General features: G+C 47.4%; 11 protein-coding genes and 1 pseudogene across 18 annotated transcripts in view; 5 read left to right on the forward strand and 7 right to left on the reverse strand.

Annotated features, from left to right (window-relative positions):
• LOC309718041 (C-C chemokine receptor type 6-like) overlaps positions 1–8,283 on the reverse strand; it is a 9,023-nt pseudogene extending 740 nt beyond the window's left edge. The window contains exons 1-2 of the transcript XR_014280705.1: positions 8,166–8,283; positions 1–1,038 (exon numbers count right to left, since the gene is read on the reverse strand). The exon at positions 1–1,038 is cut by the window's left edge and continues 740 nt beyond it. The product of XR_014280705.1 is annotated as a C-C chemokine receptor type 6-like (transcript). The remainder of the gene's footprint in view (positions 1,039–8,165) is intronic.
• Positions 8,284–9,535: 1,252 nt separating this feature from the next.
• tmem116 (transmembrane protein 116) lies at positions 9,536–18,684 on the reverse strand. The gene is made up of 11 exons (XM_082552008.1): positions 17,961–18,684; positions 16,211–16,257; positions 15,564–15,627; positions 14,659–14,790; positions 12,361–12,465; positions 11,391–11,440; positions 11,215–11,298; positions 10,986–11,121; positions 10,761–10,905; positions 10,587–10,666; positions 9,536–10,206 (listed from the first exon to the last, which is right to left on the reverse strand). The coding sequence occupies exons 1-11, from the start codon at positions 18,048–18,050 to the stop codon at positions 10,036–10,038; spliced, it is 1,104 nt and encodes a 367-aa protein (XP_082408134.1). The 5' UTR covers positions 18,051–18,684; the 3' UTR covers positions 9,536–10,035.
• A 3,447-nt stretch (positions 18,685–22,131) lies between these two features.
• LOC309717431 (uncharacterized protein) lies at positions 22,132–32,776 on the reverse strand. 3 transcript variants are annotated; one of them, XM_082552005.1, is made up of 11 exons: positions 32,502–32,776; positions 30,769–31,007; positions 30,599–30,671; positions 30,115–30,227; positions 28,312–29,012; positions 26,913–27,221; positions 26,672–26,732; positions 25,656–25,963; positions 25,468–25,557; positions 25,065–25,218; positions 22,132–24,862 (listed from the first exon to the last, which is right to left on the reverse strand). In XM_082552005.1, the coding sequence occupies exons 4-11, from the start codon at positions 30,176–30,178 to the stop codon at positions 24,153–24,155; spliced, it is 2,397 nt and encodes a 798-aa protein (XP_082408131.1). In that variant the 5' UTR covers positions 30,179–30,227; positions 30,599–30,671; positions 30,769–31,007; positions 32,502–32,776; the 3' UTR covers positions 22,132–24,152. The 3 variants fall into 3 exon arrangements, with proteins under 3 accessions (XP_082408131.1, XP_082408132.1, XP_082408130.1); XM_082552006.1 differs by lacking the exon at positions 30,769–31,007 and having other exon boundaries at positions 22,132–24,844; XM_082552004.1 differs by lacking the exon at positions 30,769–31,007 and having other exon boundaries at positions 32,502–32,775.
• Positions 32,777–33,072: 296 nt separating this feature from the next.
• Positions 33,073–35,345, reverse strand: mrps12 (mitochondrial ribosomal protein S12). 3 transcript variants are annotated; one of them, XM_082552010.1, is made up of 3 exons: positions 35,179–35,345; positions 33,681–33,731; positions 33,073–33,607 (listed from the first exon to the last, which is right to left on the reverse strand). In XM_082552010.1, exons 2-3 carry the CDS (start codon positions 33,727–33,729, stop codon positions 33,225–33,227), a joined length of 432 nt encoding a protein of 143 aa, XP_082408136.1. In that variant the 5' UTR covers positions 33,730–33,731; positions 35,179–35,345; the 3' UTR covers positions 33,073–33,224. The 3 variants fall into 3 exon arrangements, with proteins under 3 accessions (XP_082408136.1, XP_082408135.1, XP_082408137.1); XM_082552009.1 differs by having other exon boundaries at positions 35,153–35,343; XM_082552011.1 differs by lacking the exon at positions 35,179–35,345 and adding an exon at positions 34,816–35,126.
• Positions 33,744–43,402, forward strand: LOC309717432 (ectonucleotide pyrophosphatase/phosphodiesterase family member 7). Its single transcript, XM_082552007.1, has 6 exons — positions 33,744–34,672; positions 36,070–36,380; positions 39,842–39,987; positions 41,752–42,375; positions 42,467–42,737; positions 43,202–43,402. Exons 2-6 carry the CDS (start codon positions 36,131–36,133, stop codon positions 43,273–43,275), a joined length of 1,365 nt encoding a protein of 454 aa, XP_082408133.1. The 5' UTR covers positions 33,744–34,672; positions 36,070–36,130; the 3' UTR covers positions 43,276–43,402.
• Positions 43,403–43,553: 151 nt separating this feature from the next.
• LOC309717860 (sodium bicarbonate cotransporter 3-like) lies at positions 43,554–85,861 on the reverse strand. Of its 3 annotated transcripts, none has more exons than XM_082552735.1 (25): positions 85,653–85,861; positions 60,308–60,389; positions 59,019–59,159; positions 58,803–58,941; positions 58,258–58,418; positions 57,659–57,847; positions 53,322–53,431; positions 51,177–51,334; positions 51,014–51,101; positions 50,341–50,487; positions 50,163–50,266; positions 49,841–50,015; positions 49,622–49,755; positions 48,469–48,714; positions 48,214–48,319; positions 47,927–48,088; positions 47,607–47,720; positions 47,065–47,226; positions 46,723–46,974; positions 46,575–46,643; positions 46,317–46,490; positions 46,111–46,239; positions 45,945–46,033; positions 45,762–45,869; positions 43,554–44,403 (listed from the first exon to the last, which is right to left on the reverse strand). In XM_082552735.1, exons 1-25 carry the CDS (start codon positions 85,692–85,694, stop codon positions 44,322–44,324), a joined length of 3,363 nt encoding a protein of 1,120 aa, XP_082408861.1. In that variant the 5' UTR covers positions 85,695–85,861; the 3' UTR covers positions 43,554–44,321. The 3 variants fall into 3 exon arrangements, with proteins under 3 accessions (XP_082408861.1, XP_082408859.1, XP_082408860.1); XM_082552733.1 differs by lacking the exon at positions 85,653–85,861 and adding an exon at positions 73,326–73,664; XM_082552734.1 differs by lacking the exon at positions 85,653–85,861 and adding an exon at positions 73,326–73,663 and having other exon boundaries at positions 45,762–45,866.
• Positions 64,997–67,320, forward strand: LOC309717430 (histone H1-like; the record flags this gene model as incomplete). Its single annotated transcript, XM_082552003.1, has 1 exon — positions 64,997–67,320. One exon carries the CDS (start codon positions 64,997–64,999, stop codon positions 65,468–65,470), a length of 474 nt encoding a protein of 157 aa, XP_082408129.1. The 3' UTR covers positions 65,471–67,320.
• A 4,902-nt stretch (positions 85,862–90,763) lies between the features above and the next one.
• Positions 90,764–92,784, reverse strand: LOC309717818 (uncharacterized protein). The gene is made up of 3 exons (XM_082552677.1): positions 92,720–92,784; positions 91,649–91,821; positions 90,764–91,565 (listed from the first exon to the last, which is right to left on the reverse strand). The coding sequence occupies exons 1-3, from the start codon at positions 92,756–92,758 to the stop codon at positions 91,427–91,429; spliced, it is 351 nt and encodes a 116-aa protein (XP_082408803.1). The 5' UTR covers positions 92,759–92,784; the 3' UTR covers positions 90,764–91,426.
• Positions 92,785–99,376: 6,592 nt separating this feature from the next.
• LOC309717724 (IgGFc-binding protein-like) lies at positions 99,377–106,183 on the forward strand. Its single transcript, XM_082552499.1, has 5 exons — positions 99,377–99,467; positions 99,762–99,816; positions 99,925–99,996; positions 102,368–103,510; positions 105,005–106,183. Exons 3-5 carry the CDS (start codon positions 99,951–99,953, stop codon positions 105,421–105,423), a joined length of 1,608 nt encoding a protein of 535 aa, XP_082408625.1. The 5' UTR covers positions 99,377–99,467; positions 99,762–99,816; positions 99,925–99,950; the 3' UTR covers positions 105,424–106,183.
• A 277-nt stretch (positions 106,184–106,460) lies between these two features.
• On the reverse strand, positions 106,461–114,792 carry LOC309717857 (sialic acid-binding Ig-like lectin 15). Its single transcript, XM_082552721.1, is given in 7 exon segments — positions 106,461–110,231; positions 110,423–110,567; positions 110,682–112,476; positions 112,692–113,081; positions 113,819–113,906; positions 114,058–114,093; positions 114,096–114,792. Coding segments are annotated over 5 exon segments (969 nt in total). The 5' UTR covers positions 114,126–114,792; the 3' UTR covers positions 106,461–110,231; positions 110,423–110,567; positions 110,682–112,051.
• Positions 114,793–120,405: 5,613 nt separating this feature from the next.
• LOC309717863 (sialic acid-binding Ig-like lectin 15) lies at positions 120,406–131,013 on the forward strand (the record flags this gene model as incomplete). Its single annotated transcript, XM_082552740.1, has 8 exons — positions 120,406–120,451; positions 120,995–121,366; positions 125,353–125,748; positions 125,847–125,942; positions 128,597–128,689; positions 129,878–129,958; positions 130,428–130,467; positions 130,558–131,013. The coding sequence occupies 7 exons, from the start codon at positions 120,406–120,408 to the stop codon at positions 130,460–130,462; spliced, it is 1,119 nt and encodes a 372-aa protein (XP_082408866.1). The 3' UTR covers positions 130,463–130,467; positions 130,558–131,013.
• A 7,270-nt stretch (positions 131,014–138,283) lies between these two features.
• cmtm7 (CKLF-like MARVEL transmembrane domain containing 7) overlaps positions 138,284–140,205 on the forward strand; it is a 13,846-nt gene continuing 11,924 nt past the window's right edge. Inside the window, exon 1 of the mRNA XM_082552154.1 lies at positions 138,284–138,524. Coding sequence (XP_082408280.1) covers positions 138,414–138,524 — 111 coding nt within the window. The 5' untranslated portion in view covers positions 138,284–138,413. The remainder of the gene's footprint in view (positions 138,525–140,205) is intronic.

Below are 140,205 nucleotides of genomic sequence, written 5' to 3' on the forward strand. Positions count from 1 at the left end.
GACACCAAAGGTCCCTGAAGATCCTCCTGAACTGGTTCCTGAAGTTCAGCCCCACCAAGGCGTACAGCATCGGGTTCAGGCAGCAGTGCAAGTAAGCAATGGTCTGCGACGCTGTCAGGGCCATCTCCAGCATGTCCGCCTCATCCCACGAGTACTCCTGAAACACGGTGACCGTGTTGTACAGCAGCACTATGTTGTAGGGCAGGTGGCAGATGATGAACACGGCCACAACCACCAGCATCTCCCACACCTCTCTGTGGTGCTGGAGATTCTTGGTCTTAAGCAGGGTGATGATGATGCCACTGAAGCAGAAGATCGTGATGAAGAGTGGCAGGAGGAAACCCACGCTGATCTGAGTGATGGGGACAGCCACCCTCACCGCCATGGCTGGGCCTTCAAACTTGAGCTCACAGACGTACGCAGGAGTCCTCTGGAAACCAGTTTGGTTATCATCGTCGAATACGATGTGATTCATGTGTGACGGCTCGTACCACTGATAGAAGTAGAAGGTGGGGATGGACACGAGTATAGTGAAGATCCAGATGATGGCGCAGATGATGGACCTGTATGACAGCCAGCGCCTGCGCCGAGCCTGGGCGATGGCGATGTAGCGGTCGGTGCTGATGCAGGCGAACAGCAGCATGCCACTGTACAGGTTCACGCTGTAGGAGCCGCGCAGCAGCTTGCAGGCCACCTGCCCCATCGGCCACGACCACAGCTCGTTGTAGACAATGAATGGTAGCGCCAGCACAAACAGCAGGTCGGCGATGGCCACGTTGATCAGGTAGATGTCAGTCATGCACTTGATCCTCTTGTAGAAGGCGTAGGTGACAATGACCATGCTGTTCCCCACGAGGCCCAGGATGCAGAAGATGGAGTGGATGTACGCGCCGATCACCTTCACCACATTCGGGTTGTTGTGAAAAACACAAAAACCATCATAATCTAGGTAGTCACTGACATTATATTCATATTCATAGTAGGACATCTCCATGGTGTATGGTTGGTTGGACATCAAATCCTCTGCAGAGTAGATCACTATAAAGGAAGCAGAGAGTAAACATCAAACTACAGCAAAGGTGTCTGATGGACTCACAGTGAAATGATCTCTTGCCACCCTAGTTTAGCACATGACAGTGATGTATATGTATATAAGACAGCATTAAATGGTAAATGGCCTGTATTTATATAGCGCTTTACTCGTCCCTAAGGACCCCAAAGCACTTTACACATCCAGTCATCCATCCATTCACACACACATTCACACACTGGTGATGGCAGCTACATTGTAGCCACAGCCACCCTGGGGCGCACTGACAGAGGCGAGGCTGCCGGACACTGGCGCCACCGGGCCCTCTGACCACCACCAGTAGGCAACGGGTGAAGTGTCTTGCCCAAGGACACAACGACAGAGACCGTCCGAGCCGGGGCTCGAACCGGCAACCTTCCGATTACAAGACGAACTCCCAACTCGCATTAACACTTTGAGCCGAGCTACAGTTAAGACTGAATATAAACTCTAAAGCTGAATATATTGCACAGTGTTACCCCCACTCCCCCCGCCTCTACCATTAACAAATGGTTCAGCCCACAGCGTGGAGCCGCTATATTTCTTGTTGTCAGTAGCAACCGATGCCTATTATTGTTCCAGAGCACTTTTTGAACAACACCGTGGATTTCACACAGCTGGTTGGTTATGACACTGTGGAAATGGACTGAAGGTGAGTGTTATTAACTCTCAGTGCGCTGCGAATCACATGACTGATTTCAGCTGACATAGCAACAAGCTGCAGCCGCGCTGAGTCTCTATTCCTTCTTGTGTTGAACGTTCGGACTTCCTATTTTTACATTTTAATGACAGGTGACTAAACCCAGAGTTAGGATGAAATATATACAAAAGCTTTGCTTTTTCCTGAATACTATTGTCACACAAAGAGTAAAGAAAGAAAAAAGGCAACACGTGAGATTTAGTTGTTTAGGACGAAGTTTTGGGAGTGATGGCAGCGAGTGAGAGAGTTTTGAGATGTTTAGCATGGAGTGTGTAGTCAGCGTGTTGTGTGTGTGTTGTGTGTCAGTGAGGGCACTAATGAATAATAATAATAATAATAATAATAATAATGGATACTTTATTGATCCCCATGGGGAAATTACTTGTTTTTCTCTGCATTTGACCCATTCACTCAGTGAAGCAGTGGGCAGCCCACTAAGCAGGCGCCCGGGGAGCAGTGTGTAGGGACGGTACCTTGCTCAGGGGTACCTCAGGGTAGCCGTTAAGTGGATTCGAACCGCCGACCTTCCGATCATGGGGCGACCACTTTACCTACTGAGCTATCCCTGCCCCCCAAAAATAAGTTGTTTGGTTATTTTGTCCGTCTGTTAGTTCACACAGTGTTTCTTCGTGCGAGGTGAGGAACTCTTCGTCCAACCCGCTGCTGTGCCCGCACGATCTGACTCCCCCTCTCACTCTCTGCTGTGGTATGATAGACGACGTCACGAAGAGGAGAGTTCTGGGTTTTTTGTGAATGTGACAAAGGCTGCAGGGCAAACACTGTCTCCAGGTGGAAACAGGAGCAGTGATGCACGTCCTGCTGTCAGGCCTGCAGCTTTGTCCCTGTGCTGTTCTCTGTCTCGTGGCCACAAACTCATTTTCTTCACTGACACCAATGATTCGTGCGGCATCTTATTGTGACACCTGCTTGTTCTCTCATTGTAGTTTCAGTAGTTTTAAATGTTTGTACTAAGACACGCCGGATGCACTGACTTTTAGATAAATAGTTTTTAAAATGTGACAGTTTATATTTGCATTTCAACTTTAGTAAAATTATTCACTAAACATATTTGTGGTTTTTACAGTAAAGCGAATATAACTACGACTAGGATTTGATGTTTTTGTGTGATTTCAGATCAGTTGTGTTACTACAGCTGAACGATACCAAACAAGGCGAGGTAACAAAAGATGTAAGGGTGAAACACAAAGTAGTGAAAAGTGTGCGGTTATGTCGTGCTCCCCAGAGGGTGAACCCAACAAATCATGAAAAATGAGCTTTTTGTTCATGACGGTGCAGATTTCTGACATTTTGTGTAAATTTAAGCAACAATCAGATTTTTCTAACAAAGTGTGAAGCTTCAGTTAGACTTGTGTTTGTAAATGAACCGCCCCATGTTGTGTAGCTTTACTGGGCTACATATTTATTTATTATACAGGCTACACAGTACTTAACATTCAAACTCACACGTGTAACTGAGGTGTTTCATTATGTGGGCTAAAGAAAATAATTCAGTTACACAAATGTGCAGATTCAGTGCATGTGAACCATTGTAACCATATGTAACATATGTGTTTAAAAAGGCTTTGATTTGACCCCCCCCCACCCCACCCCATTTCATTTCCATGCCAGCCTAAGAAAATGTCTCTAGATCCACCCGTGCTTCATAATAATTCAATAAAATCCACGTTCTTCATCTGCATCTCTGCAAACACTTAGCAGCATTACTAAAGCCAAAACACGTCTAAAGTAACAGGTCACAGTAACAACAAAAAGGCTGATCAGCAGCAGGAGGAGAGTCTGAGCACCAATCCAGGCCTAACATTCCTGAGAAACACGAACACGCCAAAGTGAAAGCAGCTCGCTTCATTCTGACTGTCAGGTTCAGGAAGGAGGCGACCTGTACGGATACAACCTGCAAATAGAAAACCTGTTTACACCTGTGTGATGTAATGACCTGCAGTGTGAGGGAATGAAGGACCTACCAGCAACGCAGGAGAGGGAGGCAGTTCAAGCAAAGTGAAAGTGAAGCAGCTCAGAGGCAGCGTGCTGTGTGCAGGAAAGACGAAGGACCCACAATGCAGAACAGAGAGTTAACTTAGGACGCAGCTTTATTTCGAGGGAAACTCCTCATTACAATAGACGTGACAAAAACAAACCAAAACTTCAAATGCAGAACTGGGGAACAGGCACCTAGAAACTAAGAATACTTGGGCCACGAAGGGAGGAGACGCAGCACAAAGAGGGCACAATGTGACGAAGAGCATAGGAAGAAGCAGACACTAAATACAAGTGGAGAACAGGGCAAAGAGGAAACACCTGGGAACACGGCTGGCACAGACAAAACAGGGAAGAGCAAAACAGACGGGAGACTAACAAAGTAAAACAGGAAGTACACAGAGATGCAGACTGACTGAATACAGACTAACAATGACACATCATAATGAAATTGACTACTACTAATAATACATACCAGAAAACATTCGGTCACCGACCCAGGACTGCGACACTCATACCTGTGACAGGTAACCAGTTGAGCAGGAAATAAGGCATGGCCTCTCAACTCCTCCTTCTGATTCTTATTCAGCTGGGTCTTCAAAAGAGTTCCTGTCGGATTTCTCAGACTTTTTCTCTGATTTAGTGCTCAGCTCAGATAGAATAATTATTGTGGGTGATTTTAACATCCATGAAAATGATCAGACAGGAGAGGGTTTTCAGGAAACACTGTTAAATGTTCAGTTTCTATGCCACGTGTTAAAACAAGATCTAGAGTGTGATTAAAGTGGTGGGTGGGTTCTTTTACAGTCTAATAACAGATTAAATGCCGTGTTGAGGCTGTCATTCTTAGCATCTACATGGATGTTAAAATCACCCACAATAATTATTTTATCTGAGCTGCAGTGACCAACGTTCCCTGTAATGTTTCACGTGTCTGAACACACAAACTCCCCGAGCGGTCCTTGGACCACTGTGAGCGACAGCAGACGTGCACTGTGGTCACGACAGCATCGAATCATCCAAGTTACATGTTTTATTAAACTAATCAAATTACAGCATTTATGTTAGACTACTTTTAATTAACTGCTTTAGTCCACTTACAATGAAAATTTTAAAAAATTTGGGAGACCACCAGGGGGACGTAAGGAAGATGGCAGCATAAGCTTGCAGCTCCCGGTCAAAACTCGAAAGAAAACCAGAATTCGAATATTTCCACCGCTAAACCGTGTAATAAATGCCATGGAAGGTGGAAGAAGGTCAAAAAGACAAGGAAACATTAAGGACTTTGTGAAACAAGCGGAGCTGGCAAGAGGAGGCAGCGCAGACATGTCCGAGAACAGCGTGCAAGGCGAGCAGATGGAAGGAGATGCAGCTAGCCACCCTCACGCAGACTTCCAGGACATCATTAAGGAAATTCACTCACTTAAAGCCGAGTTTAAAACTGAGTTTGCCACGTTTAAGAAAGACATCACACAAGAAATGAAGGACGAATTCGACAGCTTCAAGAAAGACATACAGATGGACAATGACTCACAACATCCACCGAAGCACCTCAGGAGTTGAATTTTCTTCAATGTCCAAGTCCGTCACCTGATCCTAACCCCGCTCAGCATTTCACTCTGAACTTTGGACAGAAAGGCCACAAACAAACATCAGCTGCAGGTTGGTGCAGTAAAGCTGTGGCAGAGCATTAAACAGCAGGAAACCAGCATTCAGGCTGTCAGTGCCAGCAAAGGGTTTGGAATAAAATAATAGAAACAATCATTTTATTTTCAGTTACTTCATTTGTCCAAATTCTTTAGAGCCTCTAAAACAAAGGGATTGTGCTAACAGTACTCCAGTTTCTCCCATTTTTAATCCGTTTGTCCAACCCACTGAATTAAAGCTGAAAGGCTGCACTTCAGCTACATCTGACTGGTTTCATGTCACTGTGCTAATGTCCATTAGAAAATAAGTCTCTATACAAATATTTATGGAGCTCCAGAAGTGGAGGCTGCTGAGGGGGCACTACTGCACAAAGCGGCGAGCAGTGAAGCAGCTCGTGTTGCTGAGACGTGCCCGTCAGTCCACCACAGGAGGTTTTTGTAAAGCTTTTATTTTGATATTTTCTTTGACCAGTAAATTTGCATATTAGCTAAATATTTAGTTCCCCGTAACATTTAGATTTAAATATAAAAAGGTACAAATTTTGTCCTAAATGTGTCATAAAATTTCAGCATATTTTAGTTACAGTCTAGAAATCCACGTCAGTAAATCCTTTCATACGTGCAGGTTGAGCTCTTTCTGCTGATGTGATGAAACCTGTTTACGAGCAGCAGCGTGGAAACTCCGGCTCATCTGCCAAGAGACAAACAGCAGAGATAACTGAGTCCAAGCAGGGAGTCTGTCAGGACTATCAAACGTCTCTCTGAGCTGTGACGGGACAAATGTCCACGATGGGTTCCTTCAAAGTGCTCCTCTGTGCGCTGACTCTGCTGGCCCTGACCGTGGACTCCTCGTCTGGTAAAAAGTTTTAATGTTGTGGTGAGGTTTAAAAGCAGCTGCGTGGCTGGTTGTACAGAACACAGATTACATCAAACTAACAGCGTTTCCTTCTGACAGGAGGATACAGCAACTACGACCTGTCGGGTCAGCAGCTCACAGATCTCTACAACTCTCCAGTGTACAAAGCTGAATGGATGGTCCGACCGCTTGGATCCAGTCCACGTTTGGACCGCTCAGCCACACCGGCGTCAGGGCAGGCTACACGCTCACCGCATTTATTTAAAAACCTGCTGCTTTCACTACTGCTGATGTCCATCTGGAATCCACCGTCGCCGCAGAAAAAGACGCTGCCTGAGATTCCTTCAGTTTTCTTCAGTTCCACTTTGCAGCAGCTCCTGCTGACGGCTGCAGTGATGGGTCATCATACCTGAGCCCAGACTGGTTTTTATGTTTCCAGGCTAGAAACGTTTTTAACCTTTGCTACAAAACAAAGACAAACCACGGCCTGGCCGAAGCTTTGACATCACAACTCTTTGCTATTCTTTGAAAAGGCTCAGATTGCGTCCAACTGTCGCATTTCTTACTCTGTCCAGGCTCCGCTGCACTTCCTACATCCTCAGATTCGTTCCTTTGCTTCCTTGAGTTCACAGATGCGCTTTGACAGCTCGAATCTGGGACTCTCAGATGTTTGATGAGCGCAGCGTCAGACTCGTTACGTTTTCTCTTCCCTCAGAGTGACGCTCGCTGATGGAGCTCAGTGGCTGATCCACAAAGGTCAGGACTACGGCATCTCCTCTGACACGGTGGTGACCAGCGCTCGGCACATGAGCTCAGCCTGGAAGGTAAGTCAGAGTTTGAACTGAAGCTTTGAGCCAGACATTTTTGAAAGAGTGATGAGTTGCTGAACATAAAGATATTTCCTCTGTGGAGTAAAATGTGTGTTTCAGTGAATGATGAGCAGTATGGAGGCAGAACGAAGCACTAAAGTGTGCGTTCCCTGCAGCCCGTGTTTCACCTGAGCAGACAGTTTAACGGGAGGAAGAAAGTTGCTGCTTTTGTGAAACGTGGAGGAGAAACCTACAACGCCCTCTTCAACTGCCACGTAGCTTCTATTACAATGATGCTGCAGTAAACCTGATTTCTTCATGATACAGGTGAAAGGTCCCAGACAGCGTCACAGGTGGATGTTGTTGTTCCAGCGTTCACACAGTCCGCTTCATGAACTCAAACTTCACTGAATCTGCATCTGAACGACCACACGGTGTAAGATGTCATGTGCTGTTCTCAGTTTACTACCTGGTAAAGATCCTGATACATTAAATCTGTGCAGTTTTAACGAAGACTACACACAGCCTGCAGCGCCCCCTGGTGTTTGTTTCTAAGTTCAGACATGCCCATTATGATAAACTCCTCAGAGCAGCGGTGGGCAACTCCAGGCCCCAAGGGCCGGTGTCCTGCAGGTTTTAGATCACACCCTGGGTCTACACACCTGAATCACATGATTAGGTCATTAGCAGGCCTCTGGAGAACTTCAGGAAATGCTGAGGAGTCATTTCGCCCTTTAAATCAGCTGTGATGGATCAAGGACACATCTAACACCTGCAGGACGCGGCACTCGAGGCCTGCAGTTGCCTACTGCTGCCTTAGAGCAACATACGTCCCAATCACTGCGTAACAACACATCAGTGTCATAAATAAAACATTAATGCTAAACCAGTTTCCGTCTGTGTGTGCACGTGTTTCCGTTCAGTCTTTTAGTATTCTGACTCTGTTGTCTCTGCACTGTATTCGTGTTCACAGGCTGTGAATCATTCATGACGTAAATCCAAACGAGCTCATTAATGTCACGAGAGCAAACCAACATTTCAAATCAAACACTTCCTGTGTGTCGGTGTGAACGTGGCGGTAAACATTCACCCGGAGACCTTTTGAAGCCTCTTTAGTTCTTCGTGAAGTGAAGCTCTGCAAACTCTCCCACGGGGCTCAGATTCTTCTGCAGTCACGTCACGGACGCCAACACTTCAGAGACGCTGACGTCGGCCTGAAGAGCAAACTGATTATTGTGCAGATTGCCGTGAAACGCCCGCAGCAGACGATGGGAATTGGCAGGGATCCCTCTGAACGGGACATCCCATAATGAGTGAGGTCAGGCTCCGGTGTGAAAGAAGCGATGGTCGTGTGGTGTGACGGCCTAGGAGACATATTCCTTATTTCTTTCAAATAAATATTAAAAATGTTTCATTCTATGATAAAAACACTGAGGCAGCAAACTATCGCTGTAAGCCAAACGCTTCAAGTGTTTTTCCTACTGTCACAGATTTCCTGACACAGTCATCTTCTACAGCACAGGCGTCCAACTCAGCCTCAGGGCCGGAGTCCTGCAGCTGTTAGACGAGTCCTTGATCCATCACAGCTGATTTAACGGCTAAACGAGCTCCTCAACATGTCCTGAAGTGCTCCAGAGGCCTGCTAATGAACTAATCATGTGAATCAGGTGTGTTGGCCCAGGGTGCTATTAAAACCTGCAGGACACCGGCCCTCGACACCCCTGTTCTACAGGCACTGAGCACCCACAGAGCACACGTAGCCCCTCAGCAGGCTTCCACAAGCTTCCCAATCAAAAGAAAGCAGGCAGGGTGTTGGAGTCAAGTTGTTAATTGTTGTCATTGTGTTTCTTAAATTTGTAAGTCTTAGTTTAAACTATATGATCAAAGACATTCCTTTGATCCTGACCACCTCCCAGGGGAGGCTTTCTTAGGCAGATCTGTTTCCTGTGTGGTAAGCTTCCTGCTTTTATGGTCCTTCTGTGATCAGCAGGTCACACAAACGCGCAACCATGACACACACACACACACACACACACACACACACACACACACACACACACACACACACAGCCTTATCTTTTAGAACCATAGGGGGGTTTGTGAGGGGAGGTGCTTGTGTTTACTGTTGTGTAACTGTTTTCAGTAAACAGCTGTGAGAAAGGCTCCTCTCTGAAGAAGTTGGGTTGAGTCGGGTGAGGAGCGTTGAGCTCCAAGAGCCTGTTCCAACCAGCCTTCCCTTGCTAGCAAGTAAAATCGATCGATCGCTGATTGTGTTGTTGTTGAGAATAAGTTTCTAAACCAGTGGGGCCTGTGGAGGCGCAGACCCACCACAGGGGAAGGGAGGGTCTAAAGAGAGCTGGTGTCAGACAGATGAGCTGATCTAAGAAGAGTAAGGAAAAGCATCTGGAGTCTAAGAGTGGAAATGGAGCCGCAAATGACAGGAAGGAAACGACGACTGCGTTCTGTAGAAATCTCTATTTTAATGCAGTCAACAGAAATAAAAGGAAAACAAATTCAGATGTGATTAAAGGAGCATATTTACAAAAAGTCTCAGAGATTAAATCTGTTTTTTTAAACACAAGGAATAATTTTCTGTCATTTGCACATTTCATAAAACATACAAACGTCCAAAGAAACGCGTCTTCATTTTCACTGTGCGCCGGTGACCAGCAGGGGTCATGTGACCTGCCTGAACAAACCCCTGTGAGGCCCGTCCGTGCGACGGAGCTCACAGGTGACGATGTCGCGTCTCTTTCAAATCCTGTTTTCGGCGTCGCTCTTCCTCTCGGTGTAAAGCCCCCCCCCCTCCTGCTTCTTCCCTTTTTTCTCGCCTCAGTGGTTCAGGATCATAGGTGGAAGTTTGATGCAGAAACAAAGTGTTTCCCCCCTCGAGGAAAGCGAAAGTTCAGACTCTCCTCTCGAGGCAGCTGGCAGAGACACGCCCTCGGTCTCAGTGTGTCTCAGGCGAGCGTCTGCAGGGTCTGGTAGCCTCTCCTCTTCTGCGCTCGCACCAGAGGCGTCTGAGTGTCCGCGTCTCGAGACGAAAACGTCCTGCGGGCTCGCCGCAGGTACACGCGAATCCATCCGTAGACCAGACAGTTAAAGAAGCCCTGAGAGGCCGAGGTTAACGCCTGAGGACACAAGACACGCTCGGGTCACTGCACGAAAGACACGTGAAACAACCTGAGAGAGGCGTGTGACTACGACAAAAAGAACCACAACGATGAGCCTGAGATATCCTACGTGATGACTCGCACAGAAAGCAACAAAAGACCAGTGAAGCAGTCGAGACGGCACAAAAAGGAAGCTTAATGAGACATAGTTACACAAAGAGAACATTCAAAGACCACAAAATGAGCCCGACACACAAATTCAACCACAAAATGTTCGACTGCTGTCAAAAGATCCAAATCAAACAAACTGTTCAACAGGAAAAGACGACACGCCACCAAAAACAGGCTGAACGAGCTCAGAGCGTAAACGCCGTCGTGTTTCTCTGGTACCGACTCACCTGCAGGATGTACAGCACCACCCCGGCTTTGCCCTGGCACGCCGCGGGATCCGCCACTCGCAGAAACGCCAGGATCACCGCTGAGGAAACAACACGACAAACAAAGACACGCTGAAACCTCGCTGACTGCGTCTGTCGCCAACAAGAACCAATCAGAGTCCGCGCCGAACAAACCTGGACCCCAGCAGAAGACGAAGACCAGCGGGTACAGGACCATCCTCCGGTCCATCACGCTGAACGAGGCCCGCTGCTCGCTGCCCAGGTAACCGTTAGAGGTCACGATGCGCCTGTAAATACAGCGCGCTTTGACCACGAGGACCTGTGGGGGGGGAGAGGGGAGGTCACCTCCACGTGATGTTCGTAGAATAAGACGCGTCTGTGCGACGAGCGTGAACTCACCGTGATGCTGAGGAGGGTGACGAGCACGGTGATGAGGAAGACGGTGATGTGGTAGGTGTGCAGGTACAGGCAGCTTCGGCTCATCGGCTGCTCGTCCGACATCAGGAACAGCGCTCCGGTGTGCATCATCAGACACCTGGTCGGATGTGGAAAAAAGCCCACTGAGCTTCTGCGTGGAAGCAATCGGTGGATTTGCTCGCGGCGTGAACACTTTGTGTTCTGGCCTCACCTGTAGGGTTCGGTAAGGTTGGCCTGACAGTGGCTGATGTTCCCCTCTATGATTACGGGCAGCATCAGCAGCACAGGAAGCAGACTGCAGACACACAGAGCAGGACACACTGTTATCAGTACCACCGTGTGTGTGTTTGCATGCATCCACAGAGTGAGGCTTTGCTGCTCACTCACCATGAAACCAGAGCAACGATTTTACCCGCCGTGCTCACTCGGTTGGAAACCTGCACAAGGATGCAAAATATCACATCAGAATGTATTTATAGAGCACATGTTAAAACAACAGTGTTGACCACAGTGCTTCACAGTAAAAGCATGAGACAGGCGACAACAACAAGCTAGAACAGCCAACTCGTTAGAACCAACAGCCACAGTACAAAGATACGTTTCAGGACGTGATTTAAAAGACTGGATCGACTCGGCGGTACGAACATGAACAGGGAGGTTATTCCAGAGTCTGGGTGCCACGGTTGCAACGGCCCGGTCACCGAGACCTAGGTTGTGCTGGGAGCCTGTGATTGGCCGATCTAAGTGTTCAGCGAGAGAGCTGGATGCTAAATTATTCAGAATTTTAAAAGCGAACAAAAGAATTTTAAAATCTATGCGATATTTAACAGGGAGCCAATGTAGTTTGGCTAAAATTGGAGTGATGCGTTCGTAGATTCTCGTAGCTGTTAAGAGACGCGCAGCTGCATTTTGAATTAACTGAAGCTGGTAAAGAGAAGAGTGTTGGAGGCCCGAGTAGAGCAGTTACAGTCGTCCAGTCTGGATGTGTGCATAAGCTTTTCAAGGCCCTTTAAAATCATTTTAAAGCCTCATGTTTACTGAGACAAACAAAGCTGTTCATGCTGCACCGAAGTGATCAGGTACCAGATCAAAACTATTTTGAAGCATCAGGACCAAACATGGGGAGGTCTGTGCCCCGTCAGGACACTGGAGCATCTTTTTATCCTCTTAGGTTTCCCCACCATTCTACTTTTACCGAGCCTCTGGGAGCTGTGGGCCGCGCAGAGTTTGACCCTGTCAGGTTTGCCCTTTGTGTTATTCTAAAGCTTTATGAGCTGCAAACAAAACCCTGAAAGCTTTGTTTACTACCTGTTGTGTGTGTTTTGCTGCCCTGGCAGCTGGACAGATGTGTCTGTACCTGTACAGAGTATCCATCCATGCAGCTGCAGTACTTCTCCTTGATTCCTTTGTAGAGGTTCCAAATGTAGTAGAGGGTGTAGAAGAAGGAGGCCATGTAGAAAACCTGAAACAGAGTTTGTGATGAGCCAAATCCTCGCTCACGTTCGCCGCGCTGATTTTCTAAACAGGTCACCTGACACCCCGCCCCCTTTTCAGACTTTAATAGAGCGCGAGAGCCAAAAGGGGCAGCTGACCCGGGGTTGTTGCTCTGAGTGGGAGATGTGGGTCAGGAATGTTTTTCTGCTTCCAGGCTGTGTTCTGTCCTGGTTCTGCTGCTCCATTTCATCCCAGAATGACCCAGTTCAGGATCTGGACCTGGTCATCTGGGCCAGAATAGCTCACTCGATAGATATTTGGCAACAGAGACGTCAGCTGTGTCCCAAAACGTCGGCCGCATCCTTCGGAGGACCCGGCCTTCGCGGTCTACGTGGGCCGGGTCCTTCGAAGACCGAGAAGGCCGGAAGTGCGAGACGGTGAAATGGGACGGTCTCGCCTTCAGATCAGCGTCAGCGCTGTGTGGGTGGAGTTTAATAAACTCCACGTCTGCTCCTTGCTATCTAAAATATAACAGGACACTGGAGTAAACTCTCGACTGTCTCACACTTCTGTTTAATCAGTTTTCTGTTTGACGTTTATTCAGCTGTGTGAAAATCCCGGAGGAACCCACCCGATGGATTAATAAAGTTTTATTTAATCTAATAATCTAATAACTTTGATCTCAGCCAAACGATTTACTCCGGAACAAATAAAACACAGAAAAAAGGAAAGTTCTCCGAGTGACTTCAATATCATGTTTAACCTGAGTAGCGACAGAGCGGGGGTCTGAAAACGATGAAGCCGGGAGTCCGCTGCTCTCGCCGGCTGGAGTGACCATTGAACCCCCCGGCTCGCTATCGAGCTGGTGGGTAACAGACGTCTCCGAAAACGTCGGCGCACTTTTGCAAATATGCGATGTCTTGATAAACCGAGCAGATATTTGAAGTTTACAAAGCTACTTTCTCGCCTGGAAATATGCTAAAAGTTTATTTTGTGACCCAGAAAGATTAATAAGAGTAATTTTAAAACTTAGTAGCAGCCGCTATTGTTGGAAACTGAAATTTGGCTGGGCCGCGCTATGAATTCTGGGATATGGTGTGCCACGAAGGACACACCCGACCCATCCTTCAAATTCGGGGAAATGAAGGACGCATTTGAAGGAGTCGACGAATTGGGACAGCCTTCGTCGCCTGGCTGTGACGTGATCGGCCTTCAAACGCGGCCTCCGGAGGATGCAGCCGACGTTTTGGGACACAGCTGTCATTTACCCGCTCGTCCTCAGGTGCTGGATTGGTTGTCATAGAAACAGAGGTAAAACCGCACCCAGTTTTATTTGATGTAAACGGGACTGAACGAGCTGGATGAGTCACTGATGATGAAACATTTAGAGGAGAGAAGCTCAGCAGGTTACGATCCGGACGAGACGCAGCTCAGCTCTGCAGCTCTCCCAGTTTCTCTTTAGTTTTGTTTCCTTGGAGCTGATTGAATTTATTTTTGTTTCTCTTTCAATTTTTCATCACGATTGCTGCCCCGACCTTTCTCCTGCCACTTCCTTTTCCTTTTTTCGGTGATTTGCCCTTTAGCACAAATCCTCTTGGTAAACTTACTCTTGTGTGGTTAAAAAACTCTTTTCTGATAACTATGGATATAATCTGATGACTGCTTTTAGCTGTAAATGTGCTCCACGTGTTAAACATTTGACTTTATTGTGTGAAAGTTCTTGTTTTTTTGGTTCTTGGAACATGCTATTTCAGTTGTGTGTGGGGTCGACTTTGGCTGACTTCTCAGGAAACACTTTGCTTTGAGAATATGGAAATCCCTCGGCAGCTCCACGCTTCACTCTGAAAACTTTCCCCTGAAACAAAGTAAAGAGAACAAAGGCAGCCCGTCTGAAGCGGAGCTTGGTTTTGAACATGTTGGGGTCACGTGATGAAGGTGGAAGTGTTACCAGTGTGGTCTGACCACCGCGCTGGAATCACCTAACCCATCTGGAAAATCGTGTGTGGCGTCGTGTTGTCAGAGCTGCTGCTCCGTCAGATCGGAGTTCGTGCCAGCGATCGGTCTCTGTTTATTTTATTTTAGTAGCTTTATCAATAAAGTTGGCCTGGGGTCCGCACACACACAAACCCTCGGGACCCTCGGGACTTTCAGTTTGATTGTACTCCGTGGGTCACCTTGTCTTACAGTATAACCACAGCAGTCCAGTGTAGAGTTGTTTCACCTGTTCCACGATGTGCAGGTAGTAACAGTGCGTGCTCCGGCTTGTGCAGTCTTTAAAGAACAGGATGGAGCCGATCAGCCAGCACACGGCGAGCAGCAGGTCTGCGACGCTGAGCAGCATCAGAGGCTGCAGCTGCACACACACACACACACACACACACACACACACACACACACACACACACACACACACACACACACACACACACACACACACACACAGGGATTACAGCGTGCTGAGAAAGGATTTTAAAAGCTGGACGGAGGACGGAGCGAGGCTAATGTAGATGACCAGCAGGGGGCGACTCCTGGTTGTAGAGGCAAATCTGATTGGACAGAAGCTTAGGAGAAAACGAGTCTCCTGTTCACCTGAAGACCTTTCTGGTGGGTTTCGCGTCTCACTCAATAAACACGACGGCGGTTTTATGAACCTCATTAGGACTCGAGAAGGGCGGGGCTTCTTTGTGGCTGATCGGGTGTCTTTGTCCTACTTAGAGACTCTTCTGTATAAAACGATGAGTGCACCCAGCGGTTACGTAATGTTTTCATTCTTATCCACATGAAGGTTAGAAAGCAGAACTGAATGTAAACATGTGAATGACAGTACATCTTTACATCTGAGTGTCCTAAAGTGATGCCTCTGCGCCGGGGAAATCTGACCTCGTTGCAGCGTTGAACAATAGGCACAGTGTCAGCGTTCAGCCCCCTCTCATCACGCCTAGTTTCAAATCAGCGGCTCGGGCTGAGGTTTGGAAAAGAGAACTCGATAACACAAAAGGTGATTTCACAGCGGCCACGTCCAGCTTTTATAAGCACTTCCTCTTAATTATTTTAACTTTAAAGTTCAGACCACAGTTTATCTCACACAGTTTGTGCAAAGCGTCAGAGAACAGAGAAGCGGCTGACCTCGGGCTTCCGGCTGAGTCCCCGTAACATCAGGCAGCAGATGATGGAGCCTGAACCCAGAATGCTGCAAACACAAACACACATGATGAGTGGAACCTCACTGGAAGAGCTCGGTGTTTAATAAAGATGGCGTGAAAGAAAAACAGCTGATTGGAACTGCGCCTGCCTCTATTGTCTGAGCGCTGTGACCTCTGACCCCTCAGGTCTTTCCCACTGGTCCCACACTGGGTAAATGAACCAGCAATAAAAGCCTAATGTGCTCTGACGCAGCCCATTACAAACAAGCCTCTGTACAGGAACGTCCAACAGTCCGGCCGAGACGACGACTCGGATTATTAAAAATGCAGGATTTCAGAGTTTTACAGTAAAAAACAGCGTGTAGGTGTTCAGGTTTTAGACAGTAGCTCTGTGGGTCACCTACTCAGTTTGCCTACGTTACATATCAAAAGGTCAAATGTATGTGTCACTAAAATGTAGTTAGAGTATCTTGACTTTCCCAGTCATGTTTCCAGTTTTACTCCTGATAAAAACAGTAATGACGACAGTTACTGCTGCTGAACTTGACTGAAGTCAAATAAGCTCTAAATTACTCATGAATGGCTTTTCTTTACTTTCCAGCTGTGCCTGTGGAGGATGAAGACACTGACCTGAGCACAGCCATGACGAGCTGGATCCAACTGACCACGACGTACACCTGCAGGGAAACAGGCAGGCGGTCAGCAGGCTGACACACACAGACACACACTGAGGTGTCTGCACACGCGCACACAGACACACACACTGCAAACTTCACATTTCTTCACGATGAAGCACAAACATCAAACGCTCTTTTGTTACTTATTCGAGCTCTTAGAGCTGCGTGACTCTTAAAGCGATTGTGCTTTAATCGATGCTGCAGTGAGTGTTCGTCTCTCGGTGAGGTCAGTTAACATCAGCTGCAGATGTGGGAGTGAAAGTGTTAAAAATAGAGACAAACAAACTGTGGGGGAAACACAAAAAACCCCAGAGGAAGTTCAGAAATTCACTCCGAGAGGAGAAAAAGGAAACCGTTGTAGTCTCATTATTACTTCTTTTTAAGATGTCAGTTTAACCGTCTTACACCGATGAGGGTTGAAATTCAGTTTTCAACACACAAAAAGACCAACAAGATAACGGCAAGTGCGCACAACCCTCAAAGTGCCCGCTGACCGCGGCCTCCTCCTACACAGAATAAAACTAAACACGGTCCAAACATCACAAACTGCAGTTCCTCTGACGTCCAGCAGAGGCTGCAGCAGTGACGTTACCGTGGTAACCTCACTGCTAAGTGTAATTCGCAGATTTATCTGGACGTTAGTGAGCAGCAGTTAGCAGGTGACAGCTTTCAACATTCACGAAAGTCATTTTATCTGACGCTCTCACACTCCGATGGACGCGTCACATAACTCGGGGAATAGACCCTGTGCACGAGAAAATGCTAACTTCCTGTTTTAAGAATCACCCATCTTTTAAATACAGTCTGTGAGAATACATCAAAGTATAAATATGAATAAAATGTTTTAAGTAAATGTTTATATTTACTTTATATAAATATAATACATATAATATATATTTAATTATGATCAAGATCAATAGACATTTTAAAATAAACAAATCCATGATTATGTACAAGAGAATAAATACATATAAATATGACTCATCATGGAACTCTTCATACAGCGACCCTGTTTCTCATCACTGAGTCTGTCTCTAATGAGTTGTGCACCAAATGAAGAGTGAGAGGAACCCAGTGTGTGTTTATGATGACTGCTTTCTCTGCTTCTGCATTAAACCATCAGGTTATTATTGTTCAGCGGTGAGCGCGAGCACTTCAAAGCTTTTATTGGAAGTGAAATTTGTGAATTTATTTCACTTCCTTCAGTGAGAGATGCTCGATTTAGTGCAGCAGCACAAAAGTACGAGCTGATTGTTTTACTGGACTTTTGGCAGATGTTGAACTGACGGAGTCTCCGAGTGCAGACGGAACAAACCGAGACTCACCACAGAAAACAAGCCGAACACATCCTGGACGTGGCTCAGAGTAAATCACACTTGGATGGTCTGTTCACACAGAGTAGCAGCGCGGTGTACTGTCCCTTTAAGGCACAGAACGAGCTGCGGCATCACGCGTCTACATCAATATAATCTAATAATACGAGTATGGAAAACAGCTTATCTTTATTCATGCAGCACCAAATCACGACTGTTGTTGTTTATTGTTATTGTATTGTTGTAGATCCCACAATAACACATAGTTCGAGTTTATTTCCACGTCACACCGTTTATCCAGCCGCATGTAAAGCTGCTGAGCTCGTTAAAGTGCTTGAATGTGCGCAGTGATTCTGAGAGCACAGGAGGTGCTGATCGCGATGAGCTCACCTGCGTCCAGTCCTCGGCTCCGGTGGTGTTTGCTGCTGTGTGGTTGGTCATAATCATCTCGTCTGAAGACATCAGAAACTCTCTGAGCATTTCAGATAATCAAGCTGAAGGTGAGAAGGTCACGTGATCGTGCCTGGTCCTGGAGCGGTCAGCTGAGCCTCCCGTAGGCTGTCGGGACCAGCTTTTATCCTGCGGGATGGCACGGTATCCGCTGACCCCGCCCCCGGGGCTCTGACCACGCCCCCTGCCCGTGAGGGGAATACCCACCTGCCTGACGACGCCGCAGCTTCGCTTTTATTAAATTGAATAAATAATTAAATGAAGACGCAGCAGCTGTGAGTACTTCTACTCCAGTACTTGTGTGATATGCTCAGTATTTTCAGTTACTTATACTTTATGTATTAGCTCAGGACTCCTGAGGGAACTGCTGATCTTTTTCCCTGTCCCGTTTGGATCGTTAGCCATCAGAACTATTCCCTGAAGAAAGATGCCAAGCGGATCATCATGGCCGTGCCATGTTGGTCCATTTGATTGACCTTTATTATAATTATGTATTTATTTTATTCAGGGAGAGTGGTGATGGGAGATAAGCCTCCATACCTCGGAGAGCCTGAGATGTTCCCAGAGAGGTGGAGTCTAAGACCCAACCTGACATATAGACGAACAGGCGCACGCAGACACAAACATGCATTCCCACCCCCATATACACATAAACAAATCCTCGGCGCTCACCTGACATGGAGACAGACACTCCCCAAACTTTCTCTACATCCCAGGTCCAGGTACTCTCGCCACAAAGGGGCAAACCGTACCTAGACCCAGGAGATGTAACCCTTTTCCCTGAAGTGGAGACAAGCAGACCGCCCCCTTATCTCCATTAGCAGGTAGGCCCCGCATCCCAGACCCCAATCTGACGGCCAGCACCTCCTCCCAGCCCCGACGGTTAACAGAGAACAGGGGTGAGTGAAGACACTGATATGTAGTGTTGCTGCGTGCTGTTCTAAAGTGCATTTAAAACACAGGAGCGCATGGTCAATGCTCCCTCTAAGCTGCGCGCGTGCGCAATTGCGCACTGCTGGCACGTCTCTGCGCACAAAAAATCCAACCTGAATTGAAACTTAAACTTTAACAATCCTGTTCTGCAGTGTTAGTCAGTGACTGGCTGCTCCCGTATGGGATCAGAACGATGCCACCTCATCCCAAAGTCCAGCCAATGATGCGATTCACATTCGTATATACGCAGCCAATCAACATCGCTGACAGGCTATGACAGCGTCCTTATGTGCGACACCGGTGTTTTAGCAAAGCGGCTGATGTGGAGTGAAGCCACGTTAATGACAACGTGTACAACCATTGGAGATGTGAGCAGGACAGACGGAACAACTGACGGACAAAGTGAGGACTTTATACCAGTTTGTAAATTGTGTTGATCGGCCACGTAAAACCAGAGTTATGATAAAATATCTGCAATGTTTGTTTTTCTTCCTGAATACTGTCGTTGTTTATATTTACTGCAGGAAGAAACGGTAAAAACTGCGTTTGATAAGGATAACGCTCGAAAGCCTGTGAACAAAAACAAACCTCCCCCCAGCCTTTAATGCTGTAATTTGATTATTTTAATAAACATGTAACTTGGATGATTCGATGCTGGCGTGACCACAGTGCACGTCTGCTGTCGCTCACAGTGGTCCGAGTGTCCGCTCAGGGAGTTTGTGTGTTCAGACACATGAAACATTACAGGGAACGTTGGTCACGGTGCTTCCTGCCAGAGAGCAGCATGGCTCCTCCCCAAACCCTCAGTGTCTATACGTGTTTCAAATTGAGAGGTGGGCACCGGCGCCAGAGGTGGGTTTGAATACACAGACCATCCTCTGGATGCCGTGTAGCGTGCCCAGCCCCAAGACCCTATATGTAGGTGTTATGTGAGAGCGTGAGTAATGTGGATGTCTAGGTTGCGGAATAAAATTGAGGCACAGGCGTCCAGAAGGGGACAGAGGGGGAGTGCCCCACCCTAGTGACACACCTGCACCCCAAGCCCTGCATGTGTGTGGGTGTGGTGGAGCGGGAAGAGGGAGGCACCTGAGGATGGGGAGGGAAGAAAGGAAGGGGAAGTGGCCCCTCCCCGGGGCCAGCTGCCCCGCTGACCCCAGTAGGCACCCCCGCTCCCTGGAGTCCACCAAGGCCAGGGGGCCCAGGCCCATCCGGAGCCCATCTGGGGCACCCGGCAGCGGCACCGCCCAGCCCCACATAACCCCGGGCAGCCCCACCCGACCCCATTGCAGAGAAAACTGCACCCGACCCATCATCCAATCATCTCTCAGACTACACAAGACAATAAACACCCAGGTTGAGCTCATTCTCCACCTCTCCTACACCTCTCCCCCACCAGCAGTGAGCTCCTGGAGAGAGGAGACCTCCTGCAAAGATGTTGCTTATCATTTTAATATGTACAAAAATAAAATCAAGACGATGAATTTGAATTAAGAACTCAAAGTCCAAGACGTCAAAAATCTGTTAAATAAGGATACAAAAACAAAGGATATATATCCATTTCTGTTAAATACAACTGATGGAATTTGCAAAGCAAACTAATCTGCGTTGTGTTATTAATAATCTTTAATGTTCGAATAATCTTCACTACCCGGGTCGCCACCGTCACAGACACACTCTGACATGATCGGCTCGATTGTGCCACATGTGCTTCTGTACTGTGAGCTGCCCCCTTTTCAAAGATGTTCAACAATGTCTTCAATAATAATTATAAAAACAAAATTGATCTGGGACACACAGCATCTTCCCCCTGGGCCAGCGCACTTTTGGGCCGATGAGCCGGGCTGCAGGCCCAATTACCAGCCCACAGGGTTGGCCTGGAATATCCAATCAGAGTCCTTAATGACACAGGCCCCTCCCCTAGTTGCTGTTCCAGCTTGTAGAAAAAAATTATTGTGGAAGAAGTTGAAGAAAAGGTGAAGCTAGAAACAATAAAAAGAAATTAAAAGTAGATGCAGCACCGTGTCGAGTTAACCACGTTAGCTGCTGTTAGCTCCTGCACTGTGAACTGTAGTAACAGGCAGTAACCAGGCCTCCACAAGCTGTGGTGACGTGAGGAAGAGACACAGGAAGTGAAATTAACATGGTAAGTAAATAGATGGGGGACATAATTAAGAGAGAACTAAATAAATATGACTTCAGGAAAAACCCAGTGAACTAAAAATATGCAGAACATCTCCAGATGTGTTGACGCGAGCAGCCTGAAGGCCGTGCTGCAGGTGTCTGACACCTGGAGGCGTCAGTGAGGCTCTGTGAGCAGGTGTTTGGCTTCTTCCAAGCTCACAGCAACAGACACGAGCCAGCGCCTGATGAACAGGAGCCGAGTCAGCAGGATCAGCAGAGCTTTTACTCTGAAAGAGCTTCAGTGGTATTTGTTTGTTTGTGTCTCACTGCCATGAATGATCTATGTTCGTGACATCACTAGATGACCAAAACACATCAGGAGTGGAACAGACCACGCCTCGTCCTAGAATCGTTCGGCGGCGCTTTCACGCGTCGGAGCGTTTAAAGAGCTGAGAGCGGCTTCTTCACGCTGAGCTGTCCTGTTTTGGTGCTTTGGAGCAATCCTGGCCTCCTACTGCTTTGCTACAGAATCGTTTAATTCCGGTGCCATCCAGTGGTACCAGGCCTCTTGGCAAATGCCCAATCTGGTGAAGCTCTCTCTGATGGACCCCCACAGTCCAAAACGGCACGCCAAAAAGAAAAAAAAAACAGTGTGCTTACACATTAAACCCACCCCAACCGGTCGCAGCAGATGGCCCCGCCCCTCCCTGAGGCTGGGCGGTTTCTTCCTGTTCAAAGGGAGTTTTTCCTTCCCAGGTGCTTCGTACTGTAGAGTGAAAACTCTGCATCAGCAGAAACAACCACCAACAATCATATGACCCCCTGTGAGCAGCACTTTGGCGACAGTGGGAAGGAAAAACTCATTTTTAACAGGAAGAAACCTCCAGCAGAACCAGGCTCAGGGAGGGGCGGGGCCATCTGCTGCAGCCGGTTGGGGTGAGCGAAGATGTAGCTAAGAATCAGAGGTGGTGCTCTGCACACCACCGAACAGCCCAGAGACGGCGGTCGTTTACCCCATAAATGCATTTGATATGTAAATAATAAAATGCACGAACAGTTTGTGAAGGTCTCAGTTTAATGTTTCAGATTATAAACTCTCTCCATGCTGGGACACCTCAGATTCCTGTCTGCTTCCCACAGACTGAACATGGAAACATTTAAACACAGGAAATATCTACAACTCGTGGGAAAATCCCTCATGGGGAAGTGAAAGGTTTGTTGGACGTGACGTAGAAACTCTCACAGGTATTCTCACCTGGCGGAGATTTCAGTTTCATTCATGGACATAATGGTAAATGGCCTGTATTTGTATGACGCTTTACTAGTCCGTAAGGACCCCAAAGCGCTTTACACTATACACAATCATCCACCCATCCACACACTGGTGATGGCAGCTACATTGTAGCCACAGCCACCCTGGGGCGCACTGACAGAGGCGAGGCTGCCGGACACTGGCGCCACCGGGCCCTCTGACCACCACCAGTAGGCAACGGCTGAAGTGTCTCGCCCAAGGACACAACGACCGAGTCTGTCCGAGCCGGGGCTTGAACCGGCAACCTTCCGATTACAAGGCGAACTCCCAACTCTTGAGCCACGATCGCCACATAATCCCACTCATTTAAGCTCCCTGTTACACGTTGTTGTATTTAACTTGAGCTGCTGTAACAAGAGAAGATAAATCATACCCAGCAGCCACTTTATTAGCTACACCTTGCCAGTACAGGACTGGACCCTGTTTCTTCTTCCCAGCATCGACGAGGTTCTGGAAGCATTCCTCAGAGACTCTCCGTGTTGACGTGACACCATCACAGACTTACTGCAGAGCTGTGGACCGCATCCATGACATGTGGTGACTGTGGAGGCGTTTGGAGGACGGTGAACTTGTCACGGACGTGCCAAGAAACCATCACGCCCTCCCGACAGAGAGATCCTGGATGTTGTGGCAGATATTCTGTAGCTCATCTGCTTCAGGGTGTGATGTGCTCAGAGGCGCTCTTCTGCATACCTTTGTTATAATAAGTTATATAAGTTTGGTCATTCTCCTCTGATCTGGGGCACCACCCGAGCAGTTTCTTCCAGAGATCTGTACTCTGTAAACTCAGCAGCTGTACCTAATAAAGTGGGCAGTGAGTGTAGATATAAAACTTCATAGAGTTCATAGAGGCGTACTGCCACCTGCTGGTAGAAAAATATCAGTCGTGTGACGGGAATATTTCTGTTGTTGACATAATTCCACAGATCTTTCCTCAGGATGCGATGAAGTGTTGGAGCGTTCAGCACTCGTCTTTTAGTGTTTCCTGGTTGTAGTGGAGGAATCTGTGGTTCTGCAGGAACACGCAGCTGCTCGAGCTCCGGAAACAAACTCAGGTTCAGGTTCAGGTGAGCTCAGAGGCTTTAAAGACGTGGTGACTTTAAAAGTGTACAAACTGGTCCAGGGACAGTTTTTTAGTTCAGACTCTACAACAGCACGAAGGCCTCTGTGTAGCTGACCTTTGACCTTCGTGTATCAGCTGTTTTACCTCTATAGAAATGAAATCAGAACCAGGGCTGCTGATGTGTAGCACCAAATATTCAACGAGCACTAAAAGTTTGAAAAACCCTTCGTGACCACGCCTCTCGTTTGAAACACGTGACCTCCAAATGAGAAGCTGTCGGCAAAGTTCAGGGGTCACATCCGGACACGCGTCTGTGGTTCAGGCACCAAAAGCACTTTGGTTAAAGGGTCAGTGTGGTCCAATCAGCCGGCCGGATTGTGGACCGGTGGCTCGTTTGGAGGCAGAGATTCGTTCTGTTACTTGGGATGCTGTTAGCCTAGCTTAGCATACAGGCTGAAGGCTCATGCTTCTTCCTGTTTCTTCACTGCGTCCACGACAGGAATGTAATGACAGCTGCAACAGGAAGTGAGCTGAGGCGGGGCTAACAGCATCTCAGAACCTTTCCTTTAACACAGATTTAACTGAGCGCGTCCTCTGAAGTCCTTCTAATATCTGAGGCTGAACTCACACTGGTTTCACTGGTTACTCGCTGACTTTTGTCCACACTGGTTTTCCCAGCACGGGCCTCCCTCTCTCACCGCTTTCAGAGACTCTCATTGGTCGAGGAGGTCCCGGCCTCCCTCAGCCCGGCTGGCTGCAGCTCGTGCTTCTTCATGTGCTTCCTGAAGACTCGGGCTCCGCTCAGGTTCTTCTGGCAGATGTCGCAGAAGTACGGCCGAGCCTCCGAGTGCACGTCCACGTGGTAGGTGAGCTCGAGGGCGCGGCTGAAGCTCTTGCTGCACAGCGGGCACTGGTAGCGGACGCCCGAGTGCGTCAGCTGGTGCTCTTTGAGCGAGCTGCGCTGCTTGAAGGTCTTGGGACAGATGGGGCACTGATACGGCCGGGCGTCGGTGTGCAGACGCTGGTGCCGGCGCAGCGCGCTGGAGAAGGTGAAGCTCTTGCTGCAGATGCTGCAGGTGTAGGGTCTCTCTCCCGTGTGGATCCTCTGGTGCTCTGTCATGTGCACGTGCTGGATGAAGCTCTTCCTGCAGGTGGGGCACTGAAAGGGACGCTCGCCCGAGTGGATCCGCAGGTGCTTCTGCAGCGCCGACGCTTTGAAACAGTCGCGCCCGCAGACGGGGCAGCAGTGCCGTGATTTCCCATCAGCCCCACTGTCGGCCTGTGGATTCAAGGGTCCGCGAGGACTTGTGGGCCCATCGCGATCTAAGGATCCATCAGGGTGTAAAGGTACATCAGGAACTGTGGGCCCGTCAGGGTCTGTGGATCCGTCAGGGTCTGTGGGCCCGTCAGGGTCTGTCAGAGACATCAGAGAGAACTCAGAGGAACACCGACTGCTGCTGAGGAGAGTGCCTGCAGGCTTTATGAGGGCAGTCAGCGTTTCAGGGTCAAACATGCAGCCATCCAATCATCATTTAGAAAAAAACCAAACTGCCGCTGCCCTCACAGAGCCAGTCGGGAACAATCAATAACTAATTAGTTAAAGATGAAGACTCACTGCCGCGCGCTGGCCTCCAGTCCTCTTCCTCACCATCAGAGTTTATCAGCCCGCTCACGTCTGGCTCTTTATGCTCCTCGCTGTTGCCCCGCCCCTCAGTGGGGCGGGGTTTGTTAACAGAGGGCTCAACTCCGGTGAAAACATCTACGGAGGTCTGTAGAAGTAGACAAAGACAGGAGGAAATCAAACTACAGTTAAATGTTAGCGTGATTATGTCTCCAGATAAATGGAAGTAATTTAAAATCAGTGTGACGTGATGTGAATGGCGAGCACGCGGGTTCACACAGAGGACCGGAGCGTCTGTCGGTGAGGCCTTTCATTTACAGCTGCTGCGTTCTGTGCTGACCTCGCTCTGCACCTCAGACCTGCACACAGGTTCACCTGAGACCAGCTGTTTTCTTACCTGCTCATTCACGCCTTCATCCACCTCCTCCTTCTTCTTCATCCCCAGCTCCACCTTCCCGCCCTCGATCTTCATGTCGAACCAGAACACCTGAAAGATGCACAAAATCTGATCTGAGTGCAGTTTCTATCTCCCGCCTTCAGTCAAACGCACGCTCAGATGAAAGAGGTTTGAAGTCTGGGCGTCACCTTGTCGGCGGGGTCGGCGATGAGCCCGTCCCTGATGTGGGTCCTCATGTGCTGGCGCAGCAGGCAGGGCTTCAGGAAGCTCCGGGGGCAGATGCTGCAGGCGTGCGGCTTGTCGGCCATGTGGGTCTTCCTGTGCACTCGCAGGGTGGCCGCGCTGCTGAGGATCTTCGCGCATACCGGGCAGCGGTGCGGCTTCTCCGAGTCGTGGACCTTGGCGTGCTCCAAGAGAGCCGACATCCCCGGGAAGCTCCTCCCACAGCTGAGGCAGCTGTGGGAGGAGCTTTCCTTCGGAGTATCGGTGCTCCCGTCTGAGGACGAACAGGAAGAGGGAGTGAAGGACGTGCGTAACTCAGCTGTTCATGTCACCTGGTGCCGTATCGTTAAAGCTCGCTTCAGTGTAAACCTGAGCTCCACGGTTCCTTCAGCCTGTTCCCACCCACACAGATTTACCCACTGCCACAGCCCACCCGAGTGACGCTGACCAGTGTGAGAGGAACTTGTTCCACTTTCTAAAACACAACAATAAGCTCAGTCACTTTAAATGTCACATCCTTTTTCTTATTTTGGTCCCTGATGCAGAATTATTCACAATCACCGGACCTGACAACCCTCTGCAAACGTCCTCCACAGCTGTTCAGACCTCACTGCTCTCTCCAAACATCACTCAGTTCATGCCGCACTAAATTCACTCACACAGCTCAGTCTCGATCTCACCACACTGCCTAACGCCCGAGTCCTCGCCAGCTAATCTGCTGTAGGACACGCAGGAGCACGCCAACATCCAACAGCAGCACACCGGCGCCGAGGAAAGGTGTTAGCTGAGATGTGACGGATGTTCAGGGATAACGTTTACACTCTGGAGTCATTCAGGAGAAAAAGCCTCCGTGGATTCTCACAGACTAAAAGGACGGACAGCTAAACTGTGGAGAACATAACGTGTGGCATGAAATGAAAAGCTGCTTTGCCGCAGCGCGAACGGGCCGACCAGTCTGAAACGAGGAGCTGGAGTTTCTCACCGGTCGCCGAGTCTGCGTTCCCGTTCTCCACTTTCATCCCGCTGAGCGATTCACCCGTTTTCTGGAACAGAGCGCAGATCTGAGGTCAGTTTACCTGCATCAGCTGTGAGCAGATTATGAAGCTAACCTGCGGCTCCTACATTTCAAACACGTCCTCCATTGAGGACGTCAAATAATCCTCTTACATTCTGCACTTATTTCCAATTTCTGCATGTTTCTGAAGTCGAGGCTGACTGCTCACCGGCTGGTCTGAAGGCTGTGATTGGTCGTCAGCGGCGGCGGTGCTGCACTCTTCCCTGCCGTGGATCTCCTGATGCTTCCTCAGCACTCTGAGCACAGAGAAGCGCTTCATGCAGACGTCGCACTGGTACGGCCTCTCTCCGGTGTGAGAGCGCATGTGCTCCTTCAGCCGCGACGCTCGGCCGAACTCTCGGCCGCAGACGCCACAGGTGAACTGCTGCGCCCTCTGGTGGAGCTGCCGGTGCTGCAGCAGCTTCTCCACAGACAAGAAGTCCTTCTGACACAGGAAGCAGTGAAGATTCATCTCCCCCTGAGTTTCAGACAGACGGAGAACAACCTGAAGCTTCAACTTTTAGCTCAAACCAACTCACAGCAGCAGCTTTACATCTTTACAAGGAGGAAGACAGAACCAGGCTCGGGAAGAGAAAGCAGAGAATAAACAGGTAATGCTGATAATGTCTGTCTGAGTGCAGACGAGACACCCGATATCTCGCCCTCTGTGGCGACACGTTGTGTCTTAAAATAAAGACCTGAGAATCGAATCGCAGACTCGGGGGTCAGAAGGGCGTCGACTACGATAATGAGTCCGACCTGGAGTTGAAGAGACAAAATGATCCCTGAGAGGAACCAGGAGAGCAGAGGGGACCCTGTCCCAGCGCTCTGCTGTCAGGTTAACACCTGGTGTTCAACATCTGGTTCTCCAGCTGTGGGGGGACACGTTACTGTTCGACTTCACTGGGAATTGTCTGATGTTTCCTCAGAGAACGTCAGTCTTCCTTCTCTCTCCCCAACCAATCACAGCAGATGGCCCCGCCCCTCCCTGAGCCTGATTCTGTCCGAGGTTTCTTCCTGTTAAAAGGGAGTTTTTCCTTCCCACTGTCGCCAAAGTGCTGCTCATAGGGGGTCATATGATTGTTGGGTTTTCTCTGTATGTATTGTTGTAGGGTCTACTGTACAATATAAAGAACCTTTGGAGCTTTAAAACTGAATTGGATCGCTGTGAGCTCCACCTCCAAACAGAACTTCGGACTTGGTGTTTCTCCTGTTATCCGTCCGAGTCCTGAATTCTGCTTGACTGGTCCAAATGAATTCCCGCCTCTTTTCCCAGAATTTCAGTGTGAAGTTGGAGGAGGTCAGGGCAAAGCGTGACACTAAGTGAAACTAAGTGAATTTACGCTTCAGTTCGTTGAGCTTGAACCTGATTTTATTGCTTATGACAGACAGAAACTGCGAGGAGCGGCGCGTGAGCCAGAAACAGCCAATCACAGCGAGCCTCTCGCCTACTTTAAGTCACGACACAAAAGGAAAATGTGACACTTCTAAGGAAACTGTTCACACAGACCAATCCCTCCTTTCACACTCTTCCAGCAGTCATGTGACCACACCTGTGTAACACTCACCTCTCCGTCGACACCTTCGACTTTGACCACCTGGATCTGCTCGGCGTGCTTCTGCAGGTGTTTCCTCAGCAGACCCGGCCTGTTGAAGCTCTTGCCGCACAGCGAGCAGGGGTGCGGCTGCTGCCCCGTGTGCAGCCTCACGTGATCCCTGAAGGACGACGCCGTGGAGAAAACCTTCTCGCAGACGGAGCAGGAGTACAGGTTCTGTCCCGTGTGGGTTTTCTGGTGGTCGACGAGCCCCGTCCTGGAGGCGAAGCTCTTGGGGCACAGCGAGCAGAGGAACGGCCTTTCTCCAGTGTGAGTGCGCTCGTGCTGGACGAGGTGGCGCCGCTGGACGAATCCTCTCCCGCACACCGAGCAGCAGTGGGGTTTCTCTGCGGCGTGGCCGAGCCGGTGACGCCGCAGGCAGCTGAGCTGGGCGTAGCTGACACCGCAGTCGGGGCAGGAATACGGCTTCTCTCCGGTGTGAACCCGCTGGTGGACCGCCACGTTTATCTTCTTTGTGAAGCGTTTGCTGCACAGCGAGCAGCTGTACGGCTTCTCGCCCGTGTGGGCGGTCATGTGATCGACCAGGCGGGAGGGACGCGAAAACTCCCGGCCGCATACCGAGCACCGGTGGCGGCGCTTTGACCGGTGAGCGCTGTCTGAAGCCGGTTCATCTGGTACAGAGAGACTCTGCACACCTGGATCGAGCCCCGCCCCTGCAGGACACAAACACATAAATGATCATTAAAATCACGTTTTATTTTATTATTTTTATTTATTTATTTTTTGATGTTGGAGTGTTTATTTTTAAAATCTAACCTTTGACTGTTGAATGAAATGTGAAGATAGTAATGGGTGAGGACAGTGATGAGACCACTGGGATTATCTTAGCATGGATACTTTATACTTATAAAGTAATTATATTAGCACATTTTCCCCAGTGTGTAGAAGAGATAAGCAATGCCTAGTGCTGAAGGTTACAGTCCCGCTGTTCTTTCCCCAACATAACCACTCAGACTGGCCATAATCATTCTCATTTCATATGGCGCAGTCCCAGGCAGTGCCATGTAATTGTACTCGCAAAGAGCCGTGTAATATTATGCACACCCTAGAAAGAATGTATCAGAAGAATATTACACATGCTTTTAAAATGTCCTTTTACAGTAATGACACTGACATTGCTGTGGCAGTTGAAGGGCACACAGTGGGGTTGCATAATCTGCAAACTGGGAGGAATAAAAAAATGTATAAAGATATATTTTAAAGTTTTGTGGGATCAACTTAGTATTTCAAATCCCCCTTAAATGAACATAGACTAGTCAGGTGGACACAATGTCTTGCATATTTTTCTATTTGCTATAGAAAAGTAGTAGCTCAATTTTGTTTCCTATTTTCTTTTTTTTTCTTTTTTTTGGCCTGTCCCGTTTGGCTCTTTTGCATCAGAATTATTGTCTAAAGGCAAAGAAAGATGCCCAACGGATTTACTTTACCAAACTGACCATCCCAGCCTTGCCGTAATGGTCCATTTGATTCACCTTTTATTGTTTATTTTATTTTCACTTACTGAATGCGGGACAGACTTGACTGGGGGAAAGAAGGGGAGAAAGAGAAATCACGTTTTAAAGGATTTCAACTTTCAATATGAATCACGTGAAAACCAATCAGAAGAGCAGCGGTAGAGGAGGACGCTGGGCAGACGCTCCTCCTGCAGCCTGTTGCTGATACCTGCAGAGCTGTTGGATCCAGCCTTGGCCTGATATCAGCGCTCCCCCCGTAACTCCGCTCTGACACTAAAATAACCCAACGAGGGTCCCTAACCTTGAGCAGGGAGCTGCTGACAGTCCTCTCCTGTTTCCTCAGGCTCCTCCTTCACTCCATTCATCTCCTCATGCTCTCCTCCTCCTCAGTGTTGATGCGTCTCCTTCAGGCTTCTGAAATAATAATAATAATAATAATTGCATTTATATAGAGCTTTTCGAGACCCTCAAAGCGCTTTACAATCCCACTATTCACTCACTCTCACATTCACACACTGGTGGAGGCAGCTACAGCTGCAGCCACAGCTGCCCTGGGGCAGACTGACAGAGGCTGCCATATCGCACCATCGGCCCCTCTGGCCAACACCAGTAGGCGGTAGGTGAAGAGTCTTGCCCAAGGACACAAGGACCAGGACAGAGAGAGCTGGGGATTGAACCAGCGACCTTCCGGTCCCTGAACCACATTCGCTCCGACCAATAAACAATTGTTCACAAGCTTCCTGCTCACAATGAAAGCACCACAGAGTGTTAGTGTGCAGACGTACCTGAAGCCTGGTTGGTTTCCTCTGAGATGAGCCGCATGAAGCCGCCGTCGCCCGGCTGGAGTGAATCCTCACACTGAGACAGAAGCAAACATTAATCAACCTTAAACGTTCGTCAGCGTCTGCGACACCACTCTGTCCTGATGACACACCGATGAGCCAGCGTGGCTCACCATCATCAGGAGTCTTCTCTCATTCCTCTGTCCTCGTGACCTGAAAAGAAGCCTCGGCGCTCCACGCTGACGGATGTTTCACTGATCGGTCGCTTTGAATCAGCTAGATCGATACACCGCAGCCCCGCCTCCTCTCCATTTGCACACAGCATCACTCAGCTTAACTTCATCATCCTCCGGACCTCTCCACGTATCACTGGACGCCTCCTCCCCACAGACCGCTACCCTACTGGGGGCCACTTCTCCAACAGAAGGGAAACAAGGAGAATTTAACCTTTATCTGTTCAAATCATGGTCAGTATGTGCGAGGTGGTCAGGAGGTCCAAAAGTGAGTCTGCAGCCATCTGTGAGACATGGTGGAGGCTCTGTCCTGGTTTCAGCTGCATGTCAGCCAGCGTTGGAGAGCTTTGATCAAACTGATCAAGTATGATCATCAGAGTTTGATCCACCATGCAGGAACATCTAGAAACATCTGATTGGCAGCACCTGCCAACGCAGTGAAAGCACATCTGGATAGAAACACATGCAGTGGATCGCCACAGGCAGTTTTAGACTCAGATCAATTGTGGGATTAAGTACTGAACAGTCGTGAGCAACGTGATGCTGCCGCACAGTCGACGGCAAAACGACACGGGAAGCCGAGCTCGACTCCGCGGGTACCGCATGCTGCGCTCTGTTGGTCACAGGGAGCTGAGATAAAGAAACACATCGGTGCGTTTGTAAGAACACTGTTATTATAACGTTACAGGACACTGTGCCAGCGCTACAGGACGAAAGAGACTGAACAGAAAATGTGAATGTACCTTTAAGCTTCATGCTATTAAAAAGTCACTTTATAACAAAATAAATACAAACCAACAAAAATATCTTTCATACAAAAAGTAAACTTTGTTCAAATGTGTATTGTCCACATGAACAGTATGTTTGAAATCCATTTGTACGTTTTATTTTTAAATGTTCAATTAATTTTGTTTGTGCTCCAAATAAATTAGAAATTGCCCTCTTCTCTTGTTCTGTGCCCCACCTGAGCCCCAGGTGTGGGACCGTCACTGTGGAACACCATAAGTCATGGATGGGCCTCCCCAGAGCCCGGACCCCTGAAGCAGTGTGGGATCATCCTGACAGGGAACAGAACAACCGGCAGAAACATCCAAAGCAGCAGGCTGGAGAGCTGCTGGAGGAAGCTGCCCGAGTGGTTCAGTGTTTGCACATATTTCACGTTTTCATCACAGAACATAAAGAAATGAGAGGTGGCTCAAGACTTTTGCACAGCGCTGTGTGTCTTTGTCTGCTCTCACTGTCTGTTTCTTCTTCCTTTACCGCACGGTGAGCATTAAAGTGTGTGTTCGGAGCTTCCTGATCACACAGACAGCAGCTCGGAGCTCACGCTGATGGTTTTTGGTGCTTTAACTCGGAGCATCAAACGGACAGCCAGCTAGCCCATCAGCTAGCCTAGGAGCTAGCCCGCTATGTTAACGTAAAGCGTTCAGAGAGAAGCCCGGAGCTTCAAACACACTCGTCCGTACAGAATGGGCAAAGAAACGCCCGAAAAAGGATCTAAACCCGACGGTGTTACAGGAGCATCCCTGACAGCAGAGCGGCTGATGCTTAGCTGTGAGTGCGGCTAGCGCATGCTAACGCTAATTAGCTGTGATGGAGGCGGAGCGCCGGTTTAAAGGCTTCACAGCCGCCTTTGGCGAGCTAACCTGCAGGTGTACGGATGGAGCTCTCACCTGTCTGTCAGCAGCACTCACACCGACTCCAGGAGAACTGAAAACCGGAGAATGTTTTTAAAAAAATGAAGAGCCAGACAGCAGGTGAGTCCCAACTGAACCCAACAGTGCTGCCGCCGCTGGCCGGAAGGTGAACTACAACAACACTGCAGCGAGAGGCGGGCGTCCGCGTGCGCTCACGCACACTTGAGGTGACACAAAAGGAGCCAGATGTTTCCATCTACGTCATCATACTTCACCTCAGCCTCACCAACATCTGCAGCAGCTTCACAGTCACCTGTGAACTCTGCGGGTGAGACTGCAACAACCTGGAGGTTACTCACCTGGAACTCATGGACAGGTTATCACACAGGTCAAGCCAAGGCCTTTATTTTATTCTTCCTCCCACATGAAGGCAAACTGAATATTTGAGCTTATTCATCTCTTCATCAAATATGCAACACGGCGGCGAGGCTGCCTCTGTGAAAGGCGGCGCTGCCTGTTTTTTAGGGACTTCCCTCTGAAATGTGACCTCGACACGTCCTGTAAACAAACACCAACTCAAACTGAAGTGACGACAACAACAACAGTGTGGGTTTTTTTTAGGATGAACAGGAAGTGTCTTTAATTCTGGACACTGACAGCAGATCATCACAAACATGGAGCTGAGTGAAGCTCAGGACCATCGCCGCCGCTGGCAGGAGGTCACCACACACACCTTGCACCCCTCCCCCCACAGTCAGTCTACTGCTTCTTCTTCACCACGTGAGCGCAGTCATATTTGCCCCGCACCACGGTGAGTTTGACCCCGGGCAAGTCCTGTGTCCGACCCCCCTGCACAAGCACCACGTTGTGCTCCTGCAGGTTGTGCCCCTCCCCGGGAATGAACACCACCGCCTCCTTCCCGTTGGACAGCCGCACGCGGGCGCACTTCCTGTTGGCGGAGTTGGGCTTCTTGGGCTTTCGGATCATCGTCTTCAGGATGACCGCCTTCAGCTGGGGGCGGCCAAACGTGGCTCCAACGGCTTTGGGAGGGACTTTGGGCTTCCCTTGGCGATGCATCTGGTTGAGCGTGGCCATGGTCCTGGACAGGAGGGGGGCGGTCCATGCAGAGGCGTGCTGGGACGCTGCAGAGGGAGGGGTTTATGGTTAAACACTGAAATAAAGTCGGCGCTTGTTCACCTGATGTCTGACACACACCTTGAATCAGCGACGTCAGTGCCGGTCTCAGACTCCACAGAGACGCCATTCCTGAAACATCAGACGAGAACATCTGTCAGGAGACCGTCAACCATCAGCTGACACGCCCACATCAAACACTATTATACTATTATACTATACTGAAACATTATTTCAGGTTGGTATTTTGGGCTGGGTCACCTGACCCCTCAGCGGGTTGCATCTTTTAACGTCAGCTCCGCCCAAACTTTTCATCAGCACTTTAAAATCAAACGTTTGCGACGTGTTTGGGACGACTCGTCACAGGACTCTGGCATTTATTCAGGAAACAGAGCGGTCCTCGTCTTTGTCCGTCAGACGAGCGTCGGCGCAAAGCTCGGCTTGTGTCTCGTGTTATAAATCAAACAGCTCACTGACAGCTGGACTCGCTCATCGGCTGTGAAACTTTACTTCCTCCCTGCGAGGTCAGTTTGGCTGTTATTACACGTCAGCACCTGTAACAGTACAAAAACATAAAACTGCAGCTCTGCAGCTGTTAGACTGCACGTGAAACACGTTGTGTATAAAGGCTCATTTGCATCATGGAGCCCTGCTCTCTAGAACTGACTGTGTGTGAAGCTGGATTTAAGAAATAGTGCTTTATAAAGTTTTTAACAGCATGTTTACAGCCATCTCGTTTCAGTACAGGTGGTGTTGGTTGGTCACAGCTACAACAGTTTCTCTAACTGACCTCAGGTCAGCAGGAAGTGTGTGCCAAGAACAGCACCACAGTAACTAGAAGCATCCTCAGCTCTGATCTGGGCACAAAGACCAGCAGCTGGTGGCCGACAGGTGTGTCCGGGTTCTGGTGGCGTACTCGGAGAACAAGCCGCTGAGAGCTTTGAGCTGATGGAAACCATTTTAAAAGGTGACTGTGCAGGACTGGGAGCCAGTGACGTGTTACCATAATCTAACCTGCTCGATATGAAACATGAATTCATCTGATTACAAAGAAGCTGAAAAGAAACTAAAAGGTTCGTCTTGGCAGCAGGACACGAGCTTTCCGTGGCTTCTCTAAAATTACTGCAGATTAAACCTTTGTTTTTACGCGCGAGCACGCAGCAGCTCTCGGTGGGTCCTCGTGCACGCGTCAGCGTTTAACGTCTGTTAAACTCACGAGAACTGAACGCGTGCAGTTGTTCCACTAAACCTGGGGTGGGCAACTCCAGGCTCGGGGCCGGTGTCCTTGAACCAACACAGCTGATTTAAAGGCTAAATTAGCTCCTGCAGTTCTCCAGAGGTTCTCCTAATCATGTGGTTCAGGTGTGTTGACCCAGGGTGCGATCTAAAACCTGCAGGACACCGGCCCTCGGGGCCTGGAGGTGCCCACCCCTGCACTAAACTCCTGTGGAAGGAGCACACCTGTGCACGCGCTGATGTTTATACGTAGACAGCGTGGCTAACGCTTAACATCGGCTAGCTTCAGGACACACGCGCACACACACAGGGGTTACCGGAAGTTTGCTCGCTCCACGCACACCTGCTGAGAGTCCCGGACAAACAGCCTCCGCGCCGGCGGAAGGAATCGGAACTCTGACCGGTCAAAGTATTGACGGCATTCCAGTGAAATCTATCAAGGACGTCGCGGCACGAGCACCACGACCTCTCAACAACCCGGAAATCCTTCCGCTGTCAGTGCGGCCTCCACTGGCGCATTACTGCCCCCTGCAGGACGAAATATGGCCTGCATTTGTATAGCGCTTTACTCGGTCCCTAAGGACCCCAAAGCGCTTTACACTACATCCACCCATTCACACACACAGTCACACACTGGCAATGGCAGCTACATTGTAGCCACAGCTGCCCTGGGGCGCACTGACAGAGGCGCCCCAGGACCAGCGGACGGGGTCACTTCGCGTTTCTCCTGATTTCTTCTTCTTCCTCCTGCCGTCCATCCATGAACCTCCTGAGCTCCTCTTCTCCTCCCTCCTCCGCACATGCTCAGACCTTCACAGCAGGCCTCACCTCGGTCTTTAAACCTTCCTTTTCACTCGTGCCGCTCTCCTGTCAGAAATCACGACTCATCTCCTCGCAGCTTCTCTGTACGTTTTCATTGTATTCTACAGTTTGTAATAAACGTCATCGTCACCAACACTTTATTTAAACACTTATTTAAATGTGTTTTTTCCTGCTTATCATTGTGTATTATTCTGTTTTTATTGCATTTGGCTCTGTTATCAGTTCAGGAGTACAGGTGGCGCACTTTGGTTTCAGACTCTGTAATTACTCTGCAATGGGGTTTTCAGCCAGAGCCGATTCAAGAAGGTCAGCTCAAGTCCTGATAAGTGGCTGAGGCTCCAAGGTTTCGTGCTTCACACATGTCAGCTGATCTCTATCAGACACGGTTACACATTAACCAGGTGGTCCACAGGTGTGCAGGACAGGTAAAGCAGCTACAGCCTCGCTCCGAGCTGCAGTCAGTCGGAGTGAAGATGAAGATGAGGCCGCAGCTGCTCCTGGTTCTGACGGCGGTCGTCTGCGCTGCCGCCAAGCCTCTGAGCAAGGCGGCGATGACGAGTAACAAGCTGCTGCTGATCTCCTTCGACGGCTTCAGGTGGGACTACGACCAGGACGTGGACACGCCGAACCTGGACCAGCTGGCTGCGGACGGGGTCAAGGCCAAATACATCACCCCTCCGATGCTGACCATGACCTCGCCGTCCCACTTCACCACCATCACCGGTAACCATGACAACTTCATTTTAATATCAATTTAGTTTCAAAGTTGCAGCGGTCACAGCCAGTACTGCATTAGGAATACTGCATGCGCTGGAAAGTACACACACTGTACAAGTACAAATATTAAATACCTGAAAGTACTTAATATTTGTACAAGACAATACAGTACAACTTTGTATAGCACATTTAAAACCAGCAGTACACCAACGTGCTTTACAGTAACACAATCATTTATAGAAAGGCAACATTTACAGGGAATAAATACACCAACAGGTGGAGAGCACTAATCAGCCACAGCGCAGTGAAAATATGTAAAAGAAAATACAAACAACTCGACTATTCAACAACAAAATGAAATTTAAATGATTAAAACTACATAAAGAACATTTGCAGGATACAGACACTAACTAGGGAAGGCTGGGTTGAATAAAAAGGTTTTCAATCGCGATTTCAAAGATTGGACTGATTCAGACTCACGAATAGCAGTAGGAAGGTCATTCCAGAGTTTGGCTGCAGCTGTGGCAACAGCACGATCACCTCTGGTCTCCAACCGTGCCCTTGGTTCCCCCAAGAGATCTCAGTGCTCTACTAGGAGTGTACAGGCTGAGAAGTTCAACAAGATAGCTGGGAGCAATGTGGTGTGTAACTTTAAAGGTAAGCAATAGTATTTTAAAATCAATACGGTATTTGATAGGAAGCCAGTGCAGGTCAGTGAGGATAAGAGTGAGAGACTCAAACCTGCCAGTTCCAGTTTGTACAGGAGCAACAAAACTCGAACGGAGTCTCATGATGCAGCTGAAATCTGTCTGATCAACATGAACGGAAATATATTTGTGTCCTTTTGTATTTATACCTCTGTCTTTATCTACTAATATCTGTTTCTGCACTTTACATGAGTGCTGGATTAGGGCTGGGTTTTGATAATCGATTCATCGATTAAAATCGATTCTGGCTTGGATAACGTAAAATCGATTCATTAAAATCCTGAATCGATTTTTAAATATAAATTTATTTTTCCTGAAATGCCAGAATCTCAGGTGAAACCTCACAAAATTTCAAGAACCACCAAACAGCTAAAACAGTAAATGAGAGCAGGAACACAAAGACGTAAACACACAGCGCGACCCGCGGATCAGAATCAGTGAGATGTGACTTTCTCACGGTCGGGGCTGGAAGCCGACAGCTCGCTGACTCTGATCTGTCGGCGCTTTGTGTTCACGCCCTTTATGAGCTGATTCTAAAGCTGTTAGTTTGATGTCTCTCCAAACAATATTGACCGAACCAGCAGCAAAAGAAGATCCAAACTACGCTTCACATGAACATCGTCATGATTCACTCTTTTACTGTTTTGCTTCCACCGCGATGCACAGCTCTCTCTCTCCCTCTCTCTCCCTCCCTCTCTCTCCCTCTCTCTCTCTCTCCCTCTCCCTCTCTCCCTCCCTCTCTCTCTCTCTCCCTCCCTCTCTCTCTCTCTCCCTCTCTCCCTCCCTCTCTCTCTCTCTCCCTCTCCCTCTCTCCCTCCCTCTCTCTCTCTCTCCCTCTCCCTCTCCCTCTCTCCCTCCCTCTCTCTCTCTCTCCCTCCCTCTCTCTCTCTCTCCCTCTCTCCCTCCCTCTCTCCCTCCCTCCCTCTCTCTCCCTCCCTCCCTCCCTCCTCTTCATTATTCGCTTGCTTGTTACGCACCAGTCTACTGTTGTTTACAGGCTGTCGACCGCTGTTTTTTCCTTTTACATTCTTCTGAAAAGAAAACCTCATTTCTGCTGCTCAAAACTGAAGAAATGTAAACTTTTTAAAATTATTCAAAATGCAAAACGCTGTGTCTCTAATAAAACCTCTGTAACTTCAGATTACAATCATGTGTTGATTAATGGTTTTCTTTCGTTTTTGATGTACTGCAGAATATTTTTATAAAATCCCAGAACAGGAAAATCTCCTTCATGTTTTTCTGTTTTATCTTCAGCTACTTTGACACAAAGGCCTCGCTGTGATGCTCACACCTTTGATAAAGTCTCGAAAGTGTCAGCTTCCTTTTTATTGATACAGAAATATGTAAATGTGCCGATCTGAATTATAATATTTCTGACTGTCAAAATTTCCCAGATTCAAATCGAATCGATTCGGGACCTTGTGAATCGGAATTGAATCGATTCTAGAAATCAGTGACGATACCCAGCCCTATGCTGGATGTTTGTAGGTATGAAAACTCAGTTTCCCCCTGGGATTAATAAAGTCTCTCTGATTCGGAAAAATCTGGGAGAGATGTTCCAGAAAAAAAATCAATATCTTAAATGTTATAATTTACAAACTGCGAGAGCCGTCTGCTTTAGCTGCTTTACAACTATTTTAAGGCTTTTTGAAAATATTAATTAATTTCTGTGACCAAGACATTAAAACAACGAGACCGGAGCAGCAAAGAACAGGTTGTGCAGACGTGGTGCTAAAAACAGCTGGATAGGAGCCACACACAGTAGAGTCGGGCTGATAACCGGCCTCAGCTGGACTGTGATCATCAGGATCAGCGAGTTGGAGCAGACACGCTCCTCCATAACATGTCCGTTTACTGCTGATGTATCAGTACGTGCTGCTGATAATACGCCTCTGAGTGCAGCTTTAATCTGTAATAAATACATGATTTAAAAACTGCTTTCACAGGCACTATCAGACGGGTTAGCTGTCATGTATGTGAGCAGTTTGATTTATAATGCATCAAATCAGTGACCTCAGATTAGGTCCATGTAGTTAAGGAAGCCAGAGAGATAAGCTGTGACGGTGCTGCTGGGAAATAAACCCGTCTGAGACCAGAGTCCAGCGACTGCTGCTCCGGGGACAGGTTTAATCTGAGCCGAGGGTCACGGACACGCGACGATGATGTTAACCAGCTGCTGACGCCGCCACACTTTCTGACATTCAACTTGAACCTTTTGCAGACTGTGTGTGACGCCCATCCCACGGTCTGGTCTGTTAGCTGTGCCTGGAGGACAGCCTGTGATGATGGGAGGAACATTCGCTAATGCATCTCCCTCGTGGCCTTTCAGCCAATAAAAGCTTCCTTATTGGTTTAGTTGGTGATACCTGCTGATTCAGCCTGCACAGTGTAGATCGGCTGTGCAGCACAAACATCTCTGCTTGCTTTGCTGCTTGTCCAGGATTCAAGCCTGTGACCTCATGCATTTATGTCTCAGAAGTTGCACATAGAGTAAAACACAGATGTGTGCAAATCCCTCCAGACAATCTGTAGATTATTTACCTCCTTACCTGTGGGGAAAGAAAGCGAAGGCCATGCACAACCTAAAATCTGGCTCAGCTTCTGTCGGCGTTTCACATCGTCTCCAACTCCTAAATAAAAAGATCACTAATATCCGACCTCTGATAGTCCCTCTCAAATAAAGGATCTTACTTTCTGTCTGCTTTCAGTTTCCAGAGCGGTGCAGTGAAATGTGCTAAAACCTTCCTGTGTGTTCGTTAGGCCGATGGGTGGAGGATCATGAAGTCGTCCATAACTTGATGTTCAACCAAGAGACGAACCTGAAAGTTCCTCACAAAGAGACGCTGAAAAGATCGGAGTGGTGGGACAACGGAGCTCTGCCGCTGTGGATCACCGCTCAGAACCAGGTGAGTCGGGGTGAAGGATGAGCTGCACTGACACAGGAGGACACTGTGGTTATTTTACCAAACACGCAGGAGAGCACCAGATGTAGAAAGTAGACCACATCTAAAGGTGCGATTTCTATGTTTGTCTAATTCGAGGAAAAGTTGGATTCTTCAGGAACATCACTGATAAAAAACGGGAAACCAAGCTGGATGAAATCTGGCTGCTTCCTGTGAACGCGAGAGTGCTTCCAACTAGGGCTGGGCCATATTATACCGTTCACGGTAATACCGGTATAATGTTAGGCAACGATAGGAAAATGAAATATCGCGATAGAATGGGAGTAAAACGCGCATGCGCAGTGCCTTTGTTTTCATACGCACATGGCCGATTGTTGAGTGAAAGAGATGAACCAGAATTGGTTTGTAAAAATGGTGCAACTTCAGTGATGTGGAACTGGTTTGGTGTTTGTCCGTCAGATACACAACAAAGCACATTTTTTTGCAGAACATGCAAGCGGCCGTCGTTATTGTCATATTTGTCGGACTAAGATGCTCTTAAATCTGGGAGTAATCTGGGTCCTAAACTCCGTATGCTTCAGGTCAAACAACACTGCAGCATCACTGAGAGTTAAAAACTGTCTAAATTCTTTCATCTTTAATAAAACGATCAGCATTGCTGCTTTACCAGGTGTAACTATAAAGTTTAACTTCCAGGCATCCATGAAAACAAAAGTTATTACATTTAACGGAGTTAGAAGTTAGCAGGAAGCTAGCGGAAGTTAGCTCGCTAGTTTCGCTAGTTACCTAAGCATGATATAGCATGTTCTGACTGAGAGATTTCTGAAAAAAATCAAACGTACAGCTCTGCTATCACTTCCAACATAAATGAAGACAGGAAACTAAACAGCAGTGACGTTTGTAGGGTTACTGAAGTTGGGCTAGCTGGTATATAATGATGTGCTACGTGATCGCTAGCGACACAGCTATGTTAGCATAACATAAACAGTGAAGCTGGAGGACGAACACTAACACTTTTCCACTTATAAAAGTTAACGTGAAGGTTCCTGATGGTTAGAGACAAATGCAATCGCATGGCAGGATGCTGTAAACGGACCAAACTTCAGTCAGGAGAACAACTGAGATAATCCATCCACAATACGAGGTTAGTCATTAATATACTGCAACAACATGGGAATAGAGCAGCTGCCAGAGAATTCAACATTAATGAATCAATGGTACAGAAGTGGAGGAAGCAAGAAGAATGAGTTGAATAAAGTTTGATTTATCTGACTGCTTTGTTTCACTTAATGTGCCTTATAATCCCGTGCACCTTATGGTCAGAAAAATACGTACTGCACACTGCAGTTTAATGTTGCAAAGCACCTCTTTTTAACTTCAGTGGATATTATACATGGTTATGCTCAGGATGTGTCAGCCCATTTCTACTGGAAATGCCTTTTGGTTAAACTTTCAGCAAGGAATTTGCATTTGCACTGTTACATTTTTATAAAGCTTTAATGTACATAAAAACCAGCTTCTTGTTTAAGTGAAAATAAATGGAAGGTTGTCTTTTTGCGCTAGTAATGTTGTGGAGTTGTATTTTGTCTCGCATCAATTATATCGTCAGTTATATCGTTATCGCAAATTTTCAAATATATATCGTGATAAATATTTTTGGCCATATCGCCCTGCTCTACTTCCAACACTTCTGGGCAGCCATAACATGATCACAGAGCAGGAGTGCGATGTGGTGCTTACCATTCTGTTCAACTATTCTAATTTCAGGGTCTGAAAACAGCTTCCTTCTCCTTCCCCGGAGGCGGAGCCAACTACAGTGGCCAAGGGGTCAATCGAGTGCTACTGGAGGAGTCCGGCCACCCCGACGACAATGAGACCGAGTGGCGTCAGAAGATCGACACGGTGATGAGCTGGTTCTCCGAGGAGGACTTCCACCTGGTGACGCTGTACTACGGCGAGCCAGACAACGTGGGCCACGCCAAAGGGCCGGACACGCCGGACCGGAAAGAGATCATCCGTCAGATCGACCGCACCATCGGCTACTTGAAGGACGCTATCGATCGCCACAACCTGACCGACGGGCTGAATGTCATCATCACCTCTGACCACGGCATGACCACAGTAAAGAAGAAGCCGCAGGTAGACGAGGTCATCCTCAACAAATACCTGAATTTATTCGAGGTCGCTAAATTTGAAATTCTCGACTACGGTGGGTTTGGCATCCTGACGCCACGTCCGGGGAAGGAGCAGGAAGTTTTTGACGCCCTCTCCAACGTGCCCAATATCACGGTGTACAAGAAAAACGAGATTCCAGAAAGCTTCCATCTCGCCAAAAGTGAGCGTCTGCCTCCCATCGTGATCATCGCAGATCTGGGATTCAACCTGAACTCTGTAAGTACCCCAACGTTTTACCTCCAAGAACCAAGAGCAAAATTCAACAAATCTAGAGAACGTATATCGACTTCATATCGTTTCACACCAGAGATTCATCGTCTACGTGAATAAAGGTGACCACGGCTTCCATAACACTGAGATGGACATGAAGACCATCTTCAGGGCCTTCGGCCCGAGCTTCAAGAGGAGCTACCTGTCCGAGCCGTTCGACAGCATCCACATCTACCCTCTGATGTGCAAACTGCTGCAGATCCAACCAGCGCCGCACAACGGGTCCCTGAGCGTGACCGAGGACATGCTGCTCTCCACCACCACGGCCAAGCCTTCGCTCACAACGCCGCAAGGCTCTTTTACCACAGGTGCGTTGCCCTCGTCTGACGCTCTTCTAGAGTAGCGGTCTGTTATCCAAGGTTCAGGTAGACTCGTCTTTTAAGTCTGGCTTGAGTTCAGGGTCAGTTCACGTTCTCGCAGATCAACTCGCCACCTCACAACTTTTGAAGATGAAATAAATCATTTCATCTATAAAGAGGTAGAATTCTGTACATTGCTTACAGACCTGTCGTAAGTCCGTATCATTTGGTGCCATTGGTCGTCAGGCATTCACATTAAAAACTCTGGCTCCGCCCACTGCTCATCACCACTGATACAAGATGCTGAACCTACAGCCAGCTTTTGAAGGCGTCTCCAGTCCAATCAAAGAATTATTTCATATCATAAGTGAGAGTTTAATAAGACCAGGTAAAAACTAGCCTAGCTTAGCTTTCAGCTCTGAGAGCAGATCATGTGACGTGCACGTTAACCACGACGCTCCTTTCCTTTCCAGCTGGATCGCAGGGAGCTCGGCTGTCCGTGGTTCTGCTGCTGGCCATGCTGCTGTCCATGTTCGCCGTGCTGTAACTGGTCCAGGATCAGTTTGACCTACAGCTGGAGTCAGCGGTTTCCTCATTTACTTTCACTCTGAATGTTGTAACGTTTGCTTCTCCAATAAACATGAACAACGTGAACATTTTTAAAGGCTTATTTTCTGTTTCCTTTTTAACATGTGTTTCACCTGATGTTCCTCTCGGAGGCGTTTCCGTTCGGTCAGACTGAATGCTGGTTGGACATTTTATCAGGTTGTGTCTGATACTGTGAGGACTGCGGGAGCCTCTGGTGGATGTGGAAGGAAATGCAGCTTTTGCATCAAATCTCTTTATTGTCAAATTGTTGAAATAAATCCATCAGAGATCAGCAGCGACTCCTGAAATGATGGAGACGACTAGAGAGGTCACGTGACTCGCTGTGATCGTCGCCACCAAACTGATTTATTAAACTTTACAAAGAAACTACGACAACAGCAGCTGTGACGTCATTCATTTTTCTGCTGTAGGCAACCAGGTGCTGTACAGAGACCGCGCACGCACGCACGCACGCACGCGCACACGCACACACACGCACACACACGCACGCACACACACGCACACACACACACACACACACACACACACACACACACACACACACACACACACACCCTAAATCAGCATGATGGGTTAAATTAAAACGTGTCGGCGCTTCGCCCGTTTCACGAACACTGAAACAAAAGTTCAAACCATGAAATTAAAATTTCTGACGACATCCGTCCGGAGACTCAGGCGGCTGTTTTTTTTCCTCCTTTCTTTTTCAGTTTGACGCTTCGGCAGCCAATCACAGGCCGCCCGAGTTAAAAACACAAAAACGGCAGCAGAAGAAACCTGAGGAAGCCGTTTCCAGAAGTGGAGTCTCATGTTTCACCTTAAAACGATGAGAAAATAAAACGTTCGCCTCGTCCGAGACAACGCAGAGTCAGAAGTACGGCACGCTCAGGTGAAGCCCGATTGGTCCCCCCGCGACCTTTCGCCTCCCTCAGAGCACGCGGAGGAGCTGCAGCGCCCCCGCCTCACCCTCCTGCCCCGGGCGGTGGATCATAGCGACGTCTCGGCGTTCACGACTCTTTGCCCGTCCTCGTTCTCCACGTTTATCCGGACGCTCGGCAGCTTGTCGTGGCTGAAAGAGAACAGAAACGTTATTGGCACCAGAGTCAGACACGTCTTACAGACACGTTAAATTACTTCCACTTCCTGTAGTTTGGGGCTGTTCTGAGATCTGATTGTGCTCACAGCACAGGTGTGGCAGCAGCAGGTGGAGTGACGTCTCTGAGGTTTGGTTTGTGGCTCTGGGAGGAAGCTCGTCTCCGCTGTTCTGACCGAGCTGTCAGCGACTCGTTTTCATGTGTTTGAAGTTTATAATGAAAACTAAAAATAATCTGACATAAAGACCCTGAACGTGAAAATTAACAAAAAGTGGAAAACAGAAATCTTTGTCTACGTGGAAAAAAAAATCATCTTCATGGAAACAGAGAGCAGGGACATGAATGAGCCGTGTTTATCGTGTCTAAAACATCCAGCCTGAAAACATCACAATTGCATTTTTTTTCTTACTCCACATCGTCCAGCCCTCCACAGCACAGACACGCCTGCCAGCGCTCACTTTTAATGGTTACAGGACTGCTGTTTATGTCTGACGTCATCAGTCGTGTCCGGGTCCAGAGTCAAACGAACACCGAGCTAAAAACTGTCTAAATTCTTTCATCTTTACTAAAATGATCAGCGTTGCTGCTTTACCAGGTGTAACAATTACATTTAACATCCATGAAAACAGGATTTATTAAATTTAAAGGAGTTACAAGTTAACAGGAAGTTAGGTCGCTAGCTTCCACCTAAACATGATATAGCATGCTCTGACTGAGAGATTTCTGAAACAATCCAAACGTACAGCTCTGTTATCACTTCCAGCATAAATGAAGACAGAAAGCTAAACAGCAGTGACGTTTGTAGGGTTACTGAAGTTGGGCTAGCTGGTATATAACGATATGCTACGTGATTGCTAGCGACACAGCTATGTTAGCATAAACACAGTGAAGCTGGAGGATGAACGCTAACTTTTTTCCACTTGATAAAAGTTAACGTGAAGGTTCCTCATGGTTAGAGACAAATGCAATCGCATGGCAGGATGCTGTAAACGGACCAAACTTCAGTCCAGAGAACAACTGAGATCATTCATCCACAATACGAGGTTAGTCATTAATGTACTGCTGCTGGGCTGGAGTTACATCGTGAGGTTTAAACACTGAGCTTTAAAACGATTAGCGGTAATGAACCGAGAGAGGCCGACACTGATCACTGTTTTTAGGGGCTTGTTGAGATTAAATACATACAAAATATTCGAACATGTTAAAAACACAACAGCCTTATTAAACGCAGAAGCAGGGTTCATACGTCATCACTTAAGGACATAAACACAGTGCAGAGAGAGCCAATCACAGAGCATCGCAGGTGATGTCGCTGGTGGTGAGGCAGGCGTACCTGAAGGTGCGCCTCAGAGCTTTGCTGCTGTCGGAGTTTTTGGAAACAGACTTCCAGATGCCGCTTTTGGCCATTTCATCAGAGATGTTCACCTCTGACGGGTCGCTGCTGAGTCAAACACACACACGTTAGCCTCTGCTGCAGAGTGCGCGCAGCCGTCAGCGTGCCTGAGTTCAGACCCACCGCTTTTTCAGGTTTTTGATGGGGAAATTGAGGACTCCTCTGTCGTACGGCAGCTCCTCCTCCACCTCCTCCAGCATCCGCCGAGCGTCCTGGACACACACACACACATGGTTGAGCCAATGAGGACACAGAAGCAGGGTCACGTGCACACACCAGCGCCCTTCACCTCCTTCTCCTTCTTCTTGTCGTCCTCCTTCTTCTTCTTGCTCTCAGGGATCAGGTCGTCCAGCCAGCTCAGCTCTCTCTTGGTGAAGCAGAAATCCAGAAGCTTCCGGATGAAAACCAGAGCGAGAACCTGCAGAACGCAGCAGGAGGTGAGTCCCCGCGTTACCAAGGAAACAAGGAGATGCAGTGTCTCTCAGTGCGTCTCACCATCATGGGGAAAATGACGGCGGCGGGCGAGGCTTTGATGGCCCACAGCGCGATGAGGCAGGACAGCTGCACCACGGTGAAGACGTGCACCTTCCACAGCGGCACGTAGCGCAGGTAGATCAGGTCGGGCTGGTGTTTGGCCGGCATGCCGAACAGTTTGATGCGGTCAAAGAGCTGTGGGACAGACAGACGCACGAGAGGTCAGACCAGCTTTAACGCCGCCATCAGCCGGACGGACGCTCGGACGCAGAGACGTACCTGGATGCCTTTGAGCGAGGACACGCCCATGTAGAGGAACACGCCGTACAGGACGGGCATCGGGATGAACTGTAAAAGCAAAGAAGCGATCTGTGAAGGGAGCGAGGGAGCGAGGCGTGAACGCAGCACGCACCGTCTGACGACTCACCTTCAGGACGGAGGTCATGAACACGGAGCAGCCCATCAGGAAGAAGATCATGAAGCCGGTCACGCGCTGCTCTCTGATGCCGAGGAACTTGGGCTGCTCGCCGGGCGCCGCGCACTCCGACTCCAGCTTCAGGCTGTTGACGTGGGAGATTGAGAGCACCGTCGCCGCCACGAACCACGGCAGGCCCATGATGGAGCACACGCCCAGCATCACCGCCACCACCAGCAGGTCCAGATGATAGCCACACCCTTTCTGCAGCCCGCACACACACAAACACACACAGTGAGGTAAAGGTCGTCACCCCGCGGGGACGACGGCACGCGGCTTCACGTCAGTTCTGACCTTCAGCTTGTTTTCCTTCCTGTTGATGATGACGGCGGTGATCTGCTGGTCCATGAAGATGAGGATGGTGCAGAGCAGCGCGGGGACGGCGGCGGCCAGCAGCGTCCACCACGGGTTCGGGCCCAGCGGGGAAATCAGCCACCCCCGATTTTCAGACGTGGGCTGAAAGCAGCGCGAGACCGTTTCTACGGTAACCTCTGAGTGAGCATCGTGTCAGCAGGTGTGAGCCGACGGCGCCCACACGCTTGATGATTTTACACTTTTTGTAACATTAAATATGTTACATGTTACCACTTAATGTTTTCAAAAGATCCGAACTGTGAAAGATGAAGAACGAATCCAAAGTTGAGACCTAAATGAGAACCGAACCCAGTGAACGACCTCTGACCTGTTATCACAGCGAGCTGCCGAGGGCCCTCGCTCAGTCTAAACCTCCCCCCAACATCCATCACTGAAGCTGGATTACATTATTACTGGAATAAAGGGCAAATGGCGCCCCCGCAGGCCGTTTGGACCTGCGCATGCTGAGAGGCGAGCGTTACCTTGAAGCGGTCGGGCACGTTGAGTTTGGGTGAAGGAACTCCCACCAGATAATCCACCAGCACCATGATCATGATGGTGAGGAAGACGGCGAAGTCGCTGATGGTCGATCGAACCTGCGGGCGGGAAACAGCATCGATATTTTCTTATCGAACGGTAAAGCGCGACGTCTCAGACCTCCAGCTCTGCACAAATATTAAACCGAGTGGTGATGTTTTCCTGTGGATCCAATAAATCCTTTATCTTCATCACACGTGAGAAACATTAAAGAGGACCGAGTCTGCGAGCACTCCATCGGCTCCTCTCTCAGGGTGTCACTGACCTTGGTGGGGAAGTAGCTCTTAGTCTTGAACTGCTTGAGGAAGGAGGAGAGGAAGAAGGTGGTGAAGAAGAGGATGATGGACCAGAAGAGGACGTCGGGGACGTAGGGACCGCTGTGGCTGCACGCCGGGCCGACCAGCTCCCCCATGAGTGCCTTGCACGTCTGTGGGGAGAGGGAAGCGTCAGCCGCAGTTCCTCTGATGACCAGCAGAGGCTGCTGCTCGTTTGTTCTGACTGAAAGGCGCTGCTGACGGCAGCGTCAGACAGCAAACAAAGTTTATTTCTTACCTTCGAGCTCAGCTGATCCCAGGGGATGTTTTCTGGGGTCACGTTCTTTTTGCTCCACACACCCAGGACTTCGGCCGAGGCGTTGGCGGGTGGAGCACACTGACATCTGAAACAGAGCAGCAGCGCTCACGTCAACTCGGAGCTAAATGACCACTTCACCCTCTTAGCTCCAACCGTGGGAGCACCGGCCCGGGATTCTGGCCCCGAGCAGATTCCAGCTGAAACGACCACGGTGACGTCGGACAGTCGCCTCACCTGTAGAAGGTCAGGTTGTCCAGCTGGTTGTGCATGTTGATGGGGTAGAGCTCCCCGAGGCGGACCAGCTTCTCCAGCGCCTCGTAGATGAAGATGATGCAGATGAGCGCGGCGAAGGCCTCCTCTGTGAAGCGGGTGATGTAGCAGACCAGAGAGCTGGCGTCCGTGGCGACCAGCAGCAGGCACAGGAAGGCGGTCCAGAGTCCGATGCTGGTCCTCAGGTGCAGGTAGGACAGATGGTACTGACTGAGGATGGGAAGGAAAGGAGGTCAAAGGTCAGCCGAGGGCACTTCTCTAGGCTCGCTCTCTCTAACCCAGCAGACATCCCTGCAATAACTGATGTCACACCTCCTGAGCGCCGCTTTGTTTGAAGCTCTCCTGACCTCTACGTGACCCCGACAAACGCCCTATAGCATCGACACGTGATCCCAAACCCTACAGCGGCTCCGCGACACGTCACTTCCTCCTGAAGCCATAGAGACTTCTAAAGACGGCAGAGACGTCGTTGCTTTGTTTATCCTCTGGATCAGCTTTTTCAATCTCGCCACGAAGCAGGAAGGTTTCAGACTGAAACACTGAGGTGAAGCTCGATTAACAGACGGTTTGTGACTGCTGCAGTTTAAACGCTTCCTGTTCTGGCTCACCTTTAAACAGCTTCTCTGCTCTCCGTGACAAACATGGATGATGTAATCCAGATGAAAATGGAGCAGGTTAAAAAAAACGAGGCTTTTATGCAACTGTTACAAAACATCTTTGTGCATCACAAAAAGCTTTTTTTAATCCACCAAAAAATTATACAACAACATGAAACAGCTGAGAGCACCGAAGCACAACGTTCCCACAGCTGCTCCAAAAATCCCTCAGATCACGTTAATCTGTGACGCTGAGATTAAGCGAGTGACCCGCTGCCAGCTCGCAGCTCCGTGCACAGCACTGGATGCGCCTGCAGGGGGAGCCGCAGCGTTGCAAACACAGAGGAGACGAACCCAAAGGCACAAGGACGGAAATAAAACACGAAAAACCTTAAAAACAAACGCAAACGCATTTTTTCTCTCTGCTCAGCAGCCCGCTGTGATGTCATCACAACCTGAACAGCCAATGGGAGCAAAGCTTTCATGCAAACCTGTCTGGCCGCTCTTGGGTCACGACTCACCTGCAGAACTTGAAGAGGATCTTCTCAAAGACCAGAACCGGGCCCGTGCTGCCCAGGATGGTGAGAGGCTGCCCGGCGAACAGAGAGTAGGCCACGCCCGTCAGAGACGCGCCAAACAGCGACTCAATGGCACTCTATCAGAGAGAGAGAGAGAGAGAGGGGAGTAACACCCGGATGCACCAATCAGGGCCCAGGATGAGCTCACACAGGGGTTCTTACTATGCTCCCTTTGGTGGCCTCCCCGAGCAGACCTCCGAAGGTGATGACGGGCGACATGCAGGCGCAGTACAGGAAGAGGATGGAGGCCAGGCACTGCAGGCTCACGGCGTCTCTGATGTCGCTCCAGTAGAACGGCGCCTTCCTCCGAACGTCGTTCACCAAACCGCCAAAAATCCTGTGGGACACACGAGGGATTCCCCGTCATTCCCAACACACAGCGAGCCAGGACTCGGCAGCGGAATAATCCCACGTTCAACACGTTTCCTGTTTTAATTTGAAAATCTCCTCGCAGTATTTATTAATATTGCTGAGCTTCACTCACCTCCCCGTCCTCTGCAGCTCTGGTCCCGCGTGATGCTCCGCCTCCTTGCCCATCTCAGAGCTGTGGGCGGAGCCATTGGGGAAGGACGCTATCTTTCTCTTCTCCTGCGGAGACAGACGGGGGCGGGGACGTCACTTCTGAGAGATCAGAGCTGGCGTGGCGGGTTCGGATCTTTTACCTGAGACGGGACGCTCTTCGGGGGCTCGATGCGGATGCTGGGGTCCCATTCTCCCGGCGGCAGCACGGTGACCTGATCCAGGAACTCGTCGATCCCCGACAGCAGGTCGTTGCGGTCCCTCGCCTTGTACGCCACGTCGTGGAAAACCTGCAGCAGAGCCGCCACACGTCAACAACTTTTTGTCTGCGCTTCAAACGAGATTACGCCTCCTGAAGCTTTTTCACGAGCACGCCGTCACACTGACACGTCTGTGTCTGCAGAGGCGGGAACAACGTCAGCAGCAACCACAGACACACAACAGGTAAACACAGCCGGCTGAAACGCAGCGCGGTGAGCCTTCATCGTCCCACACGGCCTCTAAACACCATCATCAGCTGCAGACCTGCAGCTCTCCGTCACGCTGCACGCTCAGTGCAAACAAGCGTGTGATGATCAGCGTGCTCCAGCTGACCTCGCTGCTTCTACAGACACGCGCCGTCACTGAGCCGTTCACCTTTAAACTATCAGGACGCAAGGAGGCGACCAAACCGGGTGACCATGGAGACTTCCTGCCTGAGTCTGCTGCCAGTCTGGGCGTAGTTTAACCCCAAACACACACACAGGCTCACTCTGGGCTTCAGACGCCATCCTTACATCTATTCCTGTAATGTCTGTGTGTGAAAGCGTCGCTCACCTCGTCTGTCATCAGTGTGGCGATGGAGCGCCCGATCTCGTGGTACTGCGGACCTTTTCCAAACGGACCGAGCAGCAGGAAGAGAAACCTGCAGGGACAGGAAGTCTGTCAGCAGAGGAAACGCACGGAACGGCGTGCCGAGGGCGGCTCGGTCGCGGCTTACCTGGTGGGCACCGGGACTTCGGTGAGGCCGGTCAGCAGCACGGCGGGGCAGAGCCGGACGAAGGCGATGATGGGCCGCTCCAGGAAGTCCACTTCACCCACCAGGACGTTGGAGGCCTCGGCTCCGTGAGGAATCTTCTTCATGAAGTTCATGTCCACCTGAGACACACACACACACACACACACACACACACACACACACACACACACACACACACAGTGTTCGTTTTATTTTGTAGTTCCTCGTTGGTTTCACTTCCTGGTCTAGGACCTCTGTGATCCTCGCTGCAGGCTGCCTGAGCCACAGCAGTGGATCAGCTGCCTGCAGCTCATTTTTACACCTGACAGACAGGAAGCAGCTGAATGCACAGACTTCACCTTTGACCTCCACGGGAAACATCATGAGGTGAAGCAAAGATGTGGAAAAAAAAAGCTCAAAGTTTCACATCAACGACTGAAACATGAAAACTGCTTTTACACGTTTAACTGTGAGATGAGACCTGCAGTGAGCCTGGAGGAGGAGGAGGGTGGAGGAGGGTGGAGGAGGGGCAGATGGAGGAGGAGGAGGAGGGGCAGATGGAGGAGTGAACAGATCCATGAGTTTGTCATGGATCTGAGTTCCTGTGTAAATAAAGTTCAATTGAATAAATCAATAAAAACATTTTTCCATCCAACACTGAAACAGCTGATGGTCACAGAACGCCACAGACAGCCAATCACAGAGCACCACCACGATGAGTCACAGCACAGGCTACACTGATTGGCCGAGGGCCGGCGACTGACATGCGACTGACATGCGACTTACTGCGGGCTTCCTGCTGGCCGCTGGCAGCAAACAAACGCAGTCGCAGTCCTGCTGGGAAACACAACACAGCTTCTGATTGGCTCGTTCGGGGACTCGCCGTCACGTGACCGAAAGCTCAGGTTCTGTTTGCACCTGGAGGCAGGTGTGGCTGCACAGCTGGATGCTCACTGGATGGTTTTAAGACCAAAGTCTTTGGAGTTTGAGCTCCATCGTCCAATAGCGTCACAGACTGAAGCAGGAAGTGGAATTCATCTCTGTGTTGTGGATTTTCTGCTGTGACGGACCAAGTCTCCTGATTTCATCCTTAATGTAAGCAGATACCCGATGACCTGCTGAACCACGGACGCAACGATCCGATGCTTGGATCGGACATCAGGCTGATCCCGACGCAGAGTCTGATCTACTTGATTCAGATCTGCGCAGAGTTGATCAAATCTGCATTCGATTTACACTTTCGTCTCCAACACTTTGCAAAAGCAAACGGATGTTCTGCTGTGCAGGAACGCCTCGTGCTGCCTTTCAGCGCATTACTGTGCACGTTAATCTGCGACGATGTCGTTGTGTTCGTTCGCGGCGTGGAGGAAGCAGGTGGCAGGTTCCTCCACCCACAGCTTCTCTTTCATGTGTGAAAGTCAAACATAAACCACTGAATTAAAGCGACCCGTCCATGAGGTCACTCGGGACCATCACAGCTTTAATTCTGCAGGTTATGCCTACGACTCGAGGAGTGGAGGCTCGGTGACAGTCAGTTTAGACTCCGCCACATTGGCAGGTTACTGTGGGAACCTGCCCTGAGCTGCGAGGCCACCGTGTAACCTGCATTTAGTTCTGACGTAGCGCCAGCCTCAGATTTCCGGGTGTCGGAGCTAAAAACGTGTTTTTAACCCTTCAGAAGTTTCATGTGGTCATTTCCTGTGCAGCTCTGTGCACTTAAAGGGCCGGACCTCTGAAGACGCTCACCGTCTGAAGGTAAACATCTCTGATTGGGTCAGAGACTCACAGACTGAATGTTTCATCCATCTCGGTGCTTCTGACATTTATTAGTTTTAAACATTAGTGCATCTGTCGCAGTGCGTCTGATAGGCGGAGCAGCGTCAGGGTGGAGCCTCCTACACCCACCAGCCCACAGCTCAGGGATGTTTCAGTCCCATCTGAACACCAGCTGATGTGTGAGGCTTCATGTAGCTGGCAGGGGTCAGAGGTCACAGTGGTGCAGCTCTGACCTCTCATCATTAAAGCATCTCTCACCTCCCTGAAGCTCCAAACATTGGAAAGCTGCAGGGAGCAGCAGCCGACCTATAAACCACCCAACCTGCGTGTGAGGCGGAGCCCCGCGTTTACCTTGCTGAAGTCCACCGTGCTGTTCTCCCGGCTGCCGCTGCCGCCGCGACTCTCGGCGTTTTTGTTGTCGTCGAGGTTTCCGGGGGCCGACTGAGGCGACGCCAGCAGACCTGCAGAGCCACAAAGACCACAGAGTCACACGCAACATCTGCAGCAGCTGTCTGCAAACACACAGCCGTGTTACTGACACACGTGACATCACCGCCTCCTGACCCGCGGAGTTCAGTCTCAGAATGCGATTCCTGCTCGCTCACGCTGAAGCCGAGCGCGGTGCGGGCAGTGACGCGGTTTCCTCGGTTACATCATTGTTAGTCGGTGCGCAGCACGCCTGTGGTCACAGAGCGCCGCGCAGCAGAGTCTCGGCTCCACGAACGCGGTCAGCACAAATCAGCTTCACGTCAGCTTTTCACGCTTTAGCACCTGAACAGAGTGATGAGTCGGTGGTCAGGTGATCGAGCGTCAGCGAGTTTTGATTCTTTCACGGATCATTAATGAACAGGAAGTGCCGGGAGTCACTCGAGCGTCCAGAGTTCTCTGCCGCAGAAACACCGCGACGCAGCAGAGAAAACAAGCCGACCTGCTGGGATGCATTTTAATAAATCATCCACTTGCCCCTGGACCTGCATGCCTCTGCCCCCTCCAGCCTGTGTTGACTGTCTGCGGGACGTTAAAGCCTGGCTGTGGCATAATGTTCGCACCCCAAATGAAAATAAAACAGAAATGACAGCTTTAGAGGCGACAGCCCTCTGGGCCAGCCGGCCCTCTCGCACTGTCAGGAACACTGGAGTATGTTTGGATAGCTCCCTCAAATTAGAGAAGCACTAGTTTCTATCAGTAGGGCGGCTCGATTATGGCAAAAATGATCATCACGATTATTTTCACTGACATTGAGATCTCGATTATTTGACGATATTTATTTAATAACAATGTGTTGAATAATGACTTTTAAAAAATAATATAAAATAGTGCAAATGTTTGCAATATAAAAATAAATGAAAAATATAAACATCTGTGTTTCGTGAACTTTGCAGTGTTGCTCTGTGGTGCAGCTACACCGTAGCAAAGTTCACACACTGTGTCCACTTGATCCACGTCTGACTGAACCTGTAATGTTTCCACACCACTGAAGGTTTTTACCTCTTTTCAACCAGCGGCCGTCACTCTCCTCTCCAAATAACTTCTGCTGAGCTTCCCTCTTAATTGTTGTGACGCGTGTTCGAAACGCAGAGAGGTGCGCTCGATTTGCCACACGGAGCAGCGCGAGAGTAAAGCACGAGGGAGGGGCTAATAATCGGCTCAGTCATCTTTAATAATCGTTGAAAGCCCAGATCGTAATGAGATTAAAATTCGATTAACTGAGCAGCCCTAGCATCAGCTACACCTAAGTGCCAAAGCAAAGCGCCACGTCCCACTGAAAGACTTTTCCCCGCTCTCAGCACTTCTGGACTGGCCTCCCACTCTCTCCTTCAGCAGTCGCTTCAAAATGCTGCTGCGCGCCTCTGAACCGGCATCAGAAGGTACGATCACATCACTGCAGTCCCAGCTAGCTTACACTGGCTCCCCGTTAAATACGGGATTGATTTTAATTTCTCTTGCACACTTTTAAAATTTGAAATAACCTGGCGCCTAGCTACCTAACTGATCTCCTCCACTCGTACAACCCCAGGAGAGCACTAAGATCGAGCTGCTGATCGATGGTCTTCTAAGATGTGCTATAGCAATAAACTTTCATTTGACCGCGCTTCTGACGGCGACACAGACTGTGAACAAGTTTACAATACAAGGAAACATGTAGTTTTTGGTGGGTTTTGTTTTTTTGTGTAGTAAGACCACAAAAGTTCAGACGTCCTGATTTCCAGATCTTTAATGTTTCATAAAGGAGGGAAATGGACTCAGATCGGACCCGAGCCGCCTGTCAGAGCGAGGGAAACAAACAGGAAACAAACATGCAGACTCTAAGTCACTGCAGCTAACAGCTAACAGCCTGCTAATGACAGGCAGCCGCCTGATTCCTTTCTGATTGGCTGAAAACAACATCTGAGGCGCTTCACGTGTGACCAGAGGCCGGTTTGTTAACTCCAGCAGAGGCTAAAGGAGACCGAGGATCCAGAGGACGCTGCCGTTCAACCTTCACCTGTTAAAAAAGTTTGTTAACAGAAAAACTCGAACGAGACTGGATGTGAACACAAACCCAGGCTCGGACAGGCGGCTGTACGACACTGCAGGTCCAACATTCACGCAGCTCAGTCTCCAACAGACGGACGGCAGCAAAATAAACCAAAAACATGCAAAATAACCCCGCCCCCAAATAAGCTGCCAGTCTGCCAACATTCGTCCAATCATCCGCCTCCAGCTTCGTGGAAACGGCCGGAGGAAAGCCGTGCCGTATTTGCCTGTTTGGGGAACCACGTCGTCTTCATCTCCCAGGTGGAACACCTCCTCCTCCTCCTCCTCTTCTGGGGGGTGCACCACCACCTTGGGGAGCCCCACGGGAGCAGAGGAGCGGCGTGGAGAGCCACCGGGGACGGGAAGGGCGAGTCCGTGAGGCTGGCTGGGTTCGGAGAGGTGACGGCCGTAACGATACAGAGAGAGGTCGGTCTGTGACGAGGAGGCGGAGCCGGGGAGGAGGTGCCCGAACGGGCCTGGGGTCCTCGCAGAGGGGGGTAGGGTGGAGAGGTCGAAGGAGCCCATGGAGCAACGACGGAGGAGAGAGAGACGAGAGGAGGACAGACCCTCCCCTGAGGAGGAAGAGGAGGAGAAAGATCATGATGATGAAGAAGGAAACACCAAGCCAGCGTGCATGGATCAGTGAGTTAGGACGCACGTCACACCAACATCGGCCTTCTAAAGCTAAACCTTCCTCCACCAATCACGAAGCTCCGCCTTTTCTTTACGCCTACCATCAAATCCAAGACATCTGGATCGGTCCGGGACCAATTCAATTCAGTTTGATTTACACAGCAGCAAAACCTCAGGGCGCGTTTTATTAGAACCAAGTCCTGCTAGTCCTGAACGAGCCACAGCAGCTTCATGCAGAGCGGTCTGTGCCGGTTCTCGGTTGTGCCGATCGTCCGAAGTGCTCAAGTGGAGGGCAGCCGGACGACTTCTGGGTTCTGGACGATGTTTCGCCTCCATCTGAGGGCGTCTCAGGTATCGCACCTGTACAGAGGTGGTCACTTTGTAGGCGGTAGGACATTTGGGCGTCGCTGCCTCACCCTCCCATCGTGTCAGTTGGACACAGAAGTCGTCCGGCTGCCTCCGGACCCGAGGGACAGTCACCAAGCTAGGATGAGCCTGGCGCTTTCAGCCTGTTTGAAAAGTTTAAGAAGCAAACACTTTCTGTCTTTTAGTTACAGTCTTTGTTCAGGTAAAGGCAGCAGGAGGGCCACCCTCGCTCTAACTACCCGTCTGCAGTGAACACGCCAATTACTGAATGTTTACTCCATCACATGCAGGAAGAGCTGCTGTAACTGGGCATCAGCCCACTCAGTCCACTGTGGTGGAGAGCAGAGGAAACACACCGAGCCGGGAGCGTCGTGCTGGAGGCAATGACCTCGTGAAGCTGATTACAGCTGCAGTCAAAGTCTGACCCTGAGCTCTGCTCTGATGTCTTCAGCTTTATAAACTGTAGGAAAGAGTCAATCTGAAGAAAAGCTCCTGAACGAACGAGCAAACGGTAAAAGCTGCAGCTGATCGGTCACGTAGGTCACACGCACGTCAGACGGCTCAGCGCCTGCAGACGGCGTTCGGCCCGAGCAGCATTAAAACATTCCTCTCTCACAAACAGGATCCAGGAGTGCGGATATGAAAACGCCGACTTCGCTCATGCTGTTAGCTGGTTATTAGCTCAGCGAGTCAGCGGGTCCGGCCAGGTCAGGGAGTCCCGGTCAATAATAAACAGGGTGAGGTCACAGCAGCTCAGGTACGGGCAGGTGAGAAACCAACCGGAGCCATCACTCATCACAATCACTCAAAAACCACGGCAACGGCACCATGCAGCAATACGAGACCCGTCGTCTTGTCACCCCTTTACCTCGACCAATCAGGACGGACAGACTCTACATTCTGCCCGACAACAGAGACAAAGAACTATGAACTATGAAAGAAAACAGTGCATTACTTAGTAAAGAACTCGTAAACCTACCGCCACGCTGGTTTGCAGCGTGCCGCCGACCCGCTGAGGTCATTTAGACCCCCCCGGTTTTTAAACAGTGCAGAACTAAACCCTGCAGAGCCCGAGCAGTGCCAGAGGTCAGGAGGGGTCAACCTGAACTGGCCTCCTGCAGCTCGTCTCCTGACCTGCAGGTGCGAGGATGACAAGAGCGCTGCGGTCTCACCGTTGCGTTCCAGTAAGTTTGGCTCCGAGTATTTCTTGCCTATGTCGGCAAAGGATCGGACCAGCGGGATGCGGTTGCTCAGCTTCTTCTCATTCTGATGGTGGTGGCGCCTCAGCATGGCCTCCCTCACCTTCTCCTGCGCGCCCTCCTCCAGCTGACCGGACGCCAGCATGCTGTCAATCACCATGTCTGCGAGGAAGGAGGACAAGAGGTCAGCTGATGGACACAAACGCACTGCAGGTTTATGTTCTGAGGAGGAAATGAAAGGCGTGCAGCAGAATCATTTATCAAACGCCTTCGCAGCAGCCTTTCACTTCCTCTTCTCTCTGAAACAAGACGTCAGAACTCGCCCTGAATACCAACTTTCTAGAGATTGGCTGATGCCTGGAAGCCTGCTGAGGGGCAGCTTATACCAGCAGGAGGAAACCAGAGAGCTGCGCTTTCATCGTGGCGCTCTTCGTCTCCAGCAGCTGATCCAAACTAGATTTAGAGCTCAAGTGTGGTTTTAGCACGTTCCGACCTCCTCTAGATTTAAACACAAAGGTCGTTTTTGGAGCAGCGTATCGAGTGATGGGACGAGTTCCCGACGGCGCTCTGACCTGCGATCTCCTCGATGGAGCCGGCTCTCATGTCGAGCAGCACGGTGCCGTTCAGGATGCAGGAGCGCAGCTCGAACAGGCTGTGCAGTGACAGCGTCGCCACGTAGGGTTTGCTCCAGCGCTCGCCGCCGTCCTCAACGTCCTCCTCAAACTTCAGCCACCTGAACAAACACACACACAGCCGAGTGTTGACATTTGAAGAACGCCAGGCGTCTGATTCGTGCTAATGCTATAATGCTACACTAATGTGGGCTGATCCACTTTGCTCTGCTGAGTAAATAAGTTAATCTGAAGGTTTCCAAACCACACGACTCGGCCCGCCTTCATCGGTTTCCTCTCAAATCCAGTGAGGCTCGTCTTCCTCGTCCTCACAGCGCTCTGCAGAGTCTGGATTAGAGAGGAAACCTCTTTAACCCGAGTCAGAAACGCTGAACAAACCAGGCCTCGCCCCTGCACGGCGGGAGGATCGCTCCTCACAGCTCTGCAGCGTTATTGGAAAGATTAACGTCTGAACGCAAAGCAGAGAAAGAGGATAAGCGCCCTGCCTGGCCGTCTCCTTCCACTCCTGCATGTCTCCGTCTTTGAAGGCGAGCTCATCCAGCTCGGTGAACAGGTCGTGGGGGATGTGCTCCTCGTCGTCGTCCTCGGTGCCGAGGATGAACTGGACCCTCTGAGACGGCGTGTCTGCGGGGACACAAACGCTTCAGCACGCCGCCGTCCTACAGCTGGCCCGTGTTTGTTTATCCTCGTTCAAACCTGACCGTATGACGGCGACTCTCGCCCGTCCTCCCGATCCGAGCGCTCTCTGCGCTTCCTGTGATGTCGATGTCCGCGGTGACGGTGTCTTCTCCGGCTCTGGCGGCCCAGCGGAACGTGCACGCCAACGTACACCGCCCTGTGACCTGACGGAGAGAAGCAGAGGGGTCACATGAGTTTGTTCTACACCTCCAGTGATAACAGAACGCTGGAAACAAACACGTGAGGGAAACACTGAAGGCGCTGCTAACACGGGAGGCGTGCTGCACAGCTCGCACTGCACGCTCCGTTTCTCCTTACCTCAGTAACGTTCATCGGATTTTCTCTGGCTGCGTGTCGACCTCTCACTCAGTTGTTTGTTTAAAACAGGACTGTAATAAACTAGTAATAACATGGAAACAACCTACAGCGTCTAACGAGATGTGAACTGAAGCTCCGTTTGAGTTAAAGATGCTTCTTGTAATTACCGTGACCTCACTATTCGTGTTTCCCTGCAGGGCCTTTCAGAGGTTTCCGGGAGGCTCGGGACTCAAACTGCACGGTTGTTGGAAATCGTTTGATTTGATGCCGTTTTTGGCAAATTGTGCACAAAAATAATTATTTTTGTTTTTTCCTGCAGTTTATAAAAATTGCTGCATCTCAAAAATGAAACTAAGAAGACAAAATCCATTTCCTGCGGTTTGAAACTATTTCATGCAACGTTTTGCATTTACAGTTTTGAGGGATTCACCTCTGAAATATGTGTAAAAAAACAGTTTCTGTAGTTAATTGCACCGTTTTGCAGCTTCTGTGGACTTCATGCACACACATGATGAAACTCTGGGATATAACGGTTGCACTGATGGCACTACGGCAGGTACAAACATACAGAGAAGCTGGGCTTCAAAGGGTTAACGACTTAGCTGAAAATGACAGGAGCTGCAGCACAAGCACCACACGGGGGTTCGTACGTGCCTTAGTTCCTCTTTCTGAACACGCCACCTCACAATAAGAGCTGAGGTCACGTGAGTCACACTCCATGTTTGGCGTGTACACGTCACGAGATTTCATTTCCACTTTTTCTGCAGAAATGACGTCGACACACTGCAGACTGTTTACGGCTGTTTCCAAGTTTGACATAATTCTTTCTGAAATATTTTAAATCATCATTTTCTCGAGCCTCAGGCTGTGTGTGTGTGTGTGTGTGTGTGTGTGTGTGTGTGTGTGTAAATGCGGGCTGAGTCATTTTGTTACTGTGTGTTTGACTGTAAACACACACTGAGGCACCTTTGTGTGTGTCGGTGTATAAACTCACTCTCCAGTTCCTCTTTCTCAAAGTTGGTGTAAAGGGTGGAGCTGGTCTTGCCCTGGTCCAGCACGGCCTCCTCATCGTTCCCCTGCAGAACACACACAGACCCACAGGTGACCTGAGAGTGGGTTTAAACGAGTGTTTATCAAACTCATTTTCCAACTCTGTGTAAACACGGTCGCGTCTGCCTCAAAACAACGGCGAGGCTTTGGAGACAGACCGTGAGTGACGTGAGGACGGCTGCTGAGGTCACGGCGTGTTAGTTGGCACCGGGAGGGCGGCAGAGTCATCGCAATCACAGCGTCTGCAGCTTTAAACACCGACACGCCTCCACCAAAATCGGCTGCAGATTACGCCTCGCCACTCAAATCAATCACCAAACAATGTCACAGTGAACGGGCAGGAAGTTACTGTCAGCCAAGGAGTCTGGCTCCGCCCACAGCTGATGGGAATGCGTGAATAACTGTACAACAGGAAGTGGAGCAACAGCTGGACATCAGTAGGGTGAGATGGAGACAAACACAAAACAAAAAAAACCAGGAAAGAAGAGGACGCGTACCCGCGTACGCTAAACTGAGCGTGCTCCACTAACCATAATGACCTATGTCGACCGCCCCGAGAGAGAGACACACACACAAGTTTGATGTTGGTGTGTCAAACAGGAAGTGCAGCTCCACACTGGCTGCTTTTTAACAACCAGCTGTCTGTTTGCAGAGCAGCACATCACGCACACACACACGCACACACGCACACACGCACACGCACACACGCACACACACACGCACACACACACGCACACACGCACGCACGCACGCACGCGCACACGCACGCACACGCACACACACACATAAAAGCAGCAGCTGCTTGAGTTCGACCTCTTTGGAAAACGTTCCCGCTCAGCAGCATCTCTCCGTCTGCACGTCGGAGCTCCTGACACTCACCCCGAGCTGATCTCAGGTGAGGTTGGGCTCATTTTGACCTCCCAACAATCATTCCTGCTGCAAAGCTCGCACTTCTGTCTCACGCTGCCTTTGGCAGAAAGCTTAAACTCGCCCTTCAGTTCAGCTTGTTCATCCCAATAATGATGAAGAATCTCTGAAGCGAGCACGTGCTCGCAGAGCGAGCCAGGAGACCGAAGGAAACCCTGCAGGTGACCTTCCCCACAGCTCACGACCCGGCAGAGTCCTCACCACGGCGGGTCGATGCACGCCCGCATCACTGTGGATCTGTTACATCACTCATCGACACAGAGACCTTCCTCTGTTTAATGAACCGACCCAGAGACACTCAGACCGCAGACGCTTCAAAACACCGCCGAGTTCTGTCAGTGATTAATCGTCACTAGCGAACGATCACACAGTTTGACAGTTAGCCCCGCCCCTCCTCATCACGTCTGAGAACAGCGAAGCTGCGCCTCTGTAGTTTCACAGACAGGTCTGGGCACGCTGCAGACTCCTAGAATAAAGTTGAAGATTGTTTGTCTCTCATGTGCCTGCATTTGTGTGTGCGTGGAGACACAGCTGAGTCATGAAAAAAAAGAAGGAAGATGAAGAAGATGAAGCTGAGCTGGTGAGAGGCCCCGAGAGTTTCTACAGACAGGACGAGCCAGCAGGTGCGAGGTAGCGAGTCAGCTGACCTCTGCCCATTTACGTCAGCTGCAGTCTCTCATGTGTTTGCTCTGATGGGTGGATGCTAATGTTAGATTTGTATTGTTGATTGTCATTTATGCTTAGAAATATTTACTTATATATGCTTAGAGTTTTGTAATTAGTTGTAGATTGGTAGAGGTTTTGATCCTTGATAGTCTGCAAACTTTGTGTGTATTAGACAGCACTTTGGGAGCATGAGAGGTCATACCGTGTCTTATTGTTTTATGGTAGGATTAACGTAGTTGCGTCTGTTCTAGTCTAAGTGCTCTTTGTTTAGATGAACTGCAGGACTTCCTCACCGTGTTATCTAGGATGAACCATCTAGGGGGAGGGGGAGGCTACCCTCTTCCTGACCAAGGATGTTTGACCCTTTGATCAGCAGACCACACACACACACACACACACACACACACACACAGGCAAGGTACTCTTTGTTTGTATGTAGACGTTATATGTTAATGAACCTATGCATATTCATGTAACCTCAATAAAAGGACAGTGTATGGGAGGACGGACGAGAGCTACTGGGGTCAAGCGAAGGAACGGCGCTCTGTCTGGTTCTCTCCCGTGCACGAGTAACATGAAGAAGTTTGCCTACTTGCGTCTTGCTTGCAGTGTAATTATATTGTCTTAACGTTCCAGCGAATAGGTTCAAGCTACAAACCTAACATTAATTGGTCCTTCGATGCCGGAGCCCTGGAATCGCATTCACCGAGGGGGGGGAGGCACGCTGAAAGACTGACGTCAGCCAGGAAGTTCCTGTGGATTCGCTGTCTGTCTTTCTCCTCGATGAATGGCGATCGGCGGGATTCGAAGCTGATATTACACGCTAAGCAACGCCAAGTAAGTTTAAAGAGGCCGACTCTATAACCGTGTCGTTGTGCAGTCTCCGCCATTTTGTGAGGCGTTGAGAAGTTCGCTGCTTTGTGGAGCGATAACTGGGTTAGTGTCCCGAAAAAGAAGTTTTGGTTAAATCGCCCAAGGGTCCCAAGCGTCCGGTGAGTGTCCGGTTTTGAAATCGCCCTGGGTGTGTGTCCCGAGCGTCCCTTCATTGGGTTTTGTCGCGCGAGTGGGTGAGCGTCCCACAACTGGGTCAGGGTCCCGAGCGGTCCGGTGTGAGTCCGGAGTAGGCCTATTTTGTGTTGTTGTCATTGTTGTCGTCGTCGTCGTTTTGTTGTTGTTGTTGTGTGAGTGTGTGCGGAGCAGAACACGTGGTCTGTAACACCGACTGTTGTTGTTATCATGGGTTTCTAAGCAACCAAGAGTGAGTTAGAGGGAGAAAGACGTTTGTGCTGGACTTTGCTCCTGGCAGCACAAAGTATTTATGTATAAAAGAGAGAGAGCGAAGGCTCCACAGCTGCGTGGGTGCACGCGAATGCGGTCGCGCGGGTTTCACGCGGACCTGAGCCGTGCGGTTAATCGCAGGCTTATAAATGGAAGAGATTCAAATGTTAGAAGTTTTCAGAAAACACACCAGCCTTGAAGAGTGTGTGGAAAAGGCCAGCCCACATCAGCAGCTGTGCTCTGGTGGGTGGCTTTCCCCCCACCACTTCCTGACACAAAATGTTAACAGCCTGTGTGCCAAACCATTGAGGTGGATAGTTGTTAAAAGTAACCTACATTAAACTTGTGGTTGCTTAAATTCAGTACGATGACATGTGAGGTGAAGTGATATAGGTAAATATTTAAACTCATGAAGTGCATAGAGGCACTTGACCTGTGTGGAAGACGGTCGTCTTATTATGAGCCATTGTTGAGATATAGAGCACATCTGTGAAAACAACTAATATGCTCAACCCTGTATGAAACATCTAAAAATACATGATGGAGAAGCTGTGTTGAATATGTAAGTGTAAGACTTTGCCACTGTGGGCAGAGCATGCAACTACTGTGTGATGTCGCGTTGCAGTTTTGTTTTTGTTTTTTGAGCTGATGAGCAAGCTACACATTATCAGATCAAGAGCTGTCTGAGAACTACTCAAAGAGAGGGAAACAGAGAGTGTGCAGCGTTTCCATGAGCAGTTTTTCTGCACCTTGACTCGTGTGTGTAGCATCAGCATCATGTTTTTGTTTATTTGTTTTGTTGGATTAAAAATAATTAAATAAACTGGTGATCATGCTTATGGATCATCATGGCACATATCTCCAGCCATATGATTTATTTATGCAGATGAAAAAGTGAGTGTGAATGTGTCTGACATCACAGTGTTTTTGTGCACTGTGCAAAAGTGATTGCCTCTGATTGTGAGTGAGAGCGGTGATTTTGCAGACCACCAGCTATTGTGAAGAGAAAAAAAAAAAGAGTGAAAAAGAGACAAATTACTACATTGTAGACGAAGAGAAATAATCATAGGAAAAAGGTTTTGTGTTGATCAGCCGAAAAACAACTACAATGTCATTTTCTGCTTTTAAGAAAGGATTGTTCACACAAACACAGACAGAGAGAGAGAGAGAGAGATGTGTGTTGATTAAGCAGTGATGATAATAATGAACATGTTTTAGTTTGTCACTTTCAGGTGAAAAGCAGACCTGTATCAATTTTCCACATGCAACAGTCGGAAGAAAGTTATAGTTTAACATCATTGGAAACAAGTTTCTGGCTGACTTATTTACAGTGCCATGTGTTTCTCAACCTCACAAGCGAGCTCACTCCTCCCTGAAGATAAGGAATGCAGCTCCAAAGCAATAACATGATAAAGAGACAGCAGCAAGTCCTGAGCACAAAAAGTCCCAGCAAAGCAGCAGCAATGTGGATAAACAGCAGCAGAAGAAGAAAGCAAACCCATCTTCCTGTCTGATTGGTTGAATTTCACGGAGGGGCGAGCAAGATGGCAGCGTGAAGAGGAGTTTTTGTTTGAGTTCTCAGCACGAGACACTTATTTGACGTCTTTCTGGCCTTCGGGACTTTTTTGGAGATCAGCGCGCTAAACTTGCTGGATCTGAGGCCAGGGTCTGCGGCGGCAGCATGTTGAAATGCTCAAAAAGGACTGAGTGACTCGGGCAAGCCACATGCGGCTAGCGACATGAAAGAAATGGACCTTTCATGATGCGTTCAACGTGCCAGCACTCTGGTGGGAAAGGCTCCATCATAAACACGCCCTGCGCCGAGGTTCAGGCCAAGAAGAAGAAGACGATGACTTCCAAGCCCAAGAAGGTCGGCCTCAGCGTGGGCGAGCTGATTGTGAAAGCCGTGGCCGCTTCCAAGGAGCGCAACGGCCTGTCTGTGGCCGCTCTCAAGAAGGCTCTGGCTGCCGGAGGCTACGATGTGGACAAGAACAAGGCCCGTGTCAAGACCGCCATCAAGAGCCTGGTGGCGAAGGGCACTCTGGTGCAGAACAAGGGCACCAGGACCTCCGGATCCTTCAAGATGAACAAGGCTACTGAGAGCAAAGCCAAGAAGCCCGCCGCAGCCAAAGCCAAGAAACCGGCAGCAGCTGCTAAGAAGTCGCCCAAGAAGGCAGCAGCAGCACTTCAGCTACTAGACAGGACAAAGCTGAAGGAGAACTGCCGGGACTGTTGAAGAGGGAGAGGACAAAAGAGTGAGAGGACAACAGAGTGAGAAGACTAGGTGAGAACACATAGGAATTATTTAATGTGGGAAATCAAAATTTGGGTTAGCAAACCTGGGGAAAAGAAAACTGACTGCTTAAGTTGGAAAATTGAGACGGAGTCTGAAACATTGCGAAAATAGAAACATATACAAAATCACACACACACAAGCAGAACATGCATTAACCCTACTAACAATTCCAAACACAAAATGACTCATGAAGACTCATAGCACATTAGTTAAGAAATGATTAAATAATAGCAGAGAAATGTGTAGGAAAGGCAGCTTTAAGAACATGCTCTGCTGGAGATGCAGCTCCACAGACATGCATTAGACCTGCCTAATAACACAAACCCATGCAATGAAAATTAGCTTGTTATCTTTCATCAGTGTTACAATAGTGTCAATTTAGCAGACACTTGTTATCAAATGCTGAATTTATCCTAAAGAAAAAAATTGACTCTACAAGTTGCAGGACAACAGTTTAACTTTTGTGGGAAAAAAGATCCTGGTTTGACCAACCAGTGATCAGACAATAAATTTAGTTGTTAAAATGGTAAATTGGGAGAAGCTTCCTGCTTGATTGAGGCAGCACATGTAATTTACTGTATGAGGGAAATTGTCTTTTGTGATACTATTTTGAACATGCTTTTCTGTCGTCCTGTCAATTTAGTGGGTTAATAGCTGATATGCAAATTAGTTGATCGGTTTTAGATTAATGAAAGGTGACTGAATTCTAGTATGAGTGAATGAGATGTGTTGGAGTTGTTGTGTGTTGAGTGGAGACTCTAAAACACTGAGTTTCCTGTTTTGATGTGCGAGTGAATCCTGTATTTAGATACACAACTCTGAATACATCAGAACAAACGTCTTTTGTGAAGTGCATGACAGCATGTCACATGTTTTATGATGAAGGGAAAAAAGGAAAATTGAATAAAATAGATCTGTGGCTTAAATGAGTGAAGAGCACAGACCGGGTGATTAAACTCATAGCTAATATGACATTAGGGTTATGTTGTGTGTTGTGCAGTTGATGGTTGGTTTGGAGTGAATCTAGCTGATGATTCTTCTCCTGTTGTGAAGATGATGAGGAGTTTGTGTCATGACTTAACAAGGCCTTTTTATTTTGATACTTTCACAGTGCACTGAAAGTTTGGTTTGATAATCTCTGTTATTTTTCATTTTTATTTTTTGAACAGGCACTGATTTTGTTTGTCTATTTCTTTTCTTTAAGCAGATCTGCACGTCGGGAATTAAAAGTGCTATACGACCTGTCGAGAAAGCTGTTACAAGTGAGTTTTCTCCACGTTGAAATGGGCTCAGGAGAAAGCTACTTATTGGGACAATATTAAATGAGAGTCCCTGTCCTAAAAAGGATTCAGCGATGTAATCCTATCTAAACTTCTTTTTCTTTTTGAAATGACGTCATTTTGCTGAGAGTGGAAACTAAATGCGACGATAGGTTCCACTATCAGCAAAGAAAGAAAGAATGAATGAATGAATGGAAATAGAATAAAAACAAACTGACTGACTGGTAAAAGCTGACAGGACTTGACCACGACTCAAGTTTAACCTCCACCTAGACAGGACAAAAGGGTGGATGATTTTATGTGTTTTTGTTACAGGAGCAGAAAGATGACAGCAACATTCGAGGTTGCATGATGATTTAATCTTTTAAATGCCATTTTCTCTGTCTGTGAATTTACTATGTGTGTGTTATTCACTACCTTGTGTTGCTTACAGAGGTAATGGTGACAAAGTATGCAATACGCCTGCGCAAGCGCTGACATTTGCATTTTCTTTTCTACAGCATTGCAGTTTTTCATGTGTTTGATCATGTGATTTATAAGAGGATTAGTTAATGTTTCTCTACTACAAGATTTCTGGGTTTATGTGTGAGGAAAACTGTGTTTACAGGTTATGAGTGGTGATGCTGTTGCATTGTGTTGATGGGAAAATGTGAAGGTTACTTTGATAATGTGAATAACATGTGTGAAATTTCCTGTGTTGAGAACTGGTGTTACTTCTTTCCACAGCTAGGGTTGACTTTATGGTGTTTTTATGGCACCTCTAGAATCCGTTGACCTGTGTCTGACCTCCGTCTGACCACAGTCAATGTGTATTGCTAATGTTTGTTTCTTTGAGAATGCTGTAGTAGATTCAGCTGAAGCGGACAAGTGACATGGGTGAAACAAATAAGAGATTACGGTATTTATGGAATAGTTTATTATGGGCTCATTTGCTGGCCACTTTTGAACCCATAATAATAATATATGAGTGGAGTGACTTTGCTTAAGAGAAGTCACTGATTACATTAATGTTAACAGAGTACATGGGATAATCCATGTCTGAGGTGAATTAGGGTAATAGTTGTAGTTACTGATTTGAGAAAACCTGCACATGACACTTGTCTTGCTGATGTTGAATGCTTATTACTCTTATGATACAATTGTTTACAGGTATGAAGTTTGATTTCACTTCCAGATTTTGCTTTCCAGGCCGTGATGGTGTGTATGCAGGCTCCTGGGAGAGCCAGGTGTTAAGCAAACTTAATATGCAACACACGCTAACATCTTTTATTGCAGGGTTACGGAGCTACTCCAGAGGAGATGCCCTGATGTTGCCTGGGACATGATCTAGCTAATCTTTTTCTTTAAGACAGGGATCCAGGTTTGGTGTGTTGGCGCATGGGAATGTCCATGCGTCAAGAGTTGGAGTGCAAGGATTAACATTAAACAATGTTTACTATTATTGTTGCAGTGATTTGTGTGATTAGCCGTTTTATTTACAAATATTAAACCTATGCAAGTGGTGCATCCATGTTCAGATGAGGCTTTGATGGCCTATAAGTGAAGTTCACTGAACTAAAGAATGTGGTTTGATGATTGTTGACATGCTCTCCAAATAGAAGTTTTTCTTCTTAGCAAGGAAATACAGGTGCAGCAGTAATCCCCTGAGAAATCTTCAGAGGCCCAGTGAGAAGCGCATAGCTGACAGGACCAGGCAGTGGTTGAGGTCAAAGATCAAGCTGGTTGGGGCCCATCATGAGATCAGACCTTGGAGCCACAGCAAGGACCATGAAACTGCCTGCAAAATAGAGGAGAGGATCGTCCACAAGATGGGAGCTGAGGCCAGGAGAGAGGCTTCAGGAGGATCAGAAATCATCTTCAGCACAGCAGACATCACACAGAGAGCTGTGCTACTGAGCTTCCAGGAGATTTTAAATAAAATGAAAGATTCAATATTGACGCTGAGGAAGACAACTAAGGTGTACGACGTGCTCTGCCTTAAACCTTCAGCAGCGTTGGAACATGAAAACTCGTGGGATGAGGGGAGCGTGCCAAGCTCCATCGACAGCGCAGAAGGAGTTCGAGGATGACATCATGATTCTGTGAAAGCACAGGAACCAGAAGCTATGGTGGTGATAACAGCAGTTTCCTATGAACATCACCTAATGCTGTGCCACTATACTGTGCATACGATAACACTCTGAAGGCTGCTGGGATCATAACAGCAGTAAGATGACGGAACCCAGCACCCTTTCCACAGAGAGCTTTTTCTGCAGAGCGTGGACAATTAAGGAGTCATAAATATCCCCCTCACAAGACGAAGGTCTGAAGTCAGGTGATGGGGGCTGGTAAGAGGCCATAAAACTAGAGTGCTGAGAGGTCTGCAGCTTGGAAATAGCTGAGACCCATGTTGACGAACAACAAAACCAACTGGTATGTTTGAATGTCTATTCTACATACATTTGGACTCTGGTCCTATGGACAGTGATGGAAACAACTGGAAGAGACATTCATGACGCCCTGCAGAACTTAAACCACTCTGCAGAGAGACATGTGATTTGCACACCCGGAGGAAGCATCACCAAGCTGAGATGTTTTTGAAAATGTTACTTTTTTAGTTTCACTATTAAATTAACAATTTCTTTGGTTGCTCGTAAGATGCAGTTTGCCATAAGATGAGCTCAATGAATGGGGTAACTGCTAATACATTTATTAAACTGTGTACCTTTTCAGTAATTTAGGGTGATTTGACATATGCTGAGTATAAAAAGGTTTGCATTGAAACTGTCAGACATGAGGTATTCATACCTGGGAACTTTTCAGGCATAAAGGTCAAAAAGGGGGGAAATGTTAGATTTGTATTGTTGATTGTCATTTATGCTTAGAAATATTTACTTATATATGCTTAGAGTTTTGTAATTAGTTGTAGATTGGTAGAGGTTTTGATCCTTGATAGTCTGCAAACTTTGTGTGTATTAGACAGCACTTTGGGAGCATGAGAGGTCATACCGTGTCTTATTGTTTTATGGTAGGATTAACGTAGTTGCGTCTGTTCTAGTCTAAGTGCTCTTTGTTTAGATGAACTGCAGGACTTCCTCACCATGTTATCTAGGATGAACCATCTAGGGGGAGGGGGAGGCTACCCTCTTCCTGACCAAGGATGTTTGACCCTTTGATCAGCAGACCACACACACACACACACACACACACACACACACACACACACACACACACACACACACACACAGGCAAGGTACTCTTTGTTTGTATGTAGACGTTATATGTTAATGAACCTATGCATATTCATGTAACCTCAATAAAAGGACAGTGTATGGGAGGACGGACGAGAGCTACTGGGGTCAAGCGAAGGAACGGCGCTCTGTCTGGTTCTCTCCCGTGCACGAGTAACATGAAGAAGTTTGCCTACTTGCGTCTTGCTTGCAGTGTAATTATATTGTCTTAACGTTCCAGCGAATAGGTTCAAGCTACAAACCTAACAGCTAACGTCCTGCCTCTCACTGACCTGCTGTCACTGTGAGGCCGGCAAGTGACGACAAAGATGGCCGCTCTCCAACGGTTTATCGTTTAAACTCGGAGCGAACGCTTCAGATCCCTAAGAGTGCTCCATCACAGCCGTGCCATTACTGTACAGATATGATCGTACAGCATATGATGCTCATGATATCGTTGCAGCTATAGCAACAACACACATCGACATTCAGAAACACAACAAGCCCGAACATGTCTGAGAGTAAGAGCCAGGTGTCGTCACTTTGGGCTGAGAAACAGAGGACGAGTTACTGATAACAGGAAGACCAACGTCGTCGCAGGTGTGACATCTCATGTCAGGACCAGTGTTACTATGGTTACTGCTCAAGGGTTAGCTGTTTAGTTACATTGTTACTTTAAATTTCCCGGGAAAACAACAATTTGGTTACTTTAGTGGTTACGTCGGAGCTCTGCTGTCAGTGGATACGACGCGGCAGCGCGGTCAGGGGCGCGGCAGTAAAATGTTTGTGTTTATTTATAGTAAGAGCTGGACGCCCCGCAGGAACAGATCTGAGGCGCTGACAGACCCAAACATACGAGGAGGAGGAGCCTCCCAAGCCTGATGTGGTGAAAGCGTACACGCCTGCAGCTCTCGGTCCAAATAAGCTGCAAGTGCCTGAGAGCAGAGCGACAGATCCATCCGGTTCAGCAGGGTTAAAGATAGATCGCGCGCGCACACACACACACACACACACACACACACACACACACACACACACACACACACACACACACACAGGTTCCTGTTTCCTGTCATTACAAACACTGTTAGCGCACGCTGCCAATGCCACATCGGCCCACAGGAAGCGCACACACGTGGACTCTTCTTCTCTTTCACAACATCTGAGAAGCTACGAAACTCTCAGAGCTGCTTCTGGGAAGTGAACCGAGGGGGGGGGGGGGGGGGGGGGGTGTCAGGTGTGTTCATTTACAGGCTCGGCTGCAAAGTTGACCTCAGCTGACAAATATACACTCGCCGGCCACATTATTAGTTACACTATACTCGTGCTCCTCAGAGACTGGTCCACGTCGATATGACATCATCGCACAGCTGTTGCAACATCCATCAGCTGGCCTGATCAGAGTTTGGTGAAGTTGTGTGTTATCCTACTGGAAGCAGCCAATCAGAAGACGCTGGTCCGCAAGTTTAAATGATGCTCCGTTTGTATCGTGGGGCTCACCGCGACCCACCACGCCACCGGCCTGCACCACTGATGCTGTGGTTGTACGTACAAGTGTTGTATAAGAGCCGGTTCAGTTACCGTGGTGATGTATGTGTGTGTTTGAGTCTATTAGTCCTTGCTCTGATTGCCCTGTACCGTCTGCCTGAGGGCAACAGTTCGAACAGGGAGTGGCCAGGATGTGAGGTGTCTTTTATGATGTTTTGGGCCTTTTTAAAACAGTGGGCGTTGTGTAGAACTTCCAGTGTGGGGAGAGGGCAGCCAGTGATCTTTTGGGCGGTGTTAATGATCCCTTGGAGTGCTTTCCTCTGAGCCCCTGTGCAGCTAGTGTACCAGATGCATATGCAGTAAGTTAGAACACTCTCAATGGTGGCTCTGTAGAAGGACACCAGCAGTCTCTGTGTGATGTTATTCCTCCTGAGAATTCTCAGGAAGTACAGTCTCTGTTGGGCCTTTTTCAGCAGCTCGGAGGTGTTCACACTCCAGGAAAGGTTCTCCTCTATATTGACTCCCAGGAAGCGGAAGCTTGCCACCCTTTCTACACAGTCCCCATTTATGAATAGTGGTTGGATCTCTGCCTTTTTCCTTCTGAAGTCTATTATGAGTTCTTTGGTTTTTGAAGTGTTGAGGAGGAGGTTATTGGCCTTACACCATGACGTCAGCTGCTCCAGCTGCTAATAAACTGTCCTGTGTGTAAGAGTGAAAGGACTTTCTACTAATTTACACTAAACTTAAAGGAAGGAAAAGACGAGGCTCCCTTCTTTCCTCACCGAGCACACACACTGAAAACACAGCCGCCGCTTCCAGCTGCGGCGTCCAGACTCAAACTAAACTCGATCGCCCGGCCCTCGGTGGAAATCAGCACTGCAGAGACCTGGAGGAGACGGCCAGGTCTGACCTTCTGACCTCAGAGATGAACTCTGGATCCTGGACACCGGAGCGGAGCCAATACACAAACTTTCACTTCAAGGCTTGTAAAAATATAAATCGTCCCCGAAGGATCGAGAACATTGCTCACACTTCAAGATCGGCTTTCAGCTTTAGAGAGCGAGGCAGTACAAAACATCCAGCGCGTCATTCCCCACGAGCATGACCTCTTACCTTTGACTGCGTCACTTCTGTGTGGGGCTTCACGTGCGCAGCAGCCACGAGGGGTCAGAGTTACAAACCGACATGTGGTAACCTCAGCTGGGTCCATCATTGCAGTCTGACTGCACTTGTGCGCCTCACACAAAGACGGGGAAACATTACGAGAGCCGGCGCTTACGCAGCTTTTCTTCTGTTCTGTAGCTCAGCTACACGGCGAGAGACGCCCATGTCACCAGACGAGGGCGAGATCAGGAGAGATCTGCTTCCTGAGGATGAATCCTGTCCACCGACGGCTCGAGCTGAAGGTGAGCCGGTACCTGTGAGCGTATACCGTGCAAAACAGATGTGGCCAGATGATGCTGCGTTTAGATGCAGAGCAGTCGGCCGGTCGCCGATGCAGCGGCCGGTGGACTCTAAACATCAGAGCGGAGTCTGGGCTACGATCGACACTGCGTGTGTGCAGAGGCAGGATGTTGCCATTTGTGTTGTCGCTGTTGCACACACGCTTTCAGCTCTTTTCCTGTTAAACTCATTTCCTTCAACGCTGCGCGACCAACAGACACATGGAAACCACTAACGCTCGTCACCTTTGCTCAGAGCTCAGTCACAACCACGAACAGCCGACCAAAGGAGAAGCTGCCCGACTATCAACATCAGAAACCCACTTTTCAATCTGATGACGTGAAACAGAAACTGCTTCTATAAGCAGATACATACCAGAGACATGGCCCGGGCCACCCTCTGACTGGCAATGTCTCCCCAGAAGTCTCCCATAGCTGCTCAGTCCAAAAACACAGACTCCTCAGGGTCAAAGAAATCCTGCCACACGAGAGAAAAACTGTGGTGGAAGTGTCCCACAGAGCTGTGAAAATCAAATCCACCAGGTCTGTACGTCTGCAGCTCGAACACAGCGTGGATGTGCGAGTGTCCCCGGGACAGTAAGTGAATCCAGACAGCGAGCTGCCAGCAGAGCCTCGGATACGATTCAAGTATTTATAGCAGAGCTGTTGCTTCACTGAGCAAGCAGCCAGCCTGGAAGTCTGCAAACACAGCAAGAAAAAAAAAAAAAAACACTGAAAAAAAGGAGGCGGGGCATCTGCTGACAGAGGCGTCATCCACATTTCTGAGCAGGAAAAAAAGGCAAACAGAGCGAGAGCAAACTGAAACTGCTGACCTGAAACCGGCCTCAGCCGCCCCGTTTTCCACCCCGACACGTCCGTACCCGCAGTGTTTACCTTCCAGGTCAGAGGTCACACACACGAGACTCCTTTATAGTCACAGATGTTCAAATCAACATGAAATGAACCAAATAAGATGATTACGCCTCTAATGATTCACCTCCTGTACTTACTGCTGTACGCTTACTGACGCCTGTAATTACGTTTTACTTCTTTAAAGTTGCCACTTCCCATTTTTTATTTCCATATTATTTTATTGTCTAGCGCATTTATTTCCTTATGTATTTATGATTTGTTTATTTAATGAATTTACATGACAAGTCGTTATGTTACAAACTCCTCATAGTTGAAACAACCGCCTCAGGTCACTGCTGTGAAGCTGCACAAATAACAAACATATTCAATTCAATACATCGTTACTGAAAAGATAAACACATATACATCCCCATTTATTCAATTATATAAAGAGGTGCAAGTTGAAACTAGTTCTTGTTAGTTTAGGCAGTTTGTCACAAAGTCCACAGTGCAGGCTGTTGGCTGCTGCCAGTCACAATGCAAACTTTAAGCCTTTAAGCAGGCGAGTTAGAAAATACAGGGACAAGCTGGGAATCGTCCACAGCATTGCGGCCTTTCCGGTGTGGCGGATAAATACAACAACCGAGACAAACACTGTGGGGTTTTGTAAATATAATAATAAACGCAAATTTGCTGTGTGATTGTGTAACTTTATTAGCAGCGTCCTCCGCTCAGCCCCTTAATGCTCTCAGGTCGCTATGGCAACACATAAATATTTCTTTCAAAATAAGACGCACAACTACAACACGGGAGAGACCCAGGGAGACCGAGCACACGATTAAAACCCTGAAAACCATAAAATTTCACGACCGAGTCTCAACTCTCACGGCCCGGACCATGACCCGGGGGTTGGGGACAGCTGATCCACAGAGACCCAACAGTTGGTATCAGGCTGTACACATGTTTAACGTGGGGCCTGAGCCCGCTGGAGCCCCTGCTGGATGCTGGGGGAAGTGCAGGGTGTGGTGCTTCTGACAAAACTCTGATTTACTGTCTCAGCCTAATGCTCAGAGTCTCGTTCGGTCCAGCATTTCTCCCTCTGTCGTCCCAGTTTTTGGGCTCCACCAGTCCACTGTCTGTGTGAGGAAGCTTTTCAAATGAGTTCCTCTCAAACTAAAAGCAGCTGCCTGTAGGGCAGAGACGACATGCATGGGAGGAAACCCTCTGTGGCGAGACGAGCCGTGGGGTCAGCTGACGATCCTTTACTGACCTTAAAAGACGAGCGTGAGCTGCTGAGAGGAGCACGGCAGCAGGGAAGCTGGTCACTGCGTTTAAGGCCGAGAAGTGAGGAAGTCAGGAAAGTCTGTTTCCATTTCACATGTGGAGTTTCTCTGCTCTGGTCACGTGGCCGAGTCGGCCACTTGTGGTTGTCAGAGGCCAGATGAGTGCATTGTGGAGGAAATGTAAAAGCTCCTTGGTCATGTGTTGATGTGTTCATGCAGCAGCTTGTTCTCGGTTCTCATTAGAATTCCTGAGCTGAGTGGAAAAGAACTGGTGTGGCCTCAGAGGCACGTACGCAGTATCGCTCCATTTATTGTTTTCAGATGCAAAACTCCAGGCTGAATGCCGTCCCGGTGGTGAAACGGGACGCTGTCCATGCTGAGAAACACGAGACGGCTTCATTTACTCTTTCCAGCGCTGCCGATTCTCCCTGCGAGCAAATCGAATTTACCCACCCCGACTCTCCCACAGGGACTCCCAGGTCAGGAGAATCGGCTTCCTGCATCACCGAGATTAAAAAGCAACCGTAGAGCGAGGTCAAAGGTCGGAAGACAACAGGAGGAACGGCAAACGGTCCCATGGGACTCGGATTACTTAAGGAGAGACGAGCTGCGCTGGCACAAAGGAACAGAGCAGGTCAGGTGGTTCAAATCTGCCCTTAAGGCCCCACAGCAGAGGCGCTGAGCAGCATGTGGAAATACACATACATGTACGTGCTACAAACACCCACATGAAGAACGGTGGCAGATATTTGTCCTTCAAACTGGGACCATGACTTTTTGGGGTCTTAAACTGGGACTTTGTTCAATCGGAGCTGCAGTTCCTCTGACGTCCACCTGAGGCGCCGTCACAAAGAGCAGGTTTAAGCGCTTTTATTTAAACAGGCTTTCTGCTGATTTTATTGAATCATTATTTATTTACGTTAAAAAAATACCTGTTTATTTTATTATGTCTTATTGTATCTTTATATTGGAGATCATGACATTTAATGTTCTTGTATCAGTTTTGGTTTCTACAGCTGATAACGGCCAGCCGCCGCTTCCTGGCTGCTAAGAACCCGTCATTAACCAAGCAGCAGGATGAAAAATAATACGGCAAAAGTATGAAAGAAGGGAACATGGAGCGAATGTTCTTTTATGCATGAAAACATTTAAGTTTGAAGCTCAAGCTCCACAACCTGCTGCAGGCTTCAGCTATGATTCCAGCAAAGAGAGAAAGAAAGAGGAAGTGCAACAGGGAGGAAGAATGTTTTTGGAAATCTTTGCAATGAAAATATAATGACACACACACACACACACACACACACACACACACACACACACACACACACACACACACACACACACACACACACACACACACACACACACACACACACACACACACACACACACACACACACACACACCTCCCCTGAGACCAGAGAGTCTGTGCTGATGCTGCCATATTAGGAGAACCAGCAGGGAGGAAAAACATCTGGACTGCAGCAGCATTTACTAAACACATCAGCAACTGTGGGAAAATTCACACCACACACACACACACACACACACACACACACATACACACACATACTTTGTTCCCCAAAGATCAAATGCTTCCCATTCACATTCAAACTTGTGGCCACCGATGCATCGTTGCACGCGACTGCTGACGTCAGCACGCAGCGGTTCGCTCTGTTAACTTTCAGACACCATCAGGCGCCATGGCAGAACAAAGCCTCAGTGAGTCCGAGGAGGAGGAGTGGCCCCCGCAGTGCGGAAATGTGACATGATTGTGTTATGGCGGCATGTGTGTCTGCCTGTGAGGGATGACCAAGGCTGGACCTCCATTCTTCTGTTTCAATGTGGCTTCTATAACAGGAAGTCAGAAAGAAACAGACGAACGTGACGCTCGACCGTGATGTGGGAATAATGAGAATAACGAGTTCCCAGCTGGGATCGTTCCTGCAAACGCCTCCTCAGAGTCAGGACAGCAGATCGCAGCTTCACAGCTCACTGAGCTCAGCCAGACGCTGCCCCCTGCTGGTGGGTTTGTGCAGATAAATACGATTGTTGAATCGCTTTATGACATCATGATGCATCGTTTTCATCTCCTTCGACCATCTAAGACAACGGTGTGATCACCTGATGTCTGGAAAACGCCGCTCACTCTTATTTTGAAGGTTCAGTCGCTGCCTTCCTGTTATAGTGATTATAGTTTATTTCTCTCTTTCGTTTTGACCTTTGGTTTTTAAGTCAGTTTAGTCTCCGGGGTGGATTCTCTTGTTTCAGTCCTTACAGCCAGGCTGCTGCAGCGCAGTGTTCAGTTTGAGTTTCCTGTGAGCTGCAGGGGGCGCTCTAGCTAGAACATGACAAGGGTGGAGAACTGATAGGCAGGGTTTTAATAGTTTTGCAATTTTCTCTAGTTTTTATTTTTATTTAGTTTTGTCTTCAGATTTTCAATTTTATATCAGTTTTAATTAGTTTTTACCAATTGTTTGCTAGTTTAGTTTATAGTTTTTTGAAAATCCTTAGTTTCAGTATAGTTTTGATTAGTTTCAGTATAGTTTTGATTAGTTTCAGTTATAGTTTTAGTTGTTTGCAATAATTAAGTGCAACAAAATCCCAGTTTCATCATATCAGTCATGCTCTTCTGCTCATCCTTGGGTATGTTGGCTGTCAGATTGGTGTGCAGACAACAACCTGGACCTCAATACCACCAAAACAAAAGAACTGGTAGTTGACTTCAGAAGGAGGAAGTCCGAGCTGCAGCCTGTCAGCATCAACGGGGAGTGCGTGGAAAGGGTCTCCAGTTTCAAGTTTCTGGGTGTGCACATAGACACAGACCTCCAATGGAGCTCTAACACCTCTGCGGTCTTAAAGAAGGCCCAACAGCGTCTCCACTTTCTGAGAATCCTCAGAAAAATGGACCTGAAGAAGGAGCTGCTGACCGTCTTCTACCGCTGCTCCATTGAAAGTGTGCTGACATATTGCATCGGTGTGTGATTCTCCAGCTGCACCACAGCACACAGAAAGGCACTCCAGAGGGTCATCAACATGGCCCAAAAAAATCATTGGACATCCTCTTCCCTCCCTGAAGGACCTGTACAGCACTCGCTGTCTCAAGAGGGCACGCAGCATCCTACGGGACTGCACACACCCAGGACACCGGGTGTTTAAGCTGCTGCCGTCTGGCAGGAGGTTCAGGCTGCTGAGGTCCCGAACAAATAGACTCAAGGACAGCTTTTACAACAGGGCAATAGCCCTGATCAATGTAAATAGCTGACCTGACTGGATACCTCCCTGGACTTTTTAGGGGGAGGTAACAATGTTTAAAACGATAACAATAATATTTATATTTATAACAAGGTGCAATAATAATTAATGTGCAATAATAACAGTGTGCAATACACATACACTTATTCTTCTTTTTTATACTAAGTTAATATACTGTGTTGTGTTGTGTTGTTTGTTACGTTGTGATGTGTCATATCGTGTCGTGTTGTGTTATATGTAGTGCCGACGTAGGACAGTTTTTCCAATTTCATTGTACTACTGTACTATGTATGACTGTGCAATGACAATAAAGAGTTATCTTATCTTATCTTATCTTATGTTGCTATTCCAGCTACCATACCCTGCACAGGTCGCCTGTCTGTCGCAGGGCTAACACGCAGAGACAGACAACTCACATTCCCACCTATGGGTTCTTTAAATAAATAAATAAATAAATAAATAAATAAACAAAGGCAGATGAACAACCAATGATACCAGGCAACTATAAAATGTATATCTTGGCCCCAATGAGACTATTAGCTCTTGCAGCACCGGGTGTTCCTAATTTTGGTTCAAGTGAATTGATAAACTTTGTGAAGGCAATTGACTCACACAGTTGTGTAGATGTCCCCGTCCTGTTGTCTCGGGATGCATCACGCTGCCTTGCCTGGGTTAGCTTCTGTTTTCTGGGATGAGGGTTGAGTGTGCTCCCTTCTCAAGCTAAGCTAGGTTAGCCTTCTTGTGTGAGCTTTTCAAGTGCATTTTAAGGTTTGTGGGATTTCTTCCCCTTTAGAAATGTCCCTCATAATTTGTCTCTTTCCACTACAAGACACTTGCTTTATCCAAAACACAGTCATATTCAAAGTAATCCCAAATTGGACTCTGGCGCTTTCTCCCGACTTTTCCTGACATGATTCTGCGCGTGGGCGGAGCAGCGACACAGACGACTCGACTAACGTGCTGCCACCTGCTGGCATAATGAGACACAGCAAGAAAAAATCTGGAAACTAAACTTCATTTTCACCCTCGACTATTGTAGGACACGCACACATCAATGAAACTAAACACATTTTTGCTATAAATTCAGTTAATTTTAGTTAGTTTTGTGAACACTCATTACAGTTTTAGTTAGTTTTCCTTTTTTGTTTTTATTTTTATTTCCGTTAACGAAAATGTTTTTTCACTTCTAGTTTTCGTTATTTCGTTAGTTTTTGTTAACGATAATAACCTTGCTGATAGGCGGAGCTCATGAGAGGAGCAGGTGAGGCAGCTGATCCATGCACCGCTGTTAAACACCGGGGAAACTATATTTAACCCTTTAAAGCCGGTCGGACCAGCACGCTCCGTTTTGCGTAACTATTTTTAAATCCCGGTAGCTCTGCAACCACGTAAGCTAGCGCAATCATTTGTTTTGCATATGAAACCGGAGGAGTTGTACTTACATCTGATGCCATCAGCTTGTCCTCGGTCACAGTTTCCTTCCACATATAGCTTTGCAAAAACTGCATAAAAGCACTTGCAGCAACAAAAACATAATATTCCGGAAACATGCTTTGCCGATCCGATCAGCTGTGTGTAACACTTCCTACATCCATCAGCGAACTATCGCATATCCGCCATGACCTGCCCGAAACCGGAAGTGATGTCATTTTGCGGAAATGTAGTTTTTTACCATCGTGGCCTTATGAGCCTATACTGGTGTTTTAAAAAGTTATGTTTGACTTTATGACTTTCTGTGTCATTTCTCGGATGCTTAGGACTCATATTGCACTGCTGGAAATAGTTTATTTTGATGCATATGCTGTTATTTTTGCAAATTTGCACTATAATATTTATTTTCGTTTTTCCTGCAGTGTATAAAAATTGGTGTATTTCAAAAATAAAACTATGAAGACACGTAAAATAAATTTCCTGTGGTGGGAAACTAGTTTGTGCAACTTTTTTGTATTTACAGTTTTGAGGGACAAGCCTCTAAAATTTCTGTAACTAGAAATATATGTTAAAAAAACGATTTTCAATATTTTTGTAGTTTATTGCACTTTTTTGCATTTTATGTAATTACTATGCACTTAATGCAGACATATTATTAAAATTTAGGCTGTAATGGTTGTATTGATGTATAGCAACTTGAAATGCTCCAAAAATGTCTCCACAGCATGTAAAAATATAACATAAACTCTGGCGGACTTGGTTCTATGGTCGGTCTTAAAGGGTTAAGATACATGCATGTACAAATTCCAGAATTGTTTAGCAAAGAAAACAAAGAAGTAAAGAGGTAGCATCATGTTTTAGTTGTTTTAGCTGGTGTAGTTACAGCTGAACGTGTTGAGGAATGAAATGCGACACATCTGCTGCTCCCACATCTCCAAAGCTTTAAACTCACCCTCGCTCCCGGCCTGAGGAGGCAGCGCGTCTCACAGTGAAACGATCAGAAATGCGAGCAGGAAAACACGCCCACGTGGAGGCAAATCAGCAGCAGCTTCCTCCTACACGACCCGGCTCGAGGCCACACGGACGCCATTCCTCCAATCAGAGCTGCCACTGAACCATCAGGACTGTAATTAGGGGGCGACGCACCACCACCTGAGCCCCGAACGCCACTTAATTACCCAGGATGCCTCTCTCTACACGCTTCACATCTGGAAATGAGTTCCAGCAATTTCTGTGAAATCAGACTTCTCTCTTTAAAGACAGACGGCTCCGCGGGGAGTAAAGGCGTAGAAATAAAGGACACAGCAGGGGGCGCTGTGGAGACGAGCGACGAAGAACAGGCAGGAGCAGAGGTTCGGATGGTCGACCTCCACCAGCTACACCTCTCCACCCGCCTCCCTCTCATTCACACACGAATGACTGCTTCTGACTTTCATCCCCGTTCTCTCCGGAGCAGACCTCCACCTCTCCGGGCTTCTGCTCCACCTGCTCTCTACTCTCCCAGCGTCCTCATCCACAGAGAGTCCTCGTCCGTCACTCCTACTCCACACCTCACCGCTGTCGTCACACACTTTGTGCACCACCCTCCACACTGCTGCTCCCTGATCCTCCGTCCCTCTTTCATGTTCATCATCAGTTACTACTCTTCATCCTCTTCATTAATTATCACACCTGTCCAGTAAAGTCACCAGAATTTATTTCACACCAACCAGCTCAGACTGAGATGCATCACCTGATATCATCAAAGGTTATCGGTCACAACCTGAATACTCTGGATTATATTCCACGCTGTGAGCACCACGTTTCCTCCACAAAACCAAACCTCCAAACGTTTCGTAGATCAAGAGTAAAAGCGTTCGTCTCTGGCGGTTTATCTAATCGGCACAAATTTGTATTTCTTATTTCACAAGATGGAAATAATCTAAAGCAAACATGAGACTTTCTTCAGCCTCCTGGAAAGACACGTTTATGTGGCCGATAACGCGGCACTGACACGGTGGCGCCACATTTCTATTAAAGCACGGAGGATTTACAGTCTGTGTGGCACCACAGCTGCATCAGCAGCACCCCGTCTGCAGCGACTTCACCTCCAACAACCTCCAACCAACACTCCCCGTACGGTCTGTGCGCCTGTGTGAGCGAGGCCTACACCCACCTCCACGTCGCAAACTTTCCTCTTTCCTTTGAGGGCTTCTTCTCCACGCAGCATAAAATTGAAGTGAGTCAGTCTGCATCAGTGCATCTATAGTAATACAGGAAACTCCCTGCAGACGGAGTTTCCTGCCGGGTTTCGCTCTAACTGCCCACCGGAGAGCGTGGAGCCTCCCGAGGACGAGTCTGCTGATGTCAGCACGAGTCCCTCAGGTGCACCATGACCTAGTTAGGAGGAAAATCTTTGGAGCGTGATTCTCTCCAGTCGCTAACCTGCTGCCTCCCTACGACGTCCAGCCGCCCAAATGTAAGACGAGTGCCGGCGATTCAGAGCGAGTCTGCGCTCACGCGTGAACGACCAACTTTCTCTGTGTGACGGTAAACACGGGCAGAAATCACAGCGCAGCCTTTCTCTCGCAGCTATGTGGACACCTGCAACAAAAGCTGCAAGCCGACACCTGAACGCCATCACCGCCACCGCGGAAAGAAACAGCTCAGGGAAATCTGACCTGCCAGGAGTTCACACGTACACAGCACCTCAGCCTTTCAGGCCCCACTGTGAACACCGACTGTGGCTCATACGTGGAGCAGCTGTGGCTCAGGCGCAGGTCTGGCCCCACCTGTGTGGACCTGCTGCTGCTCTGGATCAAAGAGTCGAATATCACCGAGCCAGACGCCTTCACTTCCTCCTCCATCTGCACCAACGATAACCTGCTCCATGGGAGCGCCGTGGCCGCCACACGGCCTTCGCATTGTTCGCAGCCGAGGCCCATTACAATGAAGTTGCACCTCGGCTTCCCCGGAGCCTCCACAGACAGGAAGTCAGCAGCACATTAAACAAGAATCACATCTGCTGAGACAAAGACGCGCACAAACACCGGAGGTCGAGGGTACAAACCTGCAGGTTCACCAGGAGAGGCTTTATGAGCCGTGACGCAGCGTTTCATGTTTAAATCTGCAGCTCAGTTTGACTCCCGCTCTGCAGGTGAGGGCTTCTTAGTCTGGACCTCTTTATCTTCAGGCCCGTTTCTTTTCTTGCAGCTTTGTATGACTCAGTTACAGAGGACTCGCCTCTTTCTTCGTCACACGGGTCCAGGAGCAGAAACGTCGGAGCTCTTATTGGGAGTTTGGCCGTGTTTGATGCGAACATCCAGCACTAGAACAGGAGCCACGAGACAGGGCGGAGGGAAGTGGAGAAAGGTGCTCGTTCATTAGTTACCTGAAGCTAACACTGGAGCACACGCTACTCAACACAGAGCTTTTTCACACTCGTGAATATTTGGTGCAAACTTGGCGTGCAGTTTTGCAAGAACCTCAACAAAACTTCAGAACGTGACCAAGACGCCACCGGGACTTCTGATGACTGACAAGCAGCTTTGATATCTTTCACAGTCAGTTTCAGGAGAAACAACACGACTTGTGCGTTTGACACGAATCCTCTGTGTGTGCACCGCGAGCCTGCCACAGCTCCCACAGAGACCCATTATAACACAGCACGGGGTGTCCTGCTGCTGTACACATGTGAAGCACATCGTATGCTCAGTTCAGTCACACGCCAGACATCGAGATATCTGCCCGACTCTTCTCTACCAGCGAGACTAAAGCTCCTCGGTGAAGCACAGCATCGTCTCAGAGCGGCGACACGATGAACCCTAGTGGATCAAAGTGTTCTGGTCGGTGGACACTTGGCTGAAAACATGTTAGAAACGGGGATACCGCCGGCCCGCGAAGCACTGGGCTGGAGTAACCTGACGTCACGCAGGGCTGAGCTGCTTTATCACATGAGACCTGAAAGCTGATCTGGGTCGCAGGCAGGTGAGCCCGAAGGTTTAAGAGGCACTGCAGCAGCTGGATCCTCTCATGGAGCAGGAACGTGCACTGGAACGACGTGCACATGGTGCTACAGAGCAAACTGACCCGTCGTGACGACTGAAGAAGTCTTTCTCCTGCTCTGTTAGATGTGCTGACAGAGCAGCTTACGTACGTCCTGCTGATGTTGACCCCGACAGCCCTGATTGGTCAGATGGGCCTCGTCGCACAAAACAAGTTTATCGAACCGTTACTCTACCTGCATTTGGAGTTTAGACAAAATTCATGGTCGTTTACACAGAAAGTGTTTTAGTTGCAGCACAGTCTGCACACATGGCAGCAAAAATATACTTGAATGCACAACAACAAATTAAATAAAAGTGGGACCGTTTGCTTACAGGACTCAGCCGCTCTTCAGCTGTAAATGGTTTAAATGGCTCTGTGCTGTGAGGGTTGAATGACATACCTCTCAGCGTTTATGAAACCTGACTCTGTTTATACACTACAGAGCTCTGAGAGACCATCTGTCCCAGATGTTTTATCCAGCTGAACAGGACATAAAAACTTGTACGTGAATCATCAAAGTGTTCTCCAGCATGTCTGCAAACAACAAGTCACCACAAAGTCCATTTGTCCTGCAGTGAGTGTTTTTAATGCATCACATGCATGAAATATTGCACAGCGAAGTTGCTGCAGGATTCATAACAGAATAAAAGAAATCTGACCCTCCATTGTGGCACCTGCAGTCCAGTCACACACCAGACTCATTCAACATGAGACGAGCCCGAAGAGGCAAGCTGTCAGAAAACTCTAAACACCTGAAACAACAGCACGAGCTGAGAGTTGACGCCTGGCTGTTTGATGAGTCTGAGCATCCTTTCCACACAGACAGACAGCAGGGTCCATCGGTGACGTGTTCAGTTAAACACCCTGCTTCAGGTTCTGTCTCCATGGTAACAGCAGGGCAGCATCCAGCCCTCCTGAGCAGGATGCTCCAAGCCAAGAAAGTCCAGCCTCACTATGAAGTCCACTCCACAGAGAGCGGTCACGGCGCAGCATCGCTACAGTGTCCTCCAAACGAAACGTGAATCACGCCACACACAGACACTCATCTCCACGTGGCCTGCTGACTGTACCACAGGAGGGAGGTAAGCCTGTCCTGCCCGGGGCTCACGCGGTATGAATGAACTGACAGGTCCTGACGGCTTCATTCCTAAAATCAACGTTTTTTATCCACATATAACTGATGGGGTGGGCAGCCTACGCCAAAGTCTATAGGAAAAACGGCTAATTTTACCCGGTGCGATCGGCAGCAATCAAACACAGTGCACGCACGCACAGTAGACACGTGCCCCTCTTTCCTAAATGCACTCTCCAGTCGCCATGAAAGGATAAGTTTGATTATCGAGAAGGACATTTTAATCTTGTTTAAAGGAGTAAAAACTGCACATTTCGGGTTTGGAGATGGTGGGAAGAGAGACCGACAAGCCGGAAGAAGAAGGGGGAGAGTAAAGAAAGTAAAGCCCGTGTGTGGATGTGATGCACGCCGAATTTAAGCTCACTTCGTCACAGATAAATTCACCCTTCTGTGTTACTGCAGCGGCTTCACAGACCTGCCTGGAGCATGTTCGCGTATAATTAGCCTATTTTTGAATGCAGTTTGGCCCAACGCGCATCATTACTTCACTTCCTGGCAGCAGCGTGGTCCCTAAAAAACAAAAGCGGTCGGCTGCCAGCCTTTTGTCTGCGGCCGGGTGAGCGGCCTCCCCGGGGACAACCGGGGACTGGTGAGGCGGCCCGGAGGCTTCCCTGACAGTGGACACCATGTTGGGTCCAGAACTTCTCCGCGGGCTGCGAGCCGTCCGAGCCCGCGGAGGAGGCGCTAGCCGCCGGCTAACAGGTACTCTTCAGGGGGAACTTACAGATGTGAGGAGCGGTCTCATCTGTTCGCGCTCTTCCTCCATTTCCAGCGCAGGTTCCTCTTCCTTTCACCCGCGAGCTGCTGGATCATCCGAGTTTAGAGTAGCCGCCGGCTCCCGGTCCTTCTCCGCCTCCTTCTTCTTTATTCTTAAGGCTTCTCCGCCGCCACTACTTTACGTCTGCCTGGAATATATTAACTCCAGCTGTAAGTCCCGCCCCTTTTTGACTGGCAGTTCCGCTTTCCAATGACGTGGCGGCGGTGGTTTTACTACCACCAATCGGCGAGCGGGAGCGTGCAGTGGGCGGAGTCGTGCCGGTAACAAAGCGTGAGCGTTCCCTTCAGTTTGTTGGTTTTAACGAAAACTTTCCGACGAATCCGGTAAAAACAAGCAGCGAAGAAAGCGGACTAGTCCGCGCAGTTTTACCTTCATTTAAACCGGTAATCGTAAAGTCTCAGAGGGAAAGCCTGCGCTGTGCACCCGCTGTACCTCCGACCTGCCGAAATGATAAATACTATTAAATATAAAACACGATATCAATGACAGTATAACAGAATTATAAATAATAAACAGCATGTAATAACAGTTCGTCGTACAGACCTCTGCTGATGAATATTAATATTTCCTATACTTTATTACACGTTAGCGGAGTTTTTGAGCTGTGGTCGTTCAAGGGAAAGGTCAGAATGCTTCTCCTTCCTAACTCTGATTTAACCAATATTAATATTTATAAACGCTGCTCACTGCTGCGCATACGCAGCAGTATGTATGCATGTATGTATGTATGCATGCATGCATGTATACATGTATGCATGCATACATACATACATGCATACATGTATACATGCATGTATGCATGCATGTATACATGTATGTTGTTTAAAGCAGATTCTGACAGAAGCGTTTAAAGATGTTTTCAGAGGAATCAGGAAAGTCCAAAGAGCTCCCATAAAAACGTCAACATCCAGCTGTGTCTCATTCAAAGGCTGTTTTTGTGCGTCAGGTCTGTGTTTGCATAAAGTCTGCTCTCGTACTCTGTTATTTCACATTTTCAGTAACAACAACAAAAAAATCTGGTTTGGAATAAGAAGGACAAACAAGTCAAATTCATTAATCAGAGGGTTTTGTTATAGTGTAAATTAATTTTATGTCTTCTGCTCTTGTGTCTTTGTCGTTTTGTTCCCCATAAACCTGATGGGCATGATCTACAGAGGAGCACGTAATCAGGAACAAGCTCCACATAACGACAGTCAGCTCTGATATTCATGCACAATCATTCAAAATGTTTCAGACAGGGAAGACAAATAAAATTACTACACAAAAACATTCAATTGTAAAATAATATAAAATACATGTTTGAGTAAACAAAATAGCGTCTCTTAATTAATCTGTAGAACGTGCAAACAAACTGGTGATTTCCTGCTTCTACGTTTCACAGAATTTTCAAGATTCAAGACGCTTTGAATCTTGAAAATTCAACAAAGCTTTGCAGGGTCTTCATCACTTGATGGATTCAGACCTGCAGCTCGTTTGAATCACACGTTAACCTGATAAACTCACACAGATGCAGATTCAGACCGAGGTCATGGTGAGGTCGCCCAGCTCTGTGCACTCGAGCTCTCATGCCCGACTGAGTTAAAATGAAGTGAGTTTGTCGGGGTGGTGAGTGCCATCAGAGACCAGAGGAACATGCGCCTATAAAACTTCACCTGCGCAACAAAACAGTGAGATTTATGGTCACAACCAGAAACGTTTGGAGAAAAGTGAAGAAAAGCTCCTTCTCTACTGTGAAGCTTGGAGGCAGCAGACCTGATGGAAGCTGTATGTAGCCCATTATCAGAAAACACTGCTGGGCTGTCAGACAAGCGCCAGGCCAAGTGGAGCCATTAGTGGAGGTCCTCCAGTCTCAGTCTTCTGACCTCAGTTTGAGTCGTTCTCAGGAAGAAAGCGAGGTGTGAGGAAATACAGAGCCATCCACAGCTGTTACAAAAACCTGTCTTTGATGCTAAAGGGCCAGTGCCCTGTATGAACACCTGAGGGTGGGTACACTTATAAACATGACCCCCGTTCACGTATGTGTCTGTAAAAATAGGCATTTTTCCCACTCTGTAGGACGGCTCATGAAGGCAGCAGTCTTCCTCCTGCTGTGGGAACTCTGAGAGATCCTAACGGAGTTCAGCTGTGGATGGAAAACAAAGAATAATTGTTACCGTGAGATTAAATCACGCTGGACGATTCGGCCCTGACACAGTTTCGCAGCAAACCGGCCTTCTCACGGCTTATCTGTGATTAGCAGATCAGTGTTTGTGCAGCGTTTCCCTCCTGCTGGAGCGGTCGGCCTCTGTAATCCTGACAGATTATTTCATTACAGAAAAGTCATTGTTGTTCCCACAAAGCCACAAAACAGCTCCTGGCAACCATCGCAGGCTTTTTCAGGGTTTTCCTTCAGAAAAACAACAGCGGAGGTGGTTTTACGTGATGCTGCACATCACTGCGGATTCAAAGAGGAACGCTTTGGTAGAGCTGGTCCAGCTGAGAAGCCGTCAGCGCTCAGAGGATTTATTGGTATTATGACACGAAAGGAGATGAGACGGGAGGCCTGGGCGCTCCGTGACACACCGAAGAACGTCCCTCATACTCGAGCGTCTCCCTGTGAGAGAAGTCTGGACGCAGTGTTGGGTTCATGAAGCAAATAATTATTATCACAAGAAACAGTCGTGAAACCGTATCTCGATGTACTGAAACTCTTCGAATCATCAAGTCATTGTGAATCATGAGGTCAATAAAAGTGACAAAAACTATGAAACACACAGAGCATAAATGGATGTGACGGCGAGGCACACACGCCGGCGCCATCTCGCCCTCTCAAAGGGCGACTATGGATCACTGAATAAGTTGCTCGTCCATATCAGGAGCTTTTGTCACTGTTTTTTACAACCATGTTGTGTTTACAGTTTTAATCATGAGAAATTCAAAGTTTCTCAGTCGCTTCTGAGCTTCTTTTATTTCTAACCTGATAATAAACCCGAGGAAATAAAAAATCTGAAGTTTTTAAATCATATGACTGTAAAAAGCCAAAAACAAACTTCAAGAAAGACCTTCATCCATCGTTCTTCTACATGATTTCTCTTAATTGAGTCTGATTATTGAAATAACAACGAGAGAAGACAAAGTTTCTGCTCTGACGGCTGAGCTGCTGCTGGCAGTAACAGCAGTGATGCACACGATGGCTGCAGGCCGACAGCACGGCTCGGCTTCTACACCTGCCCTGTGATGTGTGGGACTAAAGAAAAGCACAGGTTTCCTTTAAAGGTTCAAAGGTCACCGCACCCTTTCAAAACTCAGAGGTCCCAGAACGGAACCCTGAGGAACGCCTCATTTCCATGACAACGTTTACTGAGGACACATCCTGTTGTTTTGATGTTTAACACGAGTCTCCAACACAGGAAGTGGAAGAACGACCCAGAGAGAAGAGAGCAAACAGGTTAAAGTAACCACTGTACCTGTGACACACCAGCCTATAATAGTGTATTTAATATTGATTGTTACAATACTTGAACGTGTGATGTAGTTATTCAAAGTCATCCGGGCCTTGCTTACATGCTACATTAGGCTCAGGTCATTTCCTGCCGCTCTGCAGTTTAAAGCAGCGCCGCTCGTTCTGGTTTTCATTAGCAGAGCAGATTAAACGTTAGCTGTCAGCAGGAGACCCGAGCCTGCACAACTTTCTAATTAATATTTCAAACGACCTTTGACCTGCTGGGAGTTACATAACTCTGTCCTCTTTATTGTTCAGTCCTCGGCCTCTCTGTAAAGACATCACAGCGGTGCGCACGCTGCGAATCGTGAACATAAAGCCAAACTGCCTCAGACGTGTTTCCGATTATTTTCAGAAAGGCGGACGAAGCAGCGGGAGTAACATTCATCAGTGCACACGATGAAGTGCAGTCGTTAACATTAATCTGAGTTTAGCAGCCTCTCATTGTTTATTCAAACTAGAAATAACAAACAGGAGGCATGCATCCAAAAACTGTAGAAAGGCACACATCGCAGAGGAAGTGCAACAGGACTTGGTCTGTGCGTCCTGAGTGATGAGGGTTCCTCAGACCGTGGCTCAGGTTGGTGATGTGGGTGGGTGGGGCGGTAGTGTTTGCTGATAAGTTTAATATTTTTATTAAACCTGGCAGACGGCAGGTCAGAGTTTACCTGCATCGACGAGCTGCAGCTGCTGCGACGCTGTGTTTCATCTCCACAGCCTACCTGAGTGATGTGCCCACGGTGTACCATCCCGCTTCCAGCAGGGTGACGCTCCGTGTCACAAAGCTCAGATCCTCACAAACTGGTTTCTCAAACATGACACGACTTCCACAGCCACAGATCTCAGCAGAGCACGCTCGAGTGGAAGCAGAGCGGATACTAGCAAGATGTACCTAATAAAGTGTCCAGTGGGTGCACAATCCCAATTCTGGAAAAGTCAGGATGCTGTAGCAAATGTAAATAAAAACAGAATGCAATGATCTGCAGGTCTCAGAAATCCACGTTATCCACTCCAGAAAACCAAAACTCTAAAATGTTGGAAACCAAAGGCTGAAAAGTCACTGGGACTAGAAACCAGTGCCTGTGGAACTGGACCTGGAAGCTGGCACATCTGGAAAGGCTGAAATGTATAAGCACGTTTGAGAGCAACATCCAGATGTGTTCGAGCAGGGCCGTGCCGAACTGCAGACTGCGGTCCAGACCTTTGACCAGCTGCGAACATCTGGAGCATCATTGCAACAACAACAGGACGAAGCAGAGCCGGGCCCGCCGAGCAGTTGGAAACCTCCATCAGACCGGAACAGCTGCTGTCGTCGGCTCACAGACCATCACAGACCATCGCAGACCATCACAGACCGATGTCAGAGCGCAGACTGGTCCTGCTTTACAGACGTGACGCTGACATCAGACTCAGCACGAGCTCGTGTAACGAATCCTTCCCTCAGTTTAAATGTTTTCTAATTTGAATCAAATGTGACTTTACGACACTGGCTTTGATTGACAGCATCCTGACTTTTTCAGAGCTGCGGTTGTACACTACCCAGCAAACAATCAACAATGACGCAGAGAAACAGGAAGTGGGTTTATTTCAGAGGTTCTGCAGTTCAGTGTCAAACTCACCATAAAGCTTTGAAGCCTGAACACAATCAGCTGTTTGGCTGCTGTGGGTTCATTCTCCTGCTGCAGGACACGAGACAGTCAGCTGCTCCGATCTGCAGCTACACACTATAATCATCTAACACTGATCACAGAACCTAAAGTAACTCCAGGAAACAGAAACACTGTTGAATCCAACTCGTTTACTTAAGTTTAACATGAATGTCTAAAGTCTGTTTAATAAATACAGTTTGACACACACAGATCTGAGCCATCACAGCGACGGCTGAATCTCTGAAACACAAATAATTAACATTTTGTTCATTTGCAGCAGGAAAATTGTGTCTTGAGCAGCTGCAGTCATTACCCACAGTGCCGTGGGGCTCAGACCCACCACGCTGAGGAGCTTCTGCTCAGAACTTTGTGGACAGCTGCTGCGCTCTTCCTCCCTGCGGAGGATGAGGATGTTCGGTAAGTCCGGCCTCCTCCCACAGGTGCTGGGTGGAGGTGAGGGAAAAGGGAAAGGCAACCACACCAGTTCTCCTCCACCTCAGACCCAGTCTGAACCTCTGTCGCCCTCTGGTGTCCAGCAGCTCTCACTGCGACTCCGGACCACCTCCTGCGTCCCAGCAGCGGGTCAGAGGTCAGCCTGGCAGGCGGAGGCCTCTCTGCTGCTGGGCGGGGCTCGGAGTCAGCATCCTCCTCAGGTGAGCCAGGACCAGGTGCTTCATGCTGCCAGACTGCTTGGAGCGAGCCAGAGCAGTGGATTCTGGGAGCTCAGGTCTGTGGGGACGGACGGCGGCTGCGATTAGATCAGGTGATCTGTTTTTATTGGTTTGTTGTGTCTGTAGATGTGCGCGCCGTACCTGTTGAGCCTGCAGCGGCGTCCGCCTTGGAGGCCGAAGCCCTGCGGCCGGGGGCCCGGGGGCTGACGGGGGCCCCCGGGGGCCCTGAGGTTCCTGGACAGAGCGGAGAGAGAGTCTCTGTAGATGAGGCCGCGGCGGGTGGAGGTGACGGGGCAGTGCTGACATGTTACCAGCTGAAACGAGAGGAGGACATCCTTCAGAGGGATAACTGGTCACACAACGCGTACCAAACGTGGATTATTCCGCTGCTGAAAATAGTCCCTGGTCACACGCCCTGAGCAGCAGGACAGCTCGCTGCGTTTCAAGGAAGGAAGTTTAATCTACATGTTTGTGAAGGACGGACTGGATCAGCTGATCTCAGAGGACGCTGGGTCTAAATCGAGCGCTCCGTCTGCAGGACGGCTCCCAGGAGCCGCCGCCGCCGCCACAGACCTACTTCTGCTTTAATTAGATCTCGTTTACCAGCAGCAGCACACAGAGGCCACCAGATACAGGCTGCTTCCTCGCAGCAGCATCTGTCAGACCCATTTAAAGGTGGAGCATCGTCACATTATCCTGATGTGGTTAGAAAAACAACCAGGAAGCTGCTGCTGAGTCTCAGTGATTTGTTTTTACCTGGATTACTTTCTGTAAAAACTATTTCATGTTGGTGAGTTTAATTGAGATCAAAGATTAAACTCGTCCCATCTCAAAAAGCTCCTCTTTTTCTAAAAAGCCCAAAACTTTAAACAAATATAAAAATAAAAAATGTTCCTGAAACATTTTCTTCACTTTCTAAAAGTTTCTCAGCAACGTACAAAAATCATCTCCAAAAAGTGTCGACTAACATAAAACTTCCAGAGCTTGAATTTATTTTCCTTTTAATAAATGAAATGTTACTAAAACTTAAACTTACTTACTTTGCTGAAAATCAGTGAGATAAGAAAAGCTCCTGATTAAAAAGTGGCAGGATCAAATATCAGACTCTTTGTTCTAAATATGAAGAAAGAAAAAAACAAACAGAGAAAAAGCTTTCGATGATCGAAGACACAAAATACACAAAACAGATGGAATAAAATGAAGATTACTCACTGAGACGAAGGCGGCCATGCTGCTGCTCTCACAGACCATCCAGCTCTGAGTGATATCATGCAGGGGGCGGGGCCACAGCCACACAATGATGTCATTATTTAAGACTTCCTGCAAACTGTAATCTAGAGGCAGATTACAGATTAGAGGACACACACACACACACACACACACACACACACAGGATTTAAGGCTGATATTTGCAGGTCTGTGAGAACAAAGTTCAAAGGTCGTAACTGTATCTGACTGTAAACATATAAAACTATAACGTGCAGCGAGACAGTAACGGAGGCCTCGCCATCACCCGCGGCGTCCAGCTGTCGCCACAGAGGTCACATGGTGTCTCTGATATGAATCACGACTCTACAGCAGCTGCACAAAAACAGCAGTTATTAGGATCGTGTTTCACTCTCAAGTCTTCAGGTTTTTCACATCACGTCGCGGCGGCACCTTTGCTTCGACCTGATCTGTGCGTCTGACGACACGGACAGATGTTCCAGGTGTGCACGCCTGCAGAGCACGCACAGCAGGTTTACCTGCGCGTGACTGTGATAGATGGAATATGTACTGTTCTGTTTTTGTCCTGGATGCAGAAACAAACCAACGTGAGAAAAACTGAAACCCTGAATGAAACAGAAAACAAAGATGAGCCGATGAGAGTAAGAAACCTGTAACTCTGAGCAATCACAAAGCACGATGCCAGTTACTTCAAAGGAAAAAGAGACGAAGCAGCTGCAATAATACTACAGAGGGCACTGTGCAGCATATATTTACAGGTACATGTCTGCACACAACAGGCAGCAGAGGACGGGGGTGTGTGAAGGAGTTGGCCGTCCGACTACGGTCTGGAGTGTGGGGCCTTCCTGCTGCTGCGGAGTTGGGGCGGTCTGCCTCTCCCCACTGCAGGGAAAAGGGTAACACCACCTGGGTCTGGGTGCAGTTCCCCCCTCCAGGGGCAAGGGTACCTAGACCCGGTTTGTAGAGTACGCTTGGGGAGTGTGATTGTGTGTACAGTGTCTCTTTATGTCTGTCTCCACGTTGGTTGAGTGTGGAGTAAGTGCATATGAGAGCATGAGGGTGGGAATGGATGTTTGTATATGTGTGTGCCTGTATGTCTGTGTCTATATGTCAGGTTGGGTGTCAGACGCCACCTCTCTGGGGACATCTCAGGCCCTCCAAGGTTTGGAGGCCTATCTCCCCCTACCACCACTTCCCCTGCCAGTGGTGGACTCCCTCAGACATCGGTGCGTTGGTGGTTCTTTGTGTCCGGGGGTGGGCGTCCAGGTACACACCGGCTCTCTCCTGGTGGCCGCTTATCGGGGCCTGGAGCCTGGGGCTCGCTCGGGCCACTTCGGAGGTGGGGTGCCCCCGGCCCCTCGGCCTGGGGCTCGGTCACTTAGGCACGGCTGGCTGCCGGCGGAGCTCACGGGCGCGTCACTGCAACTCCCCCTGGCTTCTGCTCCGCGGCTGCTGAGCGAGCTTACCGACTGTCAGTGTGAGCTGTTCTCCGTCTGACACTAATGTGAGCTCTGCTTAGAGTTTCATATCGAATGAGATGATGAGAGTTATTCGTCTGAGTTCTCTGTGTGACTGTTTGAGGATTCAACTTTATTGTCATTACACATGTACACAGAAGTGAGGTGAGACGCCTGGCCACGTGGTGTGCTGACAACAATCTCTCTCTGAACGTGGAGAAGACGAAGGAGATTGTTGTGGACTTCAGGAGAATGCACACCCAACATGCTCCTCTGACCATTGACGGAGCGTCTGTGGAGAGAGTGAGCAGCACCAAGTTCTTGGGTGTGCACATCACAGAGGATCTCTCCTGGACGTACAACACCACAGCACTGGCCAAGAAATCACAGCAGCGTCTCTTCTTTCTCCGCAAACTAAGAAGAGCAGGAGCACCAGCCCCCATCATGTACACTTTCTACAGAGGCACCATCGAGAGCATCCTGTCGAGCTGCATCACTGTGTGGTTTGGAGCCTGCAATGCGTCCTGTCATAGAACCCTCCAACGCATAGTGAGGGCTGCAGAGAGGATCATTGGTGTCTCTCTCCCCTCCCTCCAGGACATTTACAGCACCCGTCTCACTAAAAAAGCCCTTTGCATAGCGGCTGATCCCACACACCCAATGCAAAGCTTCTTCAAGCTGCTGCCGTCGGGGAGGAGACTGCGGAGTCTCCAGGCCAGGACCAGCAGGCTGAAGGACAGCTTCATCCATCAGGCTGTCAGGAAGCTTAACTCCCTCCCGATTCTGCCCCCTCTCCCCTCTCTCCTCCACGGTCTCACTGAACTCTGTCACACACACACAAACACACACACTCTCTGACTCACTCACTGGCCTGCACCAGTTACCAGTCACTTTGTGGAGCATTGGACTGCCATTACCTCATAAGACTTTGTTGTTACACTTTCTCTTACCGTACATTACTAAATCTCCATTTGCACTATTTGCCTATTTGCACTACTCTGCCTGGTTTACACTCAATGTCACTTACCCATTATATTGTATATTATATAGCTTTCTTGTTATATGTAAAATTGTATTTATTTAAATTTTTACTTTTTAATTATTTTACTTGCATTTTTTAATCACTTTTATATTTAAATATATTTAAATGTTCATTTGCTATTTATCTAGGGATTGAAGAGTAACGCAATTTCTATTCTCCGTATGTCCTGTACATGTGGCAGAATCGACAAATAAAGTTGACTTTGACTTTGACTTTGTATGACTACAGGAAAACAAAATACAGTTTGCAAGAGCAGTAAGTTCAGTAGGAGCAGATTATATACAGATACGGTTAGGATAACAGCTGGGAGCAGTTATGACAGATTATGTAGAAATGAGTATACAGATGTTTATATTGCTATATAGATGAGCAGATATACTGATGTGCTACATGTATACAGATGTGTCGATGTGTGGTAAAGTGAGTTATCACACATCGATGTATAATGTAATGATGTATAATCACAGCTCGAACACACCTGAGATTTTTTTAACAACAATGACTTTGAAGTCTTTGGTGATGCAGCTGTTAGACAGTCGTTAGATAAGAGCTCTCACAGTTACACAACAGGCAGGGCAACAAGGAGGATTACAGTGTGTGTGTGTGTGTGTGTGTGTGTGTGTGTGTGTGTGTGTGTGTGTGTGTGTGTGTGTGTGTGTGTGTGTGTGTGTAAGAGAGAGAGAGAAACAGGAACCCAGCAGGCAGTAATGAGGACATTAATTGTTGAATCTTAATGAGGGGAAACTGCACCCCCATGTGGACAAATTGTGAACTACAAGTGACGATCCCATTATGTAATACTTTGTTGTTGTTTTTAGCTTAAATGTAATTGTGAAAAAGCCTTTGTGTCACACCAAGATCAAGAAATATTAAACAAAATACGCAAGACAAAACTAGAATTAAATGAAATTATTAATAAAAAGACTAAATTCTTAGTACAAAGACTTCGCCTGCAAAATTATGAACACGGTAACAAATCAGGACAATTTCTTGCTAACCAGTTAAAAATCAATAAAGAAAAAACAACTATATGTGCTGTTAAAGATTTATCTGGGAACACAATATATGATCTTAAAAAAATAAACAACATTTTTAGGGATTTCTATGAAACTTTATATACACCACAAATAAACCCGTCTAAAAACGAAATTGATCAATTTCTCGACAACATAACTCTTCCAAAGTTATTAGACACCCAAGCAGTGGCACTGGATTCGCCACTGACGCCAGGTGAACTCCAGGAAGCCTGATAAGTATGCCCAATAATAAGGCTCCAGGTCCAGATTTTTACAAAGAATTCTGGACAACCCTGTATTTCCTTCAAGCTATCGTCCAATAGCCCTTATTAATGTAGACCTTAAAATAATCTGCAAAGCTCTCTCAAAATGTTTTTGAGAGAGCTTTGCAGTTGCATCTTTCTTGGCCTTAAGACAACAATTCTGATGGCTAAAGATCCAAACGGGACACACACACAAAAATAATTTTAATTGTGATACCAAATCCAGATGAAAGTGTTTTTACATGATGTTTAAAAAAATGAGGAAGCTGATCTCTGTTTTCTGAATTTACTCTTTCCTGTTTTAATTCCAGTCAAACTAATTTAAACAGCACAGACGGGACGCGCTGTCCTTTAAACAGGTTACAGGGATCATTTAAATGGACGCTGACTGTAAAACACGGCTCAGAGCGAGCTCAGCCTCATTTGACTTTCAAACTGACTGCAGATGAGATCAGGAAGCAGAGCCTGTAGCAACAACACTGCTCACAGCCACACCACTGTTACACACAGCTGCAAGTGTTGGATAACAAAGAGCTGCATGGAAAACACGTGCAGAGAAACAGGTTTAAATAGGTTAGCTGTGAGCGTCTGTTAGAGGAAAGAAAGGCACAGACGGGTGGACACATTTGTGAGAACAGATAACAGGACAAAATAATACATTTTCTGGATTTTTCTATTCTCATCAGAAAATGTTAAAAAAAAGTCACTGATTTTAAAATATGTCCCAGTTCCTCCCAAAGACCTTTGTTTCCCTAAAATAACCTCGTCCATTAATTACTGTTTGACTCGATTATCCCCGCGGGGGGGAGCAAGTCCACAGAAGCGCCTGATGAAGGTGGAGAGGAAGAGCGTTTGGCAGGAGGTGGCCTGCACTCTGATAGCTGAAGCGCTGCGTGTAGAAGCAGAGTTGCTAAAAGAAAGAGCTGAGCACCTTTATTGTTATTTTTAATGGACTCATCACTGTCATCTGGCTGTGTTCCGACTGTCTGTAAACATGCAGTCGTGCAACCTGTTACCAAGAAAAGCAGCCTTGATCGTAACACTCTAGCAAATTACAGGCCGATTTCTAAACTCCCTTCATGTCAAAAGTCTTAGAGAAACTAGTGCTTCAGCAACTACAGACCCGCTTAGAGAGAAACGGTATAAGTGATAAACTCCAGTCTGGATTTAGACCGCGTCACAGCACCGAAACTGCCCTACTAAGAGTTTTCAATGACCTTCTCATCGCCGACTCTGGGCGCTCTGCGGTCTCAGTTCTATTGGATTTGACTTCAGCCTTTGACACGGTTGACCATGAAATCCTTTTGGCAAGGTTGGAACAAGTAGTAGGCCTTAAAGGAAATCTCTCATGGTTTAAATCATATTTCTCTGAGAGGTCGTTCTCTGTCATGATGGGAAAACATTCCTCTTCTTCTGCCCCTCTTTGCTGTGGTGTGCCCCAGGGCTCGGTGCTGGGTCCTGTGTTGTTTTCTCTGTACATGCTGCCCTTGGGCTCCATTTTTGAAAAGCATAAAGTCTCTTTTCACTGCTGTGCTGATGATATTCAAATCTACCTCCACCTGACTGGGGATGTTTCATCTTCACTACATCCTCTGTTTGATTGTCTGAGCGATGTCAAGGACTGGTTATCACGTAACTTTCTTACTTTAAATGAAAAGAAGACAGAAATTATCGTTTTTGATAGAAATATGCCTCTGGGACAACTGACCGGCACACTGGGGCCTGTTGCTAACCACCTCACTGATGCTGTTAGGAATCTTGGAGTTTTCATGGATAGCTCCTTCAAACTAGATAAACAGGTTTCTACTGTGGTAAAAACCAGCTTTCACCAACTACGCCTAATTTCTAAGGCTAAACCTTACATACCACACAAAGATCTGGAGAAACACATTCATGCTTTCATCACTTCAAGACTGGATTATTGTAATTCGCTCTACTTATGCCTCCAATCTTCTCTTCTTCAGCGATTGCAGCTGGTCCAAAATGCAGCACGTCTCTTGACCGGCACTAGAAAGTACGACTCCATCACTCCTGTTCTGGCCAACTTACACTGGCTTCCTATTAAATACCGAATTGATTTTAAAATTTTATTGTTTGCTTATAAAATCCTAAACAATATGGCACCTGACTACTGATCTCTGTCTGTAGCCCTCAGAGAGCATTGAGATCATCGGGCCAGCTGCTCTTAGTGCAACCTGGTCTCGGCTGAAGACCAGGGGAGACCGTGCCGTTGCTGCACCCAGGTTATGCAATACTCTTCCTCTTCATGTTCGTGCATCAGATTCCATTCAGTCTTTTAAATCACGCCTAAAAACGTATTTGTTTAACCTGCCATTCAGGGCGAATTAGGGTAATTTACATCTGGCTCTGCATTTAGATTATGTAATTATTTTATATTTTATTTATTTTATTTATATCTGTAATTTATATTTTATATTGTGATTTTTTTTTTTATCTGTATCAGGATTTTACTGGAAAGCACTTTGGTGTACTGCGGTCTTTAAAATGTGCTATATGAATACATTTTGATTGATTGATTATTATCATCAGCTGATCAGAGGAAAGCACGTGTTTAATGTGCACGCCGACTGAAGCCGAGGTCAGTTCGTGGTTGGACGTTTCTGACCACAGGAAATATCATCCAGGTTTAACAGCTGACGGCTTCTCTCCCGTCTGTCCGAACGACCACACCAAGTACAAGATGAGACATTTCAGATGTGACGACAGGATCAAAGATGAATCGAAGCTCTGACAGATCGATTTGGTGCTTTTAGCTGCAGGAGCTCGCACAGTCGCGAGGCCCCAGCCACACCTGCACTGATGTGCATGGCATGCAAATGTCTTCCAAATCACTGCGAGTTTGACTCACAAATGATCGTTTCCATACCTGAAGGACAGGAAAGAAGGTGACTGTGGAAAACTCCCCACAGTCAGCCGCTGACCGCAGACCGGCAGGTAAGACTCGGGTTTCTCCTCAAAGGCACAAATTCTGATTTTGACCCGTTTGCAGCTCGATCGATCACAGAGCCGTTTGTTGTTTCACGCTTCTTCAGATTTGATTGAACATTAGCTCGGCCCGGTTTTCTTTTTCATACATTTGTATTTTGATAAAATGTTTTTGTACTTTTAAAATATTTGACTTTATTGCATGTGATCTATTTTCTGATTTATTATTTAAGCATTAAACGTGTTTGAGTTTGTGTTTGCAGTTTTTCAGTGTTTCCTGATATTTTTCCTTTGTGTCGACAGAAGCTTCATATCAAACGCACACAAAGCCACTTCTGTAATTTGATGATAAACTGAGGTAAATGTGACGTCATATCTCAGATGATTTTGAACTCAAAGTTAAGCAGCAGCAGGACATTAACCTCATGTGATCCTTTGTTTCTTTACGTGTCTTTGTACGTCGCAGGGAGACGTTGGTGTTTTTCCTCCATCATGTATCCTTTGGTCCTCCTGCTGCTGCTGGGAGCGAGGAGCTCAGGTAAACGCGACGATCAGCACACCTGGGCTTCTTTTGGGTCACCTGCAGTTTGGGGTCATAGATGCTACATGTGAAATATTACAGACTGTATGAAGAGTATCACTCCTCCCACCTGCTCACTGCAAAAGAGCTTTAGGATCCAAATTATAAGTCAACAGTGCAATAGACTCAATACTTGAAATGTGCAATTCACTTGTATTTTTATTTTTTATTCCTATTTATTCTATTTATCCCCTTTGTATATTTTATTTATATTTGTCTCTGTATTTATATATGTGTGTGTGTGTGTGTGTGTGTGTGTATGTATGTATGTATGTGTATATATATATGTGTATATATATATATATATATATATATATATATATATATATATATATATATATAAAAATATAAAAACAGTTCTGTAACTTCGGTCGTTGCTGTGCTTTTTTTTTGGAAGTCGAATTTCCCAGAGGAACCCACCCGAGGGATTAATAAAGTTCTATCTTATCTTATCTTATAATAAGAATTCAAAACTCAAACCGAACATTCATTACTGACATTTAATCTTGACATTATTGTCATTAACCCATCTTTACTAACAAACTGCAGCTTGTTGGAACCCATCATTTTATTCTCCAGTATAATCTGCATGCTTACAGTTTGATCTGAAACACTGATAATCCAACTGTGAACCTGCAGTTCCCCTTCTGTCCACCAGAGGCTTCAGCGTAGATGCCACTGTTAACATGAGCATCAGAAATAAACACGTTTACAGCCCGATGTGAAACATAAGCTCCTTTTCCATTAGTACAGGGGTGGGCAATCCCAGGCCCCGAGGGCCGGGGTCCTGCAGGTTTTAGATCTCACCTTGGGTCAACACACCTGAATCACATGATTAGTTCACTACCAGCCTCTGGAGAACTGAAGACATGTTGAGGAGCTAATTTAGCCGTTTAAATCAGCTGTGTTGGTTCATGGACACATCTAAAACCTGCAGGGACACCGGCCCTCGGGGCCTGGAGTTGCCCACCCCTGCATTAGTACCTCCTCGGATCCACTCGCCCCGGTTTCCAGGGTTTCCCATTAGGTCATAGTACCCGGTACTATTTCAGCACCTGCTCAGCCGGGGCTCCAAGCCATCCAAACACGCACTAAAATGTGACGTCGTCAGACTGCACGCCACCGATTGGCTGGTCGGTAGCATCTCGTTCACCAAAATCAAAACCGCCATTTATGAAACTCGGGAACGAAGGAAATGGCTAACAAACAACGAGTGTGAGGAAAGCCACAGACCGAGCGGCGGGCTTACGTTCGCTTCGACCTCCACCTTTGCTGTAGTGTTTGTGTCACATAATAATGACGTCGCAGACATGTTTCTATGACGACAAGCATGTACACACGGTCGTGGTGGGTTGCAAAGGAAAAGCAGTCAACCCGGGCAGATAAAGGGGAAAAGGGCTGCAGATGCTGCGTCTTCATAACAACAGAGGGGGGGCTTTTCTATTCCTGCTCAGCTGATCGAGTGTACCTGAGTTTCTGTGCTCGGCTTAAACGTGTCGCTCGAGCTTCAACGCGGCTTAAAAGCAGGGTGTCAGTGTAACGTCATCCCTGTTAGCCTTCAGCTTTTCTGCTCTTTGGTCTTTATGAAAATAAACAGAAGCTCCACCCACCTGCTCTCAAACCAGCCAATGAAGTGAAGGGCTCTGTTTCAGGGGCATGGACACTTCCTCTGAGGCGGCGATGGGTGTGTTCAGTCTGTAGTCTGCTTGTTGCTATAGAAATGATCACCTGACTGAAGTTTTCAAGCTTAGCTGCTGTTCAATATGATAATCAGCTGTGGTTTAAAAACAAAAATGGTGATGGCCAAAAGGTGTCAAAGGCCGGCCACGGCCATCTTTAATATACAGTCTGCAATCTGTGATCTTTTGTCCGTGTTTTTACATCTTCTTGATGCCATTTACATTTACCCACTCGATCACCTGCACAGTTTATTCTGTGAGTCAGTGAGACCTGCTGTGATGCATGGACACAAACGTCGTAGCACGATGACAAAGACACGGGCTCGATGTTCATGAGCGGGAAGGACAGGATCAGAAATGAGTCAGAGGGACGAGGTGGTTTGAGGGTGGAGGATAAAGATGGAGCTGCAGGCAGGAGGAAAGAGGTGATGCAGAGGGTTGGTGTGACAGAGGAGGATGCTGGGATAGATCAAGCCAAATTTAAATCGGGCAGGGTTTTTGATTTTCAGAATATTTCTGCTGAATCATCCAGAATTCTCTTTTTATTTGGAATAATTTTCACCAGAATTCCTGAAAATGTGGTAGAAAGGAAGGACAAAGACGGTTCTGTTTCTTCCTCATTAAACAGCTGCTGTGTTTTCTTTCACCAGAGTCCACGGGCCCTGTGCCTTACAACACCGTTGGCCAAAACTTTACCGTTGTGTTTCCGGAGAACATCGCCAGCTACTACCCCAGCCCGCCCACAAACATGGTCATAATCACTGCTTTGAAAAACGAGACAACAGTCCGAGTTCAAGAGTACGACAAGGTCCTGCACGCTGGAGTTGTTTGGAATTTCACCGTGAATGAAGAGCTGGAACTCGGGAAGCAAAACATCTCCAACAAAATTCTGACCATTGACAGCAACAAAGATATCACCGTTCAAGCCATCAGCCGTAAAGAAGACAGTCTGCAGACTGCTGTCGTCATACCTACAGACAAACTCGGCACAACGTACCTCATCCCACCAATACCCACAATTCCCGGCACAAACAATTATCAGGACTTAGTTGTGCAGACGGTGACGGAGCGAGGCCCGTTCAGAATCATCATCGTCAACGGTGTTCAGCAGCAAAACAACGTGAACGTCGGAGGATTAAAGACGCAAGAAGTTTCCCTCCAGTCAGGCCAGGTTGCTCAGATCTGGTTGAGTGAGAGTGCAGGGTTTAAAAACGTGACGGCTGAAAAGCCAGTGGCCGTCCTCTTTGGCCACCCCTGCGCCGTCCAGCGCAACTGCAGCTGCGGGCTGCTGTACACCATTCTGCCGCCAGCCCCAGGCAGGACGCTGAAGTACTTAGTTCCTCCATTTCTGGCCCAGGATGCCGCGGGAGAGACGATGGTACTTTTGGCACAGAACGATTCCACCAGCATCACGCCCTACGCCTCAAGATCACCGACGTATGATGTAGCCGGCACAGCCATCCTCTACCGGCCGGGATTACTTCTCCCTCTGATCCCAACAGCAAACTTTGCCTGCTGCTTTGTGGTCACAGCATTCCCCAGGATCTCCAAGAACTACGCCGTGATCGTGGTCAGCAGTAACGTCACCGACGGGGTTCGTGTTGGAAATAACCACATATCAAGTGCAGACTGGACGAAACTGGAGGGGACTGATTACAGCTCGATACAAGTTCCTCTGAGTTTGGGTGAAACTGTCATCTGGCACACTTCCTCCAAAATGGCCGTCTACTTTAGCGGGAACAATGGAAGCACTTTGTTTGGGAACCAGGCACCTGTCGTCAGTTCAAGCCCAGGTGAGGAACTGCTGCTGATTTCCACAGTTAGTGATAATATCCACTGTGTGCAGGACACGTCATATGTACCCGTGCATCTAAAAAAACAAAGATCATGAAAAAAGTTTGGTTTGTAATTTAATGCAGACTTTTTATTGTGATGCTTACGTCATTAAAATCAGACGAGATCAGTCGCAGGACTCTCAGTACAGAAACGTCCAGCCTCTGAAGCGTGCTCACCTGAGCGCTCAGCTTGTCCTGCTGAGGTCTCACTGAAGCACAGCTGCTTACAGGCCTTCAGCTTGGATTGGTGTGTCAGATGTTTGGCCTCTCCCACTGATTTGGGGTGTCAGGTCAGGTGAGCTGTGGGCGGGTGCTAAGTCCTTAAAGTTCGTCAGCAGATGGCACACGGCCCCGAATCATCACCGACCGCAGACTCAAGCATCTAAGTGTCTGCTCGTCAAGAGTCCGGGAGCCTGATGCTGCCTTTCATTTCCAAGAGAACTTGGACAGAGCAACAGTCCCGTTCTTTCCCTCTTTAGTCCAGATAAGATGTCTCTGATGCTGTCGTGGGTTCAGGAGTGCTTTGATAGTAGGAGCGTGAGGTGGCTCCTGATGCTTGGACACCAGCCTCGGTGCACTCCACAGGAAGATCTCCCACGTTTTGTAGAGCTGCAGGCGTCATTCCCGTTTACCTTCCATTAATATGCTGCACTGTCAGTACAGCCAGCCTGACTCCACCCTCCCCGTGGAGCCTGTCGGCAATCTTCGTCTGGACAGGAGTGTTCCTCACGGTTGTGAGGCCTGAACTAGAAGGATAAATGGTGAAAATGGCCTGCATTTGTAAAGCGCTTTACTAGTCCCTAAGGACCCCAAAGCGCTTTACACTACATCCAGTCATCCACACATCCACACACTGGTGATGGCAGCTACATTGTAGCCACAGCCACCCTGGGGCGCACTGACAGAGGCGAGGCTGCCGGACACTGGCGCCACCGGGCCCTCTGACCACCACCAGTAGGCGACGGGTGAAGTGTCTTGCTCAAGGACACAACGACCAAGACTGTCCGAGCCGGGCTCGAACCGGCAACCTTCCAAACTGCCAACTCTTGAGCCACGATCGCCGCTGCAGCTCACACATGTGAGCCATGATCAGCAAAATAAAGCAGAAATAAATAAAGAATCCAGAAATGTTTACCTTTGAAGCTAAACTTTGATTTATATAAGTGGGAAAAATGGGACTCAAGAATGGAAACACAAACGTCAGACGCACAGAGCAGTGATGGAGCTGCGATAACAACAACAACTGAAATACAAACTAGAACAGATTTAAAGAAAGAACCCGATGAGAGCAAACAGGAGCCCAGGGAAAAAGCAAGCGTCGACTCTTTAGCTGCTTCCTTCCAATAAATGTGAACGACTGCACCCTAAACTTTACGCCTCGGACGTTTGCTTTAATGTTTAGTCTTGTGAAACCTCTGATTTCAGCCTTTTCTTCTTCTTCTTCCCGAACAGATTTCAGGGGCTGCGCCGTGACCCCCGAGGTTCTAGACTTGGAAGAACAACCCAGCGACTGGCGTAAATCTTTTAAAGCCTGCGCTGATCGCAAACTAGAGCTGCTCTGCCTGTCAAGCGCCGACCTCAGGAAACAGATCTATGGCAAACTTTACCAGAACAGGTCTTTAACTAACAACGCTGTACAAGAGGTGTGGATCGGCATGCGGCGCAGCTCGCTGAACGGGGAGTGGTTCTGGGTGAACGGGGACAGCGTCAACAGCACCACCTGGGGTGACGGCGAGCCCGGTGGGGTGGAGGAAGGCCAGTGCACCATCATGAGTCTGGGAAACGGCACGGGCTTTGAGTGGAGCGACGACGACTGCTGCATGGATGCTCATTATATCTGCTACAAGGAGCCGGAGCTCTTCCCCATATAGGACAGGAGCTCTGCAGCTCTGCACTGTCGTTAGTTTCACTACACATCCTGTTCACGTATAAGCATGCTGTAGCTGCCAGTCACATTTTATGGCTCTGTAGAAGAAAAACATGTACTCTAGTTTAGTCTGAGGGTCTCACGCTCTGCTTGGTGAGACACCTGAACAGCAACCAGCAGCATCTTAGTCCTGAAAACCGAAGCAAATGTGTAACTAAGCATTTAAGAAAGTTTCACTTTGCAGAGGATGTTCCTGCTGATCTGACTGGGAAATGTTACGATCGTTGGGAACCAGTATGCAGCATCACTGGTTTCCTGTTTGATTGTAATCTGAGGAGAGTGAGCTGTTATTTGTCACTATTTAAAGTGTTTGAGCTTCGTGTGTTTGTAATAATCGGCTCTGCAGAAGCTTCAGCAGAGTGATGCTAACTCGTATTTACTGTTTGCTCTTAGATTACGGTTTCTGGGATAAACGATCAGCTGCTGATAGAATACTTTTCTATAATAACTGAAGATGTAAATTCAAGTGTGATTTTATTCTTTAAGGAGTCCTAAACCGAGCTGAATGTAAGTTTACAGGTAACCTCGTCATCCTGATGCTTTATATTATTTACCGGTTTGAAGTCAGCAGAGTTTGCATGTTGAACTGTTGAATCTGCAGTCTGATTGGTCAGAATCATCTATGCACCAGTTTTATTGTAAAAATGATTATTCCAGTCAATCATGGACTCAGTGACACATCAATAAATCTGTTTTGCTGTGACAAACTGGACGCTGGTGTCTTTTATTTGTTCCCAGTACAGAAACGTCCAAAACGATTCACATCTTTACACCTTTAAACTCTAAATGTTCTTTATTGTCAGGCTAACAATTTAAAGACTTCAGTAACTTTACTGTTAAATGGATTTAATGTCCAACAACAACATTAATGAGCAAATTTCAACAAATATTAAGTTTGCAGATGATGTGCATCTTTATTCATCAGTTGTTTCAGACTTTATTTCCTCAAGTTTCCTGTAAAAACCTGAAATCATTTGGTAATTAAAGGCAAGGCAAGTTTATTTGTATAGCACAATTCAACAACAAGGTGATTCAAAGTGCTTTACAGAGACATTAGAAACAAGAACAAATAAAAAGCATGATTTAAAATTGATTAAAACAAGCAAATAAACTAACTAACTAATTAACAAACAAACAAACAACAGTATATAAAATCAAAACAGATAAAATCAGTAGTTAAATGTAAGTTTTGAAATTTAAGCTTAAAGTGTGGATTTGGTGCTTTATTCAAATGCAGCTGAGAACAGGTGAGTCTTCAACCTGGATTTAAATAAACTGAGTGTTTCAGCTGATCTGAGGCTTTCTGGGAGTTTGTTCCAGATATAAGGAGCATAAAAGCTGAATGCAGCTTCTCCGTGTCTGGTTCTGACTCTGGGAACTGATAAAAGACCGGATCCAGATGACCTGAGGGATCTGGAAGGTTCATACTGGGTCAGGAGGTCATTGATGTATTTTGGTCCTAAACCATTCAGAGCTTTATAGGCCAGCATCAGAACTTTAAAGTCTATCCTCTGACGGACAGGCAGCCAGTGTAAGGACCTCAGAGCTGGACTGATGTGGTCCACTTTTTTGGTCTTAGTGAGGACTCGAGCAGCAGAGTTCTGAATGAGCTGTAGTTGTCTGACTGATTTTTTAGGTAGACCTGTAAAGATGCTGTTACAGTAATCAAGCCTACTAAAGATGAATGCATGGACTAGTTTTTCCAGGTCCTGTTGAGACATCAGATCTTTTATCCTTGAAATATTCTTGAGGTGATAGTAAGCTGACTTTGTTATTGTCTTAATGTGTTTTTCTAAGTTTAGGTCTGCATCCATCACTACACCCAAATTTCTCGCCTGGTTTGTGGTTTTTAGATGTATAGATTGAAGTTCTCTGGTGACCTGTAATCGTTTTTCTTTGGCGCCAAAGACTATTACCTCAGTTTTGTTTTTGTTTAGCTGGAGAAAATTGTGGCACAACCAGTCATTGATTTCCTCAATGCATTTACCAAGAGCCTGTACAGGGCCTCGGTCTCCTGGTGACATTGTGATATATATTTGTGTGTCATCTGCATAGCTGTGATAGTTTATTTTGTTGTTGTTTATAATCTGTGTCAGTGGGAGCATGTAGATGTTAAACAGAAGGGGTCCCAAGATGGAACCTTGGGGAACTCCACATGTGATACTTGTCTGCTCAGATGTGAAGTTACCTATTGATACAAAGTATTTCCTGTTTTCTACGTATGTTTTGAACCAGTTTAGTACAGTTCCTGAAAGACCTGTCCAGTTCTCCAGTCGTTTGAGTAATATGTTGTGGTCAACTGTATCAAATGCTGCACTGAGATCCAGTAAAACTAGGACTGACATTTTTCCACTGTCTGTGTTCAGACATATGTCATTAAACACTTTGGTCAGAGCGGTTTCAGTGCTGTGGTTCTGTCTAAAACCTGACTGGAAGGCATCGTAGCAATTATTCTGTTTTAAGAAGTAACTGAGCTGTTGAGAAACTGCTTTTTCAATGATCTTACTTAAAAACGGGAGATTTGAGATCGGCCTGTAGTTGTTCATTTGTGTCTTGTCAAGATTGTCCTTTTTCAGTATAGGTTTGATTACAGCAGTTTTTAGTGATTCTGGAAACACACCTGATAATAAAGAAAAGTTGGCGATCTGTAACAGGTCTGACTCTAAAGTCTTTGAGACCTTTTTGAAAAAACTTGTTGGCAGGACATCTAAACAGCAGGAGGAGGAGTTCAGTTGACCTAAGATGTCCTCCAGGTCTTTGCTGTTAATAGGTTGAAACTGTTTGATGGTGTTTAAACAGTTTTTTGGTGGACACAGTACATATCCTGGATCTGCTGTTGATGTACCAACTGCTTGTCTAATTTTTTGGATTTTTTCTGTGAAGAATTTGGCAAAGTCATTGCAGGCCATGGTCGAATGAAGTTCAGCTGCCACTGACACAGGAGGGTTTGTTAGCCTGTCAACTGTAGAAAATAAGACCCGAGCATTATGGCTGTTTTTAGTGATGATGTCAGAGAAGTAGGACCTCCTTGCATTCCTCAGTTGTAAATTATAATTGTGAAGTTTCTCTTTATAAATGTCATAATGAACCTGGAGGTTTGTTTTTCTCCATCTGCGCTCAGCTTTCCTACACTCTCTTTTTTCTTTTTTCACCAGTGTGGAGTTTCTCCATGGAGACTTTTTCCTTCCAGAGATAACCTTCACCTTAATGGGAGCAATAGTGTCCATTACATTTAACATGTTAGCATTGAAGCTATTGACGAGCTCATTGACTGACCCTCTGGGCAGGTCAGGTGTTAATGGGAAGACCTGGTTAAAAATTGCACTACTGTCTTCAGTTATACACTGTTTTGTGATCACTGTTGTTGATATATTTGTGTGGGCTGAGATTTTACTTTCAAAGAAAACACAGTAATGATCAGACAGGCCCACATCAGACACAGTAACCTTTGAAATGCTCAGGCCTTTGGAGATCAGTAGGTCAAGAGTGTGTCCTCTATTATGTGTGGCCTCTGTTACATGCTGAGTCAGCCCAAACTTGCCCAGAGTGTTACTCAGGTCTTTAGTCCCTTTGTCCTGAGGGTTGTCCACATGAATGTTAAAATCCCCAGCAATAATTACACAGTCAAAATCAACACAGATCACAGACAGCAGTTCACTGAGGTCATTAAAAAAGTCTGTGCAGTATTTAGGAGGCCTGTAAACATTAAGAAACACAACTTTGGATGGGGCCTTCAGCTGTAAAGCCACATATTCAAAAGACTGAAAACTTCCAGGAGATAGCTGCTTACATTGAAATGATTCATTAAATAAGACAGCAACCCCCCCTCCTCTCCTGCTCACCCTGACCTCACTGATAAAACTGTAGGAGGGGTCGTCTCGATGAGAACAGCTCCACTGTTACTTTGGTCCAACCAAGTTTCAGTTAAAAACATAAAATCAAGGCTGTGCTCAGTGATTAAATCATTAATTAAAAATGTTTTCCCAGCTAAAGATCTAACGTTTAATAAAGCCAACTTAAGTGTTTTAGAGGTATTACTTGTCCCCTCGTGTTTGGGAGCAGTCTGTGGCACACAAGGTATGTTTACTATGTTTAAAGATCTTTTAGAGTGCAGCTCTCTGTGTTTTGACCAGGCCACATGTCTCCTGTCACCTAAAAGTACAGAGATTTTAAAACCTTCTAGTAAACAGGGTCCCAGCTTCTCCTGGGAAAAGTCATCACTGCCATAATCCTCACAGCCCGGACCCTTCACACATCACGCATCAGACTGCGGAGACAGGGCATGAAGAGGAACTAAGGGGGGCGAGGCTGGGCAATGTGACTTCGATTGCTCTGTTGAGGGTGGGGCTCGATGGCGAACCTTTGGCCGCTCTGGTGGGGGGTTTATGGGGGACAAAAAGGGATTGGGACGGGGGGTAGATCTGAGCCCAGCATTGACCCGCTCCATCATCTCCTCAGTGAATTTCAGGTGTGGGGAGGAGGGAGAAAGGGAGGGGGAGGAGGGTGATGGCCTGTCAGGGGTTTGGGGGACTGGGGAAGGTCGTGGTCCCTTGTCCTGGTCGTTGGTGTTGTTGAGAGAGTTGGAGGCAAATAGGGACCCCTCTTCTTGCCTTAGATGTCTCTCCTTTCTGAGGCTCTTCCCGGGTGGGGGCAAATGGAGCTCCTCCTCAAGGTTTCTGCTGGGCTTTGTCTGTTCTTGGAGTACTGTTTGTTCCTCTTTATGAGATAACTCCTCGTTTATCTCAGCCTTGGCTCCAAGCACAGATGGATGACGTATGGAATAAAACAAGTTGGAGGTGAACAGTTTCACCCCTGACTTGTTAAAATTAAATCCATTTGCTTTAAACAGATGCCTGCGTTCCCAAAAAATATTAAAGTTGTCGATAAAGTGCACTGAGTGGTCAGCACATGCTGATATGAGCCATTTATTCAGTGTAAACAACCTGCTGAATCTCTCGTCTCCTCCTCTGACCGGCGGTACAGGTCCACTGATGAATACAGCTGCATTCAGAGAGTTTACAGTATTTAATAATCCAGTAAAGTCCCGTTTCAGAACCTCCGACTGTTGTTTGGACACATCGTTTGACCCTGTATGCAGAACAATGTTTGTCACAGTTGGATATTCATCTGCAATTTGAAGAATTCTCTCCTTCAGGTTGTTGACCATATCGTTAGGAAAGCAGAGGACGTTAGTGTTCTTACCGCACATCCTTTGTACATCCTTTACGGCAGAGTCACCCACAATCAGAGTTTCAGGCCTAGCCTTTAGCTTTCCCTGTGGCCTTTCACTTTTCAACAGATTTTCAGACCTTATTTCGCTGCTTTTAGATGGATGGTTGTCCGATATAGATCCAGGGTCCTTTGATAGTGGAGCAAATCTGTTCTGCAGTTTCACATTCAGTTGTTTTGGAGGTTTGTTGTTAACCTTCCTATTCACGGTTGTCCAGTCCTGTTTCCTCTCGTATACAGGGGTAGAAGAGCTTCTCTGTCTCGTAGGAAGTGAAGGCCAGTCGGTTTCAGAGATTTCAGCTCGCTGTGCCCTGCCTGTGATACGTCCTCCCCCTTCCAGGAGACATGATTTATGTCTTGGTTTTGCACCAAGACAGTCTAAGGGGGGATTATCACTTGAGGATTTATAATAATGCACAGAGTCTACTTTCTTGGTCATGTTATCTGTGCTCCTTAGCTGTGTACTAGCTTGCTCATCGCCATTGTTTTGAATCAAAGGCAAGGTTGTTTCATTTCCACACAGTCCATTTACCTCCACGTTTACTTCTAAGCGATGAATTTTTGTCTCCAGTACTGCAATCTTCTGCAGGAGGCTGTGGTAGTCATCTGTGGAGAGGGAAGGCATCTTGTTGCTAGTTAGCCTAGCGGTTAGCACCTTTCCAGGCTATTGAGGCTGCTCGGTGCCCAGACGCTGTAATCAGGCTTCAGCTGTGTCTAGGCCACAGACACACGGAGCGCTGAGGATAAGGTAACCATAAAATGTTGCTGTTTCTGTTAAGAACACTCTAGTCCTAATGATCTACAAGTGTCCAGAAGTTATCGCAGGTAAGCTCATACGGAAAAAAGGGAAAAAATCAGCATAAAAATCAATAAAAATCAATATAAGAAGCAAAGCATTCAAGAGCAAAGAGATGAAGCGTCCACGTCCAAAGCAAAAACAAAGCAAACAATTCTCATTCTACTTAATTCTAGTGGGTTTTATTGCTTAAATAAAGAAACTTTCAGTAAATGCACATCAAATGTGGCTAATGATGAGCAAATAAATCTCTCAGCCGCCACTTTTTTAGGCACACCCATTTTTGCTCCATGGCACAGATCTGTAAGGCGCTTATGATCCGTGATGATGTGAAGCTGAGGACTCCTCAGCGTCATGTTCACCCAATCAGCTCGAAGCAGGAATCATACACAGATCTTTTTACGTTTATGACCTCAGCAGCGAGGCATGCATTTGTCTCATCAGCATGAAGACATGTTTATGTTTACTGTTTGATCAGCTTCTAGATCATACTGTTCTAACTCAATGATTACATATATTTTTACCATGATTATATGACTGGCATCAGTCATTTCCTCCAGCAGCTGAGCCCCTGCAGAGCTCCGCCCTGCACCATCCACACCCCCATCCCCACCAGCAGGAGGACTTTTGCCCCCAGAGACACTGACAGGAGGAGCAGGAGAGGAGGTGAAGCCCCGGCCAGAGAGAGAGGGGGCTGGGGGGGCAGGACATACAGGGTGGCCTGCTCTTTACCCAGTGGGTTGGAGGCGCTGCAGGTGTACTGTTGGCCTGGCTCCACGTCTCTCAGCTGGCTGACGGTGTGGTAGTGGCCGGTGGAGCCCTGAGCCAGCGGCCTGAGCAGAGAGCCCTCCAGCAGGTCGTCCGGGCCGAGCCACTGGACGTCCGGCAGCGGGGAGCCCTGGACCCGACACAGCGCTCTGTACCCGGACTGCTCAGTGCCCTCCACCGACAGGCCCAGGATCTTTGGAGGAGCTGGAGGAGGAGGAAGAGGAGTCAGATGCTGTGGAAGCCTTCATGCATCTTAATCCTACTAGATTAAAGGTTCTAGCTGCGAGCTAACTGTTGTAATAGAAAATCCACCCTTAAAATCAGCTGACTGTGTTTCACAAAGCTTCAGTACACCAAGCTGAAGAACAAGTGCTGGACTGTTTCTGGGTCAGCTGTGGGCAGAGTGATTTGGGCGGTACCTTCCACTCTCAGTCTGGTCCCCATCTTGTCCTCGAAGCTGATGTGTTCTCGTCCTTGAACCTCCACTCGGCAGTAGTAGCGTCCATTATCCTGCAGGATGGTGTTACTGATGCGCAGCGACAGGTCGTGCTCCCGCGGGTTTCCCTCCAGCCGATAGCGCTGGTCCTGCTTCGGCCCCGGCTCACAGGTGGGGGCTCCGGACCGGCTGGTGCAGCGGTACAGGACGGTGGCTCCCTGCCCGTGGCCCAGACGCCACACGACCTGCAGGGAGGAATGCTGGGAGTGCTGCGGATGGCCGAAGGTGCACGGCAGCACCACCGGGTAGCCCTCGATGCCTCGTACCTCCGGCTGAACCTTCACAAACCAGCCGTCTTCTGCAGAGCTGAGGGCTGATGGGAAAAAACAGTAGTTCAAGTAAAAATCTGTTATAAGTAGCAGAATGTTGCTGTTGTTGCTGGACAACCACAGAAGAAGCTTAAACTTCATTGTTTGCTGACATCACCTGAGAGGCTAAGTGCAGCTGTTATGCAGCCACCTACCACTAGCTGGTGCTGTAGCTGCAGCAGGGTATCAGTGCTCAGTGAGCTGTTGGAGTCCCTGAACTCTGTAATGCTGTTAGCAAAATGACCAACAGCACAATGATTCATGGCGACTGGCTATGAGTGTGCAGAGTCGTGACCACGCCCACTCACCGTCTGGAAACAAGGATACAAAAGCTCCCTGCAGCTTTTCCTTAAACCTGAACCACTGAATCATTGTGCTTTACCTCCTTTGTCACAATAATCTAACATCATTATTTTACTTAAGACCTGAAAACAAAAACCGTCAGATGACTCACAGACCTGTAATCAGACCTCTTAGAACCGGAGCAGTCGCCCCCTGGTGGTCATTACAAATACAAGTTTGGGTTTGTGAAGCACTGATGTGATTCAGAGACACAACAGACGCACAAATGGCAAATAAAGCACACTTATTATACATTTGGCTCATTTTTAAGCTTCTCATCACTTTTCTAAAGTTCTGCCGTTTCTCTGAAAGAATCTGTGAGGATGCTTCTGTCTGTATTAAAGCACAGAAATGACATCACATCCTGGCACATTAAGACAACGTGCGTAAATCAGCTCACCTCGTGTGACGGACAGCAGCAGGGTCAGAGTGCTGCAGAGCAGCCGGGCGTCCATGATCCGACCAGATAAGACAAAGAAACAGGACGGCTGTGTGAGTGTGTGTGTGTGTGTGTGTGTGTGTGTGTGTGTGAGTCTGTGTCTGTGTGAGTGTGTGTGAGTGTGTGTGTGTGTGTGTGTGTGTGTGTGTGTCTGTGTGAGTGTGTGTGTGTGTGTGAGTGTGTGTGTGTGTCTGTGTGAGTGTGTCTGTGTGAGTGTGTGTGTGTGTGTGAGTGTGTGTGAGTCAGTCCCTCCCAGGACGTCGCTCATGATTTTCCGTTTCTCTATTTATACCCCGTCAAGCTTCCATGTGATCTGAACTTTGCTGTGTTTGCACGACTGAAACCGTGAAGAGGAACTCAGGTCTGAGCTGCAGAAATAAAATCAGCTCAACACGTTTGGATGAAAGTATTCACACCGTGTACTCGTGAACAAGTACAATAGTGTAGAAATACTCCAAGAAATACACGAGTAACATACTGAACGTGCGCATGTCATCCCTGCACTCTGCAGTCTCACAATGTTGTATTATTTTATGTTTCTTTCCTTTCTTAGTGAAATTTTAGATTATTTTAACTACTGTTTTATTTTTAATATTTTATGTACTGAACTGGATCCTGTGTTCTGTCCTCAGGATTCTACATCCTGATTGTAAGTAAAGATAAAACGGTTAATAGTAAAATATTACAGTTTGTATTTTAGATCAAATCGATAAAGAGAACGTGCTGAAAAGCTGACGAGCGGACGGGTGAGGTCAACAGTCGGCAGGTTAGAAGCATCGTTTGTTTGAAATTAAAGTCCTCAAATGTTGACTGATTACATTTCTGCCACCTGGGGGCAGTGTGCTCCCCCTGCATGTGGGGCCTCCCTGCTGCTGTGGAGTCGGGGCGGTCTGCCTCTCCCCACCAAGGGTAACACCACCTGGGTCTGGGTGCAGTTCCCCCCCCTCCAGGGGTAAGGGTACCTAGACCTGGTTCGTAGAGTACGCTTGGGGAGTGTGATCATGTGTACAGCGTCTCTTTATGTCTGTCTCCACGTTGGTTGAGTGTGGAGTAAGTGCATATGAGAGCATGAGGGTGGGAATGGATGTTTGTATCTGTGTGTGCCTGTATGTCTGTGTCTATATGTCAGGTTGGGTATCAGACGCCACCTCTCTGGGGACATCTCAGGCCCTCCAAGGTTTGGAGGCCTATCTCCACCCACCACCACTTCCCCTGCCAGTGGCGGACTCCCTCAGACATCGGTGCGTTGGTGGTTCTTTGTGTCCGGGGATGGGCGTCCAGGTACACGCCGGCTCACTCCTTGGCGGCCGCTTATCGGGGCCTGGAGCCTGGGGCTCGCTCGGGCCACTTCGGAGGTGGGGTGCCCCCGGCCTCTCGGCCTGGGGCTCGGTCACTCAGGCACGGCTGGCTGCCGGCGGAGCTCACGGGCGCGTCACTGCAACCCCCCCTGGCTTCTGCTCCGCGGCTGCTGAGTGAGCCCTCATCTGGGACTCTCCTCAGCTCTTTCTGGGACAGTGGCGCGGCTGCCCCTCTGTTGGTCTTCCTTGGTCTCTTGTGTTCTGGGGGCCTCTGGATGTCTGGAGTTTTGATCTCCTCCATACCTGCTTCATGCCCTGGAGGACGGGGCTGTGGCCCCCCCCCCCCACACCCTCTAACAGATCATTACATGAAGGAACCTTTTAAAAACAAGCGTGTCCATGCTCACAGGTGTACACATGGGTGATCACACACACCCTTTTTGGCTCCTACCTCAAAGCACACTGTGTTCTGTTGATCTTATGTGCTGCACAATAATGTTTAACATTTAGTATTTACTGTCATATTCACATATATCATTGTGATGTTGTTTATTCTATTACTCTTGTTCTCTTCTGCTTGCTTTCTTTTTTCTTTCTCAGCAGGTGATCCAGGTGATCGATAGATGGATTTTTTTGTCTGCTTATTCTGTTGATTTTTGTTTTTTGCCCTTTATCCCCGTCCCTCTTCCCCGCTGTTTTTCTTTCCCTCTTCCTTTCTCCTTTTTCTTTTCCCCAGTCAAGTCTGTCCCGTATCTAGCAAGTGAAAATAAAAAATAAATAAAATAAACAATAAAAGGTGAATCAAATAGACCATTACGGCTGGGATGGTCTATTTGGTAAAGTAAATCCGTTGGGCATCTTTCTTTGCCTTTAGACAATAATTCTGATGCAAAAGAACCAAACGGGACAGGCAAAAACAAACAAAAAAAAGTATATTTAACCACAAATTTCCGATAAGAACATTTAAAGTTAAGTTTTGCTCTGTGTTTATTCTGCTTTTGTGATGCAAAGCTACGCTACTGCAGTCCCAGAGCTTGAAACGAGCAAAAGTCCAGAGTTTGAATATAAAATGAAAAGGATTTCCAGACTTGGAAGTAACTAAATCCCATGAAGCTGCTGTTCGTGCGTATATGTGTACTAACAGAATGTCTCTCTGCATGCACGTAAATGTTCCTGTGCACATCAGCACGCATCATAAAACAAACACAACAAACAAAAAAACCTGATAAATGGAAGCATGTGACTCAGACTGTGATGCTGTTTTCTTTATATGAACTGAAACTGTTCATGTGCCTCATGCAAGCTTTCACTTCATGATTCCATAATGTTGCTCCACAGTTGGAAACACGTCTTCATTTTAAAACAGTCCCATTAATGTCCCAGTCTGACCCTCACATTTCCACGTTGACCTGGAAATAATGAAAATGTGGAGGATTCAGAAATATTCAAAGGTATTTTAAACTGCAGCCGAGCAGATCGGGATCACTCGAGTCCAAACACAGTGAGTGCTCCATCAGCACATCAACATGTGGAGCTAAATTCAATCTGTAAAGACACATAAAATATAAGTAAAAATAAAAGGTGTAAAACTGGTTGGGAAGTGGTCTCTGTTTCTCTGCTTCGTCTACGTGACAGGAAACAGTTTAGAGGTGACGGTTTTCTCAGAACTTCCTGTTTTACTCTCCGTGTGCAGTCAGTCTGAGGATGAGGCCCGCTACATGCATCACAGCCCTCGTATCTTATCAGTGTTATTCAGAGATGGGCGCGTTACTGTAATCTGATTACTTTTTTCAAGTAATGAGTAAAGTAAGGGATTACTATTGCAAAAACTGTAATTAGATTACCGTTACTTTCCCGTAGGAACGCTGCGTTACTGCGTTACTAAAACCGTGATTTTTTTGCGAGAATGTCTCATGACAGTGACGTAAGCGAGTGCGCCGTTAGTGACAACAGCTGTGTGCAGATCAACAATGGATCATATATCGAGTGCAGAGAGAGTATGAGCGTGCAGCGTTTAAAGCGTGGAAGCACTGACCTTACTTTGAGTTTGATTCCATAAAAAGTGACAAAAACATTAGTGTCCGCTGTGCGTGGGAAGAAAACTTCTTTTTACAGCGAAAAACCCCTAAACTTCCAACAAGCACCGAGTAGCTACGACGTAATGGGAAACTCACAGAGAAACTCACGGATTCTTCCACTGACCGCGGCACACCTGCACCAGGGTAAACCTCCGCCTGCCCCACTCCTGCTTTACAGGTGAAAATAGAGCAACAGGACCGCTGAGTCTTTGACTTTATTTATTTTCTGCTGTGTTTTACTTGCATCTATTTGAAAGACTGAGTGTAAACACAAAAAAACATTATTTTATTTTATGTGCTGGAATGTGCAGAAAATAGGTTTAAATGTTAAACTAATTTCTTCCAGTCAGAGAATGTTGCATATAATTAAATGTTTGCTTGATGCATAAAGTTAAAAGATTAAAACTAATAAAACAAGTTTTAAAAAGAGACTTTTCCATCTGATTACATTTTGTATGATGGATTATGCAGAAAAAGTAGAATTGGGCTGAAAGATCTATCGCTTTATCACCTCTTCAGGGTGTAAATCGTGTTTTTAAAAAGTAACTAAGTAACTAAGTAATTAATTACTTTTGAAAATAAGTAATCAGTAAAGTAACGGGATTACTTTTTTGGGGAAGTAATCGGTAATTAGTTACTGATTACTTTTTTCAAGTAACTTGACCAACACTGGTGTTATTCAGTTTAAACCAAATGTTTGCAGATGTGGGGCAGCATGGTGTGGGGCCACAGTGGGCCCAGGCCTGGGCCACAGTGGGGTAACAAATAATACCATAAAACAGACTCACAGCTGCAAAAGTCAAACTCTGCACAGGCAACTGTGCTACACATAAGTACCAGCTATGTTACAGCGGCTGAATGAAGAGAGCTGTCCAAGAGCAGCTTCATGAGGTCTGCACCAGCCTGATGCTCAGCTACGTTTCTTAATGACTGTTTTAAAGGCCTGTGCTGCAGGTTTGGGAGGCGCACACAAGCTTCAGTTCATGGTCGGCTTATCAGCGTTTTTGAAATGATGCCATGCTTTTATTTTCCAGTTGAATTAAAAGCGCCTCATATACAGTACGGCGACGTCCTTCTCTCAGCCTTATATCACATATGAGACGTAAAACATGTGCTGCTTTCACCTTCTTACTGTCTCCTGTGTGGTGTTTCCTTGTTATTACATCGTAGCAGACATGCAGGTGTGGGTGACCTGTGGGGCTGTGTGGGCGGGGCCACATGTGTCTGAAGCGGGTCTCCTCACAGAAACGCCATTGAAGGCTGTGAAGTAAACAAAGTTTGAGTATTTAGAAACCTTAAATATATTTGATATTGTTCATTATTTAAATGTCAGAAATCAAACTGAAGCAGGTTTGAGTCAGAGACCCGAGCATCAGCACTGTCATGATCCTGGATCATTTCGACCCAGCGTTTTGTGTTTATTCTAATTTTGCTGTTAGTTCTTAGGGTTTGGTTCTTGTGTTTAGTGCTCAAGTGTTTTATCAGCCCTTCCTGTGTCTCCCTCTGTGCTCTGTTCATGTCCCCGAGTCATGTTGTAAAACAGTCTGTGTGTTTCCTGTTTTACTTTGTAGGTTGTGTCGTCTCGTTCCTGTGGGCCATGTCCTGATTACTGGTGTGTGTATTTATGGTGTGTGTCTGCCTGTGCTCCTCGTCGCGTCGTCTGTGTTTCTCTGCATTAGTTGGTATCTCTCCGTGTTTCTCTGTTCCATCTCGTGTTTCAGGTTTATTCGTTTTTCCTAGTTTAGGTTCGTGTCTTCGTGCAGTCCTCGACACCCTCGTTTCTCTGCAGTGTTGGTCAAGTTACTTGAAAAAAGTAATCAGTAACTAATTACTGATTACTCCCCCAAAAACGTAATCCCGTTACTTTACTGATTACTTATTTTCAAAAGTAATTAATTACTTAGTTACTTAGTTACTTTTTAAAAACACGATTTACAACCTGAGTAGGTGATAAAGCGATAGATCTTTCAGCCCAATTCTACTTTTTCTACATAATCCATCATACAAAATGTAATCAAATGGAAAAGTCTCTTTTTAAAACTTGTTTTATTAGTTTTAATCTTTTAACTTTATGCATCAAGCAAAGATTTAATTATCTGCAACATTCTCTGACTGGAAGAAATTAGTTTAACATTTAAACCTATTTTCTGCACATTCCAGCTCATAAAATAAAATATTTTTTGTGTTTACACTCAGTCTTTCAAATAGATGCAAGTAAAACACAGCAGAAAATAAATAAAGTCAAAGACTCAGCGGTCCTGTTGCTCTATTTTCACCTGTAAAGCAGGAGTGGGTAGGTGGAGGTTTACCCTGGTGCAGGTGTGCCGCGGTCAGTGGAAGAATCCGTGAGTTTCTCTGTGAGTTTCCCATTACGTCGTAGCTACTCGGTGCTTGTTGGAAGTTTAGGGGTTTTTTTCGCTGTAAAAAGAAGTTTTCTTCCCACGCACAGCAGACACTAATGTTTTTGTCACTTTTTATGGAATCAAACTCAAAGTAAGGTCAGTACTTCCACGCTTTAAACGCTGCACGCTCATACTCTCTCTGCACTCGATATGTGATCCATTGTTGATCTGCACACAGCTGTTGTCACCAACGTCGCACTCGCTTACGTCACTGTCGTGAGACATTCTCGCAAAAAAAATCACGGTTTTAGTAACGCAGTAACGCAGCGTTCCTACGGGAAAGTAACAGTAATCTAATTACCGATTTTGCAATAGTAATCCCTTACTTTACTCATTACTTGAAAAAAGTAATCGGATTACAGTAACGCATTACAAGTAACGCGTTACTGCCCATCTCTGTTTCTCTGTATATTTCACACGTTGTAAATAAAACGCTCACCTGCATCTAGCAGTTTCCTGCATCTTGGGTCCTCATTTAACTCCACCACACGACTGCTGCCCCAGCTGTGACAAGCACACTGTGAAAAGCAGCTTCGTCACAGAGACAGGCTTTGATGAAGACCACCAGACTCCAGCAAACATCCTGATTGACAAACATGAAAACACAAAGAAAACAGGCAGTAAAATGTGTGAAACCCTGAGGTGGCCCTGGGCTCGCTCACATATTTATTCTTCTCTTTAACTAACAGGAAATGATCAATTTAGAAATGACACATTTGACACTTCCTGAATTTGTTGTTTGACGGCTTCATTTCTTTGTCAGTCTGAGGATGTGGCCGCAGCGTTTCTCCCTCATTCTGAGTGCGATCGTCTCAGGTAAGAACTTTGAATCTGGGTTCAAGCAGGATGGCACCAGAGAGGATCATAAGACTCACAGTAGAGATATCCTGACTTTAGATCTGGATTTTCCTTTAAGTCATTCATTCAGACACACAGGACATAAGAATTTAATGAGGAACGGCTTTGTATTTCCGTCACTGAAAGTCACGGCGGTCGGTGGTGAACACCACAGCACAGAGGTTAGACAGAGGCAGGAAAGTGCAAAGTTCACCACAGAGTGATGCAAGCAGAACCGCAGCACGCTCCACAACCAGCAGGAAAATCACTGAGACACTCCAGAGCTCTTTCAAACCAGGCCACAGATGGATAAACGTGTCCTCGTTGGACCAGGAGTGTCTCTGAAGGCCGAGGGGCTCCTGGTCCAGACGCAACAGGCTGGAAGATGTTCTGCAGGTCTTATAGAACCTGCTGCTGGTGTCTCAGAGCATCTTCAGAGGTCTGCTAGAGTCCCAGTGTCGCTGGTTGGAGCTGTGCAGTGAGTTCAAACATGAAAATAACCATCCAGCTGTGTTCTGTCAGGTTCTGTCTCAGCTGGATGGAAGCTGACCGTCCCTCCAGGGGTCAGAGTCTCCAGAGGGGAAGATGCTGTCCTCGGCTGCTTCTTCACCCCCACACGGGATTATTCAGGAATGATCAAGGTCACATGGAAGTTCATAGCATCAAACACTCCTCCGTTCTTGGAGTGTCCAGTAAAAAATGATTCCATGCATGGAGCCAATCCCTGTGCATTTTCCGATTTAAAACATTCCCTGAAAGGAGATCCTCGATGGGGGGATGGGTCGCTCCTCATCAGGGATGTACAGCTGACTGATAACGGCACGTACTTCTGCAGAGTGGAGCTCAACAGGTGGAAGAAATTTAAGGAAGCAAAGACAAAGCTTTATGTTGGAGGTAAGGTCGAGTTCAGCTTTTACTGAAAGTTATCAAAGTTGTATGAGTCACTTTCTTCTGTGGTGCAAAGACTGTAATGAAAGATAGCCACACAGCGACCTTCTGACTCTGCCGAGGTTTGAGTCACACTGGACTGTAAATTATTCAGCGGTGACCTGTAGCCGTCCATCCTGCAGGCTTCTCTGTGCAGCTGAAGATCCAACATCCAGAGATACAAGTTGTTCTGAAGATTGTTGTCAAAGCTGCGTCTGAAGCCAGACTCTGACTCAGGCTACGTCCACACTAGATTTGAAAACGGCGTCCAAACTATTGTTTTCAGTCGTTTTCACAGAGTTGTGCGTCCACATTGAAACGGCCGTAAACGCTCACGTCGCAGTCCTGTGCATGCGTGAAACGCAAGAAGATTCGACCTGCCTCATTTCTCTCTGCTGTTTATTTGCTTTCCGGGTCTCTGAAACGTTGCAGCAAAATGTCGAGGAAAAGCAGCGAGTTTGTTAAATGGACTAACAATGAGGTGGAGTTGTTGCTGCGAGTAACACAAAAGTACAAAGTTGCAAAAGCGAGTGAGAGTTAAAGAATTCGAAGAAAAGCTCTCTGGAGCACGTGCAGACTAATATTCATCTTTAACAGGGCTGTCAAACAAAGCAACTGCTGTATAACGCCCTCCACTATCTTTGTTTAATTCAATTCAATTCAATTTTATTCATATAGCGCCAAATCACAACAAAAGTCGCCTCAAGGCGCTTCATAGATACAGAGAAAAGCCCAACAATCATATGACCCCGTATGAGCAGCACTTTGGCGACAGTGGGAAGGAAAAACTCCCTTTTAACAGGAAGAAACCTCCGGCAGAACCAGGCTCAGGGAGGGGCGGGGCCATCTGCTGTGATTGGTTGGGGTGAGAGAAGGAAGACAGGATAAAGACATGCTGTGGAAGAGAGACAGAGGTTAATAACAGATATGATTCAGTGCAGAGAGGTCTGTTAACACATAGTGAGTGAGAAAGGTGGCTGGAAAGGAAACACCCAGTGCATCATGGGAATCCCCCGGCAGCCTACGTCTATTGCAGCATAACTAAGGGAGGATTCAGGGTCACCTGGTCCAGCCCTAACTATATGCTTTAGCAAAAAGGAAAGTTTGAAGCCTAATCTTGAAAGTAGAGATAGTGTCTGTCTCCTGAATCCAAACTGGAAGCTGGTTCCACAGAAGAGGGGCCTGAAAACTGAAGGCTCTGCCTCCCATTCTACTTTAAATACTCTAGGAACAACAAGTAGGCCTGCAGAGCGAGAGCGAAGTGCTCTAATAGGCTGATATGGTACTACAAGGTCATTGAGATAAGATGGGGCCTGATTATTTAAGACCTTGTATGTGAGGAGCAGGATTTTGAATTCTGGATTTAACAGGAAGCCAAAACAGGAGAAATCTGCTCTCTCTTTCTAGTCCCTGTCAGGACTCTTGCTGCAGCATTTTGGATTAAGATAAGATAAGATAAGATAACCTTTATTAGTCCCACACGTGGGAAATTTGTTTTGTCACAGCAGGAAGTGGACAGTGCAAAAGTTATGACGCAAAAATTAGAATACAATAAGAATAAATACAGTACACAGCTGTACAGAATAGAATAAAATAATATACTATATACAGTAGAATAAAATAGAATAAAAATATACAATAAGATAAAAATAGAATACAAATACAAATACTATATACAACAGAGTAAAAATACAACGATGACAGAAAGGATTATTGCACTTAGTATTATTGCACATGTGTGGATGTGTGTGTTTGATCAGTTAAAGTCTTTATTATGGAGTCTGACAGCAGTGGGGAGGAAAGACCTGCGAAATCTCTCCGTCCCACACCGTGGGTGCCGCAGTCTCCCACTGAAGGAGCTGCTCAGTGCTGTCACAGTCTGCTGCATGGGGTGGGAGATGTTGTCCATCAGGGATGACAGCTTAGCCGCCATTCTCCTGTCACTCACCACCTCCACTGGGTCCAGAGGGCATCCTAGAACAGAGCTGGCCCTTCGGATCACCCTGTTCAGTCTCTTCCTGTCCCCAGCAGAGATGCTGCCGCCCCAGCAGACCACACCATAAAAGATAGCAGAAGCCACCACAGAGTCATAGAAGGTCTTCAGGAGTGGGCCCTCCACCCCAAACGACCTGAGTCTCCGCAGCAGGTACAACCTGCTCTGCCCTTTCCTGTAGAGGGCGTCTGAGTTATGAGTCCAGTCCAGTCTATTGTTCAGATGAACACCAAGGTACCTGTAGCTGTCCACAGCCTCAATGTCCATACCTTGGATGTTCAGTGGTTGCAGTGGAGAATGCTTGTGCCTGCGGAAGTCTACCACCAGCTCCTTGGTTTTACTGGCGTTGATCTGGAGGTAGTTCAGCTGGCACCAGTCCACAAAGTCTTGAGTCAGTCCTCTGTACTCCTTGTCGTCCCCATCAGTGATGAGGCCGACTATTGCAGAGTCATCAGAGAACTTCTGCAGGAAGCACTGGGTGGAATTGTGGGAGAAGTCTGCAGTGTAGATGGTGAAGAGGAACGGAGCCAGAACCGTTCCCTGTGGGGCCCCCGTACTGCAGACGACCCTGTCCGACACACAGCCCTGAGTCCTCACATACTGTGGTCGGTCGGTGAGGTAGTCCAGGATCCAGGTAGTGAGGTGATGGTCCACTCCAGAGTTCACCAGCTTGTCCTTCAGAACCGAGGGAAGAATGGTGTTGAAGGCACTGGAGAAATCAAAGAACATGATTCTCACAGTGCTTCCAGCGGTCTCCAGGTGAGCGAGGGAACGATGTAGGAGGTGAATGACGGCATCATCCGCTCCAATGCCAGGCTGGTAGGCAAACTGAAGTGGGTCCAGTGATGAGCTTGTTAGGCGCCGAAGCTGAGCCAGGACCAACCGCTCCAGGGTCTTCATCAGGTGGGATGTCAGAGCCACCGGCCTGTAGCTGTTGAGGTCCTTGGGGTGTGAAGGCTTTTCAGTGAGTTTTTAGGACTTCCTGATAATAATGAATTACAGTAGTCCAGGCTGGAAGTAATAAATGCATGAACTAGTTTTTCAGCGTCACTCTGAGACAGGATATTTCTAACTTTAGAGATGTTGCACAAATGGAAGAACGCAGTCTTACATATTTGTTTAATATGTGCATTGAAGGACATGTCCTGGTCAGAAATGACTCCAAGGTTCCTCACAGCGTTACTGGAGGCCAAGGTAATGCCATCCAGAGTAAGAATCTGCTTAGATACCATATTTCTAAGATTTTCAGGGCAGAGTACAATAACCTCAGTTTGATCTGAATGAAGAAGCAGAAAGTTAGCGGCCATCCAGGTCTTTATGTCTTTAAGACATTCCTGCAGTTTAGCTAATTGGTGTGTGTTATCTGGCTTCATGGACAGATAGAGCTGGGTGTCATCTGCATAGCAGTGTAAATGTATGCTATGTCTTCTAATGATGCTGCCTAAGGGAAGCATGTATAATGTAAACAGAATTGGTCCTAGCACTGAACCCTGTGGAACTCCATAATTAACCTCAGTGTGTGAAGAGGACTCTCCATTTACATGCACAAACTGGAGTCTATTAGATAGATATGATACAAACCACTGCAGTGCAGTACCTGTAATACCTACAGCATGTTCTAATAATTGGCCACATGACTGCATCACATGGCTAACATGCGTCATCATTTTCAAGTCTCCGTTTTCGCTGTCCACACTGCTACGCGAAAGCATCGCTTTCAAAATGCTTCGTATTCCTTCGGGGAAAACGCGTCTCAGTGTGGACGGGAGGCCAAATGGAGAGAAAACGATGTTTCCAAACTAAAACGCATTCGTGTGGTCGTAGCCGCAGGCTCATGGCTGGAAGCCAATGAACAAACAGAGTGAATGGAGCAGAGAGCGTTTCATGCCAGGCTGGTTTAAGGTGTCACATGATGGAAAATCATTTTTAATCAGATCACTTTTCTGCTTCTTGTTCCCAGCTGAGCCTCACATCCTGAACCTCTCTGTGGTGGAGATGCCCTGTGGCTCAGACAGCGCCCCCCGGAGGCTGCAGTGTGAAGCTGAAGGTAACCCGCCGCCTAAGATTGCGTGGCTGTCAGCCTCCAGACGCATGTTAGAGAACAAGGGTGAGTCCTCACAGTCCAGCCCGTACCATGTGACCAGCTGTGTGCCGTACCTGGAGGAGGAGGAGCTCACCTGCAGGGCGGAGGGTGCACTAAACCACACGGAGAAGACGTATCCAACCAGAGAGCCTCAGGATCAGAGTGAAGAGAGTGAAGAGAGTGAAGAGAGCGACTCTCTGAAGATCCCTCTGATCGTGTGTGCTGTCATTGCTCTCCTGATCCTGATCGCAGGAATCGTCTTTTACTGCCTGAGTGAGCTCCTGTTTCACTTTAGCACAGCTGCTGTGGTTCACATACTCCGGCTCATATTTCGGTTCTTTCCTCCTTTGTCACGTTTGTTCTGTCTGAAGGGCGCGATCATCCACAGCAGGTCTCACAGTCTGCAGCTCATGAAGAAGAATTTCAGGCATTTTATTCAGTGGCTGCGACGCCCGACTCCACTTCCTGTGAGTGTTTTTCATCCATCCTCTTCCACTTATCCTCGTCTTGATCGAGGGGCCGGAGCAGTCTGTCGCAGGTCTAACACAGGCTACATATTTACTAATTAAATTGTTTGACTCTTGATTTAATTTGATTCAATGTTTTTCATATATTTTTTATTAGTATTCAATATTATTTTATTATTTATTTATTTTTATTTTTCAAAAACGTTTTGAGTCAGGTTTTGCTCACTTGCATTTTTATTTTGGAAATGTTTGATAGTTGTAGCTGGACGTCTGGAGCTCCTTTTAACTGCTCTGCACTGACTGACTGAAGTTCATTCATTGATTGGAACGAAACACAACTCATAAGCAGTGTTTGTATTATTAGAGAAGCAGCACAAATATTAAAATAAGTAAATGTTATTAAGTTATGACCATAACACCACAGGCTGAAACCTTACATCACTTAGAAACATCATCAGCCAGTTTTTATGTCACGGCTGAGGCTGGGTGTTGTGGCGTGGACCCAAAATAAAGATGGCGGCTTAATGGGCGCCGGATGGATCTTGGAGGATGCCTGGCATGCTGGACAAGTCCTGACAACGTGTTGACCTCAGAATGAGCAGTATCTGGCAAAGCGTTGACCTCTGGCTGGGACGTGGCAAGGCCAGATGGCAGAATGGAAACCATAACCAGTTGAGCAGGTAGTGGCGTGGCAGCTGCAGGCGTTGAGCTGAGGGCAGCGTGGGTAGCTACAGAACGTTGAAGAGGTGGTGGGGCTGTAGATGACGACGTGAAGCCGCGGTTGAGCCAGCGGCATGGCGGGATGCTGGACGGCTCTCCAGAGCCCCAGCTCAGTTACTCCCAGGGGTCCGAGTTTACTGAGGCCTCCAGCTCAGCCTCTCCGAGGCCCCGGGCAGAGATTTTATCTCCGGAGGAGCCGGTTCATCCACACAAAAAACATCTTTAACATGATCGTCCCTGAAAGCATGATTTATCAGTCCGTGGTTAGTTTCTGTCTCTTGGGTGGCTCGTTCTGTCCCACCATTAGCATTACCAACTGTACACAAGTCTATAACTTAACTCACATAAGGAGTCAACAGAAATGGTCATGGCTGGCTCAACAACACGAGTTGTTATGCAGTTGTTAAGCCGTCTTGTCAGAAATTCCAGTCGTATGAATTGCAACAAGAGTTCTGGACTAACATTACATCTACTAACCCGGGACAGAGAGTACAAGCCTTTCACAGGTAGATTTGAGACTGTACTTTCAGATGCAGATCCTGGAGATGTAGCGACGCACTGAGTAGATTCTGAGCCTTCAACATTGGGAAACAGTCTGGAATCAGGATGTTCTGTCATGGCTGAGCAGCCGGGGTGTTGTGGCGTGGACCCAAAAGCAGACACGGGAGAGAAAACGAAGTATAACAGAAAGACGAGCCGTTTATTAAGGCTGATATCAAACAGAAAACAAGGCAAGGCGAGCTGGGAAAAAACTAAATGAAACTCTAAACTGGGATAAACTAAGTCCTCACAGTCCAGCCTGTACCACGTGACCAGCTGTGTGCCGTACCTGGAGGAGGAGGAGCTCACCTGCAGGGCGGAGGGTGCACTAAACCACACGGAGAGGACGTATCCAACCAGAGAGCCTCAGGATCAGAGCGAAGAGAGTGAAGAGAGTGAAGAGAGCTCCCACATGAATGAGAACAGGTGCATGCGAAAACTGAAAATGAACATGAACCGAAGCACGAAAGTAATCCTGAGACGTAAAGTACACGATACCAGATAAACAGACAACCTGACACTGAGCAGAGTAAGAAAGAGGACTTAAATTCACAGAAGGGTAATGATGGAAGTGGAAACACCTGAGAAGCACAGCTGACAAACATGACGCCACAGGGGAAGTAAAACTAAACACACTGAACATGAGCGGCAGAGCCTCAAAATAAAAAAACTAAGCAGGAAACATGGACATGGCAACACGAGCTCGACAACGTGGACACAGACATGAAACTCACGACAGACTGTGGAGACACGGAACAAGGAGGGACACACGGGAACAGATAAAGGAGACGAGCGCACAGGAATCACTAGATGTTAAACAAAGAGGACAAGACAGACGAACACAGAACAAAGGAAAAGACTCATAAACACAGAGATGAAACATAAGCTAACATTATCTCTGTATATAATAAACAATCAAAACACCAAAATAACTCAAAAAATGCTGGGACACAGACGCAGCCCCTGACAATGTATTAGAAAAATTATTCAGAAGTTTATAAAATCACAATCTCAAGGCCCAAATATTTAAAAAATGAACCACCTGATGTCAAAACGCAGTAAAAGTCCAGTCAAATCGTGACTATATAAAATATCACAAACTTCAAACGAGTCACCGATTATTAAAGGTTTCATAGTTTTTTATCAGAACGCTCAAACAGAAATGCAAACTGGACGATGGATCGTCCGCGGAGGATGACTGAGGCCCAGTGTGAGATACAGAAGGATTATTTTGGACTATGAATTATGCAAAGCTGCTCTAGCACCTGTTTGTATTATTGGTACAATATTTTACCTTACAATATAAAACTCATTGAGCCATCCGTTGTTGTGACTTGGCGCTATATAAATAAACCTTCTGTCTTCTGTTCTGCTCTCTGTGTTTGTATCTGAAGTGGAAAATCATGGTCAGCGGGTCTCAGCCTGTCCAGCTGAACGAGAGCAGCAGATGGTTTACTCAGTGGTCACCGTGTACGAACCCGCCTCCTGTGAGTTCTGCCCGAGAAACAAAGCTGCCTTTTAATAATGTGGTTAATTACTTTATCAACGGTCTTCATTTTTGCACCTTTTCTTTTTTATGTTTATTATTCATTCTTTATTACATGATTATATTTGTTGTTTTGTCACATTAGTCTGAGGGAGCGTTTTACTAATATATTTACTTCAGTGAAAATATCAGTGACATACTAACGATGTTTCACTGACGTCGGGGCAGCATGAGTACGAGCATTTTTTTTTTTTGCCGATGCCCGTGATGCTCCCCCCACCACGATGCCGCCCCGGGCAACCGCCCGTGTCGCCCGTATCTAAAACCGCTACTGGCTCAGTGTGTTGAGCGGGCGACTACATACCATACAGCTGACAGCAGCCAGCCCAGGTCCCACTCTGGCCCACGCTTTCCTGTCCTTTATTCTCCGTGTCTATCAAATAAAGCTGAAAGAGGCCAAAACAACTATTTAAATGGATAATCTAGTCTGCATATGATCAGAAATTTAAAGGACTCAACGTCTGTCTTAGTATGAGCGACTGAGCAGATAAACTCATCACAGTTGGTGAGGCAAAGGGTCATTTTCCTGTATTCTGCTTTAGGAATTTAAGTCTTTTTCCAAATACATGTATCGCCCCCTGGTGGCAATTAGAAAGAATCCATGTTTCAGACACTTTTCATACTCGGGAGCTACGTCCATCTTTTATGCTGTCAGAGAGATCGACTGAAGGGCTTCACCAAAGCCCAGTATGGGATAAAGGAGGATTATTTTCCACTGTGAATCATGCAAAGCTGCCCTGGCAGTAATTAGCAGGTATCAGTGGCTATCCACACAGTTAATGCATGCAGCCTGACATCAAGTTAGCTACCCTAAGCTAACACTCCACCTTCTCGCCCAAACATGGTCACTTCTGTTTCCAAAAACCAGCACGGTTAAAGCCGAAAGACTGATGCTGACGATTAAAACCAGTCAGAAACCAGTGGGTGATGTCACAGTGGAAACATCCATCTTTTATATACAGTCTGTGGTTTTCCTCCAGAAAAGGTTAAAAACAAACACAGTTTGCTCAGTGTTTGCTCATTTTCTACTTTAGCTCAAACTTTCTGTAATTGCTGCTGTTTGTCTTCAACAACTCATAACTTTTATATTTACCTGATTTTTTTTCTGTTCTCGTCTCTGCACCTGAAGTGGAAAATCATCACCGGCAGGTCTCAGCAGGAAGAGAAGAGGAGCTTCAGGAGGTTTATTCAGAGGCCATTTCTATATCCTGTGAGTCCTGTGAGAACAGGAAGTTATTATCTCTGCTGACCTTATTTGTCATTGACAGAAGCAGCTTCATTCACACAAGCTGCTCCCAGACTTATTGTGACTCCTTCAGAGTTCAGCTTTTACTTTGAAACAATACTTCAAAGTACTGTTTCGAATTTTCACTTAGTGCAGCTATTTTCAGATAAATCAGCTTCCTGCATGCAAACTACACGACAACAGCAACCTGCCAGTGACCGAAGCAATCTCAAGGAGGTTTTTGGTGAAAAAGCATAAATCTGTTTGCAACCGATTCTCACCCAGTGACAGCCGGCAATCTCCAGCAACCAGATGCCAACTGGTCTCTAGACGCGTCAGATGGTTTAACCGTGTGGTTCAGATGAAACACAACCCGTGGTCATTCTGGTGTGTGGACGCTGTGTCAAACAGACCTGAGATCAGACTTTAACGGCTGAACTGTTCTTTGTTTCAGGCGACTTGTACTCTCCAATGAACATCCACGACTGAGCGAGGTATTAAAAACATCTCTGATTAACTTATAAACATATACTATGAATAAACAAAGAGCATCAAGTGTGATTCAGATGTGTGTTTATTTTCAGGAACAGCAGAAAAAGTCAGACTTGCCAAACAACCTGAATTTTGAAAGTCACACCTCGACGTTCGTCCAGACTTGGAAACATCACGAAGCTGTTCTGTTGCTCAGCAACGTGGAGCTTTTAATTCAGACATTGTCTCCAGCCTCCGTCATTGTCGCTCACGCTTCACCTGGTCCAGCTCCACCGCTCAAACTACCCAACACTCGCACGCCACTCCTGTTCTTGCTCCCCATCGCCTGCTTTCAGCTAACCTACTGTTACTCGCCTCGCAGCTGATGCCTCGCAGCTGATGCCTCGCAGCTGATGCCTCGCAGGTGAACCCTGTTAGATGTGGCAGATTCGTGTCTCCTCCCGGGATCGAGCGGGGGTCTTTCATTGTTAGACAAATGTGTAAAAACGTGAAACACTGAACATCAGGTTTCATGTTTTTTCGTTAATAAAGTTTTGTTCAAATAAGAATCACAAGAAGTTTGTTTTATTATTTTCCATCAGAGCTTTTAATGTTTGATGCTGAGTTTGTGCTCACCTCTTCGTTTCCTTTGTTTTTATTGTTCTTATTCTCACACACATCTTTATTATTCACACTATTTTCAATATCAACAGATCATCCTCGCGAGGTCACATGATCACAGCCTGCACTTCCGCTAATGTCCGCTAACAGCACAGGTGTGCCTGTGTGATGCTCACATGGCTGCAGGCTGATAACCATGTTAGAGCTGCTGATAACAAAGAGAAGATTAAAGTTGATATTACAGATCTGAGTCGTTCATTTTGTGTATTTTACTGTTTTTTCCTGCTTTAAATGTCCTTTAAAGCTCTGAACCAGGAGGCGTTTGTCTGCGTCCAACAAATGTCCAGCAGGGGGCGCCAGAGATCGATTTAAACACCGGGCTCAGAGCGCTCAGTGGAAACGGTCGGAGGTCTCTCTCACTTTGTTTTCCGTCATGCGTCTGAGCGTCAGTGTTAATAACAATAATGTGTTTGATCAGAGCTGCAGCAGTATGGAACGCCAGGACTGCCATAATGAATTAATTAAATACACCATTAAATAATTAATTAAATGTGGCAATAATTAATTAATTACATGTGTCATAACTATTTATTTAATTAATTAATTCCAATTTTAATTAATTATTGCCACATTTAATTAATTATTTAATGGTGTATTTAATTAATTCATTATGGCAGTCCTGGCGTTCCATACAGCAGCACTGAAACAGCACAAAGCCAAAGGCCCAGAGCAGGAAGTCCCACTGTGACTCCAACTCATCCCACAGAGGACCGACGACCCACACCACACAGACTTATGTGCCCAGCTTTGTGAACCCTTTTGGGTTTCACAGCATTTATTTTCAATTCATGTCACATTTGTGACTGTGGTTCATGTCAAAGCACATATTATCATTATCGTTACTATACAGTTTAGTTGGTATCACAGGTCATTTAGCTGGTTTTGTTTCAGGTTTGATCTTTTTACACATTTTACTGGTTTTATGTGAGCTTTTCATAATATTTTAACGAAGTCAAATGAAAACTCAGAGATGATTTATTTACAGCAGCGCAGGAATGAAACTGCAGGAAGTTCGTGTCACCTTATTTGTATGCGGAGGAAGGTTTGCTCTGCAGTTATGAGTCACGAGCACGTGCACACTCCCACAACACATAAGTACAGTACAACGCTGAGAGCAAGAACACTGAGGTTTGGTTTCAGGCAGCTAAGGTGAGGACAGGGGAGAGGGGGCAGGTCCTTTCCTCCAAACAGAGGTCAGAGGTCAGAGAGAGATCCAGTAAGGAAGCAGAGCGGGAGAAGCACACTGAGCGTTTGGTCAGGAGATAAAAAGTAGAGCCGTTACCACTTGACATAACTACAATCCAACAATCCAGTGACGCAGGAGAGAGGAGTTCGGTACTGCAGGGGTGACACGGATGCTGTGCTTTTATTTTGGTAGTTTGGTTTGTTTCAGCAGGTTAAACTAGCTTCAAGATAAAAAGCCAAAACCCTTTGTGGGTACAAGAGCGGATGTTGTGGTTCATGTGAGGCTGGGTTGGGGTTTGATTCCTCGGCACATGTGTGCTGTCGTCATGTGAAACCAACGCGCAGCATCGTCCGGTCAGTTTCTGCCCGGCTGGTTTTCAACCTGAACTCCACAAGATACTGCAGCTTCGAGCTTCACTTCCTGCTGCTGCATGTGTGTGTGTGTGTGTGTGTGTGAGTGTGTGTGTGTGTGTGTGTGTGTGTGTGTGAGTGTGAGTGTGTGTGTGTGTGAGTGTGTGTGTGTGTGTGTGAGTGTGAGTGTGTGTGTGTGTGAGTGTGTGAGTGTGAGTGTGTGTGTGTGTGTGTGTGTGTGTGTGTGTGTGTGTGTGAGTGTGTGTACTTATTTGGACATCTTTGTGCGGACAGAAAATTGGCGTGCCACTATACTGGAGGGGACAAAGTCCCCACGAGTCTGAAGCATGTTTGAGATTCAAAGTGTGGTTTTAGCTGCAGGGTCACAGTTCGGTTTATTTTCATGGTTAGGCATTATGTCAATCAAACGTCCTCAGTAAGACATGAAAACGAGTGTGTGTTTCAGTTCATGTTGGTATGTGTTTAACCACCTTGTGGCCACAGGATGTGGTTGAAAGTGTGAAGCAACAGTTGTTACGTCGCTATGGGAACATGAAAGGTGTTAAAAAACACTTTCGGAGTTGAAGAAAAGACGTTTTTGTCGTTTTTGCAGCTTGTTTGTCTCTTTGAATTTTCCAGCTCGTGCAGTGGCGCATGGCGGTGCAGACCGTGAACCACCGAAGGCCCAGGATGAAGGACGTGTTGTTGGCAGAGCCGGGTCGGGGCACACGGGCTGTTCTGGGCCTCGCTTTCCGTGCAGGCTGCTTTCAGCAACACCAGCTTACAAAAACCCACCGCTCACCTGCCCGCTGCCAGCAGGACAGCACACGTCAGTGTTAAAACCCACAAACACAGCACAAAACGTATGTGTTACTTAAGGTGAAGCTCCGACAGTCTCATCGCTTCTTTCTGTAATCGTTCAAATGGAGATTCATGAAAAGGCCGCACGCAGCTTCCATTCAAACAGGATCAGGTGTGACGCGCCCTAAATGGAAAATCAGCTGCATTTGGATGAAGATGGATTCTGCCTGTGCTGGTTTTGTGGAGCCACGTGTGGTCAGATAGTTACATGAAAAAGACTCCAACGCACAAACGCCCTCATGAAAGTGGCTCCAGTCTAACGAGCCAAACTGTTGTAAAACAAGCGCAGCCTCTACTGCCTCCAGGCTGGCTGCAGCTCAGGTGGTGGAGCAGGTCATCTACTAACCAGAAGGTTGATGGTTTGATCCCAGTCTGCTCCAGTCTGGTTGCCAAGAAGAAAAGCGCTATATAAGAATCAGTCCATTAACATTTAGTGTCGAACTCCAGGCCTCGATCGCCGGCATCCCACAGGTCAGCACACCTGAATCACATGATGAGTTCATTACTGGGCCTCTGAAGAACTTTAAGACATGCTGAGGAGGAAATTTAGCCTTTAAATCAGCTGTGATTTATTCAAGGACGCATCTAACACCTGCAGGACGCCGGCCCTCGAGACCAGGAGTTGGACACCCCTGAGCTACAGAGCACGAACAGTTCTGCCCTCCGGCTGTGTGACGCTGCGGCGTGACCGTACGTCGATCACTTGGACGTCTTAAAGCACAGGTGTCCAACTCCAGGCCTCGAGGGCCGGCGTCCTGCAGGTTTTAGACGTGTCCTCGATCCAACACAGCTGATTTAAAGGCTAAATGACCTCCTCAACATGTCCTGAAGCTCTCCAGATGCTGCTAATGAACTAACCATTTGATTCAGGTGTGTTGACCCAGGGTGGGATGTAAAACCTGCAGGACGCCGGCCCTCGAGGCCTGGAGTTGGACACCACTGTCTTAACGTCTCTGAGGACGCTGCTGGAGGCAGACGCAGCTCCATCACAGGGACTGCAGCTTGTGAAACTTCATGCTCGGTGCTGCAGTTGCTGCTCAGGCGTACCTCGGTCGAAGCAGCGCCTCCGTGAACATTACTGTGCTTCAGCCCTGCGCTCATGTTCACATGAGACAGGAAGTCGAAGCTGTCTGTGGTTATTGTGTCATTGTCTGTTCTATATCAGTCAGTGAGTCACTTAATGCTTACTTTGACCAGCGCAGCAAGAAGGATGACGTATTTTAGAGGTAAAAGTATCACGAAGACTCTTGAGACAGCGACGGGGGTTTATCCTTTTCTCAGCAACCCCCCACATAACCCCCACCGTGGGAGTAATCTCAGACAGCGCCTGAAGTCTTCACCTGTGAAAGGGCATTCTCATTTTCTGTTGCAGTGACGTGCGCTGAATTTACAGAAAGGGAAGCAGAGGAGCTGACGGCCCACCCACAGACACAGAGAAGCTTCCACTGCTCACCTACAGATCGCTGGACCAGACGGAAACACGCTGGCTCGCATCAGCAGCGCTTTTATATCGTAGCTTTGAAGCATCCACAGAATCGCCCCGTACCACGTATGATGTCACACACCTTATTAGGATTTACAAAAAGCAAACCTCATATGAGGCTCGGGAGAGGAAGTGAGCGTCAGCGGCCACGCCAACATCACGTCGGCAGCAAACACACATCCTCTAATCCTGCCGTGTTCAACATGTCCTCTGTGTGGGACTTTTCCCATCAGTATAATTCAATAGTCCTCACATAAAACTTTATATTACTGTCAGATTAGACTCAAGAAAGAGCTGCTGCGGACATGAAAGTGACAGAAACAACTGCAGCCTCGCAGCAGGCCGGACCACAGCAGCATCTTCAGTCTGCAGCTCAGCTGTGCTGATGTGCGTCTCCTTCTCCTTCAGGTTTACTGCTTCTGAGGCCGCTGTCTGAATTATGAATGATGCTCTGAGAGCATTTTAGTCGAAGACTCCTCCAGCTCCCGCCTTCTGAAACAGAGACGTCACCGTTTGATCACAAACAGAGTCCTTGAAACAAAACCAGCCTGCGACTAAACCGAAAGATAAAAACGGACTCGTTAGAGCCGGCGATAGAAAAGCATTCTCACGTCTGTCTGCGATGTTCTGCCGTCACACAGTAACGTTGTCGCATCAGCGGCTCGTGATGCTGCAGCTTGTCAAGTGTTCTCGTGGAGCCGGGTGGTGCTTCCCTGTGGTGGTCTGAGCATCTCTGTGACTCGCCTGGCTTCTCCGGGTGGCGTCCACAGCTACATGTGCAGTGTTGGGATTGAGAGTTAGTACTTCCAGTCTGAGCTGGATCCGAGTTCAAGTGTCTCGGGGCCTCCTCTATGATGAGTTGGTGACGCCTCTGTAGTGACGTGGACGCCGTACCGGCCTGTGGTGGTAAAAACAAAGCTGTCGACTCAGAGGTCGATCCACGCCCCCACCCTCACCTTTGACTGGGAGCTCTGGATGGTGACTGGAACAGGCACCACCTCTCAGCTCTGTGGTGCACAGAAGTTTAGCATTTATCACCTGCACAGGAACACGATCTGTACTCGTGAACGCGGCACAGAAACAAGCTGGCGAGCGTGATGTGCTTAATGATTGATTTTGTACTTCTAAAGCACAACAGCTCAACTGTAGCTCCTCCCATTTCTGGTCATGTACAGAGCTGATGTAGTGAACCTGAGCTGCATCCATCGCAGAAGCGCAGAAACCTCGTGTCCTTCTGTGTGTCCACGAAGATCGAGTTGAAATCAGAAAAATTCGTATTCGCAGCTCAGCCTGAGAGAGTGTGATTAATGAACTTCAGCTCGTTTTCTGTTACCTCAGGATGCAGGCGAGCATCACCGCCCTGTGTGTGTTCAGACGACTGACGTAGTTTACTCCTCTATATTTATCTCACTGTTGTCTCGTGAGCTGGTCTGCACGTCTGCACACTCTTTAAAACGAAGGTTTTAATCTCATGTTTCCTGCTTAAACGTGAAATATTCAAACAGAAAACAGAGAAAATGGTGCTGAGCTCTGAATGGAGGAGTGTGTGTGTGCGTGCGCGTGCATGTGTGCGTGAGTGTGAGTGTGTGTGCGTGCGCGTGCATGTGTGCGTGAGTGTGTGCGTGTGTTCAGTTTAAAGGGAAACGTCCTGACAGCAGCTCTGTTGTCCTGCTGCTCGGGAACATTCGTGCCTCTCTGGAAGCTGCTGCTGCAGTGCTTCCTGACAGAGACCACACCTCCACTCAGCCCACAGGTCAACGCTGACACCTCAGCCACCCAAAAACCTGCACACACAGGATGTCTGCTTCAAAATAAAGGCCAAACAAACACAAGCAGACTCACAGCATGTTTCAGTCAGAAAACAACATAAAGTCCAGCATTATCAGGCACCACTCATGATTGTGTGTGTCTGCTGCAGCCGTCTCAGACTGATTAAAGTTATCTTATAAATGACTCTCACATGTAAAGGGAAATAACAGAAACCACAATATTACAATGACATAAATAAAGATGGGATTCAGTGATATTACTGACTCTCTAGCATCTGTTTAATTTCCTGTTAGGTATCCTAACAACAAACTATGGTCTTATCAGAGATCTCCCCACATTATTTTCTGAATCATGATGGATCATGAAGTATCTGATGGAAAATTAAAAGAAGCAAATTCACCAACAAAACGAGAGCCGTGTTTGAGTTAGAATAAACACCTCAAACATCAAACTTGACGTTCAGCTTTAATATAATTTTAATTGATCATTTTAACTTATTTTTATAAATCAAATTTCATTTATTATAAAACAAGCAACAATAAATAAATGAGATAAAATCACCACAACCTGCAGTTCCTGTGATGTCCAGCAGGGGCAGCAGAGAGTCAGTCCCCATAGACTCCCATGTTAAACTTTACAGCAAAGATATAAACGGCTTGGTCTCTACAGATTCCCCCTTCATAACAACTGTAACCGAGTAATTGATTTTTTTATCTGTGAGTTTTGAGACTTAAATTTATGGGCGTGGCCAGTCATTGACTAACAGCTGGATGGTCACAGGGTGTGGCTGGAGTCCCTGAACTGGACCTCTGCACGGTGTTTGTGCCGCTGGAGCATTTTGGAGAATTTTTAATGACATCATGTGGCCAATAACATGTCTGCTGTGAGGTCCTATACTAACAGAGTGTTCAAGAAGGCGGAGCTCCAGTTTTTAGTGACTGAAATTCAAGGATTTCACTGAGGGTACACCAAAGCTTTGGTGATTGTTGAGTCATATACGGGTGATGTATGTTGAGCTTGACACATGAAAGAAACGCAAAAGCAGAACACGACATTTTATTCACAGAGGATGATGAAATGACCAGAATTTACACGAAAATCGAACGAACTGTGATTTAAAATAAATGTTAATGACCCAATCTCAATGATGTGCGCGCAAAGTTTCTGTCAGAGTGGCTCACCTGTGAAGGAGGAGAGTGATAAGATGTTATTGAACACTGATTAGCAGACATATGTGTGTGTGGATGTACACTAATAAGAAAACAAGGCTCTAAAATGTCCAAAACCAGGGGGTGACGTCAAAGTGGTGGTGTCCATCTTTATATACAGTCTATGGAACTCATAAAAATTGATATTTCAGACACACTCAGAAAAATACACTCAAAAAACAAATGAAATTAAAAACATGCTAATGTTATTATACTGAAAATATATGAATACACACTGAAGTGTTTTGAGAGGACGGGGTTTTGTCGGTGCTTTTATTATGAAATATATCCCGGAAGCAGTCGCGTTTATCTGCTGCGCGTTGACGTCAGCGATAAAAACGGGCTGTGCCGTGTCGCGCGGTCGACGGTGACTTTCCGCTGCGGTTAAACTCGTTTAAACGTTTCATTTACCGTGCTGTTTACCGGCATCATGTCTCACACCGTCATCACCACGACAACAACCACCAGGACATCCGGGGAGAGCGGCCTGAACCTGGGCTACACCCAGACCATCCCGGGACTGCTCAAGATCGGACAGCTGGTAAGAGTCGGTCCGGTGGACAAACCCCGGGGCTTTACCCGGTTCTACCCGGGTTTGTGTGCGCCTGCTTTTCTAAAGATTTAGACACGAGAAACTTTAACTGTGAAATATTTAAACGACTGTTGTTGTTATTGATCGGCCTGTGATGCTCGGAGTGATCGGCTCCTGATGGAGAAATATTGATTTTCGTAAAAACTTCCACCCAGACAGGGACGGGCGAACAGAAAACGGGGCCCGGGGCTCAGAGACAGCTACAGACCCCCAGGCTTTTACAGGGGACCTCTCCAGCTGTTTTACGTGTCCTCGTGTTATTATAATAGCACCGTTAGACCCACTCAGAAGGCACTTTATTAGGTACACTTTACTGGCACCAAACATTTGGATCCAGTTTTTCCTTCAGAGATGTTTTAATTCTTCATGGCTCAGAATCAACAAGCTGCTGGAAACATTTCTCAGGGGCTTTGGTCATGTGATCACAGTGAGATGATTTTGTGACATGGAGCGTCATCCTGCTGGAAGCAGCCAATCAGAAGATGGTACACTCTGGTCAAAAAGGGATGCCACACTCAGGCAGGCTGTGGCGTTTCGGTGAAGCTCTTACCGCTGAAACAGGCCAGAGTGGATCCACACTTTCATGCTGCTTCCTCAAACTCTGACTCCATCATTGACGGTTGCAGCAGAAACTGAGACTCATCAGACCAGGCAGCGTTTCTCTGATCACCTGGTGTGGTCGTCTGCTGCCGTAGCCCATCTGCTCGATGTTCCACACGTTCATTGATGCTCTGCATGCGATGGTCGTAACGAGTGTTCATCATGATGATCTGACACCCTCGTGTCGGTGTTGTTCCCACATCATCATCATAAATGTTGTTCCAGGTTTAACATTGCAAGTGACCAATCACATTGTTGTGATGTCACACTTTTGCGACTTCGTAAAAAAAAGCGCTGTAAAAAAAAAGTCTGCGTAACGGCCTCTGTCCTCCGATGCAGCGATTTGAATCTTTGCATTTCAGGATGCTGTTCTGTAACAAACGGTAAGATTTATGCATGTTGTCCTTGCAACATTGGAATTTCGTAAATGAATGAATCGCTCGGCTTGCAAAAGTATGACGTCACAACAATGTGATTGGTCACTCGCAATGTTGAACCTGGAACATTTATGATGATGATGTGGGAACAACACCGACACAAGGATGCCAGATCGTGCTGTATTCGAGGTCCTGGTGCCTTCCTGTCAGCTCAGAAATTGGTTTCTGACACACTCAGACCAACAACCATGTTCAGAGTCACTCAGGTCGCCTTTCTCCATCATTCTGAACTTCAGCAGGTCGTCTCAGTGAGTCACTGCTATGTGATTGGCTGATATTTGTGTTGGCGTGCAGCTGAACAAGTGTACCTAATAAAGTGTCCGGTGAGTCTGACCGTCTGTGTAAAACCTTTTAAAGGGCGATCGTGGCTCAAGAGTTGGGCGTTCGTCGTGTAATCGGACGGTTGCCGGTTCGAGCCCCGGCTCCGACAGTCTCGGTCGTTGTGTCCTTGGGCAAGACACTTCAGCCGTTGCCTACTGGTGGTGGTCGGAGGGCCCGGTGGCGCCAGTGTCCGGCAGCCTCGCCTCTGTCAGTGCGCCCCAGGGTGGCTGTGGCTACAATGTAGCTGCCATCACCAGTGTGTGAATGTGTGT

This window comes from Aulonocara stuartgranti, assembly GCF_965226115.1.
Source record: "Aulonocara stuartgranti genome assembly, chromosome: 11".
NCBI lineage: Eukaryota > Metazoa > Chordata > Actinopteri > Cichliformes > Cichlidae > Aulonocara > Aulonocara stuartgranti.

Excerpts from the sequence above, each read along its gene's own strand:
- mrps12 (XM_082552010.1), bottom strand. The coding sequence starts at position 33,729 with ATGGCGTCTCTGTGGAGTCTGAGACCGGCACTGACGTCGCTGATTCAA. Across the intron at positions 33,608-33,680 it reads ACTGACGTCGCTGATTCAAG|CGTCCCAGCACGCCTCTGCA; the intron begins GTGTGTGTCAGA and ends CTCCCTCTGCAG.
- LOC309717860 (XM_082552733.1), bottom strand. The coding sequence starts at position 73,382 with ATGGGAGACTTCTGGGGAGACATTGCCAGTCAGAGGGTGGCCCGGGCC. Across the intron at positions 51,102-51,176 it reads GAAGTCCCGGTGCCCACCAG|GTTTCTCTTCCTGCTGCTCG; the intron begins GTAAGCCGCGAC and ends CTGTCCCTGCAG. Across the intron at positions 47,227-47,606 it reads ACGTGCCCGACCGCTTCAAG|CCCACGTCTGAAAATCGGGG; the intron begins GTAACGCTCGCC and ends CGCTGCTTTCAG.
- LOC309717432 (XM_082552007.1), top strand. The coding sequence starts at position 36,131 with ATGAAGATGAGGCCGCAGCTGCTCCTGGTTCTGACGGCGGTCGTCTGC. Across the intron at positions 39,988-41,751 it reads GGATCACCGCTCAGAACCAG|GGTCTGAAAACAGCTTCCTT; the intron begins GTGAGTCGGGGT and ends TTCTAATTTCAG. Across the intron at positions 42,738-43,201 it reads GCAAGGCTCTTTTACCACAG|CTGGATCGCAGGGAGCTCGG; the intron begins GTGCGTTGCCCT and ends TTTCCTTTCCAG.
- LOC309717818 (XM_082552677.1), bottom strand. The coding sequence starts at position 92,758 with ATGGTCTGTGAGAGCAGCAGCATGGCCGCCTTCGTCTCA. Across the intron at positions 91,822-92,719 it reads GCATGGCCGCCTTCGTCTCA|CTGGTAACATGTCAGCACTG; the intron begins GTGAGTAATCTT and ends CTCTCGTTTCAG. Across the intron at positions 91,566-91,648 it reads CGCCGCTGCAGGCTCAACAG|ACCTGAGCTCCCAGAATCCA; the intron begins GTACGGCGCGCA and ends CCGTCCCCACAG.
- LOC309717724 (XM_082552499.1), top strand. The coding sequence starts at position 99,951 with ATGTATCCTTTGGTCCTCCTGCTGCTGCTGGGAGCGAGGAGCTCAG. Across the intron at positions 99,997-102,367 it reads GCTGGGAGCGAGGAGCTCAG|AGTCCACGGGCCCTGTGCCT; the intron begins GTAAACGCGACG and ends TTCTTTCACCAG. Across the intron at positions 103,511-105,004 it reads TGTCGTCAGTTCAAGCCCAG|ATTTCAGGGGCTGCGCCGTG; the intron begins GTGAGGAACTGC and ends CTTCCCGAACAG.
- LOC309717431 (XM_082552005.1), bottom strand. The coding sequence starts at position 30,178 with ATGAATGGAGTGAAGGAGGAGCCTGAGGAAACAGGAGAGGACTGTCAG. Across the intron at positions 25,558-25,655 it reads TCGCCGACCCCGCCGACAAG|GTGTTCTGGTTCGACATGAA; the intron begins GTGACGCCCAGA and ends TGCATCTTTCAG. Across the intron at positions 24,863-25,064 it reads CTGGAGGCCAGCGCGCGGCA|ACCCTGACGGGCCCACAGAC; the intron begins GTGAGTCTTCAT and ends TGTCTCTGACAG.
- tmem116 (XM_082552008.1), bottom strand. The coding sequence starts at position 18,050 with ATGCTCAGAGAGTTTCTGATGTCTTCAGACGAGATGATTATGACCAAC. Across the intron at positions 11,299-11,390 it reads ATCGTTGCTCTGGTTTCATG|TCTGCTTCCTGTGCTGCTGA; the intron begins GTGAGTGAGCAG and ends GTGTGTCTGCAG. Across the intron at positions 10,906-10,985 it reads TCACCCTCCTCAGCATCACG|GTCCTCGTGGTCAAAGCGCG; the intron begins GTGAGTTCACGC and ends CCCCCCCCACAG.